Source organism: Oncorhynchus gorbuscha, linkage group LG01 (assembly GCF_021184085.1).
Source record: "Oncorhynchus gorbuscha isolate QuinsamMale2020 ecotype Even-year linkage group LG01, OgorEven_v1.0, whole genome shotgun sequence".
Taxonomy (NCBI): Eukaryota; Metazoa; Chordata; class Actinopteri; order Salmoniformes; family Salmonidae; genus Oncorhynchus; species Oncorhynchus gorbuscha.
The window spans coordinates 4,438,808-4,558,807 of record NC_060173.1 but is presented as its reverse complement, the minus strand read 5'-3'; the positions used below and the strand labels follow the sequence as shown (position 1 = coordinate 4,558,807).

General features: G+C 43.5%; 5 protein-coding genes and 2 pseudogenes across 14 annotated transcripts in view; 4 read left to right on the top strand and 3 right to left on the bottom strand.

Annotated features, from left to right (window-relative positions):
- The window catches only part of atp8b4 (ATPase phospholipid transporting 8B4), an 89,822-nt gene extending 85,586 nt beyond the window's left edge, over positions 1-4,236 (bottom strand). Inside the window, exons 1-2 of the mRNA XM_046343133.1 lie at positions 4,027-4,236; positions 2,017-2,087 (exon numbers count right to left, since the gene is read on the bottom strand). Of these exons, the coding sequence (XP_046199089.1) occupies positions 2,017-2,050 (34 nt within the window). The 5' untranslated portion in view covers positions 2,051-2,087; positions 4,027-4,236. The remainder of the gene's footprint in view (positions 1-2,016; positions 2,088-4,026) is intronic.
- A 17,761-nt stretch (positions 4,237-21,997) lies between these two features.
- Positions 21,998-37,220, top strand: LOC124031848 (sulfide:quinone oxidoreductase, mitochondrial-like). Of its 3 annotated transcripts, none has more exons than XM_046343621.1 (10): positions 21,998-22,125; positions 25,386-25,636; positions 27,451-27,621; positions 27,943-27,996; positions 29,612-29,812; positions 30,076-30,285; positions 30,661-30,844; positions 36,229-36,296; positions 36,425-36,603; positions 36,866-37,220. In XM_046343621.1, the coding sequence occupies exons 2-10, from the start codon at positions 25,412-25,414 to the stop codon at positions 36,921-36,923; spliced, it is 1,350 nt and encodes a 449-aa protein (XP_046199577.1). In that variant the 5' UTR covers positions 21,998-22,125; positions 25,386-25,411; the 3' UTR covers positions 36,924-37,220. The 3 variants fall into 3 exon arrangements, with proteins under 3 accessions (XP_046199577.1, XP_046199569.1, XP_046199587.1); XM_046343613.1 differs by lacking the exon at positions 21,998-22,125 and adding an exon at positions 22,228-22,359; XM_046343631.1 differs by lacking the exons at positions 21,998-22,125; positions 25,386-25,636 and adding an exon at positions 22,238-22,359.
- Positions 37,221-39,884: 2,664 nt separating this feature from the next.
- On the top strand, positions 39,885-66,775 carry LOC124031808 (CTD small phosphatase-like protein 2-A). Of its 3 annotated transcripts, none has more exons than XM_046343516.1 (13): positions 39,885-40,043; positions 48,925-49,144; positions 53,461-53,593; positions 53,893-54,039; positions 54,312-54,548; positions 54,862-54,937; positions 55,252-55,363; positions 58,206-58,292; positions 59,702-59,764; positions 61,386-61,465; positions 61,718-61,844; positions 63,812-63,907; positions 65,184-66,775. In XM_046343516.1, exons 2-13 carry the CDS (start codon positions 49,079-49,081, stop codon positions 65,247-65,249), a joined length of 1,290 nt encoding a protein of 429 aa, XP_046199472.1. In that variant the 5' UTR covers positions 39,885-40,043; positions 48,925-49,078; the 3' UTR covers positions 65,250-66,775. The 3 variants fall into 3 exon arrangements, with proteins under 3 accessions (XP_046199472.1, XP_046199451.1, XP_046199462.1); XM_046343495.1 differs by having other exon boundaries at positions 54,201-54,548; XM_046343506.1 differs by having other exon boundaries at positions 39,888-40,043; positions 48,944-49,144; positions 54,201-54,548.
- Positions 66,776-70,654: 3,879 nt separating this feature from the next.
- LOC124031948 (eukaryotic translation initiation factor 3 subunit J-A-like) lies at positions 70,655-85,160 on the top strand. Its single transcript, XM_046343793.1, has 8 exons — positions 70,655-70,776; positions 70,896-70,993; positions 78,805-78,859; positions 78,961-79,055; positions 79,428-79,539; positions 82,170-82,331; positions 82,466-82,539; positions 83,516-85,160. Exons 1-8 carry the CDS (start codon positions 70,734-70,736, stop codon positions 83,642-83,644), a joined length of 768 nt encoding a protein of 255 aa, XP_046199749.1. The 5' UTR covers positions 70,655-70,733; the 3' UTR covers positions 83,645-85,160.
- Positions 85,161-93,389: 8,229 nt separating this feature from the next.
- Positions 93,390-93,544, top strand: LOC124048689 (annotated as a pseudogene).
- Positions 93,545-94,846: 1,302 nt separating this feature from the next.
- LOC124048665 lies at positions 94,847-95,024 on the bottom strand (annotated as a pseudogene).
- Positions 95,025-96,813: 1,789 nt separating this feature from the next.
- Positions 96,814-120,000, bottom strand: part of LOC124031772 (guanine nucleotide exchange factor for Rab-3A-like) — a 39,163-nt gene continuing 15,976 nt past the window's right edge. For 3 of the 6 annotated variants that reach the window (XM_046343427.1, XM_046343435.1, XM_046343461.1), the window contains exons 4-13: positions 116,257-116,352; positions 115,991-116,068; positions 115,448-115,687; positions 109,285-109,404; positions 105,909-106,037; positions 102,619-102,731; positions 101,680-101,703; positions 100,292-100,391; positions 99,888-99,954; positions 96,814-99,670 (exon numbers count right to left, since the gene is read on the bottom strand). In XM_046343427.1, coding sequence (XP_046199383.1) covers positions 99,579-99,670; positions 99,888-99,954; positions 100,292-100,391; positions 101,680-101,703; positions 102,619-102,731; positions 105,909-106,037; positions 109,285-109,404; positions 115,448-115,687; positions 115,991-116,068; positions 116,257-116,352 — 1,059 coding nt within the window. In that variant the 3' untranslated portion in view covers positions 96,814-99,578. The remainder of the gene's footprint in view (positions 99,671-99,887; positions 99,955-100,291; positions 100,392-101,679; positions 101,704-102,618; positions 102,732-105,908; positions 106,038-109,284; positions 109,405-115,447; positions 115,688-115,990; positions 116,069-116,256; positions 116,353-120,000) is intronic. The other 3 variants (XM_046343443.1, XM_046343452.1, XM_046343470.1) reach the window with 3 other exon arrangements.

Genomic DNA, 120,000 nt, shown 5'->3' with positions numbered 1-120,000 from the left:
TTCGGGATGCATTCTGAATACATATATTAAGCTGTTTATGAGCTTGATCTCTTTTCTACACAAGAGATAATGGAACTAGACACAAGAGATAATGGAACTAGACACAAGAGATAATGGAACTAGACACAAGAGATAATGGAACTAGACAAAGAGATAATGGAACTAGACACAAGAGACAATGGAACTAGACACAAGAGACAATAGAACTAGACACAAGAGATAATGGAACTAGACACAAGAGACAATGGAACTAGACAAAGAGATAATGGAACTAGACACAAGAGATAATGGAACTAGACAAAGAGATAATGGAACTAGACACAAGAGATAATGGAACTAGACACAAGAGATAATGGAACTAGACACAAGAGATAATGGAACTAGACACAAGAGATAATGGAACTAGACAAAGAGATAATGGAACTAGACACAAGAGATAATGGAACTAGACACAAGAGACAATAGAACTAGACACAAGAGATAATGGAACTAGACACAAGAGATAATGGAACTAGACACAAGAGATAATGGAACTAGACACAAGAGACAATAGAACTAGACACAAGAGATAATGGAACTAGACACAAGAGACAATAGAACTAGACACAAGAGACAATAGAACTAGACACAAGACATAATGGAACTAGACAAAGAGATAATGGAACTAGACAAAGAGATAATGGAACTAGACACAAGAGATAATGGAACTAGACAAAGAGATAATGGAACTAGACACAAGAGATAATGGAACTAGACACAAGAGATAATGGAACTAGACACAAGAGACAATAGAACTAGACACAAGAGACAATGGAACTAGACACAAGAGACAATGGAACTAGACACAAGAGACAATAGAACTAGACACAAGACATAATGGAACTAGACAAAGAGATAATGGAACTAGACAAAGAGATAATGGAACTAGACACAAGAGATAATGGAACTAGACAAAGAGATAATGGAACTAGACAAAGAGATAATGGAACTAGACACAAGAGATACTGGAACTAGACAAAGAGATAATGGAACTAGACACAAGAGATCATGAAAATAGACAAAGAGATAATGGAACTAGACACAAGAGATAATGAAAATAGACAAAGAGATCATGAAAATAGACAAAGAGATAATGGAACTAGACACAAGAGATAATGGAACTAGACACAAGAGACAATAGAACTAGACACAAGAGATAATGGAACTAGACACAAGAGACAATAGAACTAGACACAAGAGATAATGGAACTAGACACAAGAGATAATGGAACTAGACAAAGAGATAATGGAACTAGACACAAGAGATAATGGAACTAGACAAAGAGATAATGGAACTAGACAAAGAGATAATGGAACTAGACACAAGAGATAATGGAACTAGACAAAGAGATAATGGAACTAGACAAAGAGATAATGGAACTAGACACAAGAGATCATGAAAATAGACAAAGAGATAATGGAACTAGACACAAGAGATAATGAAAATAGACAAAGAGATCATGAAAATAGACAAAGAGATAATGGAACTAGACACAAGAGACAATGGAACTAGACACAAGAGATAATGGAACTAGACACAAGAGATCATGAAAATAGACAAAGAGATAATGAAAATAGACAAAGAGATCATGAAAATAGACAAAGAGATAATGGAACTAGACACAAGAGACAATAGAACTAGACACAAGAGATAATGGAACTAGACACAAGAGATAATGAAAATAGACAAAGAGATAATGGAACTAGACACAAGAGACAATGGAACTAGACACAAGAGATAATGGAACTAGACACAAGAGACAATGGAACTAGACACAAGAGATAATGGATAACTAGACAGTCTCCCGATGTCTCTCCGGTATTAGCGTCACTATTCTATCCAAAAGGAATGTTTACTGTGTGATACCGGCAATGAAATCCTGTCCAGGGACATTGGTCCTTTGCGATAACTGTATTTTGTAACACACTAAAGAGGTGTAAAAATAAAGAGTAACATAAACAAGCAGTTGTTCTTACCGATGTAGATACCTCTGTTAGAACATGATGCCATTGTGTAAGGGGACCTCCCGCTGTAGCCGAGAGTTTTCCTGGAAAGCATGGAGCAAAGGACTTTGTTACCCCCTGTATGGTTCTGGTCCACCCCACAGCCCCCTGTATAGTCCTGGTCCACCCCACAGCCCCTGTATGGTCCTGGTCCACCCCACAGCCCCCTGTATAGTCCTGGTCCACCCCACAGCCCCCTGTATGGTCCTGTTCCACCCCCTGTATGGTCCTGGTCCACCCCACAGCCCCCTGTATAGTCCTGGTCCACCCCACAGCCCCCTGTATAGTCCTGGTCCACCCCACAGCCCTCTGTATGGTCCTGGTCCACCCCACAGCCCCCTGTATAGTCCTGGTCCACCCCACAGCCCCCTGTATAGTCCTGGTCCACCCCACAGACCTCTGTATGGTCCTGGTCCACCCCCTGTATAGTCCTGGTCCACCCCACAGCCCCCTGTATAGTCCTGGTCCACCCCCTGTATAGTCCTGGTCCACCCCACAGACCCCTGTATGGTTCTGGTCCACCCCACAGACCCCTGTATGGTTCTGGTCCATCACACGTAAAGCTTATCTTTTTTACATTCCTGTATCTCCTTTCCTCAATTGACATACAGTGACCAATCAATCACCAATCACAGACGAATTACAAAAAATCTTCTTCCCTAAGTGACAGAGAACAGAATTAATAGTGAGGACAATTTGTCTTGTGAGTCACTACTGTGTCATGCTGAAATCTACAGACAGTAAATTACATGTACAGATGTTGGATCTAAATTTGACCCGTATTGTCGCAGCAAAATAATCCTGCAGCAACAAGGTTTTTACGGTTTAGTCCATAATGTTGCTTGATCAGTGGTTAGGCTATTAGCTGGCCAAAAGTAGGCTACTTGAAAAGTGCAATACTGATAATATATCCGTGTGTTAGTGCTGGTTTTCAGTGAATTTAAATAAATCACAAAGCTCATCTGCATTTACTGCGATGCAGGAAAATTCTCAGCAACAAAAGCGTGTTCAAATTAAGATCCTACATCTGTTTCGGAAGAGGCAATACTCTATTGTTATAGAATATTACCAATTGGTGAGATAAAATACAGAGAATTGGACATTCTTAGTGTAAATAAGAATACTGGCAGCAGAAACTGCAGGGGATGGTTAATCACTAAGAAAGGCCTGGGCATTGTTACTATACTGCTCACCAGGCAGTTTCCTTCAGAGCTGCTCACTGAAACCTAATAGGCTTCTTGCTTTCTTCAGTACAATACACAGATCTCTGCCGGGAATACTTCTGAGACACAGGGCTTGGTCTGCTGATGTCAGCACCGTGCACAGTAAACAGGTAAACACAAAATCTAACTGCTAGCTCTTATGTACCGTTATGTTTTTGTTTCCCTCTCTCAATGATGAACCCATAGAATAAACAAACTAGAACGGCTAATTTAGTCATTTAATAGGATCTCTGTTTCGGTCACTTTGCTCCCTCCCCATGATATTGTACTGTGATGTAGCCCACTGAAGGAAAAACAATAACGAAAAAAGTTGTCATTTATATATTCTCCCAAAGTTGAAACAAGACCTGATTAATAACTTATGAACATACCATAACCGTGTTCAGTGTGTATCACTTAGAAAGAATGACACAGTGGAGACCCGATCAAGGTGGCTGAAATGAGCAATGGGTGAAAGGCTTTGAGGATTCCATCTTGGAAATGCTTTTGGAACTTGTTCACGGGTGCTACAGTTCATAACTCACTTTGCAAACCGTTATTACAGGAGGCCTACGTTCGAGACGTGTATAGGGAGGGATTTGTAACGTTGACTGAGTGATCGTAACATCAGCGACACATTCGGGCGTTCTTAGCCATGCATATCTATGCAAATGTCATGGCAGAGTTGAACGATTTCAACTTGACCATGATCGATACCGCGTATTCACTAATCATGACAATAACTGAATGTAAATTGTAATGCAAAAATTTTTTAACTCACCGACAACATCGTCCATTCAGATGGAGACAGTGGGAATCATCGATAAGGCGAACGAGGAAAATGTAGGCGCATCTGCAGCTCTGGAGAATCTGTGCGCTTCTCTCCCTCGCTCTCTCCGCTCTTCTCTCCCTCGCTCTCTCCGCGCTTCTCTCCCTCGCTCTCTCCGCGCTTCTCTCCCTCGCTCTCTCCGCGCTTCTCTCCCTCGCTCTCTCCGCACTTCTCTCCCTCGCTCTCTCCGCGCTTCTCTCCCTCGCTCTCTCCGCGCTTCTCTCCCTCGCTCTCTCCGCACTTCTCTCCCTCGCTCTCTCCGCGCTTCTCTCCCTCGCTCTCCGCGCTTCTTTCCCTCGCTTCTCTCCCTCGCTCTCTCCGCGCTTCTCTCCCTCGCTTCTCTCCCTCGCTTCTCTCCCTCGCTTCTCTCCCTCGCTCTCTCCGCGTTACTCTCCCTCGCTCTCTCCGCGCTTCTATCCCTCGCTTCTCTCCCTCGCTCTCTCCGCGCTTCTCTCCCTCGCTTCTCTCCCTCGCTCTCTCCGCGCTTCTCTCCCTCGCTTCTCTCCCTCGCTCTCTCCGCGCTTCTCTCTCGCTCTCTCCGCGCTTCTCTCTCTCTCTCTCTCTCTCTCTCTCTCTCTCTCTCTCTCTCTCTCTCTCTCTCTCTCTCTCTCTCTCTCTCTCTCTCTCTCTCTCTCTCTCTCTCTCTCTCTCTATGCCTGTCTCCCTCTCTCTCTACTCAGTGTCGCATTCTAGCCTTATGGTATGAAGCAGAACCAATGATCGAAATAATAAATAACATAATAACAGTCGTGTCTTTAGATATAATAACAGTCATGTCTTTAGATATAATAACAGTCATATTTTTAGTAGAATATTAAATAGAATAGAGTCAAATAAAATGGAGCAAAATATAAACAAATCTTATTGTAGCCTGATGTGTGCGCGCGCGCACACACACACACACACACACACACACACACACACACACACACACACACACACACACACACACACACACACACACACACACACAACAAACACACACACACACACACTCACGCGCGCGCGCACAGAAAGCACACCAATGGTTGCCTAGACAAACAGGACATCATGTGGACATCTACGGTACTACAGTACTCTGCCATGACATTTGCATAGATATGCATGGCTAAGAACGCCTGAATGTGTCGCTGATGTTACGATCACTCAGTCAACGTTACAAATCACTATACACGTCTCGAACGTAGGCCTCCTGTAATAACGGTTTGCAAAGTGAGTTACTAACTGTCAATGTAACTTGTTTAGGGTTTTATTTGAAGTGAAATGAGTCCTTAAGTCCTCAAAACTTAAGAAACAGGAAGTCCTGCACATCCCAGATGGTTCTGCATTTTACAATGTAGTAATGCACAAGACGGATGAATAGCTTTCAATCAATACATCAATTAATGCATTAATTAATCAATTAATGTTTTGAATGCAGTCTTGAAAAAGAGCAAGTTAATTACCTATTTCATCCCAAGGTGCATGATTTTCCGGTATGGTCCTGGTCCACCCCACAGCCCCCTGTATAGTCCTGGTCCACCCCCTGTATAGTCCTGGTCCACCCCACAGCCCCCTGTATGGTTCTGGTCCACCCCACAGACCCCTGTATAGTCCTGGTCCACCCCACAGCCCCCTGTATGGTTCTGGTCCACCCCACAGACCCCTGTATTGTCCTGGTCCACCCCACAGCCCTCTGTATGGTCCTGGTCCACCCCACAGCCCCCTGTATAGTCCTGGTCCACCCCACAGACCTCTGAGGGAAAAACGTACGTTATTGTATTCTTTGAATATTTGTTTACTGTCTCCCAAATATAGCATCATATTCCTTTTATAGAGCACTACCTTTGACCAGGGCCCACTGGGTTCTATAGGGTTCTGGGCAACAGTAGTGCACTATAAAGGGAATAGGGTTCTATAGGGTTCTGGGCAACAGTAGTGCACTATATAGGGAATAGGGTTCCATTTGGGAAGCAGACTCCCACTCTGCATATTGAAATGCATTCACTGAGAAAGCTACTTACTTGAGAAGACCATGCCAGTACAGATGAGGCATCCCGTCAGCTTTCATGTGGTACATGGTCCATCTCTCTGTTAGGTAACTGGCTGTAAGGGAGTCAGGCGCAGGAGAGCAGAGGTTGGGTAGACAAAGGAGCCTTTTATTTCGGTGAACAAAACACACGGCACTAAGAACACTAAACACAATATGGGTTTGACATAACCTAGCGCAAATCAAATTCAAATAAAATAAAATGTATTTATATAGCCCTTCGTACATCAGCTGATAATGAGCATAATAATCAGCATAATAATGCAAACCAGTCTAGCATGCACGTACACGAAACAACAAACAATTCCACACACAGACATGAACAGAGGGTTATATGCATGTCTAATACTGAGGGAATTTAAACCAGGTGTGATGGAAAACAAGACAAGACAAATGGAAAAATGAAAGGTGGATCGGCGATGGCTAGAAAAGCCGGTGATGTCGACCGTCAAACGCCGCCCGAACAAGGAGGGGAACCGAATTTGGTGGAAGTCATGACAGTACCCCCCTTCCCCTTGACGCGCGGCTCCAGCAGCGAGCAAACACCAGCCTTGGGGACGACCCGGAGGTCCGGACGGAGATGGTGGAACTCCCGCAGCATTGAAGGGTCCTTCACGTCCTCCACCGGAAGCATCTCTCCTCCGCACCGTACCCCTCTCATTCCACGAGGTACTGAAGGCCCCTCGCCTCGAATCCAATATGGAGCGAAAGATGTACGCCGGGGCCCCCTCGAGGGGGCGGAGGAACCTCCCGCACCTCAGACTGCTGGAGCAGACTAGCCACCACCGGCCTGAGGAGAGACACATGGAACGAAGGGTTAATACGGTAATCGGGAGGAGCTGTAAACTGTAACACATCTCGTTCAGTTTCCTCAGGACTTTGAACGGCCCCACAAACCTCGGACCCAGCTTCCGGCAGGTCAGGCGGAGGGGCAGGTTTCGGGTCGAGAGCCAGACCCGGTCCCCCGGTGAGAACAGCGGGGCCTCACTGCAGTGACGGTTTGCGCTGGCTTCCTGGCGCAGCACGGCGAGCTGAAGGTGAACATGGGCGGCGTCTCATGTCTCCTCCGCACACGCCGGAACCAGTCGTCCACCGCAGGAGCTTTGGTCTGACTCTGATACCAAGGAGCCAGAACCAGCTGGTACCCCAGTACACACTGGAAGGGGGAGAGGTTAGTGGATGAGTGGTGAAGCGAGTTCTGGGCCATCTCTGCCCAGGGCACGAACACCGCCCACTCCCCTGACCGGTCCTGGCAATAAGACTGTAGAAACCTACCCACATCCTGGTTAACTCTCTCCACCTGCCCGTTACTCTCAGGGTGAAAACCTGAGATAAGGCTGATCGAGACCCCCAGACGTTCCATGAACTCCCTCCAGACCCTCGAAGTGAACTGGGGACCCCGATCAGACACTATAACCTATAACCCGTAGTGCCGGAAGACGTGCGTAAACAAGGCCTCCGCAGTCTGTAGGGCCGTTGGGAGACCGGGCAGAGGAAAGAGACGGCAGGACTTAGAGAAACGATCCACAACGACCAGGATCGTGGTGTTTCCCTGTTAAGCATTAAAATTCCATATGGAGTTGATGAGAGAGCAGAAAGAGTCTAGCAACCAGGCTAGTGCTCAAACACTGACCCACTGCAGCAGCAGTTCTAGCAGTGGGTCCCTCAACCTTATTCTGAACTTAACCTAATTCATCGAACCTTCTACGTAAATTATCCTAACCAAACGTAGACTCTCCCTGTAACCTCGTCTTTAGTTCAACTAACCACCAAACGTAGACTCTCCCTGTAACCTTGTCTTTAGTTCAACTAACCACCAAACGTAGACTCTCCCTGTAACCTCGTCTTTAGTTCAACTAACCACCAAACGTAGACTCTCCCTGTAAACTCGTCTTTAGTTCAACTAACCACCAAACGTAGACTCTCCCTGTAACCTCGTCTTTAGTTCAACTAACCACCAAACGTAGACTCTCCCTGTAACCTCGTCTTTAGTTCAACTAACCACCAAACGTAGACTCTCCCTGTAACCTCGTCTTTAGTTCAACTAACCACCAAACGTAGACTCTCCCTGTAACCTCGTCTTTAGTTCAACTAACCACCAAACGTAGACTCTCCCTGTAACCTCGTCTTTAGTTCAACTAACCACCAAACGTAACTCTCCCTGTAACCTCGTCTTTAGTTCAACTAACCACCAAACGTAGACTCTCCCTGTAACCTCGTCTTTAGTTCAACTAACCACCAAACGTAGACTCTCCCTGTAACCTCGTCTTTAGTTCAACTAACCACCAAACGTAGACTCTCCCTGTAACCTCGTCTTTAGTTCAACTAACCACCAAACGTAGACTCTCCCTGTAACCTCGTCTTTAGTTCAACTAACCACCAAACGTAGACTCTCCCTGTAACCTCGTCTTTAGTTCAACTAACCACCAAACGTAGACTCTCCCTGTAACCTCGTCTTTAGTTCAACTAACCACCAAACGTAGACTCTCCCTGTAACCTCGTCTTTAGTTCAACTAACCACCAAACGTAGACTCTCCCTGTAACCTCGTCTTTAGTTCAACTAACCACCAAACGTAGACTCTCCCTGTAACCTCGTCTTTAGTTCAACTAACCACCAAACGTAGACTCTCCCTGTAACCTCGTCTTTAGTTCAACTAACCACCAAACGTAGACTCTCCCTGTAACCTCGTCTTTAGTTCAACTAACCACCAAACGTAGACTCTCCCTGTAACCTCGTCTTTAGTTCAACTAACCACCAAACGTAGACTCTCCCTGTAACCTCGTCTTTAGTTCAACTAACCACCAAACGTAGACTCTCCCTGTAACCTCGTCTTTAGTTCAACTAACCACCAAACGTAGACTCTCCCTGTAACCTCGTCTTTAGTTCAACTAACCACCAAACGTAGACTCTCCCTGTAACCTCGTCTTTAGTTCAACTAACCACCAAACGTAGACTCTCCCTGTAACCTCGTCTTTAGTTCAACTAACCACCAAACGTAGACTCTCCCTGTAACCTCGTCTTTAGTTCAACTAACCACCAAACGTAGACTCTCCCTGTAACCTCGTCTTTAGTTCAGACTCTCCCTGTAACCTCGTCTTTAGTTCAACTAACCACCAAACGTAGACTCTCCCTGTAACCTCGTCTTTAGTTCAACTAACCACCAAACGTAGACTCTCCCTGTAACTCTCCCTGTAACTCTCCCTGTAACCTCGTCTTTAGTTCAACTAACCACCAAACGTAGACTCTCCCTGTAACCTCGTCTTTAGTTCAACTAACCACCAAACGTAGACTCTCCCTGTAACCTCGTCTTTAGTTCAACTAACCACCAAACGTAGACTCTCCCTGTAACCTCGTCTTTAGTTCAACTAACCACCAAACTCTAGACTCTTTAGTTCAACTAACCCTGACTCTAACCTCGTCTTTAGTTCAACTAACCACCAAACGTAGACTCTCCCTGTAACCTCGTCTTTAGTTCAACTAACCACCAAACGTAGACTCTCCCTGTAACCTCGTCTTTAGTTCAACTAACCACCAAACGTAGACTCTCCCTGTAACCTCGTCTTTAGTTCAACTAACCACCAAACGTAGACTCTCCCTGTAACCTCGTCTTTAGTTCAACTAACCACCAAACGTAGACTCTCCCTGTAACCTCGTCTTTAGTTCAACTAACCACCAAACGTAGACTCTCCCTGTAACCTCGTCTTTAGTTCAACTAACCACCAAACGTAGACTCTCCCTGTAACCTCGTCTTTAGTTCAGTTCAACTAACGTCACCAAACGTAGACTCTCCCTGTAACCTCGTCTTTAGTTCAACTAACCACCAAACGTAGACTCTCCCTGTAACCTCGTCTTTAGTTCAACTAACCACCAAACGTAGACTCTCCCTGTAACCTCGTCTTTAGTTCAACTAACCACCAAACGTAGACTCTCCCTGTAACCTCGTCTTTAGTTCAACTAACCACCAAACGTAGACTCTCCCTGTAACCTCGTCTTTAGTTCAACTAACCACCAAACGTAGACTCTCCCTGTAACCTCGTCTTTAGTTCAACTAACCACCAAACGTAGACTCTCCCTGTAACCTCGTCTTTAGTTCAACTAACCACCAAACGTAGACTCTCCCTGTAACCTCGTCTTTAGTTCAACTAACCACCAAACGTAGACTCTCCCTGTAACCTCGTCTTTAGTTCAACTAACCACCAAACGTAGACTCTCCCTGTAACCTCGTCTTTAGTTCAACTAACCACCAAACGTAGACTCTCCCTGTAACCTCGTCTTTAGTTCAACTAACCACCAAACGTAGACTCTCCCTGTAACCTCGTCTTTAGTTCAACTAACCACCAAACGTAGACTCTCCCTGTAACCTCGTCTTTAGTTCAACTTTAACCACCAAACGTAGACTCTCTGTAACCTCCTTTAGTTCAACTAACCACCAAACGTAGACTCTCCCTGTAACTCGTCTTTAGTTCAACTAACCACCAAACGTAGACTCTCCCTGTAACCTCGTCTTTAGTTCAACTAACCACCAAACGTAGACTCTCCCTGTAACCTCGTCTTTAGTTCAACAAACCACCAAACGTAGACTCTCCCTGTAACCTCGTCTTTAGTTCAACTAACCACCAAACGTAGACTCTCCCTGTAACCTCGTCTTTAGTTCAACTAACCACCAAACGTAGACTCTCCCTGTAACCTCGTCTTTAGTTCAACTAACCACCAAACGTAGACTCTCCCTGTAACCTCGTCTTTAGTTCAACTAACCACCAAACGTAGACTCTCCCTGTAACCTCGTCTTTAGTTCAACTAACCACCAAACGTAGACTCTCCCTGTAACCTCGTCTTTAGTTCAACTAAACACCAAACGTAGACTCTCCCTGTAACCTCGTCTTTAGTTCAACTAACCACCAAACGTAGACTCTCCCTGTAATTTGTCCTTTGTTGTTATGACGCATCAGTTAACCTGGTCAGAGAGAAAGACGTATAATACTACACATGCTACAAGATGTAGGATAATTTACGTCGTCCAATTCGTACGATGCTGTACGACGGCTGTTCCATTCAGTTAACGTAACATATCATACTAAACGGAGTGTCACAGATCTATATGAATTTGCCCTGGCACCACATGTACAGTATTTGACAGCAGTGGTGGGCTAGAGGTTAGGGACGGTCCAGGTACGTACGACGAATTTCTCCATACTGGTCTGGCACTTCTCCAGGTTGATTTGTTTGACGTCCCCCTTGTCCTTTGCGGGGATGACATTAGGCTGCCTGCACCACCACTGCCGGCAACGTCTGGGAACACCCATCAGACCGTCTTCAGCAGGATCTGCGGAATGGGAAAATAAGTGAAGCATTTCACGGTAAAGTCTACACTTGTTGTATTAGGAGCATGTGACAAATAAAGTTTGAGTTGATTTTAATCCTCGCCCTCCTCACCTTCGCCTAATGAACCAAAGTACTGGCTGGATGTAGTGTCCCTCACCTTGTTGATGGCACGAGTCTCCAGATACAAAGCCGGAACAGATCAATGAAGGTGAGATAATCCCGTGCGATGTAAGTACCTCTGAGGCGAACAGCTCAGCTGTTGGTTGTGCAAGCATCATTTAGGCTGCAGGTTGCATAGCAGCAATATACTGTGTGAATGTAGTGACCTTTGATAGTAGTGACCCATTTCCAGGGATGTCCCTTTGACAGTGGTGCCCTCCTGTGTACTACTCAGCTGACGAGCGTTGTTGTGCTGACGAGCCTGTATTTTCTTTTCTGTTAAAACCAAATCTTTCTCCACAGCTGGGTCATTCCACCAAATGATTTGGACTTTTAGATTTAAAAAAAACAACTTTTTTAACCCAATTTATTTTCTTCTTCTTAATACCCCATGACATGAAGGACATATTTAACCTCCAAGAAACATCTCAGGCATCAAAGCCGTTGTCACGTTTTGACCTTAGTTATTTTGTTATGTCTTTGTATTAGTATGGTCAGGGCGTGAGTTGGGTGGGTTGTCTATGTTAGTTTTTCTATGATTTGGTATTTCTGTGTTTGGCCTGGTATGGTTCTCAATCAGAGGCAGCTGTCAATCGTTGTCCCTGATTGAGAACCATATTTAGGCAGCCTGTTTGTCCCTGATTGAGAACCAAACTTAGGCAGCCTGTTTGTCCCTGATTGAGAACCAAACTTAGGCAGCCTGTTTGTCCCTGATTGAGAACCAAACTTAGGCAGCCTGGTTGTCTCAGATTGAGAACCAAATTTAGGCAGCCTGTTTGTCCCTGATTGAGAACCAAACTTAGGCAGCCTGTTTTTCACCCTTGAGTTGTGGGTGATTGTTTTCTGTTTTGTGTCTACACCAGACAGGACTGTTTCGTTCATTCTCCTTTGTTATTTTGTTTAGTGTTCTCATGATAATAAATTATCAATATGGACACTTACCACGCTGCGCATTGGTCCTCCTCTTCTCCCTCATACGACGACCGTTACAGCCCTATGATTATCGCCCATTTTCTTCTGATACAGACACCATTTGTCTTCAACCGCATTATGGACAGTATGGAACTCGTCTGAATGTGTTTATTAAAAAATACTTGTAATAAAATCAACATTTCCCTATGAATCATATGTCCCTCAAACTAATTAAATAATTACAAATATAACATTTATATAAAATCTCACACTTTTGCTAAATTAAAGCCTGAAATGGAAACTTTGTGTGTCATCGACCTCATTTTTTATTTTAAAAGTATGGTTTCACTTCAGAATTTGAAATAACGTCTATATTCTCATGATTGCTCGAAATATTTCAGACTGAGCTCAACAAACATTAAATTCATAGTTCATAAACCTTCCAAAATTTTATCACAAAAATGGTCATGTAACAGAGTTGAAGTTAATAACGGGGTTGAAGATGGTAACGGGGTTGAAGATGGTAACGGGGTTGAAGATGGTAACGGGGTTGAAGATGGTAACGGGGTTGAAGATGGTAACAGGGTTGAAAATGGTAACGGGGTTGAAGGTGGTAACGGGGTTGAAAATGGTAACGGGGTTGAAAATGGTAACGGGGTTGAAGATGGTAACGGGGTTGAAAATGGTAACGGGGTTGAAGATGGTAACAGGGTTGAAGATGGTAACGGGGTTGAAGATGGTAACGGGGTTGAAGATGGTAACAGGGTTGAAAATGGTAACGGGGTTGAAGATGGTAACAGGGTTGAAAATGGTAACAGAGTTGAAGATGGTAACGGGGTTGAAGATGGTAACGGGGTTGAAGATGGATGGTGACGGGGTTGAAGATGGTAACTGAGTTGAAGATGGTAACGGGGTTGAAGATGGTAACAGAGTTGAAGATGGTAACGGGGTTGAAGATGGTAACAGAGTTGAAGATGGTAACGGGGTTGAAGATGGCAACAGGGTTGAAGATGGTAACAGAGTTGAAGATGGTGACGGGGTTGAAGATGGTAACAGAGTTGAAGATGGCAACAGGGTTGAAGATGGCAACAGGGTTGAAGATGGTAACGGGGTTGAAGATGGTAACGGGGTTGAAGATGGATGGTGACGGGGTTGAAGATGGTAACAGGGTTGAAGATGGCAACAGGGTTGAAGATGGTAACAGAGTTGAAGATGGTAACGGGGTTGAAGATGGCAACAGGGTTGAAGATGGTAACAGAGTTGAAGATGGTAACGGGGTTGAAGATGGTAACAGAGTTGAAGATGGTAACGGGGTTGAAGATGGCAACAGGGTTGAAGATGGTAACAGAGTTGAAGATAACGGGGTTGAAGATGGGGTTGAAGATGGTAACAGGGTTGAAGAAGGGGTTGAAGATGGTAACAGAGTTGAAGATGGTAACGGGGTTGAAGATGGCAACAGGGTTGAAGATGGTAACAGGGTTGAAGATGGTAACAGAGTTGAAGATGGCAACAGGGTTGAAGATGGCAACAGGGTTGAAGATGGTAACGGGGTTGAAGATGGTAACGGGGTTGAAGATGGATGGTGACGGGGTTGAAGATGGTAACAGGGTTGAAGATGGTAACAGAGTTGAAGATGGTAACGGGGTTGAAGATGGTAACGGGGTTGAAAATGGTAACGGGGTTGAAAATGGTAACGGGGTTGAAGATGGTAATGGGGTTGAAGATGGTAACAGGGTTGAAAATGGTAACGGGGTTGAAGATGGTAACAGGGTTGAAAATGGCAACAGGGTTGAAGATGGTAACGGGGTTGAAAATGGTAACGGGGTTGAAAATGGTAACGGGGTTGAAGATGGTAACGGGGTTGAAGATGGTAACAGGGTTGAAGATGGTAACGGGGTTGAAGCTGGTAACGGGGTTGAAGCTGGTAACGGGGTTGAAGATGGTAACGGGGTTGAAGATGGTAACGGGGAGTGAACATTTAATGGAAAACGGACATCAAACAAAACAAGAACAGCGTCTGGACGGGGGGAAGAAAACTACACTACGACAATAATGCTGACACAGGGAACAAAACTGAGGAACAGACAGATATAGAGTGGGCAATCAACAACGTGAAGGAGTCCAGGTGAGTCCAATGAGCGCTGATGCGCGTAATGATGGTGACAGATTAACAGGTCAGCAGGTCAGAACAGATCCTCTTAGTGAACAAGTCATCAGAACAGGTCAAAAGGTCAGAATATGTCAACAGGTCAGAATCGGTCATCTTACTGAACAGGTCATCAGAATCACAAATCCCTTTATGTAGGCTCCCAGTTACTACAGAAATGTCAGCGAGACCGTCCTCTATACTCCTCAACAGCTACTGGACGAATCGAAAGACCCGAAGAGACCTGAGCCTGTCTGTTGAAACATCACAGGCTGGGTCCTCACTGGATACACTTCCTATTGGCTGGCTGAGGCTTCGGCGGTATGTTACAATCATGACCACAGAACACAATGGATATCTTCATTATGAATATGTCTGTAGGGCTGGAAGGAAATCAAACAAATTACGGACTCCTCTTTAAATCTGCATATTCCTCCAAAGCTCAGTTGTCCTGAGTCTGCACAACTCTGCCAGGACCTAGGATCAAAAGAGACACTTAAGTGTTTTAGTACTATATCTCTTGACACAATGATGAAAATAATCATGGCCTCTAAACCTTCAAGCTGCATACTGGACCATATTCCAACTAAACTACTGAAAGAGCTGTGCTGTGCTTGGCCCTCCTATGTTGAACATAATAAATGGTTCTCTATCCACCGGATGTGTACCAAACTCACTACAAGTGGCAGTAATAAAACCTTTCTTGAAAAAGCTAAACCTTGACCCAGAAAATATTTTTTTAAACTATCAGCCTATATCGTATCTCCCATTCCTCTAAAAAAATGAAAAAGCTGTTGCGCAGCAAATCACTGCCTTCCTGAAGACAGACAATGTATACGAAACGCTTCAGTCTGGTTTTAGACCCCATCATAGCACTGAGACTGCATTGGTAAAGGTGGTAAATTACCTTTTAATGGCATCGGACCGAGGCTCTGCATCTGTCCTCGTGCTCCTAGACCTTAGTGCTGCTTTTGATACCATCGATCACCACATTCTTTTGGAGAGATTGGAAACCCAAATTGGTCTACATGGACAAGTTCTGGCCTGGTTTAGATCTTATCAGTCTGAAAGATATCAGTTTGTCTCTGTGGATGGTTTGTCCTCTGACAAATCAACTGTAAATTTCGGTGTTCCTCAAGGTTCTGTTTTAGGACCACTATTGTTTTCATTATATATTTTACCTCTTGGTGATGTCATTCTGAAACATAAAGTTAACTTTCACTGCTATGCGGATGACACACAGCTGTACATTTCGATGAAACATGGTGAAGCCCCAAAATTGCCCTCACTGGAAGCCTGTGTTTCAGACATAAGGAAGTGGATGGCTGCAAATGTTCTACTTTTAAACTTGGACAAAACAGAGGTGCTTGTTCTAGGTCCCAAGAAACAAAGAGATATTCTGTTGAATCTGACAATTAATCTTGATGGTTGTACAGTCGTCTCAAATAAAACTGTGAAGGACCTCGGATTTACTCGTGACCCTGATCTCTCTTTTGATGAACATATCAAGACTGTTTCAGGGACAGCTTTTTTCCATCTACGTAACATTGCAAAAATTAAAGACTTTCTGTCCAAAAATGATGCAGAAAAATGTATCCATGCTCTTGTCACTTCTAGGTTAGACTGCTGCAATGCTCTACTTTCCGGCTACCCGGATAAAGCACTAAATAAACTTCAGTTAGTGCCTAACACGGCTGCTAGAATCTTGACTAGAACCAAAAAATGTGATCATATTACTCCAGTGCTAGCCTCTCAACACTGGCTTCATGTTAAGGCAAGGGCTGATTTCAAGGTTTTACTGCTAACCTACAAAGCATTACAAGGGCTTGCTCATACCTATCTTTCCGATTTGGTCCTGCCGTACATACCAACCTACGCTATAGTCACAAGACGCAGGCCTCCTAACTGTCCCTAGAATTTCTAAGCAAACAGCTGGAGGCAGGGCTTTCTCCTATAGAGCTCCATTTTTATGGAACGGTCTGCCTACCCATGTGAGAGACACAGACTCGGTCTCAACCTTTAAGTCTGTATTGAAGACTCATCTCTTCAGTAGGTCCTATGATTGAGTGTAGTCTGGCCCAGGAGTGTGAAGATGAACAGAAAGGCACTGGAGCAACGAACTGCCCTTGCTGTCTCTGCCTGGCCGGTTCCCCTCTCTCCACTCCCCCCCTTGGGTTGTGCCGAGGCGGAGATCTTTGAGGGCTATACTCGGCCTTGTCTCAGGATGGTAAGTTGGTGGCTGAAGATATCCCTCTAGTGGTGTGGGGTCTGTGCTTTGGCAAGTGGGTGGGGTTATATCATGCATGTTTGGGGCCACAGTGTCTCCCGACCCCTCCAGTCTCAGCCTCCAGTATTTATGCTGCAGTAGTTTATGTGTCGGGGGGCTAGGGTCAGTCTGTTATGTCTGGAGTATTTCTCCTGTCTCATCTGATGTCCTGTGTGAATTTAAGTATGCTCTCTTTAATTCTCTCTCTCTTTCTATCTTTCTTTCTTTCTTTCTCTCTCTCGGTGGACCTGAGCCCTAGGACCATGCCCCAGGACTACCTGGGACTACCTACCCAGGACTACCCAGGACTACCTACCTTACTCCTGAGGTGCTGACCTGTTGCATCCTCGACAACCACCTGGCCTGATATTGGCCTGATAATAATCTCTACCCGGCACAGCCAGAAGAGGACTGGCCACCCCTCATAGCCTGGTTCCTCTCTAGGTTTCTTCCTAGGTTCTGGCCTTTCTAGGGAGTTTTTTCATAGCCACCGTGCTTCTACACCTGCATTGCTTGCTGTTTGGGGTTTTAGGCTGGGTTTCTGTACAGCACTTGGAGATATCAGCTGATGTACGAAGGGCTTTATAAATACATTTTATTTTATTTGATCTGTGGACACATGTTATTTTCATGAGAGAAACTGACCAGGTGAAACTATAATCTCTTACTGATGTCACCTGTTGAATCCACATCATTCACAGACCGTTTAAAGAATAGTTGTTAAGCCTAGACACAATTGAGACATGGGCTGTGTATGTGTGCCGTTCAGAGGGTGAATGGGCAAGACAAAATATTTAAGTGCATTTGAACGGGGTATGGTAGTAGGTACCAGGCGCACCGGTTTGAGTGTGTCAAGAACTGCAACCCTGCTGGGTTTTTCACGCTCAACAGTTTCCCATGTGTATCAAGAATGGTCCACCACCCAAAGGACATTCAGCCAACTTGACACAACTGTGGTAAGCATTGGAGTCAAGCATCCCTGTGGAACGCTTTCCACACCTTGCAGAGGCAGTGGCGTAGGCACAGATACTGAGTGTATATAACATGTTGAACACCTTCCTACATTATCTTAGTTGCACCCCCCTTTAGCCTTCATAACAGCCTCAATTTGTGACGAATTGATGTTCCAACTGTTTTGTACACTCAGTGTAGGTCTTCAAAGTGTCTGAGCCTATAGTACTCCAATGCCCAATCAGCTCTGGACTTCCCCACTGGATATTTACATAATTTACCAGACACTCTTGTCCAGAGTGAGTTACAGGAACAATTAGGGTTAAGTGCCCTGCTCATGGGCACACTTGAGATTTTCCACCTAATCAGCTTGGGGATTTGAACCAGCGACATTTTGGTTACTGGCCCCAATGCTCTTAATTAACCTGCCGCCTCACTAGCTGGCTGAATCACAGCAGTTGGCACCTTGTTGCTGTAACTGAAATGTGAAGCGCTTACTGTTGAGGTTCTTCTGTGTTGAGCACATGCAACTGACATCACGATAATGAACTAGCTTAGCTAATGAACTAGCTTAGCTAATGAACTAGCTTAGCTAATGAACTAGCTTAGCTAATGAACTAGCTACGTTGGTCGAGGTGTTCATGACAAGAATGACACAGATCTTCACAGTCTTGTATCATATTTAGACTGTGAACAACTAAGCAGAAATGTTGATTGACTCTCTCCAGTGTCACATGGCCTACAGACTATTGCATATATTCTTAAATGTCGACTTTGTACACGGAAAATGGTCCAACTCTGCCTCTTTCTCAATTTTCAAACTAAAATTGGGTGTGCCTTGGGTGGTTCATCGATGTGTCATTCTGGTCATGCGTGCCGCGAACAACGAACACAGCTCCAGGCTGCCATTCATTACGCACACCTGTCACCATCATTACGCGCATTAGCGATCACTGGACTCATCTGAGAGTCACTTTGTTGATTGTCCCGTCTATAACTGTCTGCTCCCCCATTTGTTCCCTGTGTCAGCATTAATTTTACATTTTTAAATGTTTTATTTCACCTTTATTTAACCAGGTAGGCCAGTTGAGAACACCTTTATTTAACCAGGTAGGCTACTTGAGAACACCTTTATTTAACCAGGTAGGCTAGTTGAGAACACCTTTATTTAACCAGGTAGGCCAGTTGAGAACATCTTTATTTAACCAGGTAGGCTAGTTGAGAACACCTTTATTTAACCAGGTAGGCAAGGTGAGAACAAGTTCTGATTTACAATTGCGACCTGGCCAAGATAAAGCAAAGCAGTTTGACACATACAACAACACAGAGTTACACATGGAGTAAAACAAACATACAATCAATAATACCGTAGAAAAATAAGTCTTATGTACAATGTGAGCAAATGAGGTGAGATAAGGGAGGTAAAGGCAAAAAAAGGCCATGATGGCGATGTAAATACAATATAGCAGGTAAAACACTGGAATGGTAGATTTGCAGTGGAGGAATGTGCAAAGTAGAGATAGAAATAATGGGGTGCAAAGGAGCAAAATAAATAAATAAATAAAATACAGTAGGGAAAGAGGTAGTTGTTTGGGCTAGATTATAGATGGGGTATGTACAGGTGCAGTAATCTGTGAGCTGCTCTGACAGCTGGTGCTTAAGGCTAGTGAGGGAGATAAGTGTTAATGTTAATGTCATTATGTGTTCATGTCCAGACACTGTCCTGTTCCATGTCCGTTGCTCCTTAAATGTTCACTTCCTGTACCTGCTTCTCGTCTACCAGCGTCGATCCTTACAGAATGCTGACATCGGGGCCTCCCGAGTAGCGCAGTGGTCTAAGACACTGCATCGCAGTGCTAGCTGTGCCACTAGAGATCCTGGTCCGAGTCCAGGCTCTGTCGCAGCCAGCCGCGACTGGGACACCCATGGGGCGGTGCACAATTGGCCCAGCATCATCCGGGTAAGGGGAGGGTTTGGCCGGCAGGGATGGCCGGGGTACTGCAACGCCTGCTCCCGCTCTCCCTCTCTGGAGTTCGAGGGCACCAGGCTGCCCTTCATTACGCACACCTAACATGGCCAGGTCTCTGACCTCCTTATATAGGCTGCCTCGTCGTTGTCGGTGATCAGTCCTACCACTGTTGTGTCATTGTCAAACTTAATGATGGTGTTGGAGTCGTGCCCGGCCATGCAGTTATGAGTGAACGGGAGTACAGAAGGGGACTGAGCACGCACCCCTGAGGGGCCTCTGTGTCAAGGATCAGAGTGGCAGATGTGTTGTTACCTACCCTTGCCACCTGGGGGCAGCCCGTCAGGAAGTCCAGGATCCAGTTGCAGAGGGAGGTGTTTAGTCCCAGGGTCCTTAACATATTGATGAGCTTTGAGAGCACTATGGTGTTGAATGCTAAGCTGTAGTCAATGAATAGCATTCTCACATAGGTGTTCCTTTTGTCCAGGTGGGAAAGAGCAGTGTGGAGTGCAATAGAGATTGCATCATCTGTGGATCTGTTGGGGCAGTATGCAAATTGGAGTGGGACTAGGGTTTCTGGGATAATGGTGTTGATGTGAGCCATGACCAGCCTTTCAAAGCACTTCATGGCTACAGACATGAGTGCTACGGGTCGGTAGTCATTTAGGCAGGTTACCTTGGTGTTCTTGGGCACAGGCACTATGCTGGTCTGCTTAAAATATGTTGGTATTACAGACTTGGACAGGGAAAGGTTGAAAATGTCAGTGAAGACACTTGCCAGTTGGTCAGCGCATGCTCGCAGTACACATCCTGGTAATCCGTCTGGCCCTGCGGCCTTGTGAATGTTGACCTGTTAAAAGGTCTTGCTCACATCAGTTGCGGCAAGCGTGATCACACAGTCTTCTGGAAACAGCTGGTGCTCTCATGCATGGTTCAGTGTTATTTGCCTCGAAGCGAGCATAGAAGTAGTTTAGCTCGTCTGGTAGACTCTTGTCACTGGGCAGCTCTCGGCTGTGCTTCCCTTTGTAGTCTGTAATAGTTTGCAAGACCTGCCACATCCGACGAGCGTCAGAGCCGGTGTTGTAGGATTCAATCTTAGTCCGGTATTGATGCTTTGCCTGTTTGATGGTTCGTCGGAGGACATAGCGCGGGATTTCTTATCATCTTCCGGGTTAGAGTCCAGCTCCTTGAAAGCGGCAGCTCAAGCCTGTAGCTCAGTGCGAATGTTGCCTGTAATCCATGGCTTCTGGTTGGGGTATGTACGTAGGGTCAATGTGGGGACGACGTCATGGATACACTTATTGATGAAGCCAGTGACTGATGTGTTGTACTCCTCAATGCCATCGGAGGAATCCCGGAACATATTCCAGTCTGTGCAAAACACTCCATTTAGCACGATATGTTACATTTGGTATGAACACCAGGTTGCATATAAAGATAAATTCACAATTTTTATGGGACGAGATTGGTTGGCTTAACAGGGTAGAATGAGGTACGAAAATAAATATTGCAATTTGAATCAATAATCATGCATTTATTTGGAAAAATACGTACTCAACAAAAGTGCACAAATAGATGTTTACATCGATGCAAAATCTATGTGCAAATTGTATTCGTCATATCCTAAGTAGAAATTCAGTGAAGGCCACAGATGACATGACAAAATGAATTGTCTCAGTTAAAAACAACATATTTTCTGATATTTCCAATCAAATCAAATTAAATTGTATTTGTCACATACACATGGTTAGCAGATGTTATTGCCAGTGTAGCGAAATGCTTGTAGTGTAGGGAAATGCTTGTTAAATAAATGTCATGTTTCTTACACTTCATTACAGGGGACATTTCAATGCATATAAATTAAGCTTTTTAAATTAGATGTCGGTGACCCAATAAACGTAAAAAAGGTAATATATAATAATAATATATGCCATTTAGCAGACGCTTTTATCCAAAGCGACTTACAGTCATGTGTGCATACATTCTACGTATGGGAGGTCCGGGGATCGAACCCACTACCCTGGCATTACAAGCGCCATGCTCTACCAACTGAGCTACAGAAGGAGTCTGAAGGAGTCTGGGTTTTGTGAAATGAGGCCAATTTGTATTTACCGTAGCCTTAATCTAGTCCCCAGACACTTCTTCAAACTTCCGTTGTGCGCAATAGCCTGGGGGCGAGGTTACTGTAGCCTTGACTGCCCTAATTGGCTCTGCAGCGACAAGTGGTGCGTTTGAAAACTATAGAAAGTTCTCTCTTTTTCATTTCGGTGTGACTTTACCTGGAACTTTTTTGAAACCGGTAAGTTATGGTGGTGTGGAAAGTCAACAGGGTAAAGGTGGAATAATTTGTGTCCAGTACGTTTTAAAACGATGTGCCATACTGAATGCGACCCAGGTCATTCTGGGTATTATGCAATCCGTGACACTCTCGAGGCGTGTGTTCAAAAAAATCAGATTTTAATAGAAGTCTGTGGGTAGATCGCCAGCTTGCAAGGATCATATCCCGTTTTCGCAATTTCCTTCATTAAATAAGGTAGGTTTCTACCATGACAGATTTTTTTGTGTGTTTTCAAGACAAAAAATATAATACGTTTTTTTTGCGGTGAGCTTCCTTTTGGTTGATTCTGATACTTTCCAAGTGAGGAACTGAGTTTATCTTTCTACGAGTTTCTAAGTAGAAAATGTCGGAGTTTCCGAGTTCCGATTTTTATTGAACGTGGCAACATGAATAGGGTTTCTCTGCATGAGTTATAACTTCTTTTAGTTTATTTAACTCGGCAAGTCAGAACAAATTCGTATTTACAATGACGGAGTTACCACGGCCAAACCCGGACGACGTTGGGCCAATTCTGCGCCGCCCTTTGGCACTTCCAATTACGGCCGGTTGTGATACAGCCTGGATAACTTTGATTGCTAATAACTTCTGAGAATAAGTTGTTGTTGACTTCAAATAACCTTTCTGGACACTATTTTTAAACAAAACACATAGATGTTGCCTACTATGTGCATCGGCAATGAAGTATGTTGAATAAGTCAAATTGGTCGTGAGACAGCTACGCACTATGCGACAACACAATTTGATATCGGGGCAATATACTGTAGCCTCAATCCACTATAAGCATGGACCGACGTCTTTTGGACTAACAATGATTTCCAACTTCCACTGATACCGATTGTTGGTCCGAATTTGGCCCAAATGTAGAAGTCTACGCTTGGTTCAGATTTGGTCAGACTAGTCATGATTTGGCCCAGGCCAAAACATACGCACCTGATTGAGGTCCGGACCAAATCTGAACCAATCATAGAGTACGTTTACACGCACACTACTAATTTGATATTAAAGTGATTATGACAGAAGGCGGAGTATGGCTTTAGTCATGTAAACATGCACCCTATTCTGATATTGATCGGTGAAAGGTCATATTCAAAGTAAGAATGCGCCGATTAAAACGTCTGCTCGCTTAATCAACTCAACCTCCCTCTTTTAATACGCGATTGAAGTGAGTTCGGGGGGAAAAAAATGAAAATATGTATCTTATAATTCGTTTTCACATACAAACGTTACATATACGAACTCTGAATCAAATAGTCTTTGCAAAAACAACATGGTCACTGTGGCAGAACGTTTTATTTGGATTGAGTTTCTGCAAAGTATCAAAGTCCCCATCAGTAGCCTGATTACAGTACACCGGCCAGCCTGTTGCACCAGTTCGGCATAAACACGTTGGTTTTAAATGCTAAATCGGCGTCTATACGTCCGACTTTGGGATCAGAATTTACACCTGTTGCACAAATAAATAAAAATAAGACTAGTTTTAGCTAAATCCGGTGTAAGCAATATGCGTTCATGAGATTTGAAGCTTCATACGGGTGGTCAGTGCCCGTTTCTAGACTGTTACGGTCCTCGTGGCAGTAATAAACTTTGCAAGGCTTGTCCTCATTACTTCGCACATACACTGTATGTGTAGCCGATGCGAAATTGCTAGCTTAGATAGCGGTGGTGCAGAGCGTCCCCGGTTCACGCCCAGGTCGGAGCGAGGGGACAGAAGTCTCTTACTCTTACAAATGCACGTTTTCTTAACCACAAGTGGATGAATCAACTAATAGTTATTGTGGGAATGAATATCACTGAATTACGAAAATACTGGAATGAAGTAGGCTAGTGCCACTGAAGGAATTTATCCTATTGTTTGCTTTACAGCACCATGAATGGGGTTGTAGTTATCGCGCTGCTTTGAGACAAGCGTGGGGGCTCGTCTTGATTATCAATCAGTTGGATTTTTGTTTTCATGGAATTTCCGTTTGGATATTTGGTTACAATTAGGCTGGGAAAATGTTAGCCCACGCAAGTCTAAATTAAATGGTTCCCCCAAAACACCAGTATCAACGTCAACAGTGAAGAGGCGACTCTGGGATGCTGGCCTTCTAGGCAGAGTTGCAAAGAAAAGCCTTATCTCAGACTGTCCGATAAAAAGAAAAGATTAACATGGGCAAAATAACACAAAACACTGGACAGTGGAACTCTGCCTAGAAGGCCAGCATCCCGGATTAACCTCTTCACTGTTGACGTTGATACTGGTGTTTTGGGGGAACTATTTAATAAAGCTGCCAGTTGAGGACTTGTGAGGCGTCTGTTTCTCAAACGTGACACTCTAATGTACTTGTCCTCTTGCTCAGTTGTTGACCGGGGCCTCCCACTCCTCTTTCTATTCTGGTTAGGGCCAGTTTGCGTTCTGTGAAGGGAGTAGTACACAGCGTTGTACGAGATCTTCAGTTTCTTGGCAATTACTCTCATTGAATAGCCTTCGTTTCTCAGAACAAGAAGACTGACAAGTTTCAGATGAAAGTTATTTGTTTCTGTCCATTTTGAGCCTGTAATCGAACCCACAAATGCTGATGCTCCAGATACTCACCTAGTCTAAATTATATGTTGTAATCTTCATTTGGCTCCTCTTTCCTATATTAAATGGATAAACAAATAATTATTGTGTTATAATGTTTACTTTATTAAGAATGTATGTGGCAGTTGAAATTTGTCCCAATGTCTCTAATGAGCACTTTTTAACTTTCATTCAGAACCGAAAATGTAGCTATTTTTAACGCCCGGAAAATGTGTATATTCAACATCTGGAAAATGTACCTGATTTTAATGTCCAGAAAAGTATTTTTAACATGATTTAACTTACTAGGAAAGCCTACTATAAAATAGCATTTGTCACTTGTACCGAATACGACCTTAAGGTGAAATGCTTACTTATACGAGCCCTTAACCAACAATGCACTTTTAAGAAAATAGAGTTAAGAAAATATTTACTAAATAAACTAAAGTAAACACTTATGCACACATGACTGTAAGTCGCTTTGGATAAAAGCGTCTGCTAAATGGCATTTATTATTATTATTATAAAAAAAAATGTTTTTTTAAAGGTGCTTGTTTTTATGTTTGCAGACATGCGCCCTCTGCTGTTCATTTCTTTGACTACACTGCCTGTCAATTATCTGTCACTTTAAGCCTATGTAGTCATTGTAACTGAATTCTGACTTTTGAATACATTCTAGAATTCTAGAGATACAGAAGGGAATACATGGCAACAGTGACAGTCATGCACCGGCAGCCAGCCCTGTGGAGGCAGTGTCATAGGACGGCTGGCATTGGCGTCTGTCGTCTCCACACCAGCAGCAGCAGTGCCTCCTCCAAAGAGCATTACAAGGTCCTAGTGCTGGGAGGAGGAACTGGGGGCATCACAATGAGTGCTCGGATGAAGAGGAAGCTAGGGGCGGAAAATGTGGCCGTAGTGGAAACCAGTGAGGTATTAAAGACAGTTGTTGACTGCTAAAGCGCATCCTATTCACTATAGCATCGGTGCTAGGGAAAGGGGGATACCTAGTCAGTTGTACAACTGAATGACTTAAATTGAAATGTGTCTTCTGCCTATAACCCAACCCCTCAATCAGAGAGGCCTACAGTCAATCCAATGTGCCTTCAGAAAGTATTCATACCCCTTGACTTATTCAAAATAGATTAAAAAAATATATCATTCTTACCCATCTACACACAATTTATTGAGAATGAAATACAGTATTCATTTACAAAAATATTCACATCCTTGAGTCAATACCTTTTAGATTACAGCTGCAAGTGTTTCTGGGTAAGCCTCTAAGAGCTTTCCACACCTGGATTGTGCAACATTTGTCCGTTACTGTTTTTTAAATTCTTCAAGATCTGTCAAATTGGTTCTCATTGCTAGACAACCATTTTCAGGTCTTGCCATAGATTTTTAAGTAGATTTAAGTCAAAACTGTAATACGGCCACTCAGGATCATTCGCTCTCTTCCTGGTAAGCAACTCCAGAGAAGATTTGGCCTTGTAAAATTAGGTTATTGTCCTGCTGATAGGTGACCTATTCTCCCATTGTCTGGTGGAAAGCAGACTCAACCAGGTTTTCCTCTAGGATTTTGCCTGTGCTTAGCTCCATTGCGTTAATTTTTTATCCTGAAAAACTCCCCAGTCCTTAAAGATTACAAGCATACCCATAACATGATGCAGCCACCACTACGCTTGGAAATATGGAGAATGGTTCTCCGTAATGTGTTGTATTGGATTTGCCCCAAACATAACACTTTGTATTAAGTACAGAAAGTCAATTGCTTTGTCACATTTTTTGCAGTTTTACTTTGGTTCCTTGTTGCAAACAGGATGCATGTTTTGGAATATTTATATTCTGTACAGGCTTCTTTTTTTTCACTCTGTCATTTAGGTTGGTATTGTGGAGTAACTACAATGTTGTTGATCCATCCTCAGTTTTCTCCTATCACAGCCATTAAACTATGTAACTGTTTTAAAGTCACCATTGGCTTCATGGTGAAATCCCTGAACGGTTTCCTTCCTCTCCAGCAACTGAGTTAGGAAGGACGCCTGTATCTTTGTAGTGGCTGGGTGTATAGATACACCATCCAAAGTGTAATTAATAACTTCACCATCCTCAAAGGAGTATTCAATGTCTGCTGTTTATTTTATTTTAACCATTTAACAATTGCGTATATCCTTCTTTTCGAGGCATATGGGAAAACCTCCCTGGTCTTTGTGCTTCAAATTCACTGTTCGACTGCGGGACCTTACTGATGATTGTGTTTGTGTGTGGGTTACAGAGACGAGGTAGTCATTCAAAAATCCTATTGAACACTATTCCATGTAACTTGTTAAGCAAAGTTTTTACTCCTGAACTTATTTATGCTTAATCTAACAAAGGGCTTGAATACTTATTGAACTCAAGACATTTCAGCTTTTCATTTTTTATTAAATGAATTGGTTTAAAAAATATATATACTCTAAACACAATTACACTTTGACATTATTGGATATTAAGTGAAGGCTAGTGACAATTATTTATCTTTTTAAATCACATTTAAATTAAGGCTGTAAAACACAACAAAAATGTGGGAAAAGGCCATTGTGTGAATACTTTCTGAAGGCTCTGTAGTCCACTACTAGACCAGAACCCATAGTGCATTATTTAGGGAACGAGGGTGCCATTTGGGGCATCCACAGGCTATTGAGGATGAACTTGTAGTCTAGCGCATGGGACAACATTTATTGAGCAGCGTTCTTCCCTGTGTTTTATAGATGCACTACTATCAACCCATCTGGACGTTGGTTGGAGCTGGGATCAAAAGTGTGGCCGCCTCTGGTCGCCCTACAGCCAGTGTCGTACCTCCGGGAGTCAAGTGGGTGAAATCGAATGTACGGGAGATCGACCCAGACACAAACACTGTGCGCACAGACAATGGCATGGAGGTAGGAAGGGCTGTTTTTTAAAACTTTCCCTATCGTTAATTTGATTTAAGACATGTTGATTGACTTGATCAAACGTCATTATTGGGCTTGGTATCGACGTGAGCAAGGCAAAACTTCAGTCGAGTGTTGTCATAATCTAAATTTCCCCCCTCCTTTCCTGGCAACATCAGATGCTCTAGAGATACTCTTAATATGAAATGGGTCTTGAAATGCAACTAACCAAATGTCAATTTCAGCTTTACTTGTCCTATCCAAGGAGGTAGGTGTACAATCATTTCCCACCCTACCGCTGACTGAAACATTTTGTCTTCCCTGTAACAGATCTCCTACCAGTATCTGATAGTGGCTCTAGGTCTACAACTACACTACGAGAAGGTGATAAGACCATAGATTGTTAGTTTCACTTCCTCAATATTGTTTCAACATAAGACTTACTGTATAATGGTGTAGAGACATGTTTGGACAGTTACGTGTGCCTGTGTTCTGATGTTCTGTTGCCTGTGTTCTGATGTTCTGTTGCCTGTGTTCTGATGTTCTGTTGCCTGTGTTCTGATGTTCTGTTGCCTGTGTTCTGATGTTCTGTTGCCTGTGTTCTGATGTTCTGTTGCCTGTGTTCTGATGTTCTGTTATCAGTTAGTTATTTGGTGCTATGGCCAAACAGTAGCCTGTGTTCTGATGTTCTGTTATCAGTTAGTTATTTGGTGCTATGGCCAAACAGTAGCCTGTGTTCTGATGTTCTGTTATCAGTTAGTTATTTGGTGCTATGGCCAAACAGTAGCCTGTGTTCTGATGTTCTGTTATCAGTTAGTTATTTGGTGCTATGGCCAAACAGTAGCCTGTGTTCTGATGTTCTGTTATCAGTTAGTTATTTGGTGCTATGGCCAAACAGTAGCCTGTGTTCTGATGTTCTGTTATCAGTTAGTTATTTGGTGCTATGGCCAAACAGTAGCTTGTGTTCTGATGTTCTGTTATCAGTTAGTTGTTTGGTGCTGTTTGGTTCTGATGTAGTTTGTGTTCTGATGTTCTGTTATCAGTTAGTTATTTGGTGCTATGGCCAAACAGTTGCTTGTGTTCTGTTGCTTGTGTTCTGTGTTCTGTTGTCTGTGTTCTGATGTTCTGTTTGTGTTCTGTTGTCAGTTAGTTATTTGGTGCTATGGCCAAACAGTAGCCTGTGTTCTGTTTGTGTTCTGATGTTCTGTTGTCTGTGTTCTGATGTTCTGTTGTCAGTTAGTTATTTGGTGCTATGGCCAAACAGTTGCCTGTGTTCTGTTGCCTGTGTTCTGTTGCCTGTGTTCTGTTGCTTGTGTTCTGTTGCTTGTGTTCTGTTGTCTGTGTTCTGATGTTCTGTTTGTGTTCTGATGTTCTGTTGTCTGTGTTCTGATGTTCTGTTGTCAGTTAGTTATTTGGTGCTATGGCCAAACAGTAGCCTGTGTTCTGTTGCTTGTGTTCTGATGTTCTGTTGTCTGTGTTCTGATGTTCTGTTGTCAGTTAGTTATTTGGTGCTATGGCCAAACAGTTGCCTGTGTTCTGTTGCTTGTGTTCTGTTGTCTGTGTTCTGATGTTCTGTTTGTGTTCTGATGTTCTGTTTGTGTTCTGATGTTCTGTTTGTGTTCTGATGTTCTGTTGTCTGTGTTCTGATGTTCTGTTGTCAGTTAGTTATTTGGTGCTATGGCCAAACAGTAGCCTGTGTTCTGTTGCTTGTGTTCTGATGTTCTGTTGTCTGTGTTCTGATGTTCTGTTGTTATCAGTTAGTTATTTGGTGCTATGGCCAAACGGTAGCCTGTGTTCTGATGTTCTGTTATCAGTTAGTTATTTGGTGCTATGGCCAAACAGTAGCCTGTGTGAGTTCTGTTTTAATAAACTGTTAAATTAGGGAATTTGTTCCTCTGTTGTGGACATTCTTTTATGATATATCGAGGTCGTTACAATTGTATGCGTCAATCTCTGCCAATGATATAATCTTTTGGTCTTTTTTACAATGACTTCCTAGATCAAAGGCCTGCCTGGGATTGATGATTGGGAGGAATTTAAGATTGGTTCAAACTACTCCGTGCAAACCGTGGAGAAGACTTGGAGTGCACTGCAGAACTTCAAGGAGGGAAATGCTATATTCTCTTTCCCCAACACTCCGGTGAAGTGTGCAGGAGCACCACAGAAGATCATGTACCTGACCGATGCTTATCTCAGAAAGGTATTGTAATACGACTGATACAAAATGCATCAGATAAAGCTTCATTAAACAAGTATTCTGATGACTCTCCATCTTTGTCAAATGATCTGGGTCGTGTTAGCGGACATTTTACCGGAACATTTTGTAACGGAAGTGTTACTTATTTGACGTGTTCAGATAATATCTTCCTGTTTCACTCAGTTTTAAAGTATTTTTCTTCCATTTCATACCTACTGAACACAACCCAGCATAAAAAGGTTATTCTGATCTGATCCTTCTCGAAGACAGGGAAAAGAGCAACTGCCAACGTCATGTACAACACGTCACTGCCAGTGCTGTTTGGGATCAAGAAATATGCAGATGCATTGTGGGAGATAGTGAAGAATCGCGACATCCAGGTGAATCTCAGACACAACCTTGTAGAGGTCCGGGCCAACAAGCAGGAGGCCGTGTTTGAAAACCTTGACAATCCTGGAGAAACTAAAGTGTTTGAGGTAAGTTCCAGGTAGCCTGGCCCCAGATCGGTTTGTGTTATGTTGCCAACTCTTATGCCTATGGTCATTATCATGTATCACAAAGACCGTAGGAGTTGGCAGGACAACACAGACATATCTGGGACCAGGCTAAGTTCCAGGCAGCTATGATGTACACATGGAGAACACGGAATGGTATTTCAGAGGGGTTTGTTTTACACATCTGCAATAGATTATCTAAGATGACATAGAAGCTTGATGCTAAGAAACAAACAATCCAGAATTATTCATATCGGAACATATACTGGGCAACAACAAGACAGCCATGGTTGTATAATTTCATTTGTTTTTGCTCATTTTCAGTCAATGAATGAATCAATCTTTTCTTTCTGTCAGTATGAGATGCTTCACGTCACTCCTCCAATGGGACCCAACCCGGTGATTAAAGGATCCTCATTGGCTGATGAGGGTGGCTGGCTGGACGTCAACAAAGAGACCCTTCAGCATAACAAGTATCCCAACGTGTTTGGGATCGGAGACTGCACCAACCTGCCGACAGCCAAAACAGCTGCTGCCGTGGGTATGTGGTTTCAGTTCTTCTTTTTCTCACTACAAAAAAAAAACACCACAAAATACCAAGTTGGGGGAAACTGCTCTTGCAAAACTTTAATGGTATTTTCCTGCCCACCTGCCAGGTTGGAAACCTGTACCTCACAGTCAGGTCCATAATTATTGGCACCCTTGATAAAGATGAGTGAAAAAGACTATAAAATAAATAATTACAATACTGAGCTATATTGTATGCTTTAAACAGTTGGGGAATTATATTATTATATACCAATACAATTGCTCAGAGAAAGATATTTTTTTAACAAGTTATACATCAAATATATCTAAAAAAAGATGGGGTTTAAAATTGTTTTACTCCGGAACCCTCCCCTGTTTTACTCCGGAACCCTCCCCTGATTTACTCCGGAACCCTCCCCTGTTTTACTCCAGAACCCTCCCCTGTTTTACTCCGGAACCCTCCCCTGTTTTACTCCGGAACCACTGAGCCTTTTTCTAGAATGTTTTATGAGTTGGAGGCCACATTCGGAGGGATCTTGGACCATTCTTCCACACATATTCTTTCCAGTTCCTTGATATCCTTCATCTGCTCTGTTTCAAATCAAGTCAAGATTTGATTTTAAACCACAGGTTTTCAATGGGGTTCAAGTCCAAAGACTAAAATAAACATTGTAAAATGTTGATATTTCAATTAACAATTTCTTTGTGGAGTTTGCTTAATGCTTGGGGTTATTGTCTTGCTGGAAGATCTAGTTGCGGCAATGTGTCAGCTTCCTGGCAGAGCCAACCAGGTTTTGGGCTAAAATGTCCATGAACTTGGTAAAGTTCATGATGCTGTTGACCTTAACAAGGGCCACAGGACCAGTGGAAGCAAAATGGCCCGATAACATTGAAGGATATCAAGTTGTATGGTGGAATGGACTAAGACAGGGGTTTCCAAACTTTATCACTCGGGCTCCCCTTCCAGCATTGGGGAACAAACTACCAGTCAAAAGTTGTAGGACACCTATTCATTAAAGGGTTTTTCTTTATTTTTCTATTTTCTACATTGTAGAATAATAGTGAAGACATCAAAACTATGAAATAACACATGGAATCATGTAGTAAACAAAAAAGTTTGAAACAAATGTATTTTATATGAGATTCTTCAAATAGCCACCCTTTGCCTTGATGACAGCTTTGCACACTCTTGGCATTCTCTCAACCAGTATCACCTGGAATGCTTTTCCAACAGGCTTGAAGGAGTTCCTACATATGCTGAGCACTTGTTGGCTGCTTTTCCTTCACTCTGTGGCCTGACTCATCCCAAACCATCTCAATTTGGTTGGGGGACTGTGGAGACCAGGTCATCTGATGCAGCACTCGATCACTCTGATTCTTGGTCAAATATCAAATCAAATCAAATTTATTTATATAGCCCTTCGTACATCAGCTGATATCTCAAAGTGCTGTACAGAAACCCAGCCTAAAACCCCAAACAGCAAACAATGCAGGTGTAAAAGCACGGTGGCTAGGAAAAACTCCCTAGAAAGGCCAAAACCTAGGAAGAAACCTAGAGAGGAACCGGGCTATGTGGGGTGGCCAGTCCTCTTCTGGCTGTGCCGGGTAGAGATTATAACAGAACATGACCAAGATGTTCAAATGTTCATAAATGACCAGCATGGTCAAATAATAATAAGGCAGAACAGTTGAAACTGGAGCAGCAGCACAGTCAGGTGGACTGGGGACAGCAAAGCCATCATGTCAGGTAGTCCTGGGGCACGGTCCTAGGGCTCAGGTCCTCCGAGAGAGAGAAAGAAAGAGAGAATTAGAGAGGCATATGTGGGGTGGCCAGTCCTCTTCTGGCTGTGCCAGGTGGAGATTATAACAGAACGTGGCCAAGATGTTCAAATGTTCATAAATGACCAGCATGGTTGAATAATAGTAAGGCAGAACAGTTGAAACTGGAGCAGGAGCATGGCCAGGTGGACTGGGGACAGCAAGGAGTCCTCATGTCAGGTAGTCCTGGGACATGGTCCTAGGGCCCAGGCCAGTTGAAACTGGAGCAGCAGCATGGCCAGGTGGACTGGGGACAGCAAGGAGTCATCATGTCAGGTAGTCCTGGGGCATGGTCCTAGGGCTCAGGTCCTGAATTAGAAACGCACACTTAGATTTACACAGGACACCGAATAGGACAGGAGAAGTACTCCAGATAAACAAACTGACCCTAGCCCCCGACACATAAACTACTGCAGCATAAATACTGGAGGCTGAGACAGGAGGAGTCAGGAGACACTGTGGCCCCATCCGAGGACACCCCGGACAGGGCCAAACAGGAAGGATATAACCCCACCCACTTTGCCAAAGCACAGCCCCCACACCACTAGAGGGAAATCTTCAACCACCAACTTACCATCCTGAGACAAGGCCAGTATAGCCCACAAAGATCTCCGACACGGTACAACCCAAGGGGGGGGAACCCAGACAGGCCGACCACAACAGTGAATCAACCCACCCAGGTGACGCACCCCCCCCAGGGACGGCACGAGAGAGCCCCAGCAAGCCAGTGACTCAGCCCCGTAACAGGGTTAGAGGCAGAGAATCCCAGTGGAAAAAGGGGAACCGGCCAGGCAGAGACAGCAAGGGCGGTTCGTTGCTCCAGAGCCTTTCCGTTCACCTTCCCACTCCTGGGCCAGACTACACTCAATCATATGACCCACTGAAGAGATGAGTCTTCAGTAAAGACTTAAAGGTTGAGACCGAGTTTGCGTCTCTGACATGGGTAGGCAGACCGTTCCATAAAAATGGAGCTCTATAGGAAAAAGCCCTGCCTCCAGCTGTTTGCTTAGAAATTCTAGGGACAATTAGGAGGCCTGCGTCTTGTGACCGTAGCGTACGTGTAGGTATGTACGGCAGGACCAAATCAGAGAGGTAGGTAGGAGCAAGCCCATGTAATGCTTTGTAGGTTAGCAGTAAAACCTTGAAATCAGCCCTTGCTTTGACAGGAAGCCAGTGTAGAGAGGCTAGCACTGGAGTAATATGATCAAATTTTTTGGTTCTAGTCAGGATTCCAGCCGTATTTAGCACTAACTGAAGTTTATTTAGTGCTTTATCCTAGCCGGAAAATAGAGCATTGCAGTAGTCTAACCTAGAAGTGACAAAAGCATGGATTAATTTTTCTGCATCATTTTTGGACAGAAATGATTTTTGCAATGTTACGTAGATGGAAAAAAGCTGTCCTCGAAATGGTCTTGATATGTTCTTCAAAAGAGAGATCAGGGTCCAGAGTAACGCCGAGGTCCTTCACAGTTTTATTTGAGACGACTGTACAACCATTAAGATTAATTGTCAGATTCAACAGAAGATCTTGTTTCTTGGGACCTAGAACAAGCATCTCTGTTTTGTCCGAGTTTAATAGTAGAAAGTTTGCAGCCATCCACTTCCTTATGTCTGAAACACATGCTTCTAGCGAGGGCAATTTTGGTGCTTCACCATGTTTCATTGAAATGTACAGCTGTGTGTCATTAGCAGTGAAAGTTTACATTATTTTTCGAATAACATCCCCAAGAGGTAAAATATATAGTGAAAACAATAGTGGTCCTAAAACAGAACCTTGAGGAACACCGAAATGTACAGTTGATTTGTCAGAGGACAAACCATTCACAGAGACAAACCGATATCTTTCCGACAGATAAGACCTAAACCAGGCCAGAACATGTCCGTGTAGACCAATTTGGGTTTCCAATCTCTCCAAAAGAATGTGGTGATCGATGGTATCAAAAGCAGCACTAAGGTCTAGGAGCACGAGGACAGATGCAGAGCCTCGGTCCGATGCCATCAAAATGTCATTTACCACCTTCACAAGTGCCGTCTCAGTGCTATGATGGGGTCTAAAACCAGACTGAAGCATTTTCTACATGGTTTGTCTTCAGTGAGTTTCCAGCCTTCTCTAAAATCTTTGAGAGGAATGGAAGTCGATATAGGCCGATAGTTTTTTATATTTTCTGGGTCAAGGTTTGGCTCATGAAAGAAGCAGCTCTTTCAGTAGTTTAGTTGGAATAGGGTCCAGTATACAGCTTGAAGGTTTAGAGGCCATGATTATTTTCATCATTGTGTCAAGAGATATAGTACTAAAACACTTATCCTCTTGATCCTAGGTCCTGGCAGAGTTGTGCAGACTCAGGACAACTGAGGTTTGGAGGAATACGCAGGTTTAAAGAGGAGTCCTTTGCTTTCTATAATCATAATCTTTTCCTCAAAGAAGTTAATGAATTTATCACTGCTAAAGTGCAAGTCATCCTCTCTTGGGGAATGCTGCTTTTTAGTTAGCTTTGCCACAGTATCAAAAAGGAATTTCGGATTGTTCTTATTTTCCTCAATTAAGTTAGAAAAATAGGACGATCAGCCTGGAGGTGTGTTAGGCCTTTGTCCTGTTGAAAAACAAATTATAGTCCCACTAAGGCTAAACCAGATGGGATGGCAAATCGCTGCAGAATGCTGGTTAAGTGTGCCTTGAATTCTAAATAAATCACACAGTGTCACCAGCAAAGCACCCCACACCATAACACCTCCTCCTCCATGCTTCACGGTGGGAAATACACATGCAGAGAATGTGTTCACCCACACCACGTCTCACAAAGACACGGTGGTTGAAACCAAAAATCTCAAATTTGGACTCATCAGACCAAAGGACAAATGTTCACCGGTCTAATGTCCATTGCTCGTGTTTCTTGACCCAAGAAAGTCTCTTCTTTTTGGTGTCCTTTAGTAGTGGTTTCTATGCAGCAATTTGACCATGAAGACCTGATTCACACACTCTTCTGAACAGTTGATATTGAGATGTCTGTTATTTGAAGTATTTCTTTGGGCTGCAATCTGAGGTGCAGTTCTCTAATGAACGTATCCTCTGCAGCAGAGGTAACTCTGGGTCTTTCTTTCCTGTGGTGGTCCTCATGAAAGCCAGTTTCATCATAGCGCTTGATGTTTTTTTTTTTTCGACTGCACTTGAAGAAACTTTCAAAGTTCTTGAAATGTTTCGGATGAACTGACCTTCATGTCTTTAAAGTAATGATGGACTGTAGTTTTCTCTTTGCGGGAACGACTGGTCTAAGATCCCTCCCAAAGTGTTTTCCAATCTCATAAAACATTTTTAGAAAAAGGTTGTTTTCCTAGAGTATCATTTGGACCCCTATCTTCCTCAGATTTTTCGTACTACTTCTCTGAACAATTGTATTGGTATGAAACAATATAATTTACCAATTGTTTTAAGCATACAATATAGCTCAGTATTTGATTTTTTGATTTTAATTTTTTTAACCTTTTTTTTTTATCAAGGGTGCCAATAATTATGGACCTGGCTACATGTAGTATATTTTCTATTGAGCATGTGAAAGATAACAGGGTGTATTTTATTTCCAGCTGCTCAGTCTAGTATTCTGGACAGGACTATTTCAAAAGTCTTGAAGAATGAAAAGCCGGATACGAAGGTACGTTACATAACTAACACTAAATCAACTAAACCTAACCTCCTTTTTTTGAAATTTTACAAATTACGCATTTTGTTTTTCTCCATAAACTACAAGATCACACTGTGCTAAAATACTTGTGTTTACAGTACGATGGCTACACTTCCTGCCCTTTGGTGACGAGTTACAGTAAAGTCATTCTGGCTGAGTTTGACTATAATGGTCAGCCATTGGAGACATTCCCCATTGACCAAAGCAAGGAGAGATGGACCATGTACCACATGAAAGCTGACGTGATGCCTCATCTGTACTGGCATGGTCTTCTCAAGTAAGTAGCTGTCAAAGAGAATTCCTGGGTTGTGTTCATTAGGAATCAAAAATGGAAAAAATGACTGAAACATGGAGCGTTTAACCAATAAGACACCGTTATTTTCATTTTCTGTTGCAAAAAAAAAAGTTTTCAAATGTTTTCTGTTGTATGCCCTAATAAACACAACCCTGTATGTAGACTATAGTGGCAGGAAATAAAATCTATATTTTTGTTGGGGAATGTTAGTCATAAATGTACATCTGATCTTTTTTCCCCAAAGGGGATTCTGGGGTGGACCAGGACCAATCAGGAAAATCATGCACCTTGGGATGAAATAAAGTTAGAACCTGTTCAGATGTGCTGTTCCAGACTGCTACACTGTAATCTTTACAATAATCATGATCGTTTCATAATACAATTTAAACAAGTCATTGACAATCAATTGAAATCTCAAAGTAAATCGATGACAAAAGTAATATTGCAGCATTCCATGACCTACTATATCGTTCATTATAAACTGGGTGGTCCGAGCTCTGAATGCTGATTGGCTGAAAGCCGTGGTATATCAGACCGTATACAACGGGTATGACAAAACATGTATTTTTAGTGCTCTAATTATGTTTGTAACCAGTTTATAATAGCAATAAGGCACCTCTGAGGTTTGTGGTATATGGCCAATATACCACGGCTAAGGGCTGTGTCCAGGCACTCAACGTTGCATCGTGCGTAAGAACAGCCCTTAGCTGTGGTATGTTGGCCATATACCACACTTCCTCGGGCAATATTGCTTAAATGTGCTACCAGGCAGGATTTGTTTCACATATAGGCCTATATTTATAAAATGTCAATCTCATAATGGAATGTATATCATTGAATATCTTATACATGTGATATACAGAGATTCTCACAACTCATAAGGATAATTAGGGGAGAATTTACCAGATTTATACTTCAATGCATTTAAATACTAATTTCCAAAGCCAATATTATATCTCTACAGCTAATGTGACCATCAGTAGGCTTCTATTACATAGGATTGTCCTTCTGTCATTTCATAAAAATATGTGCTATATATTATAAAGATGTGTGTAATTTCAATAAATGACATGTCATAGCTTGTCCTTGCATTTCTTCCAGTGTTTTATTTTGCTGATAACCTATACCGAAGGGCTGCTCCTATGTCCAACAAGGGGTAGTCAAATACTGTAATATAACAGCCTTCACTGTGTAACGGATGTGAAACCGCTAGCTTTGTTAGCGGCGGTGCGCGCTAAATAGCGGTTCAATCGGTGACGTCACTTGCTCTGAGACCTTGAAGTAGTAGTTCCCCTTTGCTCTGCAGGAGCCGCGGCTTTTGTGGAGCGATGGGATGCTTCGTGGGTGACTGTTGTTGTGTGCAGAGGGTCCCAGGTTCGCGCCCGGGTATGGGTGAGGGGACGGTCCAAAGTTACATCTGCTTACAATGAACATACAAGGCATACTAGTACTCTGCTTAGAAGACTAATGCTGCGTTCCTATCCAAGTGGGAATTTGCCACATTACGACAGGGAACAATCCACTTGGATGGCCTTCCAACTGGTAATTACTAGTGCGAACTCATCTATTATCCTGAGAAACTCCCACAATCTGACCTGTGACGTCACCTACTAAGGAAATGACCTCTATAACAGCAATCCAACAACAAACATTTTTTTTTAATAAACTTGATTTTGTTTTTTTTAACACTATAATTTGTTTACAAGCATGATCGATTAAGTTTTAGTTTTGTTTACGCAGCTTGTTGGCCATTAGCTAATCAGCATTTTTCAACGAGTTCAAAGCACATGAATGCATCCAATTGATAAATTCCCACCTCCTACGACTTGGTTATGAAAGATGCATATGGCTACGTTTACAGTCAGCCCAAGTATGATATTTTTCCTCTAATTGGTTTTTTGACCAATCACATGAGATTTCAAATTGAGATATTTTTCAGACCTGATTTGATTAGTCAAAATACCAATTAGTGAACAAACAAAAAAAACATTTCAATTGTGGCTACCTGTGTAGATGCAGCCTATATGATTCAGGAAGAATGTGATCAGACTTTGCTTTCCAAAACCTTTTTTGAAAACTGCTGGACTGTTTTGGAGACACCTTTCATACCAGTATAATGCTGGCTACCTTATGTGCACTTGCATAGGTAAAATGTATGAATTATCCAGGGGTTTCTGATGAGGTAGGTTTCTAATTACAGTGGGTGCACTCGTTTTACTCCAGTGCAGCCACATGTGCTCCGTTTTGAAACAGACAAGAGAAAAAAATGACACATGTCTTACTGCATACCTATGATGTTATTCAGTGATTGCTTTCAGCTGTTTTCACAGTGGTGGTGGTGGTACACTGTAAATTCATTGCATGTACTGTAATCGACTTGGCAGAAGATATCTACCCTGCCATTATGCTTGTTTACACTGAACTGCACTGTGGTACTACACTCATGGTTACGTTAAGACATCATTTGAGCTGGAGCGAGCTATGGATGGGAAAACATACTTCAATGTAGGGATGGGTTATGCCACTGTACTCAATGTTACCTTCATCTACACTGCTCTGTTGAAGATTTGAAATACTGCATTTTCTTTCTCATGCTAGCTAGCAGCAGCCATTATGGAATGGTGTGACACATTGAACAACAAAGGAGCTGATTGGCTGACACTCCCATTCCAAAGTGGCTACTGCTAGCTAGCATGAGGATGAAAATGCAGTTTTACGGGAAAAAAAAAACGAACTATTTCAATCTTCTCGACGTATCGGTGTAGATAACGGTCAAATGTGAAGTACAGTGTCATATCCCAGCCCTGCATTGAGGCATGTTTTCTGATATCTCAGCCCTGGCTCAGTGCTGTCTTGACTATAACGTTCAGACCCCAGTGCAGTTTTGTGTTAACAAGGGTAATTGTAGGGTCTGTGTCTTCTGGCAATATAATTCACATTCTTAGACATCACACTAGTAGCGCTATTTATATATATATTTATATATATATAAACAGCGTCCACTGTTTATGATGAATATATAAATATATATAATAAATAAATATATATATATATAATATATATATATAAAATAAATAAATATATAAATAATAAATATATAAATATATATTCAGTGTAGTTCAATCGAATGCGTCCACTGTTTATGATGAATATATAAATATATATATAATAAATAAATATATATATATAATATATATATATATAAAATAAATAAATATATAAATAATAAATATATAAATATATATTCAGGGTAGTTCAATCGAACGCGTCCACTGTTTATGATGAGGGGAGAAATGGCGTCCACAGAGCCCGTCGGTGGTGTGAGGTCCTAAACACAGCCACACGGCTCTCTCCGTGGCCGCACAGTTACCAGCGGACAGGGCGAGCGGCCCACTTTAGTTACGACTTTCTTGGACCATTTGGTAAGTAAACGTTAATTGGTTATGGCTTGTGTCAATGTGTTTGTTTTGATTTTATAAAACGACTGCCGTATCACCAGTTAGCTGTGAGCTAGCTAGCTAGCTAATGTTAGCTAGATGGTCAACCTGGTGTAGCTAATGTTAGTTATTAGCTAACTGGTTTTCAAAGGGACTGACTATCTAGCGATATTGCATTTTTTTTGCAATAATAGTTGTTTTTGTTTTTTAAAATTTAATAGGTTAACGTTCCTTGTTTTTAGTGGAAATCGGGAAATCAACATGGCTAGCTAGCTGGCTAACTTTAGCTAACTAGCTCTGTAACGTAACGTTGTTCATAACAGCTGTTCTCTGCTACTTTTGTTATTATCTTAGTTCATATTTCTATTGGCTAACTATGTACCATCTAGTAATGTCGTGAACAACTAACTAGATCGTTTATAACGGACGTAATTCAATCATTAGTTAGCTGTTACATAACACAACTAGCTAGCTAATACAAGGTTCATGCTTCTGTCTTGTTTACTGTCTTGTACTTAGTAGCAAATGTTAGATTTAAAAAATTATATATATACATTTGGCTAGTTAACGTCAAATGTGTTTTTTATTTCTGTCGTGTGTCAGGGAATTATCTTTTGTATTCTTACTAAGTTAGGTAGCTAGTGAGGCCTCTTCGACTAATAGCAGCTCGGTAGAGAAACACAGCCCACTTTTCCCAGTTGCTACTGGTCATAAAATGGATCATAACTCCATAGGCACTGTAGTATATTAGATCCCACTATGGTTGGGCGTTTTTTGTGTACACGATGAGTAGTTATCTATAGTCTATTTACGAGCTGAATTTTAAAATCTGATCATAATAGCAATTCATATTTTTCCTTGTCCACATGATGTAAAGGGGTGTCAAACTGATCCCACAGGTTGCCCTAGACAACCAGGTGAGGGAAGTACCTGGCTATGTAGTAATTCATCAATCAATTACGAGAGAGGAGCGGCACTCGGTTGAATGAGTTTCACATGTAACATAATGGAAGTTGTTCTACACATCGGGTTTTTACTAGTTACCACAGCCACAAACTCAATTGGTTATAACTGGAAAAATATTTATGAAAATAAACATTTGCTTTTGTCTTAATTTAAGGTTAGGCATAAAGTTATGATAAAAAAACGTTTTTTTTTTAAACCTTAACCCGAAATTGGTTTAAGAGAAGTTCTAGAAGTAGGCGTCGAGTCAAAGCAGCTAATGCCTTCACACAGAGGGCAACAGCCGCAAGGGGCCAACAGGTGGCGATATTGAGTCGTATCATCTTACCGTCTATGAAGGATAAATTCGTATCCCTCATGGACCGGTTCATACCAAAAACTAGAGGTCGACTGATTTATGCTTTTTCAATACCGATTATTGGAGGACCAAAAAAAGCCGATACCGATTAATTGGACAATTTTAAATATATATTTGTAATAATGACAATTGCAACAATACTGAATGAACACTTATTTTAACTTAATATAATACATCAAATATATTTAGTCTGAAATAAATAATGAAACATGTTCAATTTGGTTTAAATAATGCAAAAACAGTGTTGGAGAAGAAAGTAAAAGTGCAATATGTGCCATGTAAAAAAGCAAATGTTTAAGTTCCTTGCTCAGAACATGAGAACATATGAAAGCTGGTGGTTCCTTTTAACATGAGTATTCAATATTCCCAGTTAAGAAGTTTTAAGTTGTAGTCATTATAGGAATTATGGGACTATTTCTCTATACAATTTGTATTTCATAGACCTTTGACTATTGGTTGTTCTTATAGGCACTATAGTATTGCCAGCCTAATCTCGGGAGTTGATAGGTTTGAAGTCATAAACAGCGCTGTGCTTCAAGCATTGCGAAAAGCTGCTGGCAAACGCAGTAAAGTGCTGTTTGAATGAATGCTTACGAGCCTGCTGCTGCCTACCACCGCTCAGTCAGACTGCTCTATCAAATCATAGACTTAATTATAATATAATAAACACACAGAAATACGAGCCTTTGGTCATTAATATGGTCCAATCCAGAAACGATCATTTTGAAAACAAAACATTTATTCTTTCAGTGAAATGCAGAACCGTTTTGTATTTTATCTAATAAATGTGGCTGTGAAGCTCAGAGCTACATTGCACCTCACTGGTTTCCTGTGAAATATCACATTTACATAAATATTCAGACTCTGTACTTTGTTGATGCACCTTTGGCAGCAATTATAGCATCAAGTCTTCTTGGATATGACCCTATAAGCTTGGCACCAGTATTTGGGGAGTGTCTCCCAGGTCTCTCCAGCAACGTTTGACCGGGTTCTAGTCCGGGTTCTAGTCCGGGTTCTAGTCCGGGTTCTAGTCCGGGCTCTGGGTGGGCCACTTAAGGACATTCAGAGACTTGTCCTAAAGCCACTCCTGCGTTGTCTTGGCTGTGTGCTTAGGGTCGTTGTCCTGTTGGAAGGTGAACCTTCGCCCCAGTCTGAGGTTCTGAGCGCTCTGGAGCAGGTTTTCATCAAGGAGCTCTCTGTACTTTGCTCCGTTCATCTTTCCCTCTATCCTTGCTTGTCTCCCAGTCCCTGACTTGACACAATCCTGTCTCGGAGCTCTACAGATAATTCTTTCAACCTCGTGGCTTGGTTTTTGCTCTGACATGCACTGTGGGACCTTTATATAGACAGGTGTGTGCCTTTCCAAATCAAGTTGTAGAAACATCTCAAGGATGATCAATAGAAACAGGATGCACCTGAGCTCAATTTTGAGTCTCATAGCAAAGGGTCTGAATATTTATGTAAATAAGGTATTCTGTTTAAAATATATATTTTTTATACATTTGCAAGAGTTTCTAAATGGTTTTTGCTTCATCAATATGTGGCATTGTGTGTTTGCTGAGGAATTGTTTTTATTTAATTCACTTTAGAATACGGCTGTAACGTGACAAAGTGGAAAAAGTCAAGGGGTCTGAGTATAGCACCTCACTGGTTTGCATGATCAAAAGTACGTGGACACCTCGTTGAACATCTCATTCCAAAATCATGGAGTTGGTTCCCTCTTTGTTGCTATTTATTTTTTTTACCTTTATTTAACCAGGCGAGTCAGTTAAGAATAAATTCTTATTTTCAATGACGGCCTGGGAACAGTGGGGTAACTGCCTGTTCAGGGGCAGAACGACAGATTTGTACCTTGTTCGCTCTGGGGTTTGAACTTGCAACCTTCCAGTTACTAGTCCAACGCTCTAACCACTAGGCTACGCTGTCACCCTCTAACCATTAGGCTACCCTGCTATAACAACCTCTACTCTTCTGGGAAGGCTTTCTGCTAGATGTTTGAACATTGCTGCGGGGACTTGCTTCCTTTCAGCCACAAGAGCATTAGTGAGGTCTGGCACTGATGTTGGGCGATTAGTACATTACCGTTGCCACAAAGTTGGAAGCACAGAACTGACTAGAATGTCATTGTATGCATTCAGGCATCCCCTGGCCCAGATTTGTCCGTTGTACTGGCAGATACTGAAACGTGACTAATCACTCCAGAGAACGTGTTTACACTGCTCCAGAGTCAAATGGCTCCCGACGAACAGTTCTTGTGCTGACGTTGCTTCCAGAGGCAGTTTGGAACTCGGTAGTGGAGTGTTGCGACCGAGGACAGACATTTTTACGCACTTCAGCACGTCCCGTTCTATGAGATTTTTTTACCCTCTTCTAAATGTTTACAGCAGACCAGCACTTACAGTTTCTGATGAGCTTCTGTGGCGAGGACAGATGATTTTTTTACCCTCTTCATCGTAGACCCGTTCTGAGCCATTGTTGCTCTTAGACATTTCCAATAACAGCTCTTACAGTTGTCCGGGGGCAGCTCTAGCAGGGCAGAAATTTGACAAACTGACTGGTTAAAAAGGTGTCATCCGATGGCGGTCACTGAGCTAGTCAGTGATAACAGTTCTACTGCCAATGTTTGTCTATGGAGATTGCATGGCTGTGCGCTCGATTTTATACACTTGTGGCTGAAATAGCCGAATCCACTAATTTGTAGGGGTGTCCACTGTCCACATACTTGTGTGTTTGTGTGTATATATACATACATATAGTTGAAGTCGGAAGTTTACATACACCTTAGCCAAATACATTTAAACTCAGTTTTTCACAATTCTTGACATTTAATCCCTGTTTCAGGTCAGTTAGGATCACTACTTTATTTTAAGAATGTGAAATGTCAGAATAAAAGTAGAGAGTGATTTATTTAAGCTTGTGTTTCTTTCGTCACATTCCCAGTGGGTCAGAAGTTTACATGCACTCAATTAGTAGTTTGTAGCATTGCCTTTAAATTGTTTAACTTGGGTCAAACGTTTTGGGTAGCCTTCCACAATAAGTTGGGTGAATTTTGGCCCATTCCTCCTGACAGAGCTGGTGTAACTGGGTCAGGTTTATAGGCCTCCTTGCTCGCAAACACTTTTTCAGTTCAGGCAAGTCGGTTATTAAAAAACAAAATCGTATTTACAATAAAGACCTAGCAGAAGGCCTCCTGCTGGGGATGGCGGCAGGGATTACATTTGATATATAAATAAACAGGACAAAACGCGCATCGCGACGAGGGACCAAAGACAGCAGCACAACATGGTAGCAGCACAACATGGTAGCAGCACAACATGGTAGCAGCACAACATGGTAGCAGCACAACATGGTAGCAGCACAACATGGTAGCAGCACAAAACATGGTACAAACATTAATGGCTATAAGGTGGGGGAAATTTTTACGTTCCTTATGAAACACCATTTTCCACCCCAAATTGTCTATAGGATTGAGGTCAGGGCTTTGTGATGGCCACTCCAATACCTTGACTTTGTTGTCCTTAATCCATTTTACCACAACTTTGGAAGTATGCTTGGGGACATTGTCCATTTGAAAGACCCATTTGTGACCAAGCTTTAACTTCCTGACTGATGTTTTGAGATGTTCCTTCAATATATCCACATAATTTTCCACCCTCATGATGCTATCTATTTTGTGAAGTGCACCAGTCCCTCCTGCAGCAAAGCAGCCCCACAACATGATGCTGCCACCCCCACAACATGATGCTGCCACCCCCGTGCTTCACGGTTGGGATTGTGTTCTTCGGCTGTCAAGACTCCCCCTTTTTCCTCCAAACATAAAGATGGTCATTATGTCCAAACAGTTCTGTTTTTGTTTCATCAGACCAGAGGACATTTCTCCAAAAAGCACAATCTTTGTCCTCATGTGCAGTTAGCAAACCGCAGTCTGGCTTTTTTATGGCGGTTTTGGAGCAGTCACTTCTTCCTTGCTGAGAAGCCTTTCAGGTTATGTTGATATAGGACCCGGTTTACTGTGGATATAAATACTTTTGTACCTGTTTCCTCCAGCATCTTCACAAGGTCCTTTGCTGTTGTTCTGGGATTGATTTGCACTTTTCGCATCAAAGTCAAATCAAATCCAATTTTATTTGTCACATACACATAGTTAGCAGATGTTAATGCGAGTGTAGCGAAATGCTTGTGCTTCTAGTTCCGACAATGCAGTGATAACCAACAAGTAATCTAACTAGCAATTCCAAAACTACTGTCTTATACATAGTGTAAGGGGATAAAGAATATGTACATAAGGATATATGAATGAGTGATGGTACAGAGCAGCATAGGCAAGATACAGTAGATGGTATCGAGTACAGTATATACATATGAGATGAGTATGTAAACAAAGTGGCATAGTTAAAGTGGCTAGTGATGCATGTGGTGGCTGTTTAACAGTCTGATGGCCTTGAGATAGAAGCTGTTTTTCAGTCTCTCGGTCCCAGCTTTGATGCACCTGCACTGACCTCGCCTTCTGGATGATAGCGGGGTGAACAGGCAGTGGCTCGGGTGGTTGATGTCCTTGATGATCTTTATGGCCTTCCTGTAACATCGGGTGGTGTAGGTGTCATGGAGGGCAGGTAGTTTGCCCCCAGTGATGCGTTGTGCAGACCTCACTACCCTCTGGAGAGCCTTACGGTTGAGGGCGGAGCAGTTGCCGTACCAGGCGGTGATACAGCCCGCCAGGATGCTCTCGATTTTGCATCTGTAGAAGTTTGTGAGTGCTTTTGGTGACAAGCCAAATTTCTTCAGCCTCCTGAGGTTGAAGAGGCGCTGCTGCGCCTTCTTCACGACGCTGTCTGTGTGAGTGGACCAATTCAGTTTGTCTGTGATGTGTATGCCGAGGAATTTAAAACTTGCTACCCTCTCCACTACTGTTCCATCGATGTGGATAGGGGGGTGTTCCCTCTGCTGTTTCCTGAAGTCCACAATCATCTCCTTAGTTTTGTTGACGTTGAGTGTGAGGTTATTTTCCTGACACCACACTCCGAGGGCCCTCACCTCCTCCCTGTAGGCCGTCTCGTCGTTGTTGGTAATCAAGCCTACCACTGTTGTGTTTTCCGCAAACTTGATGATTGAGTTGGAGGCGTGCGTGGGTGAACAGGGAGTACAGGAGAGGGCTCAGAACGCACCCTTGTGGGGCCCCAGTGTTGAGGATCAGCGGGGAGGAGATGTTGTTGCCTACCCTCACCACCTGGGGGCGGCCCGTCAGGAAGTCCAGTACCCAGTTGCACAGGGCGGGGTTGAGACCCAGGGTCTCGAGCTTAATGACGAGCTTGGAGGGTACTATGGTGTTGAATGCCGAGCTGTAGTCGATGAACAGCATTCTCACATAGGTATTCCTCTTGTCCAGATGGGTTAGGGCAGTGTGGTTGAGATTGCATCGTCTGTGGACCTATTTGGGCGGTAAGCAAATTGGAGTGGGTCTAGGATGTCAGGTAGGGTGGAGGTGATATGGTCCTTGACTAGTCTCTCAAAGCACTTCATGATGACGGAAGTGAGTGCTACGGGGCGGTAGTCGTTTAGCTCAGTTACCTTAGCTTTCTTGGGAACAGGAACAATGGTGGCCCTCTTGAAGCATGTGGGAACAGCAGACTGGTATAGGGATTGATTGAATATGTCCGTAAACACACCGGCCAGCTGGTCTGCGCATGCTCTGAGGGCGCGGCTGGGGATGCCGTCTGGGCCTGCAGCCTTGCGAGGGTTAACACGTTTAAATGTCTTACTCACCTCGACTGCAGTGAAGGAGAGACCGCATGTTTTCGTTGCAGGCCGTGTCAGTGGCACTGTATTGACCTTGAAGCGGGCAAAAAAGTTATTTAGTCTGCCTGGGAGCAAGACATCCTGGTCCGTGATGGGGCTGGGGTTTCTTCTTGTAGTCCGTGATTGACTGTAGACCCTGCCACATGCCTCTTGTGTCTGAGCCGTTGAATTGAGATTCTACTTTGTCTCTGTACTGACGCTTAGCTTGTTTGATAGTCTTGCGGAGGGAATAGCTGCACTGTTTGTATTCGGTCATGTTACTAGACACCTTGCCCTGATTAAAAGCAGTGGTTTGCGCTTTCAGTTTCACGCGAACGCTGCCATCAATCCACAGTTTCTGGTTAGGGAATGTTTTAATCGTTGCTATGGGAACGACATCTTCAACGCACGTTCTAATGAACTTGCACACCGAATCAGCGTATTCGTCAATATTGTTATCTGACGCAATACGAAACATATCCCAGTCCACGTGATGGAAGCAGTCTTGGAGTGTGGAATCAGATTGGTCGGACCAGTGTTGAACAGACCTCAGCGCGGGAGCTTCTTGTTTTAGTTTCTGTCTGTAGGCAGGGATCAACAAAATGGAGTCGTGGTCAGCTTTTCCAAACGGGTGTTCCAAACAATGATCCAAGGTTTTTCCACCCCTGGTTGCGCAATCGATATGCTGATAAAATTTAGGGAGTCTTGTTTTCAGAGTAGCATTGTTAAAATCCCCAGCCACAATGAATGCAGCCTCCAGATAAATGGTTTCCAGTTTGCAAAAAGTTAAATAAAGTTTGTTCAGAGCCATCTATATGTCTGCTTGGGGGGGGATATATACGGCTGTGATTATAATCGAAGAGAATTCTCTTGGTAGATAATGCGGTCTACATTTGATTGTGAGGAATTCTAAATCAGGTGAACAGAAGGATTTGAGTTCCTGTATGTTTCTTTCATCACACCATGTCTCATTAGTCATGAGGCATACGCCCCCGCCCCTCTTCTTACCAGGAAGATGTCTGTTTCTGTCAGCGCGATGTGTGGAGAAACCCGTTGGCTGCACCGACTCTGATAGCGTCTCTCCAGTGAGCTATGTTTCCGTGTATGTTCATTTCTAGGAGACAGAACGCGTCTCCTTCCTGAGCCATATGACGGCTGTGTGGTCCCATGGTGTTTATACTTGCGTACTATTGTTTGTACAGATGAACGTGTTACCTTCAGGCGTTTTGGAAATTGCTCCCAAGAATGAACCAGACTTGGCTGATTTCTTTTAATTTTCCCATAATGTCAAGCAAAGAGACACTGAGTTTGAAGGTAGGCCTTGAAATACATCCACAGTTACACCTCCAACTGACTCAAATGATGTCAATTTTCCTATCAGAAGCTTCTAAAGCCATAACATAATTTTCTGGAATTTTCCAAGTGGTTTAAAGGCACAGTCAACTTAGTGTATGTAAACTTCTGACCGGCCCACTGGAATTGTGATACAGTGAAATAGTCTATAAACAATTATTGGGAAAAATGACTTGTGTCATGCACAAAGTAGATGTCCTAACCGACTTGCCAAAACCACAGTTTGTTAACAAGAAATTTATGGAGTGTTTGAAAAACGACTTTTAATGACTCCAACCAAAGTGTATGTAATCGTCTGACTTCAACTGTGTATATTAATGTAGCTACATGGCATCTCACTGGTTTCCTGTGTTCTCTCTTTGTGTCGTACCTGTAATATATATATTGCCCTACCTTCCTGCCGTGCTGCCACACCAGTCTTCCATGTAACGTGTAGGATGATGAGGCTGAGAGTACGGAAGGCTTCTCAGCAGCCCAAACCCAGCCCCGGCCGTCCAGCCTCAGAACCCCGCCCAGCTCAGGCCAAGAGAAAACACTGCGAGGTGACACCCCGTCCAGGAGAGGCCTCAGGATGCAGAAGAATGAGGCTGGCCTGTTCTCTACCATCAAGAAGTTCATCAGGGGAAATGCTGTCAAGGTGGGTGAGCCATCTTCATATAACTGGCCCGGTACCCCCCCCCCAACAAACATCAGTGTTTGGGTGAAGGGAGTGATTTAAAAACAAAAATGTTACCTTTATTTAACTAGGCAAGTCAGTTAAGAACAAATTCTTATTTTCAATGACTGCCTAGGAACAGTGGGTTAACTGGCCTAGGAACAGTGGGTTAACTGCCTTGTTCAGGGGAACAGTGGTTTAACTGGCTTGTTCAGGGGAACAGTTGGTTAACTGGCCTAGGAACAGTGGGTTAACTGCCTTGTTCAGGGGAACAGTGGTTTAACTGGTCTAGGAGCAGTGGGTTAACTGGCCTAGGAACAGTGGGTTAACTGGCTTGTTCAGGGGAACAGTGGTTTAACTGGTCCAGGAACAGTGGATTAAATGCCTTGTTCAGGGGGCAGAAGGACAGATTTTTACCTTGTCAGAACAGGGGTTAACTGGCCTTGGAACAGTGGGTTAACTGGTTACAAGTCCAACACTCTAACCAGTGGGCTACCTGGCCTAGGAACCTCCTAACTCTAACCACTAGGCTACCTGGCCTAGGAACACTCTAACCACTAGGCTACCCTGCTGGTTACACTGGCCTAACCAGTGGGCTAACCCTAGGAACAGTGGGTTAACTCTAACCACTGGGTTAACCCTAGGAACAGTGGGTTACACTCTAACCAGTGGGTTAACTGCCTGTTCAGGGGAACAGTGGGTTAACCACTAGGAACTGGATTAAATGCCTTGTTCAGGGGGCAGAAGGACTGATTTTTACCTTGTCAGCCCTCCATCTCTAACCACTAGGCTACAAGCCCCTCCACTCTAACCACTAGGCTACCTGCCGCCCCTCCACTCTAACCACTAGGCTAACCCGCCGCCCCTCCACTCTAACCACTAGGCTACCCTGCCGCCCTCCACTCTAACCACTAGGCTACCCTGCCGCCCCTCCACTCTAACCACTAGGCTACCCTGCCGCCCCTCCACTCTAACCACCAGGCTACCTGCCGCCCCTCCACTGTAACCACCAGGCTAACCTGCCGCCCCTCCACTCTAACCACTAGGCTACCCTGCCACCCCTCCTCTCTAACCACCAGGCTACCTGCCACCCCTCCACTCTAACCACCAGGCTACCTGCCGCCCCTCCACTCTAACCACTAGGCTAACCTGCCGCCCCTCCACTCTAACCACTAGGCTACCCTGCTGCCGATATAGACCTGCTAATGGTGGCAATCTCCCGAGTGCTCTCATTCACAATTCTAAAGCAGGACATGGAGATAAACATCTAATTGTAGCTTTGCCAGAACCCTGTTTCTCTGCGGCTTCTGGCTTTTCCACAGCTTAACGTTGAAAGATAAAGCAGTGCTCTCCTGCCAAGTATATTTTCCTACCCTCTTCTCATTTGGAGCACTTTTTACCTAGGGGAAGTGTCCCCACGTCCATTTTTGGGTTATAACCCCCCCCTCCCTCCCATGAAACAATCATGTTTTTAAAAAAAATGTTTCAACCAATTTATCTGGTTATATCCATAAATGTGTTATTCTAAGGCAATCGGATGTTTCATTTAAGTTATTGACAATTATGTGTAAGTTGCTACTGGTGGGCAATTTCAAAACTGCATAAAATCATCTTTGGTGTGGAGGTGACCTGAGAAACACAATCTTTCAGTTATTTCTATTACCTTCTCAGGTAAGTGATCATACTTCATGTAATATTTTTTTTATAGATTAATGTGTGTATATGCAACGCTACATGGATGTTACATGGATGTTAATGCTACATGGATGTACATGGATGTTAATGACTATTTCTTGCTAATTGAAAAGATGGGTTTTCCATAGCAGTTACATGTCAAATCAAATTGCAACACAATGGTTAACAAGATGATAGATCTCAACCATTTACAGTGGACATTTTGTCAATGCATTTAGTCTTTATTTGACTGTTAAATGCCAGCACATGGATCATTCCACATGGATATTAAAGCTCATTCCAGCACTATTTGTTAAACCCATTGTTATGCTTAAAGCAGGGGTGTTAAAAAGATAAAGCAGGGGTGTTTTCCAGCATGCTAAAGCAGTGTTAAACTCATTCCAGCATCGTTATGCTTAAAGCAGGGGTGTTAAACTCATTCCAGCACGTTATGCTTAAAGCAGGGTGTTAAACTCATTCCAACACACTTAAAGCAGGGGTGTTAAACTCATTCCAACATCGTTACGCTTAAAGCAGGGTGTTAAACTCATTCCAACATCGTTATGCTTAAAGCAGGGGTGTTAAACTCATTCCAGCATCGTTATGCTTAAAGCAGGGGTGTTAAACTCATTCCAGCATCGTTATGCTTAAAGCTCATTCCAACATCGTTATGCTTAAAGCAGGGGTGTTAAACTCATTCCAACATCGTTACGCTTAAAGCAGGGGTGTTAAACTCATTCCAACATCGTTATGCTTAAAGCAGGGGTGTTAAACTCATTCCAACATCGTTATGCTTAAAGCAGGGGTGTTAAACTCATTCCAGCATCGTTAGCTTAAAGCAGGGGTGTTAAAATTCAACATTGCTTAAACAGGGGTGTTAAACATTCCACTTAAAGCAGGGGTGTTAAACTCATTGACCTTAAAGCAGGGGTGTTAAACAAGATGATAAAGATAAACTCATTCCACCATTTAAAGCAGTGTTAAACTCATTTTTGTAAAGCAATGTTAAACTCATTCCAACATTACGCTTAAAGCAGGGGTGTTAAATTTCCAACACTGTTAAAGGGGTGTTAAACTCATTCCAACATCGTTATGCTTAAAGCAGGGGTGTTAAACTCATTCCAGCATCGTTATGCTTAAAGCAGGGGTGTTAAACTCATTCCAGCATCGTTATGCTTAAAGCTCATTCCAACATCGTTATGCTTAAAGCAGGGGTGTTAAACTCATTCCAACATTCCAGCATCTCATTATGCTTAAAGCAGGGGTGTTAAACTCATTCCAACATCGTTATGCTTAAAGCAGGGGTGTTAAACTCATTCCAACATCGTTATGCTTAAAGCAGGGGTGTTAAACTCATTCCAGCATCGTTATGCTTAAAGCTCATTCCAACATCGTTATGCTTAAAGCAGGGGTGTTAAACTCATTCCAACATCGTTACGCTTAAAGCAGGGGTGTTAAACTCATTCCAACATCGTTACGCTTAAAGCAGGGGTGTTAAACTCATTCCAACATCGTTACGCTTAAAGCAGGGGTGTTAAACTCATTCCAACATCGTTATGCTTAAAGCAGGGGTGTTAAACTCATTCCAGCATCGTTATGCTTAAAGCAGGGGTGTTAAACTCATTCCAGCATCGTTATGCTTAAAGCTCATTCCAACATCGTTATGCTTAAAGCAGGGGTGTTAAACTCATTCCAGCATCGTTATGCTTAAAGCAGGGGTGTTAAACTCATTCCAGCATCGTTATGCTTAAAGCAGGGGTGTTAAACTCATTCCAGCATCGTTATGCTTAAAGCAGGGGTGTTAAACTCATTCCAGCATCGTTATGCTTAAAGCTCATTCCAACATCGTTATGCTTAAAGCAGGGGTGTTAAACTCATTCCAGCATCGTTATGCTTAAAGCTCATTCCAACATCGTTATGCTTTAAGCTCATTCCAACATCGTTATGCTTAAAGCAGGGGTGTTAAACTCATTCCATGGAGAGCAGGTTTTTGTTTTTTCCTTTCAGTAAAGATGTAAACAACCAGATGTTTTATTTTATCTTTATTTAACGAGGCAAGTCAGTTAAGAACAAATTCTTATTTTCAATGACGGCCTAGGAACAGTGGGTTAACTGCCTGTTCAGGGGGCAGAACGACAGATTTGTACCTTGTCAGCTCGGGGATTTGAACTTGCAATCTTCCGGTTACTAGTCCAACGCTCTAACCACTGGGCTACCCTGCCGCCCTCTTCCTTAATATTTAGTGACCTTAATTCATCAATCAAGTTCACGGGAGGTGCGAAAAACCTGCAGGCACTCAGCTCATCCCTCCCTCTCTTCTTCTCTCCCAGGTAGAGCAGGACATCCCAGCTCATCCCTCCCTCTCTTCTTCTCTCCCAGGTAGAGCAGGACATCCCAGCTCATCCCTCCCTCTCTTCTTCTCTCCCAGATAGAGCAGGACATCCCAGCTCATCCCTCCCTCTCTTCTTCTCTCCCAGGTAGAGCAGGACATCCCAGCTCATCCCTCCCTCTCTTCTTCTCTCCCAGGTAGAGCAGGACATCCCAGCTCATCCCTCCCTCTCTTCTTCTCTCCCAGGTAGAGCAGGACATCCCAGCTCATCCCTCCCTCTCTTCTTCTCTCCCAGGTAGAGCAAGACATCCCAGCTAAGAGGAGTCGTATTGATTGTAAAGTGGACAACAGCAACCTGATCACATCTTCTCCTCACCCACCAACCAAAGCCATCGCCAGGGGCTGCACAAGAGGTGCTAACAAACCTGGTGAGTTAGAGAGTCCAGACATGACACGGGGTAATCTGTCATCTACATTATTATAATAATAATACTACGATTGTGGGGAAATAGAGGTGTCATTTATAGTTCTGCTTGATGACATCACACTGTAGCCACACCCTCTTTGTGCACATCTGTTTCATTGGAAACGTTGCAGCAAAGCCAATAATGAATATTTATGTTTTCAGAATGTCTTATTTGACCGTAGATGTCGCAGTAGTAGTGCTTTTTTTTTTTATCATGTCAGTTCAAATAACAGTTTGAAATAAGTTCCTACTTTCTCTCAGAACCAATGACGTTGAACAGTAAGCCCCTGAAGCCCAACGGTAAACTGGAGGTGCCCGTAGAGGAGGCGAGCAGTCCACCTCGCACCACTCTCCTGGGGACCATCTTCTCTCCCGTCTTCAACTTCTTCTCTCCTGCTACCAAGACGGGTAACACAATCTGCCCTAATGTCTTTCATCATTTTTAGTCTCTTTAAAAAAATATATAAAATTGTTTTTTTAAACTATCCTAAAGGAAATCGGTTATTTAACCTTGTGCTCCGTGGTTGCATCTAAAAGGTATTTTCCTTGATTTGCCCCGTCCTCCCTAGAGAGGAGAGGACGCCACGGATGGAGGACAAAAAAAACCCATTGGAGACTCACACATGGCAAAAATTTGAGATTCGCTCAAATTTCTCTCCTGTGTTCCCTTCTGTGTCCAGCCACTCCTGAGTCTGGCTCCCCCGAGCAGGGGGGGTCGGAGGCTGAGGAGATGACGAAGCAGCCGGAGACGGTGGTGGAGGAGATGCCCACCAGTACCCCTGCATCTACAGGGGGCGTCGTCCTGTCCTCTGTTGCCCCAGCTCCATTAGTACCGCCACCACCACAGGCTCCTCTGGCTATCCCAGAACCACCTGTCGAAGGAGGGCGGATGGCTACAGATATGCCCCCTCTAACAGGTAACCATGACGTTGGTTGCTCCTAGGTTACGCTATGGGTCAATTTAGAACTTGCGAGTGAGACTTGTAGATTGTGTGATTTAAAAAAAAAAAACGTGATATGGACTATTGTGGAATTGTTTTACTTGGCCTGCTTTATATCAATGATTAATTTGCTGGGGGGAGGGGGGTAGGGGGGGGGGGGGGGGGGGGTAAAATGTGATTAAATAAAATGTGATTTTTCTGTATTTTTTTAATAAAAATTAAAAAAAGATTAGATCCTAAATGTTTGAATATGCTGTTGTTCCTGAATTATCTCCGGGCTGCATTCTAGTCAGCTGTTACCCCCACGTCTCTCCCACGGCCCCTGCAGAGGGCACCTACGAGGAAGACTGGGAAGTCTTTGATCCGTGAGTTACTGCGTAGTTTATTTTTTATCAAATTCACCAACCAATCACAGTTTATGTGCCTCTCTCTTTAAATTATAGTAGTAGAAAGAGCTCGGCAATTTGGGGATTTGAACGTAAAAATAAATTAAAAAAGGAAACATTTGACTCCATTTTAAACAGACAAACCCCACCTGTCTTATCACACCATCTAACCTACAAGCATTTCGCTACACTCGCATTAACATCTGCTAACCATGTGACAAATAACATTTAGTTACTTAGTAATAGTGAGCAAGGACCAACGACTAAGATATCTGTGCCTCCTCTGTTGTCAGGTACTTCTTCATCAAGCACGTGCCTCCGTTGACAGAGGAGCAGATAGCCAGGAAACCAGCACTGCCCCTTAAAACACGCAGCACACCAGAGTTCTCCCTAGTTCTTGATCTGGTGAGATTACAGTCCCATATGTTCTCTCTGGTTCTAGTGAGATTACAGTCCCATATGTTCTAGTGAGATGACAGTCCCATATGTTCTAGTGAGATTACAGTCCCATATGTTCTCTCTGGTTCTAGTGAGATTACAGTCCCATATGTTCTAGTGAGATTACAGTCCCATATGTTCTCCCTGGTTCTAGTGAGATTACAGTCCCATATGTTCTAGTGAGATTACAGTCCCATATGTTCTAGTGAGATTACAGTCCCATATGTTCTCCCTGGTTCTAGATCTGGTGAGATTACAGTCCCATATGTTCTAGTGAGATTACAGTCCCATATGTTCTCCCTGGTTCTAGTGAGATTACAGTCCCATATGTTCTAGTGAGATTACAGTCCCATATGTTCTAGTGAGATTACAGTCCCATATGTTCTAGTGAGATTACAGTCCCATATGTTCTCCCTAGTTCTAGATCTGGTGAGATTACAGTCCCATATGTTCTAGTGAGATTACAGTCCCATATGTTCTAGTGAGATTACAGTCCCATATGTTCTAGTGAGATTACAGTCCCATATGTTCTAGTGAGATTACAGTCCCATATGTTCTCCCTAGTTCTAGATCTGGTGAGATTACAGTCCCATATGTTCTAGTGAGATTACAGTCCCATATGTTCTCTCTGGTTCTAGTGAGATTACAGTCCCATATGTTCTAGTGAGATTACAGTCCCATATGTTCTCCCTGGTTTTCGTGAGATTACAGTCCCATATGTTCTAGTGAGATTACAGTCCCATATGTTCTCTCTGGTTCTAGTGAGATTACAGTCCCATATGTTCTCTCTGGTTCTAGTGAGATTGCAGTCCCATATGTTCTCCCTGGTTCTAGTGAGATTACAGTCCCATATGTTCTCCCTGGTTCTGGTTCTAGTGAGATTACAGTCCCATATGTTCTCTCTGGTTCTAGTGAGATTAGTCCTATGTTCTCTCTGGTTCTAGTGAGATTAGTCCTATGTTCTCCTGGTTCTGGTATGTTCTCCCTGGTTCTAGATCTGGTGAGATTACAGTCCCATATGTTCTAGTGAGATTACAGTCCCATATGTTCTCCCTGGTTCTAGTGAGATTACAGTCCCATATGTTCTATGTTCTCTCTGGTGAGATTACAGTCCCATATGTTCTAGTGAGATTACAGTCCCATATGTTCTCCCTAGTTCTAGATCTGGTGAGATTACAGTCCCATATGTTCTCTCTGGTTCTAGTGAGATTACAGTCCCATATGTTCTCCCTGGTTCTAGTGAGATTACAGTCCCATATGTTCTCTCTGGTTCTAGTGAGATTACAGTCCCATATGTTCTCTCTGGTTCTAGTGAGATTAGTCCTATATGTTCTCCCTGGTTCTAGATCTGGTGAGATTACAGTCCCATATGTTCTCCCTGGTTCTAGTGAGATTACAGTCCCATATGTTCTCTCTGGTTCTAGTGAGATTACAGTCCCATATGTTCTAGTGAGATTACAGTCCCATATGTTCTCTCTGGTTCTAGTGAGATTACAGTCCCATATGTTCTCTCTGGTTCTAGTGAGATTACAGTCCCATATGTTCTCCCTGGTTCTAGTGAGATTACAGTCCCATATGTTCTCTGGTTCTAGTGAGATTAGTCCCATATGTTCTCTCTGGTTCTAGATCTGGTGAGATTACAGTCCCATATGTTCTCTCTGGTTCTAGTGAGATTACAGTCCCATATGTTCTCTCTGGTTCTAGTGAGATTACAGTCCCATATGTTCTCTGGTTCTAGTGAGATTACAGTCCCATATGTTCTCTCTGGTTCTAGTGAGATTACAGTCCCATATGTTCTCTCTGGTTCTAGTGAGATTACAGTCCCATATGTTCTCTCTGGTTCTAGTGAGATTACAGTCCCATATGTTCTCCCTGGTTCTAGTGAGATTACAGTCCCATATGTTCTAGTGAGATTACAGTCCCATATGTTCTAGTGAGATTACAGTCCCATATGTTCTAGTGAGATTACAGTCCCATATGTTCTCTCTGGTTCTAGTGAGATTACAGTCCCATATGTTCTCTCTGGTTCTAGTGAGATTACAGTCCCATATGTTCTCTCTGGTTCTAGTGAGATTACAGTCCCATATGTTCTCTCTGGTTCTAGTGAGATTACAGTCCCATATGTTCTCTCTGGTTCTAGTGAGATTACAGTCCCATATGTTCTCTCTGGTTCTAGTGAGATTACAGTCCCATATGTTCTCTCTGGTTCTGGATTACAGTCCCATATGTTCTCCCTGGTTCTAGTGAGATTACAGTCCCATATGTTCTCTCTGGTTCTAGTGAGATTACAGTCCCATATGTTCTCTCTGGTTCTAGTGAGATTACAGTCCCATATGTTCTAGTGAGATTACAGTCCCATATGTTCTCTCTGGTTCTAGTGAGATTACAGTCCCATATGTTCTAGTGAGATTACAGTCCCATATGTTCTAGTGAGATTACAGTCCCATATGTTCTAGTGAGATTACAGTCCCATATGTTCTAGTGAGATTACAGTCCCATATGTTCTAGTGAGATTACAGTCCCATATGTTCTAGTGAGATTACAGTCCCATATGTTCCTGAACAACCGAGTACCATCAACAGATTTATTTTATTATTTTGGGAGATTACCTGTAGTCGTCCTGAATGTCCCAAGATGCATTTTGAGTCTACGATATCTACAGAATGTTCTAAAATGTGTTAATTTATTTTGTTCAAAACGCTCTCGTTCAGATCGACGTACAAATCAGAAACATTCAACTAAAGTAGGTAAAAAAACTAAAAACAACAACAACAACCACTAAACCAGAAGGTGTTTGTGTGTTGATCAGGACGAGACGTTGGTGCACTGTAGTCTGAATGAGTTGGACGACGCAGGCCTGACCTTCCCTGTCCTGTTCCAAGACGTCATCTATCAGGTGGGTACAACAAGGCTGCGACGGCACAGAAACACACAGTTTATTAAAAAAAAAAAAAAAAACATTTTGTTAGGTTCTGACAGAGTAAAACTCACCGGGACAACGAGTGAAGCTCAAACCCAAGTTCATCCACCCACTGGGTCACACACCACTGCATACAACAAAGACATGTTTACCCTAGTCGGTATATCTATACCTTCCTCCTGTGCTGAGTCTCATCCTTACACATCTGGACAGCCAATAGATCTCCGTTGCTAGGCAGAATTTAACGACGCCTGTTCTTTCTCGCTTTATCTGACCTGACCTCGGCACAAATTCCTCACTCCTCCCCCAACTCCTCCCCCAACTCCTCCCCCAACTCCTCCCCCAAACTCCTCCCCCAAACTCCTCCCCCAACTCCTCCCCCAACTCCTCCCCCAACTCCTCCCCCAACTCCCCAACTCACGGCTGTCTTGTTGACTTGAACCAGACTGTGGCCCTTTCTCTCTAACATGTTCTGACAGAATGGGAACTTTTTTTTTTTTTTTTTTTATTTTTCTCTCAGTGACTTGAATAAGGCTAATTCAAGTTGAGAAGTCCGTAATCGTCAAGGTGATTGAGAAAGGGCTCTTTCTCAATAAGTCTTTCCTTGTGTCCTCACTTTCTTCTCAAACCTTATTGGAAGGGACTGTCCAATGTCTTTTCCCGTGGGTTTGCTCTTGCATGTACGGTATTTAGAGTGGACATGAGGACTCTAGAAAAGACATTTAGAAAACCCGTAGGTTTTATGTGCTTGTCATGGAAAACGTCTCTCTTTTCAGTGAGTATGTTTACATGCACAGGAAATAATTTGATATTAGACTGTTTATGACAGTAGGCAGATGAGGCAATAGGCATGTAAACACCTTAATTTAATTATTAAGATAAACAAAGTATTATTTTTTTAAATGCATTTTTTTCCGGAGCAATCTTTTATGAATTATTAGGACAGTCTGCGTTCCAGCGGTTGTATTTGATCTGTACGTGTGCTAGCACCAGCCGAGAGCCCCGCTCTGTAGCGCGAGCTGAAGTGGGTTCGGAATCAACTGAATGAAATACGTCTTGGAAGTGGTTTTCACCTAACTTGATATGTCCGATACTCAATGGAATATGCTGCTTCCCAAAAAATAACATGGTCGCTGTGATAAAATAAAATGTTCTAATTTACAATTTATCAAGAGTCCCGTCAGGTAGCCCTGATTTTCAGATGTGTTCATTTTTAACAGGATTATTAGGGAAATGTTTTTTAAATCGAACTGTTATATTAATCTGACTATCCACAATGTATGCATTATTGTGTGCGTGTGTAGTCCGTGAAGAGGAGTTATATATATATATAACCATTTCCTATATATATTTCCATTTCCTGTTATTTTCCCTCTTGTCTGCAGGTGTACGTGCGGTTGAGGCCGTTTTTCAGAGAGTTCCTGGAGCGCATGTCTCAAATTTACGAGGTGAGGTTCTATGTGTCTTTAAAAAAATATATGTTAGTCATTTAACAGACTCTCTGATCCAGAGTCACTACAGTAGTGAGTCATTTAACAGACTCTCTAATCCAGAGACACTACAGTAGTGAGTCATTTAGCAGACTCTAATCCAGAGTCACTACAGTAGTGAGTCATTTAACAGACTCTCTGATCCAGATCCACTACAGTAGTGAGTCATTTAACAGACTCTCTGATCCAGTACAGTAGTGAGTCATTTAACAGACTCTCTGATCCACTACAGTAGTGAGTCATTTAGCAGACTCTCTGATCCACTACAGTAGTGAGTCATTTAGCAGACTCTGATCCACTACAGTAGTGAGTCATTTAGCAGACTCTCTGATCCACTACAGTAGTGAGTCATTTAGCAGACTCTCTGATCCAGAGCCACTACAGTAGTGAGTCATTTAACGGACTCTCTGATCCAGAGTCACTACAGTAGTGAGTCATTTAACGGACTCTCTAATCCAGAGTCACTACAGTAGTGAGTCATTTAACAGACTGATCCACTCTAATCCAGAGTCACTACAGTAGTGAGTCATTTAGCAGACTCTCTGATCCAGAGTCACTACAGTAGTGAGTCATTTAACGGACTCTCTGATCCAGAGCCACTACAGTAGTGAGTCATTTAGCGGACTCTCTGATCCAGAGTCACTACAGTAGTGAGTCATTTAACAGACTCTCTAATCCAGAGTCACTACAGTAGTGAGTCATTTAGCAGACTCTCTGATCCACTACAGTAGTGAGTCATTTAACAGACGCTCTGATCCAGAGACACTACAGTAGTGAGTCATTTAACAGACTCTCTTATCCAGAGCCACTACAGTAGTGAGTCATTTAATAATAATCCAGAGTCAATAATAGTGAGTCATTTAGCAGACTTTCTATCCAGTAGTGAGTCATTTAACAGACTTTTACAGTCACTACAGTGTGTCATACATTCTGATCCAGAGACACTGGGTGGTCCACTACAGTAGTGAGTCATTTGAACCTGATCCACTACAGTAGTGAGTCCTGACTCTCTGATTACAGTAGTGAGTCATTTGACTCTCTGATCCAACTGAGCTACACAGGACCACCATTTAGCAGACTCTGATCCAGAGTCACTACAGTAGTGAGTCATTTAACAGACTTTCTGATCCAGAGTCACTACAGTACTGAGTCATTTAGCAGACTCTCTGATCCACTACAGTAGTGAGTCATTTAGCAGACTCTCTGATCCAGAGACCCTACAGTAGTGAGTCATTTAGCAGACTCTCTGATCCACTACAGTAGTGAGTCATTTAACAGACTCTCTGATCCACTACAGTAGTGAGTCATTTAGCAGACTCTCTGATCCACTACAGTAGTGAGTCATTTAACAGACTCTCTGATCCAGTAGTGAGTGCATACATTTTCATACTGGTCCCCCGTGGGGAATCGAACTCACAACCCTGGTGTCACGAGGACCATCCTCTACCAACTGAGCTAAACGGGACCACTGATCTCCTTAGACTTCACTGGGACAAAGAATCTGGGAAATGCCATTTTAGATCATAAAAGTGTTATGCTGTTTGTTTTGTTTTCTTTCTCCCCTTCTATTCGTTCACAGATCATTCTGTTCACCGCCTCTAAGAAGGTGTATGCAGACAAGCTGCTCAACATCCTGGACCCCAAGAAACAGTTGGTCAGGTCAGTGAAGGAACAACCTTATCGCTTATTGAATGATTACGACCGACCAAGTTTCACCGTGGATTGCGTCCCAAACGGAACCCTACGTAGCGCACAACTTTTTACATTTTTTTTATTAGATCAGAGCCCTAACGTAGGGAATAAGGTGCCATTATGGAAACACAGTGGTTGAGAAAGTTTGAGCTCATTTCCAATTGACCGGCTACACTAGACTTTTAATCGTTGTTGTTTTTTCTTCTCCCTCTCCTACAGACATCGGTTGTTCCGTGAGCACTGTGTATGTGTTCAAGGAAACTACATCAAGGACTTAAACATACTGGGAAGAGATCTTTCTAAGACTGTAATAATAGACAATTCACCTCAAGCCTTCGCCTATCAGGTACGCCGGTCATACCTTTCACAGTACAGCTACTACATATAGCCCACAGGAATCACACACACACTTTGTATGTATGTATGTACGTGTGTGTGTGTGTGTGTGTGTATATATATATATGTATATGTATATATGTATATGTATATGTGTATATGTATATGTATATATATGTGTATATATATATATTTATATATATATGTGTATATATATATATTTATATATACACACACACACACAGTGGGACAAAAAAGTATTTAGTCAGCCACCAATTGTGCAAGTTCTCCCACTTAAAAAGATGAGAGAGGCCTGTAATTTTCATCATAGGTACACTTCAACTATGACAGACAAAATGTGAGAAAAAATCCAGAAAATCACATTGTAGGATTTTTATGAATTTATTTGCAAATTATGGTGGAAAATAAGTATTTGGTCAATAACAAAAGTTTATCTCAATACTTTGTTATATACCCTTTGTTGCCAATGACAGAGGTTAAACGTTTTCTGTAAGTCTTCACAAGGTTTTCACACACTGTTGCTGGTATTTTGGCCCATTCCTCCATGCAGATCTCCTCTAGAGCAGTGATGTTTTGGGGCTGTTGCTGGGCAACACGGACTTTCAACTCCCTCCAAAGATTTTCTATGGGGTTGAGATCTGGAGACTGGCTAGGCCACTCCAAGACCTTGAAATGTTTCTTCCGAAGCCACTCCTTTGTTGCCTGGGTGGTGTGTTTGGGATCATTGTCATGCTGAAAGACTCAGCCACGTTTCATCTTCAATGCCCTTGCTGATGGAAGGAGGTTTTCACTCAAAATCTCACGATACATGGCCCCATTCATTCTTTCCTTTACACGGATTAGTCGTCCTGGTCCCTTTGCAGAAAAACAGCCCCAAAGCATGATGTTTCCACCCCCATGCTTCACAGTAGGTATGGTGTTCTTTGGATGCAACTCAGCATTCTTTGTCCTCCAAACACGACGAGTTGAGTTTTTACCAAAAAGTTCTATTTTAGTTTCATCTGACCATATGACATTCTCCAAATCTTCTTCTGGATCATCCAAATGCTCTCTAGCAAACTTCAGACGGGCCTGGACATGTACTGGCTTAAGCAGGGGGACACGTCTGGTACTGCAGGATTTGAGTCCCTGGCAGCGTAGTGTGTTACTGATGGTAGGCTTTGTTACTTTGGTCCCAGCTCTCTGCAGGTCATTCACTAGGTCGCCCCGTGTGGTTCTGGGATTTTTGCTCACCTTTCTTGTGATCATTTTGACCCCACGGGGTGAGATCTTGCGTGGAGCCCCAGATCGAGGGAGATTATCAGTGGTCTTGTCTTCCATCTCCTAATATTTTCTCCCACAGTTGATTTCTTCAAACCAAGCTGCTTACCTATTGCAGATTCAGTCTTCCCAGCTGAGTGCAGGTCTACAATTTTGTTTCTGGTGTCCTTTGACAGCTCTTTGGTCTTGGCCATAGTGCAGTTTGGAGTGTGACTGTTTGAGGTTGTGGACAGGTGTCTTTTATACATATAACAAGTTCAAACAGGTGCCATTAATACAGGTAATGAGTGGAGAACAGAGGAGCCTCTTAAAGGTCTGTGAGAGCCAGAAATCTTGCTTGTTTGTAGGTGACCAAATACTTATTTTCCACCATAATTTGCAAATTCATTAAAAATCCTACTATGTGATTTTCTGGATTTTTTTTATTCTCATTTTGTCTGTCATAGTTGGAGTGTACCTATGATGAAAATTACAGGCCTCTCTCATATTTTTAAGTGGGAGAACTTGCACAATTGGTGGCTGACTAAATACTTTTTTGCCCCACTGTGTTTGTGTGTGTGTGTGTGTGTGTGTGTGTGTGTATATATATGTATACACACAGTAAGTTGTTGGATAAAAGTATCAGCAAAGTCTCTCATAATTACATTTGAGTGTGATATCGCAAATCAAAAACCTCCTTTTTGTTCTCAATCACAGCTTTCCAATGGGATTCCCATCGAGAGCTGGTTCATGGACAGGAATGATACCGAGCTCCTCAAGCTGATTCCTTTCTTAGAGAAGCTGGTGGAGATGGTATGTAGTCATTCTGAAACAAATGTGTTCAAACTCAACCTCCTACCTTATATATTCACTCAAACATTTTCCCTGTCTCTCTGTAGAGCCTGTACAATGGGTCTCTGCAATGGGTCTCTGCAATGGGTCTCTGCAATGGGTCTCTGCATGGGTCTCTGTAGGGTCTCTGCAATGGGTCTCTGTAGGGCCTGTAGAATGGGTCTCTGCAATGGGTCTCTGCAATGGGTCTCTGCAATGGGTCTCTGCAATGGGTCTCTGCAATGGGTCTCTGCAATGGGTCTCTGCAATGGGTCTCTGCAATGGGTCTCTGCAATGGGTCTCTGCAATGGGTCTCTGCAATGGGTCTCTGCAATGGGTCTCTGCAATGGGTCTCTGCTAGGGCCTGTAGAATGGGTCTCTGTAGGGCCTGTAGAATGGGTCTCTGTAGGGCCTGTAGAATGGGTCTCTGTAGGGCCAATGGGTCTCTGCAGGGCCTGTAGAATGGGTCTCTGTAGGGCCTGTAGAATGGGTCTCTGTAGGGCCTGTAGAATGGGTCTCTGTAGGGCCTGTAGAATGGGTCTCTGTAGGGCCTGTAGAATGGGTCTCTGTAGGGCCTGTAGAATGGGTCTCTGTAGGGCCTGTAGAATGGGTCTCTGTAGGGCCTGTAGAATGGGTCTCTGTAGGGCCTGTAGAATGGGTCTCTGTAGGGCCTGTAGAATGGGTCTCTGTAGGGCCTGTAGAATGGGTCTCTGTACGGCCTGTAGAATGGGTCTCTGCAATGGGTCTCTGTAGGGTCTCTGCAATGGGTCTCTGTAGGGTCTCTGCAATGGGTCTCTGTAGGGTCTCTGCAATGGGTCTCTGTAGGGCCTCTGTAATGGGTCTGTGTAGGGCCTGTAGAATGGGTCTCTGTAGGGCCTGTAGAATGGGTCTCTGTAGGGCCTGTAGAATGGGTCTCTGTAGGGCCTGTAGAATGGGTCTCTGTAGGGCCTGTAGAATGGGTCTCTGTAATGGGTCTCTGTAGGGTCTCTGCAATGAGTCTCTGTAGGGCCTGTAGAATGGGTCTCTGTAATGGGTCTCTGTAATGGGTCTCTGTAATGGGTCTCTGTAATGGGTCTCTGTACGGCCTGTAGAATGGGTCTCTGTAATGGGTCTCTGTAGGGTCTCTGTTACAGCCTGTAGAATGGTTTATCGTTATAGAGACAGACCTGTCTTCTGCTTTTTTTTTAAACAAACATGTTTTTGTCTTTAAGTCACCTCAGTCATTTTGTCTTTATTTACTGTTCTCTCTCCTCCACAGAATGAAGACGTAAGGCCTTACGTCAGACAGCAGTTTCGTCTTCATGACCTACTTCCTCCCGACTGATCCGTGATTGGCTGACCCAGCAGGCTAACCCATAGAAGTAGAATGTGTACATTATTCATTCTGATTCTACGGGCTAAACCTCCCAGCACACGGAGAGGGATGCCTTTCGTTCAACGCGGTTGGAGATGACGAGAATCAACTTCAACTGACACCGAGGATGTCGTCCAAGTGGAGATCTACAGCATTGCCGTTAACAACGAGAATTTGTTCAACAAAATAACAGTTTACAGAGGGAAATTTGTATTTAAACAACTACAAAACAAATATTTTGAAGCTATGTATATGTTTTGTATACTCAACTAAACTGTACACCCCCCCCCAAAGAGTATAGCAGTCCCCTTGTATTACAAAAAGGCATCTGTCTGGACAGACCTGAAGTCTATGCTCAAAAGCAGGGTTGTGTTCATTAGGGTGCGTATGTTACAAAACATTTAGCAACGGTGAACGAAAATTGTGCTCTCATTGGACAATCCTCCATTTCAGGAACGTTTTCTTGGGTTTTGGTGCCTAATGAACACGATCCTGGCGACCTTTCTGTGAGAGATGTTTTCTCATCTGCAGCTTTGGACTGATGGAACTGAATGTCGGGATTTGATTGTGTGAGGACCTGACTGCTCAAGACTCATTTTAACAGGAACGTGCAGTCAAACCTGTATAATATACAAACGTAATTACATGTATATATGACATGTATATATCTTTTTTTTCATGGTTTTTAAACGTTTTTTTTTGTGCTTCTGATTTTCTTTTAGCTGACTGTTTGTTTTACTATTTTAGTAAAAAAAAAAAGTTTTTACCTTTTCAAAAAAAATATTTTTTTGTTGTTTGTTTTGAAGTTGATGCTACACAGCTGCTGTTGTCTTCCTGCAATTTATGCATCCCAAATGGCACCTTATTCCCTACTGTATATAGTGCCCTTCTTTTGAGCAGAGCCCTATGGGTACTGGTCAAAAGTAGTGCACTATAAAGGGAATAGGGTGCATTCTTTATTTTCTAGTCTGCTTTTTAGTCCCATTAACTACTGTTATGTGGTCTCTGTAACAGGTTTTTAAAAATATCTTTGGGAGGAAATGTTTATGAAATCATGATGGGTTTTTTAAGGTTATGTAAATGTATTATAGTGTTTTAACTTGAAGACCCTTCAACAAGCTGGCCTGGATATTAATTTAGATCATGTATATTTGAGATTTCACCCCTGAAAGATGTTGAAACGACCCTTAGCTGCTCTGTGTCTGGGTGGTGATGGGAAGGAAGGAAGGCTTCAGAGCTTTCCTGCACTTTTTGTGTAAAAAAAAAAAAACTTTAGCATCCAGCCCTTTGTAAAAAATCTTGTCAATTTTGTACACACGTTATCACCTCCTAAATTGTGAATGCCCGTACAATTTTGAAATTGTAGCACCAGCAAAATGGCCAACATTTTGTTTTATCTTTTAAATCTTGTTTTCAATGCTGTTCATAGTCTTGTCTGTGAAATATATTTTATGTAGGAGTCACACATTTTTAAATAAATAAATAAGAAAAGACTCCGTTGTTGTCATTGACCGTTTCGGACGGTCACTCCTGTTGTACTCCGTGTTACTTCATGGTTTCCTTGATCATAAATACATTTTTATACAATTAATAAAAATGTGTGATTTGGGATTTTTACTGAACTGCGTCAATTGAGATACATTAATGCGTGTGTAGTGTATATGCCAGGTAGGCATGACAGTATACGTTTATTTATCAAAATGCTCTTATCCAGAGTCACTTTGGTCTCACACACACCATTAAAATTAAATGAACTTGGCATGTCGTCCAGTAATGCGTATCCTGCTTTTCGAAACGCCGAACTGAACCCACAAACGACAACGTATTCTTACACCTACAGTGGGGCAAAAAAGTATTTAGTCAGCCGCCAATTACACCTATATTCAATGGTAAAAAAATGGTACACTTTGTGTTTTTGACACCTTTTGACCATAAAAGGAATGATAAACTACATGAACCAAAAATATAAATGCTACATGCAACAATTTCAAAGATTTTACAGAGTTCCAGTTTATATCAGGAAATCAGTCCAGTTGAATACATTCATTAGGCCCGAATCTATTCATTTCACATGACTGGGAATACATTCATTAGGCCCGAATCTATTCATTTCACATGACTGGGAATACATTCATTAGGCCTGAATCTATTCATGTCACATGACTGGGAATACATTCATTAGGCCCAAATCTATTCATTTCACATGACTGGGAATACATTCATTAGGCCTGAATCTATTCATGTCACATGACTGGGAATACATTCATTAGGCCTGAATCTATTCATGTCACATGACTGGGAATACATTCATTAGGCCCAAATCTATTCATTTCACATGACTGGGAATACATTCATTAGGCCCGAATCTATTCATTTCACATGACTGGGAATACATTCATTAGGCCCTAATCTATGGATTTCACATGACTGGGAATACATTCATTAGGCCCTAATCTATGGATTTCACATGACTGGGAATACAGATATGGATCTGTTGGTTACAGGTACCATTCATGAAAAGGTAGGGCCTTCAATCAGAAAGCCAGTCAGTATCTGGTGTGACCACCATTTGCCTCATGCTGCGTGGCATCTCCTTCACATCGTGTTGATTAGGCTGTTGATTGTGGAATGTTGTCCAGTGGTTGTGGAATGTTGCTGGATATTGGCTAGGAACTGGGACACGCTGTCGATCCAGAGCATCCCAAACGGGTGACATTTCTGTTGAGTGCAGGCCGTGGAAGAACTGGGACATTTTCAGCTTCCAGTGTCCAGATCCTTACGACTTGGGGCCAAACATTATCATAGTGAAACACTATGGTGGCGGATGAATCGAACAACAACGGACCTCAGGATCTCGTCACGGTATCTGTCCGCATTCAAATTGCCATTGATAATTGCAATTGTGTTCGTCATCTGGTGTTTGTATTGCAGTTATTATTTCACTGTTCCATAAGATGTTTTTGTATCTGTTTTTTAAGTCTAATTTTATTATTTGATGTGGAATAGAGTTCCATGTAGTCATGGCTCTGTGTAGTCCTGTGGAATAGAGTTCCATGTAGTCATGGCTCTATGTAGTACTGTGGAATAGAGTTCCATGTAGTCATGGCTCTATGTAGTACTGTGAGCTTACCAAAGTCTATTCTGTATTTGGGGACTGTGAAGAGACCTCTGGTGGCATGTCTTGTGGGGTATGCAGGGGTGTCTGAGCTGTGCGCCAGTAGTTTAAACAGACCTCTGGTGGCATGTCATGTCTTGTGGGGTATGTATGGGTGTCTGAGCTGTGTCAAAACTGTTCGCTGCTCTGGCTCCCCAATGGTGGAACAAACTCCCTCACGACGCCAGGACAGCGGAGTCAATCACCACCTTCCGGAGACACCTGAAACCCCACCTCTTTAAGGAATACTTAGGATAGGATAAAGTAATCCTTCTCACCCCCCCCCCCCTTAAAATATTTAGATGCACTATTGTAAAGTGGCTGTTCCACTGGATGTCATAAGGTGAATGCACCAATTTGTAAGTCGCTTTGGATAAGAGCGTCTGCTAAATGACTTAAATGTAAATGTAAATGTCTTGTGGGGTATGTATGGGTGTCTTAGCTGTGTGTTAGTAGTTTAAACAGACCTCTGGTGGCATGTCTTGTGGGGTATGTATGGGTGTCTTAGCTGTGTGTTAGTAGTTTAAATAGACCTCTGGTGGCATGTCTTGGGGGGTATGCATGGGTGTCTGATCTGTGTGCCAGCAGTTCAAACAGACAGTTTGGTACATTCAACATGTCAATACCTCTCACAAATACAAGTAGTGATCAAGTCAATCTCTCCTCCACTTTCAGCCAGGCCAGATTGACATGCATATTATTAACGTAGCTATTTGTGTACATGCCTAGGGCCAGCCGTGCTGCCCTGTTCTGAGCCAATTGCAATTTTCCTAAGTCCCTCTTTGTGGCACCACACGACTGAACAGTAGTCCAGGTGTGACAAAACCTGCACCTGTAGGACCTGCCCTGTTGAGAAGGCAAAAACTAGGGCCTGTAGGACCTGCCTTGTTGACAGTGTTGTTAAGAAGGTAGAAACTTGCACCTGTAGGACCTGCCCTGTTGAGAAGGCAGAAACTAGGGCCTGTAGGACCTGCCTTGTTGACAGTGTTGTTAAGAAGGTAGAAACTTGCACCTGTAGGACCTGCCTTGTTGATAGTGTTGTTAAGAAGGTAGAAACTTGCACCTGTAGGACCTGCCTTGTTGACAGTGTTGTTGAGAAGGTAAAAACTTGCACCTGTAGGACCTGCCTTGTTGATAGTGTTGTTAAGAAGGTAGAAACTTGCACCTGTAGGACCTGCCCTGTTGAGAAGGCAGAGCATCACTTTATTATGAACAGACGTCTCCCCATCTTAGCTACTGTCGTATCAATATGTTTTGACCATGACAGTTTTACAATCCAGGGTTACTCCAAGAAGTTTAGTCACCTCAACTTGCTCAATTTTCACAATATTCATTGCTAGATTTAACAGTGCCTACAGTCATTTTCTTAATGGGAGCATGCTTATTAGTAACTGGAATAAGCTATTTCATAAATGTGTCATGTGTAGCGTCTGGTTGCTCCTCCATTGCACACCACAGACCAACAAATATGATTTTCATCAACAACATAGGAATCACTACAAAATGTATTGTATGACCTCTTACACACTGTATTAGGCCCAGCCTTTGGAACTTTGGTTTTCCTAGAAGTGGCTTCTATATTGTGTTCACTACATCCGATGGATTTTGATACTGCTTTAAAGCAGATTTCTGCAGCATTAGTAAATATGTGATCAATACATGTTGACAATTCGATTCCTGTGCTGTTTATAGCTACCCTGATAGGTTGATTGATAACCTGAACCAGGTTGCAGCCACTAGTTACAGTTTGAAGCTTTCTCTTGAGTGGGTAGCCTGATGAAAGCCAGTCAAAATTTAAATCACCCAGAAAATATGTCACAATATGTAAATAAATGTGTGCACAAAATTTGAGAGAAATAAGCTTTTGTGCTTGTGGAAGATTTCTGGGATCTTTTATTTCAGCTCATGAAACATGGTACCAACACTTTACATGTTGCATTTATATTTTTGTTCAGTGTAGATCGGGTACACCAATATAATTGACTGCTGCCGCTGCACCCCACAATAGTCTATTTTACTGACCAGTCACAAAAATAACTATGAAATCACCTTATATTCAGTGAAATTAAGAAATTCATTTTTATTTTTCATAATTTTAGATATTCTGTACATGTGTAACTGACAGTATTATTTTTTTGTTGGCTTGATCTAATTCTATGTTGTCACTAAATAGGAAGCAGCAATGACTGGACGGACAAGAATAATGGGAGCATACACAGGACAGCACAGACCTATATGAACGTGAATTTCCTCTCGGAACCAAAGAGTCAGTTATCGATTGTACACACACGGAATTCATTATGATCAGACACACAGGCAAGATGGCGGAGGGAGATTCATGGGGTAAGAATCCACCTGTGTGTGGAATGGCGTATTATTCAAGTTATACCTCATCGTTGACAATTACACATAGAGATGATAGTTTGAGTTTGTAAAAAAAATGTGTGTATTGTTGGTCTTAGATGCGGATACTTTTGATCCGGATGAGCTTGTTATCGGGACCAAGAAGGCTGTTGTAGCGGATAAATGGGAAGGCGAGGACGAGGATGACGATATCAAGGTAACCAGCTAACTTAATTAGCTGGCTAACATCACAGTCGGACGAGTGGACAACTAAAACAACACTAGATAATTGATCGAGGACGTGTATTTTACTCTGAATATCACCTGAACCTTAAATTGATTTCGAGGTCCTCTCTTCGCATCCGAGCTAACTAACGTTAGATCACCCAGAACCCAGATGTGCACAGTTTTAGCCAGTTAGCTAAAGTTTAGCCGAGTGGTCCCCAGTCTAGCGAGGACCAGTCGGGACTCATAGGATGACAGTTGTTATTTATATGTATGTATATATACACAGTGGGGAGAACAAGTATTTGATAACACTGCCGATTTTGCAGGTTTTCCTACTTACAAAGCATGTAGAGGCCTGTAATTTATCATAAGTACACTTCAACTGTGAGAGACGGAATCTAAAACAAAAATCCAGAAAATCACATTGTATGATTTAAGTCATTCATTTGCATTTTATTGCATGACAAGTATTTGATACATCAGAAAAGCAGAACTTAATATTTGGTACAGAAACCTTTGTTTGCAATTACAGAGATCATACGTTTCCTGTAGTTCTTGGCCAGGTTTGCACACACTTCAGCAGGGATTTTGGCCCACTCCTCCATAAAGACCTTCTCCAGATCCTTCAGGTTTCGGGGCTGTCGTTGGGCAATATGGACTTTCAGCTCCCTCCAAAGATTTTCTTTTGGGTTCAGGTTTGGAGACTGGCTAGGCCACTCCAGGACCTTGAGATGCTCCTTACGGCGCCGCTCCTTAGTTGCCCTGGCTGTGTGTTTCGGGTCATTGTCATGCTGAAAGACCCAGCCACGACCCATCTTCAATGCTCTTACTGAGGGAAGGAGGTTGTTGGCCAAGATCTCGCGATACATGGCCCCATCCATCCTCCCCTCAATACGGTACAGTCGTCCTGTCCCCTTGGCAGAAAAGCATCCCCAAAGAATGATGTTACCACCTCCATGCTTCACGGCTGGGATGGTGTTCTTGGGGTTGTACTCATCCTTTTTCTTCCTCCAAATACGGCGAGTGGAGTTTAGACCAAAAAAAGCTCTATTTTTGTCTCAGACCACATGACCTTCTCCTATTCCTCCTTTGGATCATCCAGATGGTCATTGGCAAACTTCAGACGGGCCTGGACATGCGCTGGCTTGAGCAGGGGATTTTAATCCATGACGGCGTAGTGTGTTACTAATGGTTTTCTTTGAGAATGTGGTCCCAGCTCTCTTCAGGTCATTGACCAGGTCCTGCCATGTAGTTCTGGGCTGATCCCTCACCTTCCTCATGATCATTGATCATTGATGCCCCACGAGGTGAGATCTTGCATGGAGCCCCAGACCGAGGGTGATTGACCGTCATCTTGAACTTCTTCCATTATCTAATAATTGTGCCAACAGTTGTTGCCTTCTCACCAAGCTGCTTGCCTATTGTCCTGTAGCCCATCCTACCCTTGTGCAGGTCTACAATTTTATCCCTGATGTCCTTTACACAGCTCTTTACACAGCTCTCAGGTCTTGGCCATTGTGGAGAGGTTGGAGTCTGTTTGATTGAGTGTGTGGACAGGTGTCTTTTATATAGGTAACACGTTCAAACAGGTGCAGTTAATACAGGTAATGAGTGGAGAACAGGAGGGCTTCTCAAAGAAAAACTAACAGGTCTGTGAGAGCCGGAATTCTTACTGGTTGGTAGGTGATCAAATACTTATGTCATGCAATAAAATGCAAATGAATAACTTAAAAATCATACAATGTGATTTTCTGGATTTTTGTTTTATATTCTCTCTCACAGTTGAAGTGTAACTATGATATAGATTACAGACCTCTAAATGCTTTGTAAGTAGGAAAACCTGCAAAATCTGCAAAATCCGCAGTGTATCAAATACTTGTTCTCCCCACTGTATATTAGGTCTGGATTCAGTCCAAGGTGCTTCATAGTGCAGCGCAGCATTTACACTACACTTTGGCAGGCTACTTACTTTACACTTAGGCAGTCTACTTACTTTACTTACTTTACACTTAGGCAGTCTACTTACTTTACTTACTTTACACTTAGGCAGTCTACTTACTTTACACTTAGGCAGGCTACTTACTTTACTTACTTTACACTTAGGCAGTCTACTTACTTTACTTACTTTACACTTAGGCAGTCTACTTACTTTACACTTAGGCAGGCTACTTACTTTACTTACTTTACACTTAGGCAGTCTACTTACTTTACTTACTTTACACTTAGGCAGTCTACTTACTTTACTTACTTTACACTTAGGCAGGCTACTTACTTTGCTTACTTTACACTTAGGCAGGCTACTTACTTTACTTACTTTACACTTAGGCAGTCTACTTACTTTACGCTTAGGCAGGCTACTTACTTGACTTACTTTACACTTAGGCAGTCTACTTACTTTACGCTTAGGCAGGCTACTTACTTTACTTACTTTACACTTAGGCAGGCTACTTACTTTACTTACTTTACACTTAGGCAGTCTACTTACTTTACTTACTTTACACTTAGGCAGGCTACTTACTTTACTTACTTTACACTTAGGCAGGCTACTTACTTTACTTACTTTACACTTAGGCAGTCTACTTACTTGACTTACTTTACACTTAGGCAGGCTACTTACTTTACTTACTTTACACTTAGGCAGTCTACTTACTTTACACTTAGGCAGGCTACTTACTTTACGCTTAGGCAGGCTACTTACTTTACACTTAGGCAGGCTACTTACTTTACACTTAGGCAGGCTACTTACTTTACACTTAGGCAGGCTACTTACTTTACTTACTTTACACTTAGGCAGTCTACTTACTTTACTTACTTTACACTTAGGCAGTCTACTTACTTTACTTACTTTACACTTAGGCAGTCTACTTACTTTACTTACTTTACACTTAGGCAGTCTACTTACTTTACTTACTTTACACTTAGGCAGTCTACTTACTTTACTTACTTTACACTTAGGCAGTCTACTTACTTTACTTACTTTACACTTAGGCAGGCTACTTACTTTACTTACTTTACGCTTAGGCAGGCTACTTACTTTACTTACTTTACACTTAGGCAGGCTACTTACTTTACACTTAGGCAGGCTACTTACTTTACACTTAGGCAGGCTACTTACTTTACACTTAGGCAGGCTACTTACTTTACACTTAGGCAGGCTACTTACTTTACGCTTAGGCAGGCTACTTACTTTACACTTAGGCAGGCTACTTACTTTACACTTAGGCAGGCTACTTACTTTACGCTGAGGCAGGCTACTTACTTTACTTACTTTACACTTAGGCAGTCTACTTACTTTACTTACTTTACACTTAGGCAGTCTACTTACTTTACTTACTTTACACTTAGGCAGTCTACTTACTTTACTTACTTTACACTTAGGCAGTCTACTTACTTTACTTACTTTACACTTAGGCAGGCTACTTACTTTACTTACTTTACGCTTAGGCAGGCTACTTACTTTACTTACTTTACACTTAGGCAGGCTACTTACTTTACGCTTAGGCAGACTACTTACTTTACTTACTTTACACTTAGGCAGGCTACTTACTTTACTTACTTTACACTTAGGCAGGCTACTTACTTTACTTACTTTACACTTAGGCAGGCTACTTACTTTACACTTAGGCAGGCTACTTACTTTACTTACTTTACACTTAGGCAGGCTACTTACTTTACTTACTTTACACTTAGGCAGGCTACTTACTTTACTTACTTTACACTTAGGCAGTCTACTTACTTTACTTACTTTACACTTAGGCAGGCTACTTACTTTACTTACTTTACGCTTAGGCAGGCTACTTACTTTACTTACTTTACACTTAGGCAGGCTACTTACTTTACGCTTAGGCAGACTACTTACTTTACTTACTTTACACTTAGGCAGGCTACTTACTTTACTTACTTTACACTTAGGCAGGCTACTTACTTTACTTACTTTACACTTAGGCAGGCTACTTACTTTACACTTAGGCAGGCTACTTACTTTACTTACTTTACACTTAGACAGGCTACTTACTTTACACTTAGGCAGGCTACTTACTTTACTTACTTTACACTTAGGCAGGCTACTTACTTTACTTACTTTACACTTAGGCAGGCTACTTACTTTACTTACTTTACACTTAGGCAGTCTACTTACTTTACTTACTTTACACTTAGGCAGGCTACTTACTTTACTTACTTTACGCTTAGGCAGGCTACTTACTTTACTTACTTTACACTTAGGCAGGCTACTTACTTTACGCTTAGGCAGACTACTTACTTTACTTACTTTACACTTAGGCAGGCTACTTACTTTACTTACTTTACACTTAGGCAGGCTACTTACTTTACTTACTTTACACTTAGGCAGGCTACTTACTTTACACTTAGGCAGGCTACTTACTTTACTTACTTTACACTTAGACAGGCTACTTACTTTACTTACTTTACACTTAGACAGGCTACTTACTTTACTTACTTTACACTTAGGCAGGCTACTTACTTTACTTACTTTACACTTAGGCAGTCTACTTACTTTACTTACTTTACACTTAGACAGGCTACTTACTTTACTTACTTTACGCTTAGGCAGGCTACTTACTTTACTTACTTTACACTTAGGCAGGCTACTTACTTTACGCTTAGGCAGACTACTTACTTTACTTACTTTACACTTAGGCAGGCTACTTACTTTACTTACTTTACACTTAGGCAGGCTACTTACTTTACTTACTTTACACTTAGGCAGGCTACTTACTTTACACTTAGGCAGGCTACTTACTTTACTTACTTTACACTTAGACAGGCTACTTACTTTACTTACTTTACACTTAGGCAGGCTACTTACTTTACACTTAGGCAGGCTACTTACTTTACACTTAGGCAGGCTACTTACTTTACTTACTTTACACTTAGGCAGGCTACTTACTTTACTTACTTTACACTTAGGCAGGCTACTTACTTTACACTTAGGCAGGCTACTTACTTTACACTTAGGCAGGCTACTTACTTTACACTTAGGCAGGCTACTTACTTTACACTTAGGCAGGCTACTTACTTTACTTACTTTACACTTAGGCAGGCTACTTACTTTACTTACTTTGCACTTAGGCAGGCTACTTACTTTACACTTAGGCAGGCTACTTACTTTACTTACTTTACACTTAGGCAGGCTACTTACTTTACACTTAGGCAGGCTACTTACTTTACACTTAGGCAGGCTACTTACTTTACTTACTTTACACTTAGGCAGGCTACTTACTTTACACTTAGGTAGGCTACTTACTTTACTTACTTTACACTTAGGCAGGCTACTTACTTTACTTACTTTACACTTAGGCAGTCTACTTACTTTACACTTAGGCAGGCTACTTACTTTACACTTAGGCAGGCTACTTACTTTACACTTAGGCAGGCTACTTACTTTACGCTTAGGCAGGCTACTTACTTTACTTACTTTACACTTAGGCAGGCTACTTACTTTACACTTAGGCAGGCTACTTACTTTACTTACTTTACACTTAGGCAGTCTACTTACTTTACACTTAGGCAGGCTACTTACTTTACACTTAGGCAGGCTACTTACTTTATGCTTAGGCAGGCTACTTACTTTACTTACTTTACACTTAGGCAGGCTACTTACTTTACACTTAGGCAGGCTACTTACTTTACTTACTTTAAACTTAGGCAGGCTACTTACTTTACTTACTTTACACTTAGGCAGGCTACTTACTTTACGCTTAGGCAGGCTACTTACTTTACTTACTTTACACTTAGGCAGGCTACTTACTTTACACTTAGGCAGGCTACTTACTTTACTTACTTTACACTTAGGCAGTCTACTTACTTTACACTTAGGCAGGCTACTTACTTTACACTTAGGCAGGCTACTTACTTTATGCTTAGGCAGGCTACTTACTTTACTTACTTTACACTTAGGCAGGCTACTTACTTTACACTTAGGCAGGCTACTTACTTTACTTACTTTAAACTTAGGCAGGCTACTTACTTTACTTACTTTACGCTTAGGCAGGCTACTTACTTTACACTTAGGCAGGCTACTTACTTTACACTTAGGCAGGCTACTTACTTTACGCTTAGGCAGGCTACTTACTTTACTTACTTTACACTTAGGCAGTCTACTTACTTTACTTACTTTACACTTAGGCAGTCTACTTACTTTACTTACTTTACACTTAGGCAGGCTACTTACTTTACTTACTTTACACTTAGGCAGTCTACTTACTTTACTTACTTTACACTTAGGCAGTCTACTTACTTTACTTACTTTACACTTAGGCAGTCTACTTACTTTACTTACTTTACACTTAGGCAGTCTACTTACTTTACTTACTTTACATTTAGGCAGTCTACTTACTTTACTTACTTTACACTTAGGCAGGCTACTTACTTTACACTTAGGCAGGCTACTTACTTTACTTACTTTACACTTAGGCAGTCTACTTACTTTACTTACTTTACACTTAGGCAGGCTACTTACTTTACTTACTTTACGCTTAGGCAGGCTACTTACTTTACGCTTAGGCAGTCTACTTACTTTACTTACTTTACGCTGGGCAGTAGTACAGGTGAACTGTGAGGCCCAAGCCATTGTTGATAGCAGCTGCCTTGTGAATTCACATGGAATTTGTATTTTTTTCTTATTTTTAAACCGGATTTTTTTTTTACGTGGATTTTGAATGTTTTCCATTTGTCACTTGAGTCACCTACCATTTATAATTCAAACAGTGGAGACAGACGTCCTCGTTGCTGGGATGTTCCATTTTTACCAAGGATTATCCAACGATAAATCTGTGGTTTGCTTTAGGAATGGGTGAAACCTACCAGGACATTTGCATCAACACCATCTGAGAAAGCTTTGCTTCCACAGGTTGATTTCAGGGTTGATCAGTCCTTGCATCCATAGCTCTGTACATTTGAAGTAATTCATTTCTCCTTGCCCATCCCACTTTTTACCAAAACAGGGGCGGGGAGGGCGCTTTGTTATTGTTTCCATTGCAGACTGTCGCTTTAAGGAATACATTTTGTATTATTACTTCATTTCATGTTATGAAAATTTTACTTAAGCTATTTTAAATATCTTCATTTCCATCTACATTGGCAGCCATTTTGAATTCCGCTTCCTAATTTAAATTTGCAATGAGTACCCCTTCTAGGATGTATTTCAAATCATCTGAAGAATGTTTAACAAATGTCATGCTTTTATCTGTTGCATAACATTTTATGGTCAAATACCAGCTGTTATGGCAGCCATTTTGATTTTTTTTGTTGTTGCAATAACTCACTTCCTGGTTAAGTTTGAAAATATTTTCATATCATCTGAGAAATTTTGTACGAAATTTCATGCTTGTATCCACCGTTTGCTGGATCCACCTTGCAGCTAAACATTAAAGGCATTGGACAACTAGCCCCATTAGCTAACTATTCTATCAACTTAGCTATCGTATGGGATGCTTATTAGTCACGTTGACTTTTGTTTACTAGTGATCACATGAGTAAACAAATAACATCCCGTGTTTATGTTGCGGCAGGGTAGCCCAGTGGTTAGAGCGGAGGGGCGGCAGGGTAGCCCAGTGGTTAGAGCGGAGGGGCGGCAGGGTAGCCCAGTGGTTAGAGCGGAGGGGCGGCAGGGTAGCCCAGTGGTTAGAGCGGAGGGGCGGCAGGGTAGCCCAGTGGTTAGAGCGGAGGGGCGGCAGGGTAGCCCAGTGGTTGCAACTGTTCCCCGGTAGGCCGTCATTGAAAATAAGAATTTCTGAAGCTTACGTCCATTTGTCCCTAACCTTGTTTCCTGTTTTGTAGGACAACTGGGATGATGACGAGGAGGAATTGAAAAAAACAGAAGAGAAAAAAGCAGGTATTTTTTTAAACCACGTGAATTGAACTACTGAGATCTGACTATATTAATTGAATACAAGCTCAATAGTTATTTATTTCTCTCTTTTTTTCTCTTTGTAGCAGAGACCAAACTTTCTGAAAAGAAGAAATTAGCTGAAAAAATCAAGGAAAAGGAAAGTTTACAAATGAAAAAACAAGAAGAGCTGAGAAAGCGGGTAGGTGTTTTTTATTTTTAAAGTAGATGTTTTGCATACAGTGATATTTTTCGTCACCATAACCAACCCAGCTACTGCAACAGTGACTGCTAGTTTGCTTATCGAAATTCAGCAGAAACTTGACCTTTTTTTTTGCTTTAAGCCAATTTCCCTGATTATTTGAGTTGTATTTATCAAATTTTAAAGTTTAATTTTAAATCACTAGAATAGACTTTTTAATTTTGGTTAGGAAACAAACTGTATTTCATCTGTTTTTCCAGACCCAGATTAAGCCTCTAAAATCAGCCTAATGGGGTTTCACACACTGTCCATGAATAACAAAGTCATTGGCTGCTGGATCTGAAAGTATATTTCTTTGTGTTTGTTTGTTAGTTAGAGGAATCACAGGAAACAGAACTCTCACCGGAGGATGAGCTCGCAGAGAAACTCAGAGTGAAGAAGCTACAGGAGGACGCTGATCTTCTATTGGCTCAGGAGGCTTTCGGTAAGAGACCTGTATTTCAGGAGGACGCTGATCTTCTATTGGCTCAGGAGGCTTTCGGTAAGAGACCTCTATTACAGGAGGAGGTGTACGTCTCTGAATAAGAGCGTCTGCTAAATGACTCAATGTACAGAAAAAAGGGAACTTTTGCTTAATGATATGGTCAGTAAGCAAATAAGTACATGGTTCAATTTGGTCAAATAAAGTAGCGGTCCTAAGTTTGGACACCTACTCCTTCAAGGGTTCTTCTTCATTTAAAAAAATTATAGTTTCTACATTGTAGAATAATAGTGAAGACCATCAAAACTATGAAATAACACATATGGAATCATGTAGTAACCAAAAAAGTGTTAAACAAATCACAATATATTTTATGTTCTTCTTCATCCAGTCAGACGTCGTATATCGCTTTCTTTAAAATGTATTTTTCTAAGCATATCTTTTAAAACATTTCGCTAAACCTCAACTTCTAAATACTCTCCTGCAACCCGCCTCACCCAATGTATCTATTTTTTCTAAAGTATGTATATCTACTTTGGATCCGGAAACCCTCAACTGAAGCTAGCCAGCTAACGACCAGCAAACCACTGCAAGCGGTCTTCAGCTAACCTTTAGCTCGGAAAGCTCTCGCCAGTTCGAACAACGCGACTCTAACCAGAGCATCACCGGATTCCCACCGGATTCCCACCGGATTCCCACCGGATTCCCAACGCAACATTTTCAGCTGGATTCTTCACAACTAGCTATCTAGCTAACCGCAACCCCGGATGATGACTCCTGGCTAGCGTTTCCACCCACTTAGCTTGAACTAGCCCGACCAGAGCTCCTGTGCTACCACCGAAGCATTCTCCTGGGCTACAATATCCGGACCCACGACCGGTCTAACGATGTCACCGCATGAAGAGGAATAAACGGACTCACCCCATCGCGACGTCCCCCAAAGGCTAACTTTCTAGCCCTCGCTATCTCCTTGCTTGCTAATTCGGCCTGCTAACTGCTACCTTGTTTAGCCCTGGTCCGCTAACTGCTACCTTGTTTAGCCCCGGTCCCGCTAACTGCTACCTTGTTTAGCCCCGGTCCCGCTAACTGCTACCTTGTTTAGCCCCGGTCCGCTAACTGCTACCTTGTTTAGCCCCGGTCCGCTAACTGCTACCTTGTTTAGCCCCGGTCCGCTAACTGCTACCTTGTTTAGCCCCGGTCCGCTAACTGCTACCTTGTTTAGCCCCGGTCCGCTAACTGCTACCTTGTTTAGCCCCGGTTCGCTAACTGCTACCTTGTTTAGCCCCGGTCCGCTAACTGCTACCTTGTTCGCACAGGCCTGCTAACCGTCTGAATCGCCGCGTCCCAAACACTCACTGGACCCAAATTGACTTTCTATCTCTTTTCGATTTTTAATTTGTTTATACTTTCCGGTAACCTGCCTCACCCAATGTGATACGGAATCGCTATTATTTTTAATTTTTAGAACACACTCAAGAACCACTACAGAGTTCCAAACTTCCTCTGGGAGCAACGTCAGCACCAGAACTGTTAGTCGGGAGCTTCATGAAATGGGTTTCCATGGCCGAGCATCCGCACATAAGCCTAAGATCACCGTGACAATGCCAAGTGTCAGCTGGAATGTTGTAAAGGTCGCCGCCGTTGAACTCTGGAGAAGTGGAAATGAATTCTCTGACGTGTTGAATCACGTTTCACCATCTGGCAGTCCAACAAAAATAATCTGCGTTTGGCGGATGCCAGGAGAACGCTGCCATCCGCATAATGGTCTGGGGCTGTTTTTCATGGTTCGGGCTCTTAGTTTCAGTGAAGGGAAATATCAACACTACAGCATACAATGACTTTCTAGACGATTCTGTGCTTTCAAATTTGTGGAAACAGTTTGGGGAAGGCTCTTTCAGCATGAATACCCCCGTGCACAAAGCGAGGTCCATGCAGAAATGGTTTGTCGATCAGTGTGTTTAGAACTTGACTGCCTGCACAGAGACCTGACCTCAATCCCATCGAAAGCCTTCGGGATAAATTGGAATGCTGACTGCGAGCCAGTCCTAATCGCCAAACATCAGTGCCCGACTTCACTAATGCTCTTGTGGCTGAATGGAATCAAGTCCCAGCAGCAATGTTCCAACATCTAGTGTAAAGCCTTCCCAGAAGAGTGGAGGCTGTTATAGCAGCAATGTACCAACATCTAGTGGAAAGCCATCCCAGAAGAGTGGAGGCTGTTATAGCAGCAATGTTCCAACATCTAGTGGAAAGCCTTCCCAGAAGAGTGGAGGCTGTTATAGCAGCAATGTACCAACATCTAGTGGAAAGCCTTCCCAGAAGAGTGGAGGCTGTTATATCAGCAAAAGGGGGGACCAACTCTATATTAATGCCCATGATTTTGGAATGAGATGTTCAACAAGCAGGTGTCCACATACTTTTGGTCATGTAGTGTATGTTGAATGATAGATATTTAAGGCTGACAGTCTACACGTATTACAGATTCATAGAAAGCTTTACAGAGAATCTGCGATTTTATATTGCAAAAAGTCTGGTTTAAGTATCAAGAGTTTTAGACATTGTCAACACCAGTTGCCTGTGGGAAAGCTTCATATCATTGGTGCTCAAATCATTTTTTCCCCTTCTCGAATCAGGTGTCATCAACAACATAAATGGAATTGATGCTATAAGCCCGTCTTCTAAAGATGAGTTCACAGAGTTTGAAAAGTTGTTAAAAGACAAGATATCACCTTTTGAGACTTCAATACACTATTCCGGCTTCCTAGAGTCCTTGTTTCGAGACCTCTGTCTCTCATGTAAGTATTGATTTAATAATGTACAGTTTGAAAAGTAACCGATGTTATTGGTCATGCATCTCAATGGTCAGTGGGGCTGTATGTCCCTGTATTATATGAAATACTGTTTTAACTGTGCATCTCTTATGTTACAGTGGAGGTAGAGGACTTGAAGAAAGTCAGCAACTCCCTGACAGTCTTATTAAGTGAAAAACAGAAACAGGAAAAGGTTAGTGTTTTTTTTTTTTTTTTTCCAAAATGACAAGACCGAAAAAAAAGTAAAACAAAAAAATCTGTGCCAAAACTGACATGCTTTATTTACAACAAAATGTCTCCGTGGTCTACTCAGACTGGTATTCAGTATCCGTGGTCTACTCAGACTGGTAATTCAGTATCCGTGGTCTACTCAGACTGGTATTCAGTATCCGTGGTCTACTCAGACTGGTATTCAGTATCCGTGGTCTACTCAGACTGGTATTCAGTATCCGTGGTCTACTCAGACTGGTATTCAGTATCCGTGGTCTACTCAGACTGGTATTCAGTATCCGTGGTCTACTCAGACTGGTATTCAGTATCCGTGGTCTACTCAGACTGGTATTCAGTATCCGTGGTCTACTCAGACTGGTATTCAGTATCCGTGGTCTACTCAGACCGGTATTCAGTATCCGTGGTCTACTCAGACCGGGTATTCAGTATCCGTGGTCTACTCAGACCGGTATTCAGTATCCGTGGTCTACTCAGACTGGTATTCAGTATCCGTGGTCTACTCAGACTGGTATTCAGTATCCGTGGTCTACTCAGACTGGTATTCAGTATCCGTGGTCTACTCAGACTGGTATTCAGTATCCGTGGTCTACTCAGACCGGGTATTCAGTATCCGTGGTCTACTCAGACTGGTATTCAGTATCCGTGGTCTACTCAGACCGGTATTCAGTATCCGTGGTCTACTCAGACCGGTATTCAGTATCCGTGGTCTACTTAGACCGGGTATTCAGTATACGTGGTCTACTTAGACCGGGTATTCAGTATACGTGGTCTACTCAGACCGGGTATTCAGTATCCGTGGTCTACTCAGACCGGGTATGTTCATTTGGCATCAAACGGAAGAAAACAGACTGAAACAGTGAGGTGTCCCCTAATGGAAATGATGATGATAAATGAATTACTGTCATAAGACAAAAGGAATCCGTCTTTATTTCCAACAGCAGCTGAATAAAGGAAAGAGGAAAAAGAAAGGTGTGGTTGCTGCTGGAGGGATGAAGTCCAAGATGAAGGATGACCTATCGGACTACGGAGATGGAGGTTACGCACAAGACTACGAGGACTTCATGTGACGTGACACCAACCCGATTTCTGCGTCTCAAACGGACACCCTGTTCCCGATGTAGAACCCTTTATATAGGGTGGCATTTAGTAGGCTTCCACTATCTGTCCCCATTCCCCCCCCCCCCCCGCTCTGCTCCACCCCAAGCACCCTCAGAGCATGACCTATGACCTATTCTACTGCCCAGAGCCATCCAATGATAACCGCCGCCAGCCGCACACAAACTCCGTTCTGAAAAGAAGTGCTGAATGGTTGGACGAGGAACGTCAGATTTCAACGGGGTTGTTTCTCCTCGTTAGAAATTCCTTCAACGATTCCTCGAAACTGACTGACCAATAAGACTGTGTTCTGGATACCAAAATGTTTCACCTCCCATAATGAGATGCGAATACCCAGCAGCAAACTTGTTTTTTTTTTTCTCCCAATCCTAGAATGAATTTAATTTGATCTTTTTTTAAAGAAATGATCTGTCAAACTAAATTTAATTGTTACTGTTTGATGAAAGAAAATACATTTTATGTTCTGTGCAAATCAGATTATTACTATTTTTCTCAAGTATAAATTAAATATTTTTTTTTTTTACTCAAAGGATGGTTATTGGCATTCTGAAATATACTACATTGTTATGTAAAGAATATAGGTCTCCAAATGTCAGTTCGGTGCTCATCACATATTACACTTGGGAATATATTGATCCTTGACATCATATAGTATGTTGAGAAAAGCAACATTGACATGTTAGATCAATTCAGGACTCTGTTTGCATGGTCACATAGTCTACTAATATTTTTTTTTTTGGGGGGGGTGAATTCCTAAATTATGTGTTTATAGAATGTCTAAAGATTGATTACTTCTAGTTGTAAGGAGGGTGATATTGCCCTGAAACATTCTTCCCCCTAAATTATATTAATTTTCTCGGAAAATAATACAAAATGTTACGATAAAGTAATTTAAGGCTAGGAAGTATTGAAGCCACACAAGTCAGAGTGTGAACAGAGGCCCATATACTGCTGAAATGAATATGATGTAACCATAAGTCTTAACTGCTGGTGTATTTTAATGGAGAAATGATGGCGCTGAAAATAATCTTATGTAGCATTTCAATAAATAGCCGTTGGGTCAAGTAGAAAGCACGGCGCTGACCATTTCATCCTGGGCCTATGTTCACAAAACGTCTGAGTAGATACGCTGATCTAGAATCAGATCCCCTACTTCCTAGCCTTCTTATTCATTATGATCAGAAAAGGCTAAACTGATCCTAGAGCAGCACTGAGAAACCCAGTATAATCGCTTCCACTGAGTTGAAGCAATAATCACTCTAGGTCTCCTTGGCATAACTTTGCACGGCTTGTATCAAGTGAGGTGAGAAACAGACCAAATGTATTTAGGAAAGAAAGTTGTACTGTGTTATTATCGCTTGTTTTTATTTTTCACAGCACATTTTCAGGATTGGTAATGGAAATATAAAAAGATTAAAGTTGTCTTATTTTATCCACCTAATTTAATAAAATCACTGTTTTAAAAAAGTGTATTTTTTTTTTAATGCATTTTAGAATTTGGATCATTTTGGCTAAACAAATATGACTTATTTTAAATGTTATTTATGGGTTGATCTGCTAATTGCGCCCAGAGCATAACGGGGAGAGTGGTGAACGAGTTACCGACTAACTACCTTAACGTCAAAACAAATAATTGTCTATTGTTTTGGGGGAATTAATCTCGTTCATCAGACGAGTTGAGTCAGTGTGTTTTTGTCAACGTATTGTGACATGGGATCCATGTGGGAAATACTTTGGATTTGGAAGAAGAGAAAAAAAAAGGTCTCGACTTGTTTCGAGGGTAAAATGTCAAAACCACAATATTGTGTCGTCATGGTAACCAAATGTGAACATAGACAAACCTCGAGTTGAACGTGTTCCTTTTAAAAGAGTGTCAGATCAATCAATGTCATATCCACGATCAGAAGAAAGAAAACAATAGGCTTGGCAGCACATCCTACTAGAAAAATAGCTATGATAGTTGTCTATTACCAATGAGCTATCGTGAGAATGATTGTCGAAAGGTCTCCACTTAAACTAAATAGATTCAGCTCCTCTTGGCCGTAGTGACCCGCTCCTCTGGGCTGTAGTGACCCGCTCCACTGGGCTGTAGTGACCCGCTCCACTGGGCTGTAGTGACCCGCTCCACTGGGCTGTAGTGACCCGCTCCACTGGGCTGTAGTGACCCACTGGGCTGTAGTGACCCGCTCCACTGGGCTGTAGTGACCCGCTCCACTGGGCTGTAGTGACCCACTGGGCCGTAGTGACCCGCTCCACTGGGCTGTAGTGACCCGCTCCTCTGGGCTGTAGTGACCCGCTCCTCTGGGCTGTAGTGACCCGCTCCACTGGGCTGTAGTGACCCGCTCCTCTGGGCCGTAGTGACCCGCTCCACTGGGCCGTAGTGACCCGCTCCTCTGGGCCGTAGTGACCCGCTCCTCTGGGCTGTAGTGACCCGCTCCTCTGGGCTGTAGTGACCCGCTCCTCTGGGCCGTAGTGACCCGCTCCACTGGGCCGTAGTGACCCGCTCCTCTGGGCCGTAGTGACCCGCTCCTCTGGGCCGTAGTGACCCGCTCCTCTGGGCTGTAGTGACCCGCTCCACTGGGCTGTAGTGACCCACTGGGCTGTAGCGACCCGCTCCTCTGGGCTGTAGTGACCCGCTCCACTGGGCTGTAGTGACCCGCTCCACTGGGCTGTAGTGACCCGCTCCTCTGGGCTGTAGTGACCCGCTCCACTGGGCTGTAGTGACCCGCTCCTCTGGGCCGTAGTGACCCGCTCCTCTGGGCCGTAGTGACCCGCTCCTCTGGGCCGTAGTGACCCGCTCCTCTGGGCTGTAGTGGAGTGGGTCGAGAGCTCCTAGGTCCTCGCTGTCCAAATTACTAAGGACAGCCCAGTACATCACTGGGGCAAAGCTCCCTGTTGTCTAGGCCTCTATATCAGAGGGTGCTGAGGACGGCCCAGTACATCACTGGGGCAGAGCTCCCTGTCGTCTATATTATATGGTGTAAAAGGAAAACTTTTAGACTCCAGCAACCAAAGTCATAGAATGTTCTCTCTGCTTCCGCACGGCAAGCACCAACAGGCTCCTGAGCAGCTACTATCCCCAAGCCATAAGACTGCTAAATAGCTAACTATATACCAAACAAAGTGGCTACACGGAGTTGACTCTTGTATTTAACTGAGTATTTATTTATTTTTGACTGTGTCTATACACCCTCACACTCCATCATTTGCTGACAAACATAATATGCACACAGATGCACACTCACAAGCTGCTGCTACTGTGTTTATGTTTGGGCTCCTCTAAGACACTGCATCTCAGTGTTGGAGGTGTCACTACAGACCCTGGTTCAGTGGTCTAAGACACTGCATCTCAGTGTTGGAGGTGTCACTACAGACCCTGGTTCAGCGGTCTAAGGCCCTGCATCTCAGTGCATCACTACAGACCCTGGTTCAGCGGTCTAAGGCCCTGCATCTCAGTGCATCACTACAGACCCTGGTTCAGCGGTCTAAGGCCCTGCATCTCAGTGCATCACTACAGACCCTGGTTCAGCGGTCTAAGGCACTGCATCTCAGTGCTGGAGGCGTCACTACAGACCCTGGTTCACATCTGGCCATGATTGGGCCTTCCATAGGGCGGTTGGCCCAGTGTCGTCCAGGTTTGGCCGGTGTAGGAAGTCATTGTAAATAAGAATTTATTCTTAACTGACTTGCCTAGTTGAATAAAATGCAAACCATATATCCTGATGGCTAGTCACATTACCCCGATACTTACAGTGCATTCGGAAAGAATTCAGATCCCTTGACAGTTTCCACATTTTATAATGTTACAGCCTTATTCTAAAATGTGAAAAAATTAAATCCTCATCAATCTACACACAATACTCATGATGACAAAGTGAAAACTTTTTTTTTTGCAAATATATATATATATATATATACACACTGCTCAAAAAAAAGGGAACACTTAAGCAACACAATGTAACTCCAAGTCAATCACACTTCCGTGAAATCAAACTGTCCACTTAGGAAGCAACACTGATTGACAATCAATTTCACATGCTGTTGTGCAAATGGAATAGACAACAGGTGGAAATTATAGGCAATTAGCAAGACACCCCCAATAAAGGAGTGGTTCTGCAGGTGATGACCACAGACCACTTCTCAGTTCCTATGCTTCCTGGCTGATGTTTTGGTCACTTTTGAATGCTGGCGGTTCTTTCACTCTAGTGGCAGCATGAGACGAAGTCTACAACCCACACAAGTGGCTCAGGTAGTGCAGCTCATCCAGGATGGCACATCAATGTGAGCTGTGGCAAGAAGTTTTGCTGTGTCTGTCAACGTAGTGTCCAGAGCATGGAGGCTCTACCAGGAGACAGGCCAGTACATCAGGAGATGTGGAGGAGGCTGTAGGAGGGCAACAACCCAGCAGCAGGACCACTACCTCCGCCTTTGTGCAAGGAGGATCAGGAGGAGCACTGCCAGAGCACTGCAAAATGACCTCCAACAGGCCACAAATGTGCATGTGTCTGCTCAAATGGTCAGAAACAGACTCCATGAGGGTGGTATGAGGGCCCGACGTCCACAAGTAGGGGTTGGGCTTACAGCCCAACACCGTGCAGGACGTTTGGCATTAGCCAGAGAACACCAAGATTGGCAAATTTGCCACTGGCGCCCTGTGCTCTTCACAGATGAAATCAGGTTCACACTGAGCACATGTGACAGACGTAACAGAGTCTGGAGACGCCGTGGAGAACGTTCTGCTGCCTGCAACATCCTCCAGCATGACCGGTTTGGCGGTGGGTCAGTCATGGTGTGGGGTGGCATTTCTTCGGGGGGCCGCCAGCCCTCCATGTGCTCGCCAGAGGTAGCCTGACTGCCATTAGGTACCGAGATGAGATCCTCAGACCCCTTGTGAGACCATATGCTGGTGCGGTTGGCCCTGGGTTCCTCCTAATGCAAGACAATGCTGGACCTCATGTGGCTGGAGTGTGTCAGCAGTTCCTGCAAGAGGAAGGCATTGATGCTATGGACTGGCCCGCCCGTTCCCCAGACCTGAATCCAATTGAGCACATCTGGGACATCATGTCTCGCTCCATCCACCAACGCCACGTTGCACCACAGACTGTCCAGGAGTTGGCGGATGCTTTAGTCCAGGTCTTGGAGAAGATCCCTCAGGAGACCATCCGCCACCTCAACAGGAGCATGCCCAGGCGTTGTAGGGAGGTCATACAGGCACGTGGAGGCCACACACACTACTGAGCCTCATTTTGACTTGTTTTTAAGGACATTACATCAAAGTTGGATCAGCCTGTAGTGTGGTTTTCCACTTTAATTTTGAGTGTAACTCCAAATCCAGACCATGGGTTGATACATTTGATTTCCATTGATAATTTTTGTGTGATTTTGTTGTCAGCACATTCAACTATGTAAAGAAAAAAGTATTTAATAAGAATATTTCATTCATTCAGAACTAGGATGTGTTATTTTAGTGTTCCCTTTATTTTTTTGAGCAGTGTATATATATATATATAAAAAAACATAAGTATTCAGACCCTTTGCTATGAGACTCGAAATTAAGCTCAAGTGCCTCCTGTTTCCACTGATCATCCAGGTTGTAAGGCAACAAAATAGGAAACTAAGAAGGGTGAATACTTCAGCACGTCACTGTTTACCTGCAACGTGGTACTCTCCTCTGAGACAGTCTGCTACACCTGCAACGTGGTACTCTCCTCTGAGACAGTCTGCTACACCTGCAACGTGGTACTCTCCTCTGACACAGTCTGCTACACCTGCAACGTGGTACTCTCCTCTGAGACAGTCTGCTACACCTGCCAATTCCTGAATAACAGATTTTAGGAGCCCATCATAAGAGAACCAGTAGAAAGTGAGAATTACAGCCTGGTCCAACAATGGGCTGGTTGTTCTCTGAACATCCTTCTGTAAAAAAATTGTGACGAAATAGTTCCTCAATCAAAAAAAATGTTTATTCACAAGCACTGGTGGTAATCTGAGTACAGTAAAACAATGTCTGTTTTCATTCGGTCAATCCACAGACATCTTGGATATCTCAGTTACAATCACATGCTTCTGAAACTTCACACGAGATACAACTAAGATGATAAAAATCAAAGAGGATGCAGGCTGCTTCTCCATTCAATTAGAATTCTAAAAGTTATTAGTAAGACGAGAGAGATTCAATATCTCGCAGATAAAAGCACAGTTTTGCAGGCCACCGCCTGTCTGAAAGCACAACATCTATCCACTTTTATGTTTGGATGTTCAGGGAATACAAGAGGAATTATACTTAAAAGGTTGATTTAAATTGGTAGATAAGTGATTGGGTATTGTTGGGCTCCCGAGTAGTGCAGCGGTCTAAGGCTAGAGGCGTCACTCCAGACCCTGGTTTGATTCCAGGCTGTATCACAACCGGCCGTGATTAGGAGTCCCATACTGCGGCGCACAGTTGGCCCAGTGTCGTCTGGGTTTTGCCCGGTCAGTAGGCTGTCATTGTAAATAAGAATTAGTTCTTAACTGACTCGCCTAGTTAAATAAATGAGTCGAGAGGAGGAAACAAAAGAAGAGGATAAATAGGAAGAGGTTGGACGAAGATGAGGAAGAGGAGGTGTGGTGAGCTTTAGTATTAATACTGGAGAAAGGCCTGATGAGGTTATTCTAGTCCTATACCTCCATCGTGAGTTAGGAGGAAGAGGAGGTGTGGTGAGCTTTAGTGTTAATACTGGAGAAAGGCCTGATGAGGTTATTCTAGTCCTATACCTCCATCGTGAGTTAGGAGGAAGAGGAGGAGGTGTGGTGAGCTTTAGTGTTAATACTGGAGAAAGGCCTGATGAGGTTATTCTAGTCCTATACCTCCATCGTGAGTTAGGAGGAAGAGGAGGTGTGGTGAGCTTTAGTATTAATACTGGAGAAAGGCCTGATGAGGTTATTCTAGTCCTATACCTCCATCGTGAGTTAGGAGGAAGAGGAGGTGTGGTGAGCTTTAGTATTAATACTGGAGAAAGGCCTGATGAGGTTATTCTAGTCCTATACCTCCATCGTGAGTTAGGAGGAAGAGGAGGAGGTGTGGTGAGCTTTAGTGTTAATACTGGAGAAAGGCCTGATGAGGTTATTCTAGTCCTATACCTCCATCGTGAGTTAGGAGGAAGAGGAGGAGGTGTGGTGAGCTTTAGTGTTAATACTGGAGAAAGGCCTGATGAGGTTATTCTAGTCCTATACCTCCATCGTGAGTTAGGAGGAAGAGGAGGAGGTGTGGTGAGCTTTAGTGTTAATACTGGAGAAAGGCCTGATGAGGTTATTCTAGTCCTATACCTCCATCGTGAGTTAGGAGGAGGAAGAGGAGGAGGTGTGGTGAGCTTTAGTGTTAATACTGGAGAAAGGCCTGATGAGGTTATTCTAGTCCTATACCTCCATCGTGAGTTAGGAGGAAGAGGAGGAGGTGTGGTGAGCTTTAGTGTTAATACTGGAGAAAGGCCTGATGAGGTTATTCTAGTCCTATACCTCCATCGTGAGTTAGGAGGAGGAAGAGGAGGAGGTGTGGTGAGCTTTAGTGTTAATACTGGAGAAAGGCCTGATGAGGTTATTCTAGTCCTATACCTCCATCGTGAGTTAGGAGGAAGAGGAGGTGTGGTGAGCTTTAGTGTTAATACTGGAGAAAGGCCTGATGAGGTTATTCTAGTCCTATACCTCCTTAGGGTGTTTATTGTTTTAATAATCGTGAGTTAGGAGGAAGAGGAGGTGTGGTGAGCTTTAGTGTTAATACTGGAGAAAGGCCTGATGAGGTTATTCTAGTCCTATACCTCCATCGTGAGTTAGGAGGAAGAGGAGGTGTGGTGAGCTTTAGTGTTAATACTGAAGAAAGGCCTGATGAGGTTATTCTAGTCCTATACCTCCATCGTGAGTTAGGAGGAAGAGGAGGAGGTGTGGTGAGCTTTAGTGTTAATACTGGAGAAAGGCCTGATGAGGTTATTCTAGTCCTATACCTCCATCGTGAGTTAGGAGGAAGAGGAGGTGTGGTGAGCTTTAGTATTAATACTGGAGAAAGGCCTGATGAGGTTATTCTAGTCCTATACCTCCATCGTGAGTTAGGAGGAAGAGGAGGAGGTGTGGTGAGCTTTAGTGTTAATACTGGAGAAAGGCCTGATGAGGTTATTCTAGTCCTATACCTCCATCGTGAGTTAGGAGGAAGAGGAGGTGTGGTGAGCTTTAGTGTTAATACTGAAGAAAGGCCTGATGAGGTTATTCTAGTCCTATACCTCCATCGTGAGTTAGGAGGAAGAGGAGGTGTGGTGAGCTTTAGTGTTAATACTGAAGAAAGGCCTGATGAGGTTATTCTAGTCCTATACCTCCATCGTGAGTTAGGAGGAGGAAGAGGAGGAGGTGTGGTGAGCTTTAGTGTTAATACTGGAGAAAAGCCTGTCCCAGTCTCCTCTCTATATGTACCACTAATGTAAATGTAAATATCAAAACAGATAACAAACATTAAGAAACTATAAGGAAGAGAAGAGTAACTGCAATGAAATAAACCAGAGACCTGTGGAAAGAAGCCCCCTGATCTCCTCGTGTCCGCCAGCAGGGGAGGACACAACACAACACCTCAGCTCAGGACACAACACCTCAGCTCAGGACACAACACCTCAGCTCAGCTCAGGACACAACACCTCAGCTCAGCTCAGGACACAACACAACGCCTCAGCTCAGGACACAACGCCTCAGCTCAGGACACAACGCCTCAGCTCAGGACACAACACCTCAGCTCAGGACACAACACCTCAGCTCAGCTCAGGACACAACACCTCAGCTCAGCTCAGGACACAACACAACACCTCAGCTCAGCTCAGGACACAACACCTCAGCTCAGCTCAGGACACAACACCTCAGCTCAGGACACAACACCTCAGCTCAGCTCAGGACACAACACCTCAGCTCAGCTCAGGACACAACACCTCAGCTCAGCTCAGGACACAACACCTCAGCTCAGGACACAACACCTCAGCTCAGCTCAGGACACAACGCCTCAGCTCAGGACACAACACCTCAGCTCAGCTCCTGCTGTAACGGGTGGACCAAAAGCCGATTCCACCAAGCTCTGGCTCACCCTCACGTGTCTGAAGGACGCACTGTGGTCCTCTGACAACTTGTTGGTAGGGAAACACATGGAGACCACCCATCAGACAGTGGCCTTGATAGCTATGGAAGCCCTGAGGTGGTACGGACAAAATAAAGCCTCGACCCCAGACAAAGCATCACCAACACCATCTAAGGTCCCGGGCTGACAGTGCTGCAGCGCCGAGGGGAGGGATCTCTTCTGGGCCCTGAAGGATGGGGGCGGAGTCGATTCGGAAGAGCAGGAGGAGGCAAATGTGATAAGGACTCACCTCGTTCCTGCACAAAGAAGAGAAGACCTCTTTATTAATAAAGGGACTTTTAGACCGTTTACATGTCTTTAAAAGGTATACTCTTGTTTGAATCATAATGTCTTTAAAAGGTATACTCTTGTTTGAATCATAATGTGCACATTTGAAATGGCTTTTACAGATTGGATATGTTTAAAAGTACTTCTTTCTTAGGGTGTTTTATTGTTTTAATAACTTGTACTTTTAACATATGTTTCAATGCAGTTTTTTTATGCGTATGTCATTTTAAAGTGTACAAATGATTATGTTAATAGTATGAGCTATTTTAAGAAACCCTGCGACAATAACCATTTTTCCAAAATAAAATAAATCTATTCTTATCAGTTTAATATCTGATATGTCCCCTATCTGGGGACAATATATTACATGGATTTTTCCATTACTCAGAATTCTGATTGTGTGCCGTCATAATTCGCTTGTATGAAATTTGGAGCCTCAAGCTACAGGCTTCCGTAGGGCTAAACCTGCCGAGCTGAAAACATGCGATTTAGAAGGGTTCGATTATACACCCAGGCTTTTATTTTACAATTAGTATCAGCAACGATCTGGAGCCATCTGTCAGTAATACACACATACATTTATTTTAACGATCATTTTGGACATGTAGCCTATTGTAATCATTATGGAACTATGTAGCAGGTTAAACCTGGAGCCTGGCGCACGGTTCACGGCGACTGGACTGTTGTCATACAGTTCCACGATTAGTGAGAATGAAAGTAGATTTGTAGGATTATAGTTCAACCACTATTGGACACTTTTTCTCCACATTCCAATATTTCACGGATGGAACTTGAATTATGACAACTTTCAGTATGAAACAAAACAGTGCATGTTTTATTCATCGATATACAGTAATTCGTGAGTAGATAGATGCTCTCCAACCCAATAGGCCTATTGGTATTTTATGTGCATGATATGAAGTTTATTGTAGTGACTGACTAAGCTTAATTGTAAAAGTATGCCTCAACAGAGCCATGTTTGCTAAAGTCTATTATGCTGAGCACACATGTAGTTAGGCAGCCAGGACCATAGGCCGGGACCACTCCGTAGGACGCACTGTCGGTCTCGCTCTCACTGCAGTCCAGTGTCATGGACATCTTTGAAGTTTGGCCTCTAGTAATTTAAGGAGGGCAACTTTATAAAGGCCTCCTCACAATGACCTTATCATGCAAGGCTCTACAGACATATTCAAAATATATATAGGCTATTTTTATTTCCTACATTATTTGTGTTGATGATGTACTATGTAATGAAGTCGAGGGGTTCAACATTAAAATGCATTTTGATTGAACACATAGTTCAGCTTGAACAAGGCGACGGTCGGTGGAAGTCTGGCGCCACCAAGTGGACAATTATTTTACCTGAGATATTTTGTAAAAGATCAAATGTTGTGTGTCAATATTGTTATCTGCAAATAGTTTCCTACACCCCTATTTGATAGATTATTATTCCAGATTAGCTGTAAATCTGGTTTTATTAGAATCATTACGTTAGAGCAAGTCTGTCAATGATGCCTAGAAAGTAGTGCAAGTGAGAACAGGTGTCTTCTTCTGGAAGTTTTGTTGCATTTCCTTTGAAAACAGCTCATCTGTACATCATTTTATACACAGACAAACGGCATGAAATCGTCAAGGCCGAGTGGCTTCACCACTTTCTAGGCATCATTGACAGACTTGCTCAAACGTAATGATTCTAATAAAAGTAACATCCGGTTAACTTCGTCTCATTTATATTTACAACGGAAGGGGGTGCACCGTTCCTGGAGGTACTGCAATACCAGGTCGATGCGTGGAGTGGACGGAGCAAGCCCCTATTCCATCTCCCTATTCCAAAAATCAATTTAATATATGGTCCCCAGATAGGGGACGTATCAGATATTAAACTGATAAGAACATATTTTTTTTTTCTTTTGGAAAGGTTTTGACACAATTCCTTTAAAAACAGCTCATACATTTTTTTACATCATTTACACACATACAAACGGCACCAAAGCATAAAACACAGCATTTGAAAGTTACATTTAAATTAGTTAAAAAGTACATGTTGTTTTTCATGCCTTAAAAATGTTTTACCTTTGTTAGATCATCAGCACACATTTTAAATGGCTTTTACAGATTTGATGTTTTTTTTACAAAGAAAGTACTTTTATTCATGGTTGTTTTTCATTGGTTTTAACATGTTAAAAAGCCACTTTGTTAAGAAGGTGTCTTCAGTCCCTTGTACTGGAGCGGGGTGAGTCTTTACCTCATCCTGCTCTTCTGAATAGATCATCGTCCCGTCCTTCAGGGCCCAGAGGAGATCCCTCCCCTAGAGCGACCCGCAGCGGCGCGCTGTCAGGCCGTGGGAGAGATGATGAATGTTGGCAGACAGAAAACATTTCAGAACTACTACTAGTTGAATAAGACATGGGAGAGATGATGAATGTTGGCAGACAGAAAACATCTCAGAACTACTACTAGTTGAATAAGACATGGGAGAGATGATGAATGTTGGCAGACAGAAAACATCTCAGAACTACTACTAGTTGAATAAGACATGGGAGAGATGATGAATGTTGGCAGACAGAAAACATCTCAGAACTACTACTAGTTGAATAAGACATGGGAGAGATGATGAATGTTGGCAGACAGAAAACATTTCAGAACTACTACTAGTTGAATAAGACATGGGAGAGATGATGAATGTTGGCAGACAGAAAACATCTCAGAACTACTACTAGTTGAATAAGACATGGGAGAGATGATGAATGTTGGCAGACAGAAAACATCTCAGAACTACTACTAGTTGAATAAGACATGGGAGAGATGATGAATGGCAGACAGAAAACATCTCAGAACTACTACTAGTTGAATAAGACATGGGAGAGATGATGAATGTTGGCAGACAGAAAACATCTCAGAACTACTACTAGTTGAATAAGACATGGGAGAGATGATGAATGTTGGCAGACAGAAAACATCTCAGAACTACTACTAGTTGAATAAGACATGGGAGAGATGATGAATGTTGGCAGACAGAAAACATTTCAGAACTACTACTAGTTGAATAAGACATGGGAGAAATGATGAATGTTGGCAGACAGAAAACATCTCAGAACTACTACTAGTTGAATAAGACATGGGAGAGATGATGAATGTTGGCAGACAGAAAACATCTCAGAACTACTACTAGTTGAATAAGACATGGGAGAGATGATGAATGTTGGCAGACAGAAAACATCTCAGAACTACTACTAGTTGAATAAGACATGGGAGAGATGATGAATGTTGGCAAAGAGATTTATTTATAGACTAATACACTTGAAACAAACCAAACCTGAAAACTGTATCCTGTGCACGTGACGAATAAACGTTGATGTGATGATCAACTCACCATTCATATCAGCTATCATAGTCCACATACAGTGGGGCAAAAAAAGTATTTAGTCAGCCACCAATTGTGCAAGTTCTCCCACTTATTTTCCATCATAATTTGCAAATAAATCATAATTTGCAAATAAATAAATTCATAAAAAATTTGATTTTCTGGATTTTTTTCTCTAATTTTGTCTGTCATAGTTGAAGTGTACCTGTGATGAAAATGACAGGCCTCTCATCTTTTTTAAGTGGGAGAACTTCTTAATATTTTGTCCACTCAGTGTATGTTTCAATCAATCTCAAGATGGTGTGTGTTTTATTGGCATAATAAGTCAAGGATTACAAACTCATAACGCGGATGTAAGAACAAAGCTTTAATTTAATCTTCCGATAATTCTTCATTTAAAAGTTTGATAAATATATGTTCATGCAGGATATGGCTAATATCAACACTATAGTGTTTTAGCACAAACACACCCCCTGTACACACTGTTGGCTATGTATCCACGCAAAGCGACACAATTCATGGTCACGTATTGGCTTTAAACATCATTTATCATACACGACCTGGAGTGCAATTTCAATACCATTTTACAGGAGTGCGATTTACAACTAAGGTTGAGCATAACACACTGCAATCATTTACAACTGTTTTCTCTCCCAAAACTAGTTATTTTAAAGCTGTGAATAAAAATTGGTGGTATCAGGGAGGAAGAAAAAAAAAACAGAAAAAAAAACGTATTGCTTAGTCGTCTACGATTGGTTTAGAACTCCGTTATGTTAAAACTGTATTCTTAATTTCTAGGATAGTCGTTGCTAAGCGGTCACAGTATCCAGAGTGAAGACGAGGATATTTCAGATCACTGCTTTTACTTCGTGTACCTGCAACACACACAACTTCTGAACTGGTTTGTACTAAAACAGACTCCGCTATTTATTTTTTTAAATCCACCCTGAGTGAATACTTCCCTTCCATAACCCATTCTCAGTCGAGGTGTCTTTCCTATATAAGCCATGCAAGGCATTTACAACGTAGTGCAATAATCTATCAGGGTTAAGGCAACGTAATGGGTGGTTTGGTTGTTAAGGTGAGAGGAGACGAGACGTACGTAGTCTGGTTGTTAAGAGGAGACGACAGCACGTACGTAGTCTGGTTGTTAAGAGGAGACGACAGCACGTACGTAGTCTGGTTGTTAAGGTGAGAGGAGACGACAGCACGTACATAGTCTGGTTGTTAAGGTGAGACGAGACAACACGTACGTAGTCTGGTTGTTAAGGTGAGAGGAGACGACAGCACGTACGTAGTCTGGTTGTTAAGGTGAGAGGAGACGACAGCACGTACGTAGTCTGGTTGTTAAGGTGAGAGGAGACGACAGCACGTACGTAGTCTGGTTGTTAAGGTGAGAGGAGACGAGACGTACGTAGTCTGGTTGTTAAGGTGAGAGGAGACGTACGTAGTCTGGTTGTTAAGGTGAGAGGAGACGACACGTACGTAGTCTGGTTGTTAAGGTGAGAGGAGACGTACGTAGTCTGGTTGTTAAGGTGAGAGGAGACGACAACACGTACGTAGTCTGGTTGTTAAGGTGAGAGGAGACGACAGCACGTACGTAGTCTGGTTGTTAAGGTGAGAGGAGACGTACGTAGTCTGGTCGTTAAGGTGAGAGGAGACGACAGCACGCACGTAGTCTGGTCGTTAAGGTGAGAGGAGACGACAGCACGCACGTAGTCTGGTCGTTAAGGTGAGAGGAGACGACAGCACGCACGTAGTCTGGTCGTTAAGGTGAGAGGAGACGACAGCACGTACGTAGTCTGGTCGTTAAGGTGAGAGGAGACGACAGCACGCACGTAGTCTGGTTGTTAAGGTGAGAGGAGACGACAGCACGCACGTAGTCTGGTTGTTAAGGTGAGAGGAGACGACAGCACGCACGTAGTCTGGTCGTTAATGTTAAGGTGAGAGGAGACGAGACGCACGTAGTCTGGTCGTTAAGGTGAGAGGAGACGACAGCACGCACGTAGTCTGGTTGTTAAGGTGAGAGGAGACGAGACGCACGTAGTCTGGTTGTTAAGGTGAGAGGAGACGAGACGCACGTAGTCTGGTTGTTAAGGTGAGAGGAGACGAGACGTACGTAGTCTGGTCGTTAAGGTGAGAGGAGATGAGACAACATGCAGGACTGGTACACAGGTACCACATGACAGCTGTTAGAATGAAAAGTGAGCAGCATAGTTCTCTATTGGTCAGAACTCCAACTTAAAAACATCTGTGTGATTAACCTGACCAGTTAGGATTAAACCCATATTAGTGTTTCCGTGGCAGCATGACACATGCGTATATAGTTTCAATCTGTGCCAACTAAGATCAGCTGTGTAACCACTTGTCAATTTTACGTAGTAATAACAAGAGTTTCTATGGTATATTGATACATTTTCACATATACGCTACTGTCCTTTTAAAAGATGCTATTCATTGTATGTCTTTGTGGTTGTGTTATAATATTGTGCTAGTTTATAAAGTACATAGCTCTAACTGCTAGCATCGTACGAACTCTACTGATCTCACAAGCTTACATTCTGTTTTGCTACAAATGTTTTTTTCCGCTACAGTGTAGCTCGTCAGATCGGGCTGATTTGTTACGAGGCTAATCTAATCGAATCTAATCTAATCTAATCGCTAAATGATGTCATATTTGCTGTAGCATTTCTGCTTCCCTCGTCAGACACACTTGAAAATGGCTCTCCTACTCAATAAGATCCGTGATCTGGTTTCTGTGTTCACCGTGGCCAGCTGAGGCCTTTTCACACTACTGAGCCAAACCAGCCCAGTGGATTATTGGGTTGGATTATCAGGACAGTGTAAAAAGGGGTACGGGTGATCTTGTGTCTCTGTACAGCTGATTGGTATCTCTTGTCTTTCTAAGCCCAGGGTCGTGTTCAGTAGGCATGAAAACGGAAGAAAGCGTCCCTAAACGGGTGGTAATATCTTGAACTTGTCCAATACGAAGCGCTTGCAAAAAAAAAAAAAAAACGTTCTATCAAGCACAACGTTTTTTTTGTTTGTTGCTACGGTGTGCCCTAATGAACATGACCCAGGGCTAACGGTGATGTCTCCTCTTGTCTGTCTTCTATCCCTGGTCTGTGTCTGTGAGGTAGAAGCCCAGCTTGGCCACAGTCATCTCCCGCCGTAGACGCGTCACTTCCCAGAACATCTGTTCCGCTGGGAGAGGGGGGGTCAGGGGTCAAAGACATTAGGGTTTCATTAGTTGAAAGGGTTTCAGAACACCAGACATATTTGCTGTCTACATTGACAGGAGAGGAATGTAAATGCCAGGAGACAACACTGTTAAAAATGGGTCCATTGTTGACCTCTGTGTTTATCTGTTAAAGAGGATTATATTATATTATTATTATATTAGGAAGGACGTCACACTTACCATCATGTCTGACCAGGCCCTGCTGTATGTAGCGGATATAGGTGAAGAAATTACACACCGCTGTTATCTGGAGGGGTTGGCAATGATAAACGGGTTTCACAATTTCAAAATAAAAGTTCTGCAATGATAAACGGGTTTCAATTTCAAAATAAAAGTCATGCAATGATAAACGGGTTTCAATTTCAAAATAAAAGTCCTGCAATGATAAACGGGTTTCAATTTCAAAATAAAAGTCCTGCAATGATAAACGGGTTTCAATTTCAAAATAAAAGTTCTGCACTGATAAAAGTCTTTATGAACACAAAGGTAGTCATATTCATCTGAATGAATGAATGTTATGCATCAATGTTTAGAATGCATAATGTGGTTTAAATGATTAGGACACAACAAACATGGTTAGGTACCCGTGCCCTGCTGGAGGGAGAGATGTGGTAGTAACTCTCTCTGTCTCCAAGTTTGATGCGGTGCTTACAGGACCGGGACACACCGCTCAACGCACACTTCCTGTCAGAGGCAGAGAAACATAACACGACTCGCTCATTCATCTATGGAACTCTATGGGCCAGTTTTCCAGACCTCAGTCATCTATAGAACTCTATGGGCCAGTTTTCCAGACCTCAGTCATCTATAGAACTCTATGGGCCAGTTTTCCAGACCTCATTCATCTATAGAACTCTATGGGCCAGTTTTCCAGACCTCATTCATCTATAGAACTCTATGGGACAGTTTCAGGACCTCAGTCATCTATAGAACTCTATGGGCCAGTTTTCCAGACCTCAGTCATCTATAGAACTCTATGGGCCAGTTTTCCAGACCTCATTCATCTATAGAACTCTATGGGACAGTTTCAGGACCTCATTCACCTATAGAACTCTATGGGCCAGTTTTCCAGACCTCATTCATCTATAGAACTCTATGGGACAGTTTCAGGACCTCATTCATCTATAGAACTCTATGGGACAGTTTCAGGACCTCATTCATCTATAGAACTCTATGGGACAGTTTCAGAACCTCATTCATCTATAGAACTCTATGGGACAGTTTCAGGACCTCATTCATCTATATAACTCTATGGGCCAGTTTCAGAACCTCATTCATCTATAGAACTCTATGGGCCAGTTTCAGAACCTCATTCATCTATAGAACTCTATGGGCCAGTTTTCCAGACCTCATTCATCTATAGAACTCTATGGGCCAGTTTTCCAGACCTCAGTCATCTATAGAACTCTATGGGCCAGTTTCAGAACCTCATTCATCTATAGAACTCTATGGGCCAGTTTCAGAACCTCATTCATCTATAGAACTCTATGGGCCAGTTTCCGGAAATCCATCTATCTATAGTTTCCGGACAGTTTTCACTAACCTAGTATTTGTTCCCCAAGAGCAGGCTCATTCTGAGTCTGTGAAATTGGCCCTACATGTAAACGATATGAAAATGTCATTGTTAGTTGTTTTAACATCAGAAACAATAAATGAACAAAGCGTGGTCTGGAACAGTGGAACAGTGGAACAGTGGAACAGTGGAACAGTGGAACAGTGGAACAGTGGAACAGTGGAACAGTGGAACAGTGGAACAGTGGAACAGTGGAACAGTGGAACAGTGGAACAGTGGAACAGTGGAACAGTGGAACAGTGGAACAGTGGAACAAGACATGCCTGGTTAGACAAAGTGTTATAGAGGACATTCTGACGAAGAAGAGCGACTCAGTATACACAGTCACATCCTTTTTTTTGTGGAAAAGGAAAGTAAATAAAATGATTGGCTCCTAAAAATTAAAAAAAATTAACTTACGTCTCTACTGCTGCTCTCAGGCCACTGGGAAAAAGGAATTCAATCAAATTGTGAATAGGAAGCATGAGGTGAAGCAACGTAGCCCATTGAGTCAACCCATTAGCACTCAGAAAACCCGAAACAGATTTGAAGAGAAAATCCCAAAAGCAATCTATTAGAAAGTCAGACAAATCCCCCCCCCCGAAAAAACATCAAGCTATAGACAGATTTAGACTTCTAAAGTCGAAATATAGTTAAATCATCCGGTATCCTATGGAAATGAAGACTTAAGGATTAAGCTGGAATGTTCTGAGTGAAGGAAAGATGATCACATGGTTGCAGTCACTGATAAGGACGGATGTGGATTAGTGAGGAATGGAGGCCGAGGTCACATTAAGGGAGAAGGAGCAGTTTATTACCCTATATAACAGTGGTATGTATAATATATATATATAAATATATACACACATACATACATTTTTTTTGGGGGGGGGGGGGGGGGGGTTTGTTGTAAAATAAAATTACATAAAAAGACCAACCAAGTTCCTATAATGTGATATTCATCACAGAAGACAGGTGTAGTCACCAGGAGGAGAGGAGCTGTCGGTTTTAATGTGATATTCATCACAGAAGACAGGTGTAGTCACCAGGAGGAGAGGAGCTGTCGGTTTTAATGTGATATTCATCACAGAAGACAGGTGTAGTCACCAAGAGAGGAAGTGTCTGTTTTAATGTGATATTCATCAAAGACAGGTGGTCACCAAGAGGAGAGGAGCTGTCTGTTTTAATTTGAGCATGAATAGGCAGTGAATGAGAATAAGAGGTGACAGAGAAAGAACGAGTGATGGGAGTAGTGCAGATGTGATTACTGTTGTCAAAATAGTATCAACAACAAAAAAATTACCCAGAATACATTTCCTGAGGAAAACAACCTTGTGAAAACGTTGACTGATCACTCACTTGGGCCCGCCACACTCTATGGCGTTGGCTTTGACCACGGGTAAAGCAGACACGGCCACCGGCTCGATGGTCAGCGAGTTGTTCTCCACTGCATTCTGCACCGACTGAGACAACTGGTGACAGAAGATTGTTCATAAAAACATGAATAAAAACAAAGACTAAACAAAGCCTGTTCATAAAAACAAAGACTAAACAAAGCCTGTTCATAAAAACCTGAATAAAAACAAACACATATAGAATATAGACATTGAATCTTGTGACTGACTTGTTTCATGTGAATTGTGTCACTAAGCATTTATTGTCTAATCTGAATGTTACAGATGAAGTTCCCTCATGAAAAATAACATTCCATTGTGGTACGAGTACCGGTAGTTGTGCCATTCCATTGTGGTACGAGTAGTTGTGCCATTCCATTCTGGTACGAGTACCGGTAGTTGTGCCATTCCATTGTGGTACGAGTAGTTGTGCCATTCTATTGTGGTACGAGTAGTTGTGCCATTCCATTGTGGTACGAGTAGTTGTGCCATTCCATTGTGGTACGAGTAGTTGTGCCATTCCATTGTGGTACGAGTAGTTGTGCCATTCCATTGTGGTACGAGTAGTTGTGCCATTCCATTGTGGTACGAGTAGTTGTGCCATTCCATTGTGGTACGAGTAGTTGTGCCATTCCATTGTGGTACGAGTAGTTGTGCCATTCCATTGTGGTACGAGTAGTTGTGCCATTCCATTGTTCGAGTAGTTGTGCCATTCCATTGTGGTACGAGTAGTTGTGCCATTCCATTGTGGTGTGCCATTCCAGTAGTTGTGCCATTCCATTGTGGTACGAGTAGTTGTGCCATTCCATTGTGGTACGAGTAGTTGTGCCATTCCATTGTGGTACGAGTAGTTGTGCCATTCCATTGTGGTACGAGTAGTTGTGCCATTCCATTGTGTTGTGCCATTCCATTGAGTAGTTGTGCCATTCCATTGTGGTACGAGTAGTTGTGCCATTCCATTGTGGTACGAGTAGTTGTGCCATTCCATTGTGGTACGAGTAGTTGTGCCATTCCATTGTGGTACGAGTAGTTGTGCCATTCCATTGTGGTACGAGTAGTTGTGCCATTCCATTGTGGTACGAGTAGTTGTGCCATTCCATTCTGGTACGAGTAGTTGTGCCATTCCATTGTGGTACGAGTAGTTGTGCCATTCCATTCTGGTACGAGTAGTTGTGCCATTTTATTCTGTCTGTACGTACAGTTGAAGTCGGAAGTTTACATACACCTCAGCCAAATACATTTCAACGCAGTTTTTCACAATTCCTGACATTTAATCCTAGTAAAGATTCCCTGTCTTAGGTCAGTTAGAATCACCCCTTTATTTTAAGAATGTCACGCCTTGGTCATTGTATTTTGTGTTTTTGTTATATGTTTGGGTAGGCCAGGGTGTGACATGGGTTTATATGTTGTGTTTCGTATTGGGGTTTGTATTATTTGGGATCGTGGCTGATTAGGGGTGTGGTATAGGCTTGGCTGCCTGAGGCGATTCTCAATTAGAGTCAGGTGCTTATCGTTGTCTCTGATTGGGAACCGTATTTAGGCAGCCTGACTTTCGCTTTGTATTTGGTGGGTGTCTGTTCCTGTCTCTGTGTTGTAGTCACCAGATAGGCTGTAATTAGTTTCACGTTCCGTTCTGTTGTTTTTGTATTTAGTATTTCAGTTATTTCATGTACCGCGATTAATTTAATTAAAGTCATGAGTAACCTACACGCTGCATTTCGGTCCGACTCTTCTTTAAACAGACGAACACCGTTACAAAGAATGTGAAATGTCAGAATAATACTAGAGAGAATGATTTATTTCAGCTTTTATTTCTTTCATCACATTCCCAGTTTACATACTCAATTAGTATTTGGTAGCATTGCCTTTAAATGGTTTAACTTGGTTCAAACGTTTCAGGTAGCCTTCCACAAGCTTCCCACAATAAGTTGGGTAGATTTTGGCCCATTCCACCTGACAGAGCTGGTGTCACTGAGTCAGGTTTGTAGGCCTCCTTGCTCACACACACTTTTTCAGTTCTGCCCACATATTTTCTATAGGATTGAGGTCTGGGCTTTGTGATGGAAACTCCAATACCTTGACTTTGTTGTCCTTAAGCCATTTTGTCACAACTTTGGAAGTATGCTTGGGGTCATTGTCCATTTGGAAGACCCATTTGCGACCAAGCTTTAACTTCCTGACTGATGTCTTGAGATGTTGCTTCAATATAACCACAATGTTCCTTCCTCATGATTGCATCTATTTTGTGAAGTGCACCAGTCCCTCCTGAAGCAATGCATCTCCACAACATGATGCTGCCACCCCCATGCTTCACGATTGGGATGGTGTTCTTCACCTTGCAAGCCTCCCCCGTTTTCCTCCAAACATAACAATGGTCATTATGGCCAAAGAGTTCTATTTTGTTTCATCAGACCAGAGGACATTTCTCCAGAAACTACAATCTTTTTCCCCATGTGCAGTTGTAAACCGTAGTCTGGCTTTTTTATAGCGGTTTTGGAGCAGTGGCTTCTTCCTTGCCGAGCGGCCTTTCAGGTTATGTTGATATGGGACTCCTTTTACTGTGGATATAGATACCGGTTTCCTCCAGCATCTTCACAAGGTCATTTGCTGTTGTTCTGGAATTGATTTGCACTTTTCACACCAAAGTACGTTCATCTCTAGAAGACAGAACGTGTCTCCTTCCTGAGTGGTATGACGGCTGTGTGGTCCCATGGTGTTTATACTTGCATACTATTGTTTGTACAGATGAACGTGGTACCTTCAGGTGTTTGGAAATTACTCCCAAGGATGAACCAGACTTGTGGAGGTCTATAATTCTTTTTCTGAGGTCTTGGCTGATTTTCTTTGATTTTCCCATGATGTCAAGCAAAGAGGCACTGAGTTTGAAGGTAGACCTTGAAATACATCCACAGGTACACCTCCAACTGACTTAAATGATGTCAATTAGCCTATCAGAAGCTTCTAAAGCCCAGACATCATTTTCTGGAATTTTCCAAGCTGTTTAAAGGCACAGTCAACTTAGTGTATGTAAACTTCTGACCCACTGGAGTTGTGATACAGTGAAATAATCTGTCTGTAAACAATTGTTGGGAAAAAAATGACTTAGGACATCTACTTTGTGCATGACACAACAGACTTGCCAAAACTATAGTTTGTTAACAAGAAATTTGTGGAGTGGTTGAAAAACGAGTTAACGACTCCAACCTAAGTGTATGTAAACTTCCGACTGCAGAGAAACACAGAAAAGGTACATACCTCAGATTTGGTGAAGGAGAGACAGGGGCCGATGTCCTCTCTGTAGATACGGCCCAGGAAGGCTGATGTTCTGTCCAGACTAGGTCTGTCTTTCCAGGACAGGAACTCTGCATACAGCACGTTGTCCATCTGAGGACAGGAAACACTGTATAATTGTAATGAGAAATGATTTTATTTAATTATTTTCCTGTATATATAGATTAATATGTAATAAACATGATTGTATTTGCAGGACAGATGGGGAAACAGGAGTTAACCAGGTATATTTAAGTAAGTAGTTGTCACTTGTAAGTCTATGATCATCTGTTTCAACTTTAGTGATGTTCCTACCTTTGACCTGTTACCTTTGACCTGTTAAACTACCAGTATCAAATGTCTGCCAGTATTGAACGTTATGGTTCAAGTTTGATGCCAGATTGATAATGTATCTGTGATTCTAGAGCAGCTGTTGTCTTCCTATAAGCCTCTCTCACTGGTGTGATTCTAGAGCAGCTGTTGTCTTCCTACAAGCCTCTCTCACTGGTGTGATTCTAGAGCAGCTGTTGTCTTTACAAGCCTCTCACTGGTGTGATTCTAGAGCAGCTGTTGTCTTCCTATAAGCCTCTCTCACTGGTGTGATTCTAGAGCAGATGTTGTCTTCCTACAAGCCTCTCACTGGTGTGATTCTAGAGCAGCTGTTGTCTTCCTACAAGCCTCTCTCACTGGTGTGATTCTAGAGCAGCTGTTGTCTTCCTACAAGCCTCTCTCACTGGTGTGATTCTAGAGCAGCTGTTGTCTTCCTACAAGCCTCTCTCACTGGTGTGATTCTAGAGCAGCTGTTGTCTTCCTACAAGCCTCTCACTGGTGTGATTCTAGACCAGATGTCTTCCTACAAGCCCCTCACTGGTGTGATTCTAGAGCAGCTGTTGTCTTCCTACAAGCCTCTCACTGGTGTGATTCTAGAGCAGATGTCTTCCTACAAGCCTCTCACTGGTGTGATTCTAGAGCAGCTGTTGTCTTCCTTACAAGCCTCTCTCACTGGTGTGATTCTAGATTCCATTGAACATCCTTGAGATGTATCTACAACTTGATTGGTGTAAATTCAATTGATTGGACATGATTTGGAAAAGCACACCTGTCTATATTAAAAGGTCCCATAGTTGAAATTGCATGTCAGAGAAAGAAAACCAAGCTAGAGGTAGAAGGAACTGTCCATAGAGCTCCGAGACAGGATTGTGTCGAGGCACAGATCTGGGGAAGGGTACCAAAAACAATGTCTTCACCATTGAAAGTCCGCAAGAACACAGTGGCCTCCATCATTCTGCAGCATTGAAGGTCCCCAAGAACACAGTGGCCTCCATCATTCTGCAGCATTGAAGGTCCCCAAGAACACAGTGGCCTCCATCATTCTTAAATGGAAGAAGATCGGAACCACCAACTCTCTCCCTGGCTGCCCGGCCAAACAGCAATCGGGGAAGAAGGGCCTTGGTCAGGAAGGTGACCAAGAACCGATGGTCACTTTGACAGAGCTCCAGAGTTCCTCTGTGGAGATGGGAGAACCTTCCAGAAGGACAACTATCTCTGCAGCACTCCACCTCAGTCAAAAAGGCACATGACCGCCCATTTGGAGGTTGCCAAAAGGCACCTAAAGACTCTCAGACCACGAGGTGAATATGAGCTGAATATTTATGTAAATGTGAACTGTTTTTTATTTGTAATTCATTTGCAAAAATGTATTTAAAACCTGTTTTCGTTTGTCATTATTGGGTATTGTGTGTAGATTGATGAGAGGGGGGGGGGCGGAGGAATGATTTAATCCATTTTAGAATATGGCTGTAACGTAACAAAATGTGGAAAAAGTCAAGGAGTCTGAATACTTTCCCGAATGCACTGTCGTGTCACAGTCCACGTAAAAATGATCCAGGCAACTCAGTAGTCGAATGGTAGACATTCACTCACATTTTCATTGTATTGTGTATTATTCAGCTGTGCTTCGTCAGCACATGAACAAATTAATTTCCCCCCTGGTGGGATTATAGTGTTGATCTAAACCTACTCAGTCAGACCGAATAAAACGGACATATCAACCACTAGACACTGATCACACAGTAAAGTAGGGAAGGAATAACAATGGCTGCATATCCACAGCTTCCCAGCCTGTCCATGGCTAAGCTTCCCAGCCTGTCAATGGCTAAGCTTCCCAGCCTGTCCATGGCTAAGCTTCCCAGCCTGGCAATGGCTAAGCTTCCCAGCCTGTCAATGGCTAAGCTTCCCAGCCTGTCAATGGCTAAGCTTCCCCGCCTGTCAATGGCTAAGCTTCCCAGCCTGTCAATGGCTAAGCTTCCCAGCCTGTCAATGGCTAAGCTTCCCAGCCTGTCAATGGCTAAGCTTCCCAATGGCTAAGCTTCCCAGCCTGTCACTGACTAAGCTTCCCAACCTGTCAATGGCTAAGCTTCCCAACCTGTCAATGGCTAAGCTTCCCAACCTGTCAATGGCTAAGCTTCCCAACCTGTCAATGGCGAAGCTTCCCAACCTGTCAATGCAATGGCTAAGCTTCCCAGCCTGTCAATGGCTAAGCTTCCCAATGGCTAAGCTTCCCAGCCTGTCAATGGCTAAGCTTCCCAATGGCTAAGCTTCCCAGCCTGTCAATGGCTAAGCTTCCCAGCCTGTCAATGGCTAAGCTTCCCAGCCTGTCAATGGCTAAGCTTCCCAACCTGTCAATGGCTAAGCTTCCCAACCTGTCAATGACTAAGCTTCCCAGCCTGTCACTGACTAAGCTTCCCAGCCTGTCAATGGCCCTGTGTAGGCCCTGTAATGAAGCCCTTTTTATATAATTTGTTTTCCAGTAACCCATCCCTTGGTCTCTTCCAGTTCACCTCACCTTCGGTATGAAAGCCTGTAGAAAAAGAGGCCAACAGAAGGTAGAGCGCATGAAAGCCGTTGGCACGTTGAAACAGAGGAGATTTGAAACCGGAAGGCAATAAACTTCCAGTGGTACCAACACATGGGGGTAGAGTCATTTCAACCAAATTATAGAAACAAATATGTCATTTTTTTTGTCTGAGGTATCAATTTCCAAAAATATAGTACACAAACAATGCTATCACCGTAAATGAGCTTTTACTCTGGATAATTTGAGTTTCTGAAGAGGGATGGAAGGGTTGGTAGCTTTGTTTTTAATCAACGTCTACTCACGGCCAATCAGTCAGCAGAAGATGGTAATCTGCGCTTCACTCAAAACCTACTTTACCAATATGAAGTCTGGCTCTGGAGAACAACGTGAGGGAGGCCACGGCTACCCCGTCCTAGAACCTCAGAGAGCAAGGAGAAACACAGTGGCAAGGAAAAAGACCCTAGAAGGAAGAAATCTTAAGAGGAAGCAGAGGGGTGTGGTTACCTGTCGGCTGAGAGAGCGTGGCCCCTCCCCCTTCTCTGCCCAGTAGGGTTCATAGGTCACAGAGATTGAGTGGCCCGGAACCAGACACAAAATCAGAGAGAGTAGTGCAGGAACCGTAGGCTGAGAGAGAGGAGGGTGGAGGGAAGGAGAGCGAGAGAGAGAGGAGGGTGGAGGGAAGGAGAGCGAGAGAGAGAGAGAGGATGGAGGGAAGGAGAGCGAGAGAGAGAGAGAGAGGATGGAGGGAAGGAGAGAGAGAGAGAAGGATGGAGGGAAGGAGAGAGAGAGAGAAGGATGGAGGGAAGGAGAGAGAGAGAGAAGGATGGAGGGAAGGAGAGAGAGAGAGGAGGATGGAGGGAAGGAGAGACAGAGAGGAGGATGGAGGGAAGGAGAGACAGAGAGGAGGATGGAGGGAAGGAGAGACAGAGAGGAGGATGGAGGGAAGGAGAGACAGAGAGGAGGATGGAGGGAAGGAGAGACAGAGAGGAGGATGGAGGGAAGGAGAGACAGAGAGGAGGATGGAGGGAGGGAGAGACAGAGAGGAGGATGGAGGGAGGGAGAGACAGAGAGGAGGATGGAGGGAGGGAGAGAGAGAGAGAGGAGGATGGAGGGAGGGAGAGAGAGAGAGAGGAGGATGGAGGGAGGGGGAGAGAGAGAGAGAGGAGGATGGAGGGAAGGAGAGAGAGAGAGAGAGGAGGATGGAGGGAAGGAGAGAGATAGGAGGATGGGAGGATGGAGGGAAGGAGAGAGAGAGAGAGAGAGGAGGATGGAGGGGGAAGAGAGAGAGAGAGAGAGGAGGATGGAGGGAAGGAGAGAGAGAGAGAGAGGAGGATGGAGGGAAGGAGAGAGAGAGAGAGAGAGAGAGAGAGAGAGAGAGAGAGAGAGAGAGAGAGAGAGAGAGAGGAGAGAGAGAGAGAGAGAGGAGGATGGAGGGAAGGAGAGAGAGAGAGGAGGATGGAGGGAAGGAGAGAGAGAGAGGAGGATGGAGGGAAGGAAGGAGAGAGAGGAGGATGGAGGGAAGGAAGGAGAGAGAGGAGGATGGAGGGAAGGAGAGACAGAGAGGAGGATGGAGGGAAGGAGAGACAGAGAGGAGGATGGAGGGAAGGAGAGACAGAGAGGAGGATGGAGGGAAGGAGAGACAGAGAGGAGGATGGAGGGAAGGAGAGACAGAGAGGAGGATGGAGGGAAGGAGAGACAGAGAGGAGGATGGAGGGAAGGAGAGACAGAGAGGAGGATGGAGGGAAGGAGAGACAGAGAGGAGGATGGAGGGAAGGAGAGACAGAGAGGAGGATGGAGGGAAGGAGAGACAGAGAGGAGGATGGAGGGAAGGAGAGAGAGAGAGGAGGATGGAGGGAAGGAGAGAGAGAGAGGAGGATGGAGGGAAGGAAGGAGAGAGAGGAGGATGGAGGGAAGGAGACAGAGAGGAGGAGGAGGGTGGAGGGAGGAGGATGGAGGGAGAGAGAGGAGGAGGTGGAGGGAGGAGAGAGAGAGATGGAGGAAGGAGTGGAGAGGAATGGAGGGAGAGAGAGAGAGAGGAGGGGGTGGAGGGAAGGAGAGAGAGAGAGGAGGGTGGAGGGAAGAGAGAGAGAGAGGAGGGTGGAGGGAAGGAGAGAGAGAGGAGGGTGGAGGGAAGGAGAGAGAGAGAGGAGGGTGGAGGGAAGGAGAGAGAGAGAGGAGGGTGGAGGGAAGGAGAGAGAGAGAGGAGGGTGGAGGGAAGGAGAGAGAGAGAGGAGGGTGGAGGGAAGGAGAGAGAGAGAGGAGGGTGGAGGGAAGGAGAGAGAGAGAGGAGGGTGGAGGGAAGGAGAGAGAGAGAGGAGGGTGGAGGGAAGGAGAGAGAGAGAGGAGGGTGGAGGAAAGGATGGAGGGAAGGAGAGAGAGAGAGAGAGAGAGAGGAGGGTGGAGAGAAGAGAGAGAGAGAGGAGGATGGAGGGAAGGAGAGAGAGAGAGGAGGATGGAGGGAGGAGAGAGGAGATGGAGGGAGAGAGAGAGAGGAGGATGTAGGGAAGAGAGAGAGAGAGGATGAGGGAAGGAGGAGAGAGAGGAGAGGAGAGGAGGAGGATGGAGGGAAGGAGAGAGAGAGGAGGATGGAGGGAAGGGGAGAGAGAGAGGAGGATGGAGGGAAGGAGAGAGGGAGAATGAGAAGAGTGATGGAAGGATGCAGGAAGGGAGGAGAGAAATGGAGAGAGAGTGATGGAAGGATGCAGGAAGTGAGGAGAGAAATACATTCACAAGTGTTATAGTGGGAAGCAGTAGAATAGTTTGTGCAGAAACAAGCATTGAATTGTTGTGCATTTCTGTAGATCGCTGTTAGTGGTCACAGTAGGTCGATTGATTGAAAAGTTCAACCAGAAGCAGACCCAAGATTAGATTGAAAAGTGAGTGCGCCATAATCTAAAGTACATAAGTACGCACATCACAACAGTATGGCCGTGTCTGAAATCTGTCGTGTCCACTAATTAATCAAAACGACATACTGTACACTACCAATACAACATACACTGAATGACCAAAAGTATGTGGACACCTGCTCATCCAACTTCTCGATCCAAAATCATGGCCGTTAATATGGAGTTGGTCCCCCCTTCGCTGCTATAACAGCCTCCACTCTTCTGGGAAGGCTTTCCACTAGATGATGGAACATTGCTGCTATAACAGCCTCCACTCTTCTGGGAAGGCTTTCCACTAGATGTTGGTACATTGCTGCTATAACAGCCTCCACTCTTCTGGGAAGGCTTTCCACTAGATGATGGAACATTGCTGCTATAACAGCCTCCACTCTTCTGGGAAGGCTTTCCACTAGATGTTGGAACATTGCTGCTATAACAGCCTCCACTCTTCTGGGAAGGCTTTCCACTAGATGTTGGAACATTGCTGCTATAACAGCCTCCACTCTTCTGGGAAGGCTTTCCACTAGATGTTGGTACATTGCTGCTATAACAGCCTCCACTCTTCTGGGAAGGCTTTCCACTAGATGATGGAACATTGCTGCTATAACAGCCTCCACTCTTCTGGGAAGGCTTTCCACTAGATGTTGGAACATTGCTGCTATAACAGCCTCCACTCTTCTGGGAAGGCTTTCCACTAGATGTTGGAACATTGCTGCTATAACAGCCTCCACTCTTCTGGGAAGGCTTTCCACTAGATGTTGGTACATTGCTGCTATAACAGCCTCCACTCTTCTGGGAAGGCTTTCCACTAGATGTTGGAACATTGCTGCTATAACAGCCTCCACTCTTCTGGGAAGGCTTTCCACTAGATGATGGAACATTGCTCCTATAACAGCCTCCACTCTTCTGGGAAGGCTTTCCACTAGATGTTGGAACATTGCTGCTATAACAGCCTCCACTCTTCTGGGAAGGCTTTCCACTAGATGTTGGAACATTGCTGCAGGGGTACTTGCTTCCATTCACCAACAAGAGCATTAGTGAGGTCGGGCACTGATGTTGGGTGATGAGGCCTGGCTCGCAGTCGGCGTTCCAATTCATCCCAAAGGTGTTCGATGGGGTTGAGGTCAGGGCTCTGTGCAGGCCAGTCAAGTTCTTCCACACCCATCTCTACAAACCATTTCTACAAGGACCTTGCTTTGTGCACAGGGGGAAATTGTCATGCTGAAACAGGAAAGGGCCTTCCTCAAACTTACCACAAAGTTGTAAGCTCAGAATCATCTAGAATGTCATTGTTTGTTGTAGCGTTAAGATTTCCCTTCACTGGAACTAAGGGGCCCAAACCATGAAAAACAGCCCCAGACCATTAATCCTACTCCACCAAACTTTACAATTGACACTATGCACTGGGGCAGGTGGCGTTCTCCTGGCATCCGGCTAACCCATATTTGTCCGTCGGACTGCTATGGTGGTGAAGCGTGATTCATCACTCCAGAGAACACGTTTCAACTGCTTTTGATTCCAACGGCAGCGAGTTTTTGTTGCTGAGTTTACATTTAAATGTGTAACCGTGTCCACATTGTGTCCGGATTCCCCTTTTTCCTGCGCTATATTCAAATGACAGAATGCATTCTACAAACTGTGGAATAGGCTAAATATGATAATACCACAACTGATGGCAATAGCTAATTACTGTAGCTAACCAGCCAGCTAACTACTGTAGCTAATCTCTGTAGCTAACTACTGTAGCTAATTACTGTAGCTAACCAGCCAGCTAACTACTGTAGCTAATTACTGTAGCTAACCAGCCAGCTAACCTCTGTAGCTAACCTCTGTAGCTAACCAGCCAGCTAACTACTGTAGCTAACCTCTGTAGCTAACCAGCCAGCTAACTACTGTAGCTAACCTCTGTAGCTAACCAGCCAGCTAACTACTGTAGCTAATTGCTGTAGCTAACCAGCCAGCTAACTACTGTAGCTAATTGCTGTAGCTAACCAGCCAGCTAACTACTGTAGCTAACCAGCCAGCTAACCTCTGTAGCTAACCAGCCAGCTAACCTCTGTAGCTAATTACTGTAGCTAACCTCTGTAGCTAACCAGCCAGCTAACTACTGTAGCTAATTGCTGTAGCTAACCAGCCAGCTAACTACTGTAGCTAACCAGCCAGCTAACCTCTGTAGCTAATTACTGTAGCTAACCAGCCAGCTAACCTCTGTAGCTAACCAGCCAGCTAACCTCTGTAGCTAACCAGCCAGCTAACCTCTGTAGCTAACCAGCCAGCTAACCTCTGTAGCTAACCAGCCAGCTAACCTCTGTAGCTAACCAGCCAGCTAACCTCTGTAGCTAATTACTGTAGCTAACCAGCCAGCTAACCTCTGTAGCTAATTACTGTAGCTAACCAGCCAGCTAACCTTTGTAGCTAACTACTGTAGCTAACTACTGTAGCTAACCACTGTAGCTAACTACTGTAGCTAACAACTGTAGCTAACAACTGTAGCTAACAACTGTAGCTAACAACTGTAGCTAATTTGTAGCTAACTACTGTAGCTAACTACTGTAGCTAACCTTGTAGCTAACTACTGTAGCTAACTACTGTAGCTAACTACTGTAGCTAACCAGCCAGCTAAGTTTGTAGCTAACTACTGTAGCTAACCTCTGTAGCTAACTAGCCAGCTAACCTCTGTAGCTAACTAGCCAGCTAACCTCTGTAGCTAACTAGCCAGCTAACCTCTGTAGCTAACTAGCCAGCTAACCTCTGTAGCTAACTAGCCAGCTAACCTCTGTAGCTAACTACTGTAGCTAACCTTTGTAGCTAACTACTGTAGCTAACCTTTGTAGCTAACTACTGTAGCTAACCTTTGTAGCTAACTACTGTAGCTAACTACTGTAGCTAACCACTGTAGCTAACTACTGTAGCCAACTACTGTAGCCAACTACTGTAGCTAACAACTGTAGCTAACAACTGTAGCTAACAACTGTAGCTAACTACTGTAGCTAACTACTGTAGCTAACCTTTGTAGCTAACTACTGTAGCTAACTAGCCAGCTAAGTTTGTAGCTAACTACTTAGCTAACCTCTGTAGCTAACTAGCCAGCTAACCTCTGTAGCTAACTAGCCAGCTAACCTCTGTAGCTAACTAGCCAGCTAACCTCTGTAGCTAACTAGCCAGCTAACCTCTGTAGCTAACTAGCCAGCTAACCTCTGTAGCTAACTAGCCAGCTAACCTCTGTAGCTAACTAGCCAGCTAACCTCTGTAGCTAACTAGCCAGCTAACCTCTGTAGCTAACTAGCCAGCTAACCTCTGTAGCTAACTACCTCTGTAGCTAACTACAGCTAGCTAACTAGCCAGCAAGCAAAGCTAAAGGGATTGCAAACAGGTTACCATAACTAACCAAATCCACATTTATTTTCTAAATATTAGCTAGCTGGTTAGCATTTGAGGCCAGCAAACATGTTCCTTACACGCTTGCAACACATTTCCTCTTAACGTTACAATGAAAAAAGGTGCCTCCCGCTTCCAAAGTGCTAATGACGTGGCCCACTGTACCTGCTTTCGGTAGCCTGAATGGCGTCCAGACTTAGGATTCATCCGCATTAATGCCACCAGATCTGTACACAATCAGACCACAATGCAACATTTGTGCTTCTAAACCAGTCTTTATAATGTGATCTTCGTGTTCTGATAGCTGAAGTCACATGTGTTTTAGCATTACCCAAAAATCTAACTATTTCGAACGCAATTCTGGGTATTTGGGACACGGCCGTAGTCTGAAAGCAGCTGACCTCTTTGTCCTCTCTGACTGGCTGCAAGGAGTGCGAGTCTAAGTTCCCACCAGGGGCCAATGGCAAGGCCCAGCTGGCGCTCTTGTTGCGCGTGTGTCCTCCTCCATGGCGGGGGCCGGCCCCCTTGGACCTGGTGCCCGGGGAGAGGAGCTGAGGGTGGGCCTGGCGATTAGGGGAAGACGGGGTGGAGGTTAGGACCATGGTCTTCAGGGCTGACACCTCCGCCTGAAGGACATCAATCTGGGAAGAGACAAGAACACGGGGTGTGGTTATAGATTGTACCCAAACCGACACACATAACAGCAGGGGAACACCACAGGGTCAGACGTAGCGCAGCGTCCCTGGAGCAGGGTAAAAGTGCCTTGTTCAAGGGCACAAAAGCAGTAAATATTGATACCAGCAACCCTTTGGCTGCCGGGCTCATCAACCCCAGATTCTTATAGGTTTTCCTGCATTAATCAGGTACAGGTAGGACTGTGTGGCTCTATTGGTTAGAGCTCGGCATGGTTGTGGGTTCAATTCCCGGAGGGATCACAGACTAACCTTGCCCTGAGCCTCCTTCAGCTGCTTCTCTGCTGCGGCTTGTTTCACGTTGGCTTCCCGCACCATCTTGTGAGCTTCCTGGAGGACAGGAAGACAACCGTGTGTTACAACAACCATGCAGGGGCCACACTTTCTCAATGTCAAGATGTACTGATACCATCACAAGAGCACACCCAGGACTCATTCCTGCCTCCGTCAGACTAGCCTCGATCCCAGGCTCCAGGGAGTACTAACCTAGACTAGATCTAATCTAGACCAAGACTAACCTCAAATAGACTGGCAGTGAGCTCTTCCAGCTCCTGCTCCAGCTGATCTCTGATCAGTGACAGACGCTCACACTCCTTATCCTTCAGCTTCAGCTCCTGGGAGAGGTGGAGGAGAGGGGCGAGGTGGAGGAGAGGGGCGAGGTGGAGGAGAGGAGAGGCGAGGTGGAGGAGAGGAGAGGCGAGGTGGAGGAGAGGGGCGAGGTGGAGGAGAGGGGCGAGGTGGAGGAGAGGGGCGAGGTGGAGGAGAGGGGCGAGGTGGAGGAGAGGGGCGAGGTGGAGGAGAGGAGAAGAGAAGTGGAGGACAGGAGAGGAGAAGTGGAGAGAGATGGAGGGGAACTAGGTCAGTATGCAGTAGCATAGCATAGGGCTAAACCTATTGGGATGACTGCATGGTCACACCCTTTTCCAGGTCACACATTGTTATGGAGTGAAGCAACTGTCATACAGTAGAGATGGTCGTGTGTGTGTGAGATCAGGGTGTGTGTGTGTGAGATCAGGGTGTGTGTGTGTGTGTGTGAGATCAGGGTGTGTGTGTGTGTGTGTGTGTGTGTGTGTGTGTGTGTGTGTGTGTGTGTGTGTGTGTGTGTGTGTGTGTGTGTGTGTGTGTGTGTGTGTGTGTGAGATCAGGGTGTGTGTGTGTGTGTGTGTGTGTGTGTGTGTGTGTGTGTGTGTGTGTGTGTGTGTGTGTGTGTGTGTGTGTGTGTGTGTGTGTGTGTGTGTGTGTGTGTGTGTGTGTGAGATCAGGGTGTGTGTGAGATCAGGGTGTGTGTGTGTGTGTGTGTGAGATCAGGGTGTGTGTGTGTGTGTGTGTGTGTGTGTGAGATTAGGGTGTGTATGTGTGTGAGATCAGGGTGTGTGTGTGTGAGAGATCAGGGTGTGTGTGTGTGTGTGAGATCAGGGTGTGTGTGTGTGTGTGTGTGTGAGAGATCAGGGTGTGTGTGTGTGTGTGAGAGATCAGGGTGTGTGTGTGTGTGTGAGAGATCAGGGTGTGTGTGTGTGTGAGAGATCAGGTTGTGTGTGTGTGTGAGATCAGGGTGTGTGTGTGTGTGAGATCAGGGTGTGTGTGTGTGTGTGTGTGTGTGTGTGTGTGTGTGTGTGAGATTAGGGTGTGTGTGTGTGTGAGATCAGGGTGTGTGTGTGTGAGAGTGTGTGTGTGTGAGAGATCAGGTTGTGTGTGTGTGTGTGAGATCAGGGTGTGTGTGTGTGTGTGAGATCAGGGTGTGTGTGTGTGAGATCAGGGCGTGTGTGTGTGAGATCAGGTGTGTGTGTGTGTGTGTGTGTGTGTGTGTGTGTGTGTGTGTGTGTGTGTGTGTGAGATCAGGGCGTGTGTGTGTGTGAGATCAGGGTGTGTCTGTGTGTGTGAGATCAGGGTGTGTGTGTGTGTGTGAGATCAGGTGTGTGTGTGTGTGTGTGAGATCAGGTGTGTGTGTGTGTGAGATCAGGGTGTGTGTGTGTGTGAGATCAGGTGTGTGTGTGTGTGTGAGATCAGGTGTGTGTGTAGTGTGAGATCAGGGTGTGTGTGTGTGTGTGTGTGTGTGAGATCAGTGTGTGTGTGTGTGTGTGTGTGAGATCAGGGTGTGTGTGTGTGTGTGTGTGTGTGTGTGTGTGTGTGTGTGTGTGTGTGTGTGTGCTGTGTGTGTGTGTGTGTGTGAGATCAGGGCGTGTGTGTGTGTGAGATCAGGGCTGTGTAGTGTGAGATCAGGCGTGTGTGTGTGTGTGATCAGGTGTGTGTGCTACCTATGTGTGTGTGTGTGTGTGTGTGTGTGTGTGTGTGTGTGTGTGTGTGTGTGTGTGTGTGTGTGTGTGTGTGTGTGTGTGTGTGTGTGTGTGTGTGAGATCAGGGTGTGTGTGTGTGTGTGTGAGATCAGGGTGTGTGTGTAGTGTGAGATCAGGTGTGTGTGTGTGTGTGTGTGTGTGTGTGTGTGTGTGTGTGTGTGTGTGTGTGTGTAGTGTGAGATTAGGGTGTGTGTGTGTGTGAGATCAGTGTGAGAGATCAGGGTGTGTGTGTAGTGTGAGATCAGGGTGTGTGTGTGTGTGTGTGTGTGAGAGATCAGGGTGTGTGTGTGAGTGTGAGAGATCAGGGTGTGTGTGAGAGATCAGGGTGTGTGTGTGTGTGTGAGAGATCAGGGTGTGTGTGTGTGTGTGTGAGAGATCAGGGTGTGTGTGTGTGTGTGAGAGATCAGGGTGTGTGTGAGAGATCAGGGTGTGTGTGTGTGTGTGAGATCAGGGTGTGTGTGTGTGTGTGTGTGTGAGAGATCAGGGTGTGTGTGTGTGTGTGTGAGAGATCAGGGTGTGTGTGTGTGTGTGAGAGATCAGGGTGTGTGTGTGTGTGTGAGAGATCAGGGTGTGTGTGTGTGTGAGAGATCAGGTTGTGTGTGTGTGTGAGAGATCAGGTTGTGTGTGTGTGTGAGATCAGGGTGTGTGTGTGTGTGTGAGATCAGGGTGTGTGTGTGTGTGTGTGTGTGAGATCAGGGTGTGTGTGTGTGAGAGATCAGGGTGTGTGTGTGTGAGAGATCAGGTTGTGTGTGTGTGTGTGAGATCAGGTTGTGTGTGTGTGTGTGAGATCAGGGTGTGTGTGTGTGTGTGTGAGATCAGGGTGTGTGTGTGTGTGTGTGAGATCAGGGTGTGTGTGTGTGTGAGATCAGGGTGTGTGTGTGTGTGTGTGAGAGATCAGGGGTGTGTGTGTGTGTGAGAGATCAGGGGTGTGTGTGTGTGTGAGAGATCAGGGTGTGTGTGTGTGTGAGAGATCAGGTTGTGTGTGTGTGTGAGAGATCAGGTTGTGTGTGTGTGTGAGATCAGGTTGTGTGTGTGTGTGAGAGATCAGGTTGTGTGTGTGTGTGAGATCAGGGTGTGTGTGTGTGTGTGAGATCAGGGTGTGTGTGTGTGTGTGTGTGTGTGTGAGATCAGGGTGTGTGTGTGTGAGAGATCAGGGTGTGTGTGTGTGAGAGATCAGGTTGTGTGTGTGTGTGTGAGATCAGGTTGTGTGTGTGTGTGTGAGATCAGGGTGTGTGTGTGTGTGAGATCAGGGTGTGTGTGTGTGTGTGTGAGATCAGGGTGTGTGTGTGTGTGAGATCAGGGTGTGTGTGTGTGTGTGTGTGTGTGTGTGTGTGTGTGTGTGTGTGTGTGTGAGATCAGGGTGTGTGTGTGTGTGAGATCAGGGTGTGTGTGTGTGAGATCAGGGTGTGTGTGTGTGAGATCAGGGTGTGTGTGTGTGTGTGAGATCAGGGTGTGTGTGTGTGTGTGAGATCAGGGTGTGTGTGTGTGTGTGAGATCAGGGTGTGTGTGTGTGTGAGATCAGGGCGTGTGTGTGTGTGAGATCAGGGCGTGTGTGTGTGAGATCAGGGTGTGTGTGTGTGTGAGATCAGGGTGTGTGTGTGTGTGAGATCAGGGTGTGTGTGTGTGTGAGATCAGGGTGTGTGTGTGTGAGATCAGGGTGTGTGTGTGTGTGTGAGATCAGGGTGTGTGTGTGTGTGTGTGTGTGTGTGTGAGATCAGGGTGTGTGTGTGTGTGTGTGTGTGTGTGTGTGTGAGATTAGGGTGTGTGTGTGTGTGAGATCAGGGTGTGTGTGTGTGAGAGATCAGGGTGTGTGTGTGTGTGTGAGATCAGGGTGTGTGTGTGTGTGTGTGTGTGAGAGATCAGGGTGTGTGTGTGTGTGTGTGTGAGAGATCAGGGTGTGTGTGTGTGTGTGAGAGATCAGGGTGTGTGTGTGTGTGTGAGAGATCAGGGTGTGTGTGTGTGTGAGAG

What these genes read in the sequence shown, in the direction of transcription:
- LOC124031808 (XM_046343495.1), top strand. Translation starts at nt 49,079, where the DNA reads ATGCAGAAGAATGAGGCTGGCCTGTTCTCTACCATCAAGAAGTTCATC. An exon ending in AGATATGCCCCCTCTAACAG is followed by an intron (nt 54,549 to 54,861) that starts GTAACCATGACG and finishes GCTGCATTCTAG; the next exon opens with TCAGCTGTTACCCCCACGTC. An exon ending in CCCAAGAAACAGTTGGTCAG is followed by an intron (nt 61,466 to 61,717) that starts GTCAGTGAAGGA and finishes CCTCTCCTACAG; the next exon opens with ACATCGGTTGTTCCGTGAGC.
- LOC124031948 (XM_046343793.1), top strand. Translation starts at nt 70,734, where the DNA reads ATGATCAGACACACAGGCAAGATGGCGGAGGGAGATTCATGGG. An exon ending in GGCGGAGGGAGATTCATGGG is followed by an intron (nt 70,777 to 70,895) that starts GTAAGAATCCAC and finishes TGTTGGTCTTAG; the next exon opens with ATGCGGATACTTTTGATCCG. An exon ending in AAGAAGAGCTGAGAAAGCGG is followed by an intron (nt 79,056 to 79,427) that starts GTAGGTGTTTTT and finishes TTTGTTTGTTAG; the next exon opens with TTAGAGGAATCACAGGAAAC.
- LOC124031848 (XM_046343621.1), top strand. Translation starts at nt 25,412, where the DNA reads ATGGCAACAGTGACAGTCATGCACCGGCAGCCAGCCCTGTGGAGGCAG. An exon ending in GAGAAACTAAAGTGTTTGAG is followed by an intron (nt 30,286 to 30,660) that starts GTAAGTTCCAGG and finishes TCTTTCTGTCAG; the next exon opens with TATGAGATGCTTCACGTCAC. An exon ending in CAAAACAGCTGCTGCCGTGG is followed by an intron (nt 30,845 to 36,228) that starts GTATGTGGTTTC and finishes TTTTATTTCCAG; the next exon opens with CTGCTCAGTCTAGTATTCTG.